Source organism: Oncorhynchus clarkii, chromosome 23 (genome assembly GCF_045791955.1).
Source record: "Oncorhynchus clarkii lewisi isolate Uvic-CL-2024 chromosome 23, UVic_Ocla_1.0, whole genome shotgun sequence".
In the NCBI taxonomy this organism is placed as follows: domain Eukaryota; kingdom Metazoa; phylum Chordata; class Actinopteri; order Salmoniformes; family Salmonidae; genus Oncorhynchus; species Oncorhynchus clarkii.
Window position 1 is genome coordinate 17,005,164 of NC_092169.1, and position 121,896 is coordinate 17,127,059.

Consider the following 121,896-nt stretch of genomic DNA (forward strand, 5'->3'; position numbering starts at 1 on the left):
CTGCCGCTGAAAAATATCCCCACAGCGTGATGCTGCCACCATAATGTTTCACTGTAGGGATGGTGCCAGGTTTCCTCCAGATGTGACGCTTGGCATTCATGCCAAAGAGTTCAATATTGGTTTCATCAGACCAGAGAATCTTGTTTCTCATGGTCTGTTAGTCCTTTAGGTGCCTTTTGGCAAACTCCATGTGGGCTGTCATGTGACTTTTACTGAGGAAATGCTTCCGTCTGGCCACTTTACCATAAAGGCCTGATTGGTGGAGTGCTGCAGAGATGGTTGTCCTTCTGGAAGGTTCTCCCATCTCCACAGAGGAACTCTGTGATTGCTCAATTTAGCCAGGTGGCCAACTGTAGGAAGAGTCTTGGTAGTTCCAATGTTCTTCCATTTAAGAATGATTGAGGCCACTGTGTTCTTGGGGACCTTCAATGCTGCAGACATTTTTTGGTACCCTTCCCCAGATCTGTGCCTCGACTCAAACCTGTCTCGGAGCTCTACGGACGATTCCTTCAACCTCATGGCTTGGTTTTTGCTCTGACATGCACTGTCATCTGTAGGACCTTATATAGACAGGTGTGTGCCTTTCCAAATCATGTCCAATCAATTGAAGTTACTGCAGGTGGACTCTAATCAAGTTGTAGAATCATCTCAAGGATGATCAATGGAAACAGGATGCACCTGAGCTACATTTCAAGTCTCATAGCAAAGGGTCTGAATACTTATGTAAATAAGGTATTTGTCTTTTTTTTAATATTAAGTCTATAGTAAGCACTACACGATCGAGGGATACTACAGTTTTGAGTATCGGATTCTACAGTACTATAGTATTCTATAGTAAACTGTAATATTTGTTAATGTGGGCAGACCGTCACATATGGAGGAGAGAGCATGGATCTCTGTGCACACACACACACACACACACACACACACACACGGAGAGAGTGAGTCAACTAGGAGCTCTGTTGGAATGTTGGGTGCTGTGAAGCAGTAATGATGAAAACCATGACGACAGTTGGCACAATGGAGCATGCCGTGGAGACACACAAGGTGTGAAGTCAAGATATCAATTAAGTGTCTATGGCTGCGTTTACACAGTCAGCCCAATTCTGATCTTTTTTCCACTGATCTTACGTCCCCCCCAAGTGAGTATACGTGACTGTCTCTTTCTTTGTTTTCTGAATTAAAGTGGAATATTTTGGGACTGCAGGACATGTGCATAGAGATTTATCCGTAGCTTTAATTTCCTGCCAAGGAGATATATTATAATTTATTGACCTGAGTGAGGCCAGCCAGTTAAACTTTAGGAAGTGTGTGTGACTTCAGCATTATGCTTATGAGTTACACTACATGACCAAAAGTATGTGTACACTTACTTGTCAAATATCTCATTCCAAAATCATGGGCATTAATATGGAGTTGGTCCCCCCCTTTGCTGCTATAACAGCCCCCACTCTTCTGGGAAGGCACTAGATGTTGTAACATTGCTGCAGGGGACTTGCTTCCATTCAGCCACAAGAGCGTTAGTGAGGTCGGGCACTGATGTTGGCCGACTAGGCATGGCTCGCAGTCGGCGTTCCAATTCATCCCAAATGTGATCTACGGGGATTAGGTCTGGGCTCTGTGCAGGCTAGTCAAGTTATTCCACACCGATCTCGACAATCCATTTCTGTATGGACCTCGAGGGCATTGTCATGCTGAAACAGGAAAGGGTCTTCCCCAAACTGTTGCCATAAAGTTGAAATCACAGAATTGTTTGGAATGTCATTGTGTGCAGTAGCATTAATATTTCTCTTCACTGAAACTAAGGGGCCTAGTCTGAACCATGGAAAAACAGCCCCAGACCATTATTCCTCCTCCACCAAACTATACAGTTGGCACTATGCATTGGGGCAGGTAGCGTTTTCCTGGCATCTGCCAAACCCAGATTTGTCCGTCAGTCTGCCAGATGGTAAAGTGTGATTTATTACTCCAGAGAATACGTTTCCACTGCTATAGAGTCCAATGGCGGCAAGCTTTATTCCACTTTAGCCGACGCTTGGCATTGCCCATGGAGATCTTATGTGGCTGCTCGGCCATGGAAACCCATTTCATGAAGCTCCTGTCGAACAGTTATTGTGCTGAGGTTGCTTCCAGAGGCAGTTTGGAACTTGGTAGTGAGTGTTGCAACTGAGGACAGACGGCATTTTTTACCATTCTGTGAGCTTGTGTGGCCTACCACTTCGCAGCTGAGCCATTGTTGCCCTTAGGCATTTCCACTTCACAATAACAGCACGTACAGATGACCGGAGAAGCTCTAGCAGGGAAGAAATTTGACAAACTGACTTTGACGATGCCAAGTTGACAGTCACTGAGCTCTACAGTAAGGCCATTCTACTACCAATGTTTGTCTATGGAGATTGCATGGCGGTGTGCTCAATTGTATACACCTGTCAGCAATGGGTGTGGCTAAAATAGCAGAATCCACTCATTTGAAGGGGTGTCCACATACTTTTTGTATATAGTGTATTTTCCCCTCTTCCTTCAGATGAAGCCTGGTGTGAAGGTTGCATTATTATCTCCGTGACTGGTGACTACTGCCGGCTGTCATGTCCACCTCATGGAAGTTTATCCCACTACGACACTTGACTTTTACACACTGTCAATTATTCCGTCAGTGTCAGTTTCCTACAGGGCAGGGTTAGTGAAACACACCTACAAGCACACATCGCATTAAGCCCACTCCACGGTGACTGCCTTGGCCAGAAGGGAGGATTTCACCTTTGGAACACCCGGTAGTACTCATCTTTAAATAAATCCTTGAAATAAAATTGGAATGCAGTTCAAAATGTGGCATATCCATAAAGAACAAGTTGTAAGTGTATGAGCTCTCCCTCGTGCCCTCCCACCAAGCACTTTCCGATCTTCCTACAGTTGATAACCCAAGCAGTGTTCCTTTTGAAAATCTACCTGATTGCATTTTGTATTGTAAATGTTTACTTAAAGTGTAAGGCATTGAGAACATACAGTATATTATGACCCTGTCTGTCTGTGGAACCTGCGCTGCCATCATTCTTTCAAAAAGTCTCAGAGTAATCCCTGAGGATAGGTTCATTGTCTTTTAACATTCAACATTAGTCCCTAAATTGGCTGTGACAGTAAAGACAGTTATTTTGTTTGTCTCTCCTCAGGATAAAGAGCTTTAAACAAACATAGATGAAAGAAGTATGCCTCACTTTGGGTAATGCTCAGTCTTTCTCTCCTTTCACTCCCTGCCTCTTGGAAGGATTATGTGAAGTCACGCAGCACTTTAATATTAGATAATTGAAGGTATTCGCTCAGATATTTGAATGCTCACAATTAAGGAATAAAATAGGATTTTGTTTGTGTTATGATTATTCACGTGTTTATGAAGTTCACCATGAGTATATCAGAGACTAAATTAAGCTTATTAGGACTGACAGACAGCAACATCAATTATTGGATTTTCGCTACAGATGATATATTTCAGTAACACCATTAATTTGTATCATTCATGAATGTTACAGGACTCAGTATGTCTCTGGCTAAGAAAAGTAGGTGCCTATATGCCTTGGAATATTTTCCTGACCTCTTTGACCAACTGGAGAAACATTGCACCTGGATTTTAATTTAAATGAGAAACACACAGATCCCAAGGGCCATTACTATTTCAGCAGAGGTGTGACTTGACTGGCACAGGTTCAAGTGACCCATCTTTGTATTCCCTTCTCGGTCAAAAGCAGTCTATTAGACTGCATCACAAACAGTGAGGGTGGCCTGGTCAATATCATAGTGCTTATTTGCTGTCACAAATCCATTGATAAAAGCTATGTCACTAACAATGCAGAGACAGGCTTATAAGTGGATGGATAGTGTTAAATTCATGTTTGTTATGTTTGTTATAATTACATAACATTATGACACATGTCTGTGACTTATCTTCAGGACTGCAGGCACCACTTTCTCTGTCATGAAGTTTATAGTCGTTCCTTGAAGTTAACAGCAGAGGAGACACAAGTGAGATGCTATACATGGGGGAGTGTTGTATATTTATTTTCCATATGGCTGTTGTATCATTGTGTGCGGAACATTGCTCATGGAATTAACATCTTATTGATGAAAACATCTCATAGGATGTATTGTAGCCTACATTATAGCATGTTCCTTTCAGAGATGTGGCTTAACTCCTCTTTCAGTTGCCCACCTAACCTCATAGAGTATAATAGCTTTTGGTCAGTGAGACTGACATGTATGTCATTTTGATTATAAAAAGTGATGAAATTGTCATTATTCAAGACGAGTGATCAAATATTGTATTGTTTTTTTTTCTAAAAGGAAGTGTTGTGCAAATGGTAAGCACTGTAGGTCTTATCTATGTAAACAGATGGGTTTTTGTCAAACTGAGTTCTGAGCTGGTTCCATGCAGTCCAGGGCGTGACTATATGACCTTGGGATCCTCTGGAAACAGGGATCTTCATTCCCCACCATCACGTACATTGTCATCCCGACCCGCCCCCTCCCACACATTCCTCTATGTAGTAACAAAGCTGGACAGAATACACATTTCAGTTTGCCATCATTTCATCATACTGAGGTATTTATTAGACACTCACTAAGCCCTGACTTACACTGGTTATTAGCGATCAAAAATTCAAGTACGCATCTTTGTAGGTGGTTTAACACATATAGTGCCTTCAGAAAGTATTCACACCCCTTGACTTTTTCCACATTCTGTTGTTCCAAAGTGCAATAAAAATTTATCAAATTGTCATTCTTCATCAACGATCTACCTAAAATGCTCTGTAATGTGAAAGTGAAAAACATTTTTACAAAAAAAATCATGAAAAATTAAACACTATCTTGACTAGATAAGTATTCAACAGTCAGTACATGTTAGAATCTCCCTTGGCAGGGATTACAGCTGTGAGTCGTTCTGGGTACATCTCTAAGAGCTTTCCACACATGGATAATGTAACATTTGCCCATATATTATTTTCAAAATTCTTCAAGCTCTGTCAAATTGGTTGTTGATCATTGTGAAGCAACCATTTTCAGGTTTTGACATAGATTTTCAAGCAGATTTAAGTCAAAACTGTAACTCAGCCACTCAGCCACATTCACTGTCTTCTTGGTAAGCAACAGTGTAGATTTGGCCTTGTGTTTTAGTTTTTTTCCCTGCTGAAAGGTAAATACATCTCCCAGTGTCTGATGGAAAGCAGATGGAACCAGGCTATCCAGATGGAACCAGGCTATTTGCCTGTGCTTACTGTAGCTCCATTCCGTTTATTTTTTATCCTGAAAAACTCCCCAGTCATTAATGATAAAAGATGCAGACACCACTAGGCTTGGAAATAGGGAGAGTGGTACTCAGTAATGTGTTGTATTGGATTTGCCTCAAACATAACACTTTGTATTCAGAACAAAAGTGAATTGCTTTGACACATTTTTTGCAGTATTACTTTAGTGCATTGTTGTAAACAGAATATTGATTATTCTGTAGAGGCTTCCTTTTCACTGTGTCAATTAGGTTAGTATGGCGGAGTAACTACACTGTTGTTGATCCATCCCAGTTTTCTCCTATCACAGACATTCAATTCCTGAACTGTTTTAAAGTGATAGTCAATGTCTGTTTTTTTAATTTTATTTACCCATTTACCAATAGTTGCCCTTGTTTGCAAGGCATCGGTAAACCTCCCTGGTCTTTGTGGTTGAATCTGTGTTTGAAATTCACTGCTGGGACCTTACAGATAATTGTATGTGTGTGTTAAAGAGATGAGGTAGACATTCAAAAATCATGTTAAACACTAATTATTGCACACAGAGCGAGTCCATGCAACTTACTCCTGAACTTATTTTGGCTTGCCAAAACAAAGTGGTTGAAAACTTATTGACCCAAGTAATTTCAGCTTTTCAATATCATTAATTTGTAAAAATTCAGAAACATAATTCCGCATTCACATTATTTCTTTGGTCTAGTTATTTTCCTCATCAATCTACACACAATACCCCATAATGTCAAAGCAAAAACAGGTTTTTAGAAATGTTAATATAAAAAAAAATGTAAAATTACCCCCAGACCTTTACTCAGTAATTTGTTACTGGCAGCGATTAGAACCTTGAGTCTTCTTGGGTATGACGCTATTAGCTTGGCACACCAGTATTTGGGGAGTTTCTCCCATTCTTCTCTGCAGATCAATTGGCCCAGCGTCGTCCGGGTTAGGCCGGAGTAGGCCGTCATTGTGAATAAGAATTTGTTCTTAACTGACTTGCCTAGTTAAATGAAGGTTAAATAAAAAAATAAAATAAATACATATAAAGATATATATATATATATATATATATATATATATATATATATATATATATATATATATATATATATATATATATATACACGTATGTATGTATATATATATATATATATATATATATATATATATACACGTATGTATGTATGTATGTATGTATATATCTATATATATATATATACACGTATGTATGTATGTATGTATGTATATATCTATATGTATATCTATGTATATCTATGTATATCTGTATGTCTATATGTCTACATTATATCTATATGTATGTAATACGTTAGTTGGGCGAGATAAGACTCTTTAAAAAAGGAATGCCATAGCTTACAAAATATGACCCTGTTGTGGATTCTACTCCATCATGTGCTTAGAGGGAGAGGAATATCGGTTCGCTGAAACTTCATTAAAACCAAGGTTGTGTCTGGTATAAGGTTGGAAAATTCCAGGAACTTTCAACAACAATAAAAAAATCTGAATGAGACATGTCCAATTTGGATATTGTCTCATTTCATGTCACTGACAAATGAGAACCCTTTCATTCTGACCAATTATAAATACTTAACCTTATTATAAACTTACGTGAACCCCCTCACCGCCCACACACACACACACACACACATGCGCGCTCGCGCACACACAGATTTAGCCATGGTCTATTGTGTTAACAAGTCCCGTGTCAGATGATTTCCATTTCATATTATGGAAGAAAAGCCATCCTATTCATGGTTCACACACATTAAAAGCCACATTAGCCTTTCTCTTCAGATTAAGGAAGGAAGTTGGCAACATGTTAAATATATCATTCTCCATATCCATTTTATGAATGTCTTTGCCTACTCAGCCAAATGCTGCCTATAATTAGTTAAGTGAAGAGGCGACTCCGGGATGCTGGCCTTCTAGGCAGAGTTGCAAAGAAAATGCCATATCTCAGATCGGCCAATTAAAAGAAATGATTAAGATGGGCAAAATAACACACACTGGACAGAGGAACTGCCTAGAAGGCCAGCATCCCAGAGTCGCCTCTTCACTGTTGATGTTGAGATTGGTGTTTTGCAGGTACTACTTAATGAAGCTGCCAGTTGAGGACTTGTGATGTGTCTGTTCCTCAAACTAGACACTCTAATGTACTTGTCCTCTTGCTCAGTTGTGCACCGGGGCCTCCCACTCTTTCTATTCTGGTTAGAGCCAGTTTGCACTGTTCTGTGAAAGGAGTAGTACACTGCGTTGAACGAGATCTTCAGGTTCTTGGCAATTTCTCCAATGGAATAGCCTTCATTTCTCAGAACAAGAATAGACTGACGATTCTCGGAAGAAAGGTATTTATTTCTGGCCATTTTGTAATCGAACCCACAAATTGTGATACTTAACTAGTCTAAAGAAGGCCAGTTTTATTGCTTCTTTAATCAGAACAACAGTTTTCAGCTGTGCTAACATAATTGCAAAAGAGTTTTCTAGGGTTTCCACCCACAATAGTCATTTACAAAATTAACATTGTCTACACTTTATTTCTGATCAATTTGATGTCATTTTATGGAGAAAAAGGTGTGCTTTTCTTTCAAAACAAGGACATTTCTAAGTGACCCCAAACTTTTGAACGGTAGTGTATATACAGTATATATATAGTATGTGTTGATAATGTTTGTCAATACAGAATGTATTATCACTTATATGCAATGAAAGGACCTTCCAATACAGTCCACACAGGATACTATAATACTGTAGTCATCTTACCTGCTTAGAATTGTCTCTTTGTCTCTGAGGTCCCATCCAAATTGTCATTATCTGCCCATTCTTATTGAGTGATTTCGCCCAACAGACTATTTCTTTAGCAAAGGCATTTTAGTCTGGGAACCATCCATAACCAATGATTATTTTGATGGGTTGAAGGAGGGTTACTTTAATGAGCTTTCATAAATGCTCCTTCCTTTGCCTGAACATACCAAACCTTGTGGAGCAGGCATCTCACTATGTCTATATAAGCCATGAAGAGATTTAGAGTTGAAATGTCTTCTGTTTGACAGATGCAATCCAGGGGGAATGGAAACTATTTGAAGTGAGCTTGATGGAGGCGATAGCATTAGACTCACACATGGTTCTAAATAAGAGATGTGAGATGAATTGATGACTTGATCATTACGAGTCTCCTGAAGCTGTTTGACGGAGTGGTCCAGAGAGGTATTGCATCTCCAGCCATTATTGAGCCTGTTGCTCAGCTCTAAGGGCAAATCAACTCCAGTATATCTGGAAGGAGTCAAAGATGGATTTTTACCTGTTTGCCTTCAAAAGGTGACAGATACATTTTTCTGTAGGTTCTGTTAAGGGACGTTTGTTGTATTCCAACACAGTATTTCAAGATTCTTTGTTTATTTCATGTGGTGTATTGGTAGTGGTGGGTGTTATTTTTTGCTCAGTGTGTCATGGTGCATACACAGTGCATTTGGAAAATATTCAGACCCCTTGACTTTTAATATATTTTTGTTACTTTACAGCCTTATTCTAAAATTGATTAATTTGTGTTTTTTCCTCATCAATCTACACACAATGACCCATAACGACAAAGAAAAATCAGGTTTTTAGAAGTGTTTGCAAATGTATTAAAATTAAAAACTGAGATAACACATTTACATAAGTATTCAGACCCTTTACTCAGTACTTTGTTGAATCACTATTGGCAGCGATTACAGCCTCAAGTCTTCTTGGGTATGGCGCTACAAACTTGGCACACCTGTATATGGGGAGTTTCTCCCATTCCTCTCTGCAAATCCTCTCAAGCTCTGTCAGGTTGGATGGAGACTGTTGCTGCACAGCTACTTTCAGGTCTCTCCAGAGATGTTAGATCGGGTTCATGTCCGGGCTCTGGCTGGGCAACTCAAGGACTTTCAGAGACGTGTCCCAAAGCCACCCCTGCGTCGTCTTGGCTGTGTGCTTAGGGTTGTTGTCCCGTTGGAATGTGAACATTCTGAGGTCCTGAGAGCTCTGGAGCAGCTTTTCATCAAGGATCTTTCTGTGCTTTGCTCCATTCATTTTTCCCTCAATCCTGACTAGTCTCCCAGTCCCTGACGCAAAAAAAATCCCCACAGCATGATGCTGCCACCACCATGCTTCACCATAGGGATGATGCCAGGTTTCCTCCAAACGTGACACTTGGCATTCAGGCCAAAGAGTTCAATCTTGGTTTCATCAGACCAGAGCATCTTGTTTCTCATGGTCTGAGAGTCCTTTAGGTGCCCTTAGACAAACTGCAAACTGCTGTAATGTGCTTTTTACTGAGGAGTGGCTTCCGTCTGGACACTCTATCATAAAGGCCTGATTGGTAGAGTGCTGCAGAGATGGTTGTTCTTCTGGAAGGTTCTCCCATCTCCACAGAAGAACTCTGGAGCTCTGTCAGAGTGAGCATTGGGTTCTTAGTCACCTCCCTGACCAAGGTTCTTCTCCCCCGATTGCTCAGTTTGGCCGGGCGGCCAGCTCTAGGAAGAGTCTTGGTGGTTCCAAACTTCTTCCATTTAAGAATGATGGCCGCTTTGTTCTTGGGGACCTTCAATGCTGCAAAGTTTTTGTTAGCTTTCCCCAAATCTGTGCCTCAATATAATCCCTTCTCGGAGCTGTACAGACAATTAATTCGACCTCATGGCTTGGTTTTTGCTCTAACATGCACTGTCAACTGTGGGGCCTTATGTAGACAGGTGTTTTCCTTACAAATCATGTCCAATCAATTGGATTTACTACAAGTGGAATCTAATCAAATTGTAGAATCATCTCAAGGATGATCAATGGAAACAGGATGCACCTGAGTTAAATGTTGAGTCTCGTAGCAAAGGGTTTGAATACTTATGTAAATATTTTTACTTTTTTTTTCTCTTTTTTTTTTTTACAAATGTTCAAAAATGTCTAAACCTGTTTTCACTTTGTCATTATTTTAGTATTGTGTGTCGATAATCGAATTATGAGAAAAAAACTGTAACGAGTGCGCTGAGATTCGGGAAGCAAGTACAGGGACTCAGTGTTTTAATAAATAAACAAAACAATAAACACAACACATGCACCACACTGACATGAAAGAGTCAATAACACATGAGGAAAGAACCAAGGGGAGTGCCAGATTTAGGGAAGATAGGAGGTGATGGAGTCCATGTGAGTGTCATGAGGTGCAGGCGCGCAAGATTATGGTGACAGGTGTGCGGGATAATCAGCAGCCTGATGACCTAGAGGCCGTAGGGGGAGTATACGTGACAGTACCCCCGCCCCGACGCAGCTCCAGCTGCAGGACGCCGTTAAAGGGGACGAACCCGGGGATCAGGAGCGGACCGGTCACCCCTGCTGATGCACAAGAACATGTCACAACAGCTGAGGCACGGGAACCTGACAGATCAGTTGAGACAGGGGAGCCTGGCAATCCGGCTGAGGCATGAAAGCCCGATGAGCCGGCTGAGGCATGAAAGCTTGTAGCAGTTCCTGCACCCAACGTCATTACTCCAACACAAAAAAATCTTATTAAAAAACACCCCCTAATGCTTCTCTTAGGTGAGGTGTTATTCTGTATCGAATGCGCTGAGAGTCGGGAAGCAAGTACAGGGAGTGAGTGTTTTAATAAATAAACAAAACAATAAACCCGAAACACAAACAACGCACCGACATGAAACAGAGTCAATAACACCTAAGGAAAGAACCAAGGGGAGTGACAGATATAGGGAAGATAATCAATGAGGTGATGGAGTCCAGATGAGTGTCATGAGGCGCAGGTGAGAAAGACGATGGTGACAGGTGTGCGGGATAATCAGCAACCTGGAATATACGTGACAAAAACAATTTAATCCAATTTAGAAAAAGGCTGTAACGTAACAAAATGTTGAAAAAGTCAAGGGGTCTGAATACTTTCTGAATGCACTAATTGAGCCTGATGCTGAGAATACTGTATCAATAGTTCCAACAGGCTTCAAATCCGTCTCTGTCTCTCTCTCTCTGCTTCCCTCCCCTTCCTCCTGGCCCCCCTCCATCTCCTCCAGACACCATGACCTAGTCGGAGGATAAGCACGCATGAATGGACAGCACAGACACTGAAATGCACTCCACTGAAAGGTGACTTCCACCGTTTTCACCTCCCCAAAACTTTTGGTGAGTAAACTGAATCCTCCCCAGCTCTGTGGACAGATAAGGGACACATGCTCCTCCCCCCTGCCTGTCACTGTCTACTTGCCTGTCTCCAAAATATGTTATGTAATGGTCATCTTAGAAGCGCTGTCTTCAAGTGAATCAAGAATCGTTTAAATGTTTTTATTTTGCTTCTGTCACCTCCCTCTGAAATGTCAGTCAGTCAACTGGGCCTAAGCTTCTTTTAAATTAAACCTTGCAGTATTGATTTGCTGGCCCCTGTAAAAATTGTGTTTTCATCAGGGTGAGAAACATGCGATCTTTATTTCATAATTAAGAGGCAGGCAGTCTCATTGATGGGGCCCCATTTCATTCATACAATGATTAAAAGTACACCTGATCATCGATTTAAGATTGCCTCCATCAGGAGAATTGGCCTTTACTTTGTGTGTGTCAGATGAGGAGGATACGAGGATACACAACCCTACTGTGTGTCAGACAAGGAGCATGTGGGGATGGAAATTGATTGGTGATCCGATGCATTAATGAGAACTGTTTATTGTTCCTTACACTGGGTTGATGGGGTATTGTGTGTGAGTGTGCACATCTGTGCGTGTGTGAGTGATTGTGGGTGTGTGTGTGTTGCTCCACTCAGAAATCAATTAATGGAGTTATTCCAGTCAGAGCTTCAAAGCACAACTGAAGGCAATAAAACAACTGATCTGATAGAAAACAGCATATGTGGCATCGGTATTAGTCAGAAACATTTAGTCTAGTGTCAAAATTGACTACAAAGTGTACAGTAAAGAGGATAAAGACCGAAATCTCATAATTCTTAATGAGCAACAGAAAAACATGTGTAATCGGGGGGGCTCTTTGTAGATTGCGACCTATGTAGAAAGGTTAGTTACATGACTCGTGTTAAACATTGTTCAATCAACTGGTGTCCATCAAAATAGCCTTTGGCTATAGTGTATTTATAATTCTGCATTGGCTCAGCTATGTGTAGTTAACTACCGACTTCCCTTTTGGGTTGATATAAGCACAATTCGCTACCACACAAAATCATTCAGACTTGATTGGCTTTGGCAGTCTACTCCCAATATTCTGTGCTCACCTACAGTGCATTCAAAAAGTTGTCAGACACCATTACCTTTTCCACATTTTGTTACGTTACATCCTTATTCTTAAATTGATTATTTTCATCATTAATCTACACACACAATACCCCGTAATCACAAAAAGAAAAAGTGTTTTGAATTTTTTTGTGCAAATTTATTACAATTAAAAAACAGAAATGCCCTATTTACATAAGTATTCAGATCCTTTGCTATGAGACAAGAAATTGAGCTCTGGTGCATCTTGTTTCCATTGATCATCCTTGCAATGTTTCTACGACTTGATTTGAGTCCACCTGTGGTAAATTCAATTGATTGGACATAATTTGGAAAGGCACAAACCTGTCTATATAAGGTCCCACAGTTGACAGTGCACGTCAGAGAAAAAACCAAGCCATGAGATCGAAGGAACAGCCCGTAGAGCTCCGAGACAGGATTGTGTCGAGGCACAGATCTGGGGAAGGGTACCAAAAAATAAAAACTTGCAGCATTGAAGGTCCCCAAGAACATCCAACCATCATTCTTAAATGGAAGAAATTTGGAACCACCAAGACTCTTCCTAGAGCTGGTAGCCCAGCCAAACTGAGCAATCAGGGGAGAAGGGCCTTGGTCAGGGAGGTGATCACGAACCCAATGCTCACTCTAACAGAGCTCCAGAGTTCCTCTATGGAGATGGGAGAACCTTCCAGAAGGACAATCATCTCTGCAGCACTCCACCAATCAGGTCTTTATGGTAGAGAAGCCAGACGGAAGCCTCTCCTCAGTAAAAGACACATGACAGCCCACTTGGAGTTTGCCAAAAGGCACCTAAAGGCCTCTCAGATCATGAGAAACAAGATTCTCTGGTCTAATGAAACTAAGATTGAACTCATGACTAGAGGAAACCTGGCACCATCCCTATGGTGAAGTATTGTGGTGGAAGCATCGTGCTGTGGGGATGTTTTCAGCGGCAGGGACTGGGAGACTAGTCAGGATTGAGCGAAAGATAAACGGCCCAATGTTCAGAGATCCTTGATGAAACCTGCTCCAGAGCGTTCAGGATCTCAGACTGGGGCGAAGGTTCACCTTCCAACAGGACAATGACCCTAAGAACACAGCCAAGTCAATGTAGGAGTGGCTTCGGGACAAGTCTCTGAATGTCCTTGAGTGGCCCAGGCAGAGCCCGCACTTTAACCTGATCTAACATCTTTGGAGCGACCTGAAAATAGCTGTGCAGCGATGCTACCCATCCAGCCTTACAGAGCTTGAGAGGATCTGCAGAGAGAACAATTGGAGAAATTCCCCAAATACAGGTGTGCCATGCTTGTAGCGTCATACCTAAGAAGAGTCGAGGCTGTAATCGCTGCCAAATGTGCCTCAACAATTTTTTTCTAATAACCTCCTATGGCTGTGTGTAAATTGATGAGGGGGGGGTCGTAACATTTTGAAAAAGTCAAGGGGAATACTTTCCAATGCACTGTAAATTCTAAAATCCAAATGGTGGCCTAAATGAATGATGGATGTCTGTCAGTTCAATGCAAATAAATAGATAAGGCCATTAAGTTTAATATGAGCACTTTTCCATCCTTGCTTGCAGAGATGAGATACAATGTTATTTCAACAGTGGCCTGCAGGGCTAGTTTGACTATTTGAGGTAATGTTCTGTACGCTAATCAAGATTGGCTTCATGATTGATAGTACAGGCATTAAAATCAGTCCAAAATCATTGCACCACACCAAAGAAAAGCATCTCATTTAAATATCAAACAATGATTTTGTTGATCGGTCAATGACAAGTCAATTTATCATAAAATGTTTGATTTATGTTCTCATGGTAATTTGAATGCAAAGTTCATCGGGTTTTGTTTTTCCAATTGTAACTCATTGCCTTTTACTTATGAGACCGGGATCGTGTTTTCTGATTGTCAGCTTTGTTTCAGGCTTTGCTAGGGTATAAATGGGCTCTCCAATCTGCCTGGTTATGCATCGGATATATATTTAAAACATATTTTGTTAGGATCCCCATTGGCTGATGCAAAAGCAGCAGCTACTCTTCCTGGGGTCCACACAAAACATGAAACATGACATAATACAAGATATTAATAGACAAGAACAGAACCACATCCTTTTTCTAAGGCACACGTAGCCTACATATCATTACATACACTATCTAGGTCACATAAGGGGGAGGCGTTGCGCCGTTAGGTTTTGCTTTATCTGTTTTTTGAAACCAGGTTTGCTGTTTATTTGAGCAATATGAGATGGAACAGAGTTCCATGCAATAATGGCTCTATATAATACTGTACGCTATCTTGAATTTGTTCTGGATTTGGGGGCTGTGAAAAGACCATTGGTGGCATGTCTGGTGGGGTAAGTGTGTGTGTCAGAGCTGTGCGTCAGTTGACTATGCAAACCATTTGGGATTTTCAACACATTGTTTCTTATCAAAAGAAGTGATGCAGTCAGTCTTTCCTCAACTCTTAGCCAAGAGAGACTAGTATGCATAGTATTTATATCAGCGCTCTGATTACAATGAAGAGCAAGATGTGCCGCTCTGTTCTGGGCCAGCTGCAGCTTAACTAGGACTTTCCTTGCACCACTGGACAACACGACTAGACAATAATCAAGATTAGACAAAACTAGAGCCTGCAGAACTTGCTTTTTGGAGTGTGGTGTCAAAAAAGCAGAGCATATCTTTATTACGGACTGTCACGAATACCACCGAAGGTGGCTCCCCTTCCTGTTCGGGTGACGCTCGGCGGTCGTCGTCGCCGGTCTACTAGCTGCCACCGATCCCTTTTTCCTTTTGTTTGTTTTTGTCTAATTGTTTTCACCTGTTCCTTGTTGGGGTTTTGGGATGGGTGTTATTTAAGTTTGTTTAGCCCGCTGGTGTTTATGCGGGCTTGTGTTTATTTTACGTTAGTGGTGTTTGTGTACTTTTGGGTTTTCGCTGTCCGGTATTTTGGTAACAGTGGTTTTTGGTTTGTTGCGCCCTTGTTTTGGGCTTCACCCATGTTTATACCTGTTACTGTGCTTGAGGACATTAAAGCATTTTTTCCCGTCTACCTTCTGCTCTCTGCGTCTGACTCCACACCCATCACTCTCCCGACATTACACGGACCGACCTCTCCCCATCGCTGCAACCATTAAACCTATAGTACCAGTCAAAGGTTTGGACCCACCTACTCATTCAAGGATTTTTCTTTATTTTTACTATTTTCTACATTGTAGAATAATAGAGAAGACATCAAAACTATAAAATGACACATACAGAATCATGTAGTAACCAGAAAAGTGTTAAGCAAATCAAAATATATTTTAGTTTCTTTAAAGTAGCCACCCGTTGCCTTGGTGACAGCTTTGCACAATCTTGGCATTCTCTCAACCAGCTGCATGGAATACATTTCACTTAACAGGTGTCTTGTTTAAAGTTAATTTGTGGAATTTCTTTCCTTAATGCGTTTGAGCCCATCAGTTGTGTTGTGACAAGGTAGGGTTGGTATACAGAAGACAGACCTATTTGGTAAAAGACCAAGTCCATATTATGGCAAGAACAGCTCAAATAAGCTAAGAGAAATGACAGTCTGTAATTTCTTTAAAACATGAAGGTCAGTCAATCTAGAAAATTTCAAGAACTTTGAAAGTTTCTTCAAGTGCAGTCGCAAAAACCATCAAACGCTATGATGAAACTGTCTCTCATGAGGACCGCCACAGGAAATGAAGACCCAGAGTTACCTCTGCTGCAGAGGATAAGTTCATTAGAGCTACCAGCCTCAGAAATTGCACCCCAAATAAATGCTTAGCGGAATTCAAGTAACAGGCACATCTCAACATCAACTGTTCAGAGGAGACTGTGTTAATCAGGCCTTTGTGGTCGAATTGCTGCAAAGAAACCACTGTTAAAGGACATCAATAAGAGGAAGAGACTTGCTTGGGCCAAGAAACACGAGCAATGAACACTACACCCTTAGAAATCTGTCCTTTTGGAATGGATTCCAAATTTGAGAATTTTGGTTCCAACTGCCATGTCTTTGTGAGATGCAGAGCAGGTGAACGGATAATCATTGCATGTGTAGTTTGCACCATGAAGCATGGAGGAGGAGGTGTGGGGGTACTTTGCTAGTGACATTGTGGTTTATTTAGAATTCAAGGCATAATTAAACAGCATGGCTACCACAGCATTCTTCAGCTATACGCCATCCCATCTGGTTTGCTCTTGGTGGGACAATAATTTATTCTTCAACAGGACAATGATCCAACACACCTCCAGGCTGTGTAAGGGCTATTTGACCAAGAAGGAAAGTGATGGAGTCCTGCATCAATCAGATGACCAGGCCTCCACAATCACTGACCTCAAACCAATTGAGATGGTGTGTGATGAGTTGGACTGCAGAGTGAAGGGAAAGCAGCCAACAAGTTCTCAACATATGTGGGAACTCCTTCAAGACTGTTGGAAAAGCATTCCAGTTGAAGCTGGTTGAGAGAATGCCGAGAGTGTGCAAAGCTGTCATCGAGGCAACGGGTGGCTACTTTGAAGAATCTAAAATATACAGTGCCTTGCGAAAGTATTTGGCCCCCTTGAACTTTGCGACCTTTTGCCACATTTCAGGCTTCAAACATAAAGATATAAAACTTTATTTTTTTTGTGAAGAATCAACAACAAGTGGGACACAATCATGAAGTGGAACGACATTTATTGGATATTTCAAACATTTTTTTAACAAATCAAAAACTGAAAAATTGGGCGTGCAAAATTATTCAGCCCCTTTACTTTCAGTGCAGCAAACTCTCTCCAGAAGTTCAGTGATCTCTGAATGATCCAATGTTGACCTAAATGACTAATGATGATACATACAATCCACCTGTGTGTAATCAAGTCTCCGTATAAATGCACCTGCACTGTGATAGTCTCAGAGGTCCGTTAAAAGCGCAGAGAGCATCATGAAGAACAAGGAACACACCAGGCAGGTCCGAGATACTGTTGTGAAGAAGTTTAAAGCCGGATTTGGATACAAAAAGATGTCCCAAACTTTAAACATCCCAAGGAGCACTGTGCAAGCGATAATATTGAAATGGAAGGAGTATCAGACCACTGCAAATCTACCAAGACCTGGCCGTCCCTCTAAACTTTCAGCTCATACAAGGAGAAGACTGATCAGAGATGCAGCCAAGAGGCCATGATAACTCTGGATGAACTGCAGAGATCTACAGCTGAGGTGGGAGACTCTGTCCATAGGACAACAATCAGTCGTATATTGCACAAATCTGGCCTTTATGGAAGAGTGGCAAGAAGATAGCCATTTCTTAAAGATATCCATAAAAAGTGTTGTTTCAAGTTTGCCACAAGCCACCTGGGAGACACACCAAACATGTGGAAGAAGGTGCTCTGGTCAGATGAAACCAAAATTGAACTTTTTGGCAACAATGCAAAACGTTATGTTTGGCGTAAAAGCAACACAGCTGAACACACCATCCCCACTGTCAAACATGGTGGTGGCAGCATCATGGTTTGGGCCTGCTTTTCTTCAGCAGGGACAGGGAAGATGGTTAAAATTGATGGGAAGATGGATGGAGCCAAATACAGGACCATTCTGGAAGAAAACCTGATGGAGTCTGCAAAAGACCTGAGACTGGGACGGAGATTTGTCTTCCAACAAGACAATGATCCAAAACATAAAGCAAAATCTACAATGGAATGGTTCAAAAATAAACATATCCAGGTGTTAGAATGGAAAGTCCAGACCTGAATCCAATGGAGAATCTGTGGAAAGAACTGAAAACTGCTGTTCACAAATGCTCTCCATCCGACCTCACTGAGCTCGAGCTGTTTTGCAAGGAGGAATGGGAAAAAATGTCAGTCTCTCGATGTGCAAAACTGATAGAGACATACCCCAAGCGACTTACAGCTGTAATCGCAGCAAAAGGTGGCGCTACAAAGTATTAACTTAAGGGGGCTGAATCATTTTGCACGCCCAATTTTTCAGTTTTTGATTTGTTAAAGAAGTTTGAAATATCCAATAAATGTCGTTCCACTTCATGATTGTGTCCCACTTGTTGTTGATTCTTCACAAAAAAATACAGTTTTATATCTTTATGTTTGAAGCCTGAAATGTGGCAAAAGGTCGCAAAGTTCAAGGGGGCCGAATACTTTCGCAAGGCACTGTATATTGATTTGTTTAACTTTTTTTTTACTACATGATTCCATATGTGTTAGTTCATTTGTAGTAATTTTCATTATTATTCTACCATGTAGAAAATAGTACAAATAAAGAAAAACCCTTGAATGAGTAGGTGTGTCCAAACTTTTGACTGGTACTGTATATGTTTTGACCATGACACTTTACAATCTAAGGTAACGCCAAGTCATTTAGTCTCCTCAACGTGTTCAACAGCCATACCATTCATTACCAGATACAGCTGAGGTCTAGAACTTAGGGAATGATTTGTACCAAATACAATGGGCTTAGGTTTTAGAGATGTTCAGGACCAGTTTATTACTGACCACCCATTCCAAAACAGACTGCAACCCTTTGTTAATGGTTTCGGTGACTTCATTGGCTGTGGTTGCTGATGTGTATATGGTTGAGTCATCAGCATACATGGACACACATGCTTTGTTTATTGCCAGTGGCAGGTCATTGGGAACAATAGAAAAGAGTACAGGGCCTAGAGAACTGCCCTGCAGGACACCACACTTTACATGTTTGACATTAGAGAAGCTTCCATTAAAGAAAACCCTTTGAGTTCTATTAGATACATTTCTCTGTATCCACAATATGGCAGAGGTTGAACAGCCATAACTCATACGTTTTTCAACAACAGGTTATGGTCCATACTATCAAAGGCTGCACTGAAATCTAACAGTGCAGCTCCCACAATCTTCTTATTATCAATTTCTTTCAACCAATCATCAGTCATTTGTCTCAGTACAGTATATGTTGAGTGCCCTTCTCTATAAGCATGCTGAAAGTCTGTGGTTAATCTCTTTACAGAGAAATAGCATTGTATTTGGTCAATCACCATTTTTTCCAACAGTTTGCAGCAAGCTTATCGGTCTGCCGTTTGAACCAGTAAAGGCCGATTTACCACTCTGGATAATGGAATTACTTTGACTTCCCTCCAGGCCTGAGGACAAAGACTTTCCTCTAGGCTCCGATTAAAGATATGACAGATAGGAGTGGCTGTAGATTTAGCTACCATCCTCAGTAGCTTTTCATCGAAGTTGTCATTGCTTGGAGGTTTGTCATTATCGATAAGAATATTTTTTCCACCTCTCCCACACTAACTTTAAACAATTACAACTTGCAATGCTTTTCTTTCATTATTTCCTTTTATGTATGAATATGGATTCATATGGATCCTTACCATTTCTAACAGTCCATTTCTTAACAGGTGCATGTTTATCAATAATTGGAAGAAGCAATTTCGTAAATTCATCAAGTGCAGCATCTGAATGCTCTTTATTAATCACATCAGACCAACAAATATTTCATCATCCACATAAGAGTCACAGAAAATTATTTTGTATGATCTCTTATAAAATATTTTAGGCCCAGCAGTTGGAACTTTGGCTTTCTGGCTTTTTGGATATAGCCACTATATTGTGATCACTGCATCCAATGGGTAAGGAAACAGCTTTAGAACAAAGTTCTACAGTACTATTAAAAATTTGATCGATACATGTGGATGATCTTGTTCCCATAGTGTTTGTAAACAGCCTGGTAGGGTGATTAATAACCTGATCCAGATTACAGGCACTGGTTACAGTAAGAAGCTTCCTCTTGAGCAGACAGCTTGATGAAAACCAGTCAATATTCAGGTCCCCAAGAAAGTAGACCAATCTGTTTACATCATATACACTATCAAGCATTTCCCGCATATTATTTAGATAGTGACTGTTCACATTAAGGGGCCTATAGTAACAGCCCAAAAGAAGAGGTTTTAGATGTGCCAAGTGAACCTGCAACCACAACACCTCAATAACACTTGACATAAGATCTTCTCTAAGCATTACAGGGATATATATACAGTATATAGCAACACCTCCACTATAAGCATTTCTGTATTTTCTAGTTATTGATTTCATGAACCTTATTTCAAAGGCTACAAATCAGCTGGGCAATCGGCACCATCTCTTTCTAAAATTATCTGACAATATTATTTGCCTGTTCAACCTCTTTTTCGTATCGTCTGAGATTCCCAATGCTTGGTAAGCTGCCACGGTCATCCCCCTCTTCAAAGGGGGAGACACTCTAGACCCAAACTGCTACAGACCTATATCTATCCTACCCTGCCTTTTGCAGGTCTTTGAAAGCCAATTTAACAAACAGATTACCGACAATTTCGAATCCCACTTCTCCGCTATGCAATCTGGTTTCAGAGCTGGTCATGGGTGCACCTCAGCCACGCTCAAGGTTCCTAAACGATATCATAACCGCCGTCGTTAAGAGACATTACTGTGCAGCCGTATTCATCGACCTGGCCAATGCTGTCGACTCTGTCAATCACCACATTCTTATCGGCAGACTCAACAGCCTTGGTTTCTCAAATGATTGCCTCGCTTGGTTCACCACCTACTTCTCTGATAGAGTTCAGTGTGTCGGAGGAGGGCCTGTTGTCCGGACCTCTGGCAGTCTCTATGGGGGTGCCACAGGGTTCAATTCTCGGGCTGACTCTCTTCTCTGTATACATCAATGATGTCCCTCTTGCTGCTGGTGATTCTCTGATCCACCTCTACGCAGACAACACCATTCTGTATACCTCTGGCCCTTCTTTGGACACTGTGTTAACTAACCTACAGATGAACTTCAATGCCATACAACTCTCCTTCCGTGGCCTCCAACTGCTCTTAAATGCAAGTAAAACTAAATGCATGCTCTTCAACCGATCGCTGCCCGCACCTTCCCGCCTGTCCAGCATCACTACTCTGGACGGTTCTGACTTAGAATATGTAGACAACTACAAATACCTAGCTGCCTGGTTAGACTGTAAAAGAAAAGCGTTCTTCATGCATGCTGCCAAACATACCCTTGTAAAACTGACCATCCTACCGATCTTCAACTTCGGCGATGTCATTTACAAAATAGCCTCTAACACTCTACTCAACAAATTGGATGCAGTCAATCACAGTGCCATCCGTTTTGTCACCAAAGCCCCATATTCTACCCACCACTGCGATCTGTACGCTCTCGTTGGCTGGCCCTCGCTTCATACTCATTGTCAAACCCACTGGCTCCAGGTCATCTAAAAGTCTCTGCTAGGTAAAGCCCCGCCGTATCTCAGCTCACTGGTCACCATAGCAGCACCTACCTGTAGCATGCGCTCCAGCAGATGTATCTCACTGGTCACCCCCAAAGACAATTCCTACTTTGGCTGCCTTTCCTTCCAGTTCTATGCTGCCAATGACTGGAACAAACTGCAAAAATCACTGAAGCTGGAGACTCATATCTCCCTCGCTAGCTTTAAGCACCAGCTGTCAGAGCAGCTCACAGATCACTGCACCTGTACATAGCCCATCTGTAAATAGCCCGTCCAACTACCTCATCCCCAAACTGTATGTATTTATTTATCTTGCTCCTTTGCACCCCAGTATCTCTACTTGCACATTCATCTTCTGCACATCTAACATTCCAGTGTTTAATTGCTATATTGTAATTACTTCACCACCATGGCCTATTTATTGCCTTACCTCCCTTATCCTACCTCATTTGTACACACTGTATATAGACCTTTTCCACTGTATTATTGACTATGTTTGTTTATTCCATGTGTAACTCTGTGGTGTTGTATATGTCGATCTGCTTTGCTTTATCTTGGCCAGGTCGCAGTTGTAAATGAGAACTTCTTCTCAACTAGCCTACTTGGTTAAATAAAGGTGAAATAAAAATAAATACAAACATTAATATGGGCTATTTTCAGTGAGGACAATGAGCCTGTCGTAGCGGATGTAAACAATGTCCCCATGCGCCCTGGCACCTTTCATGGCTGGGATAAGTTCTTTCCTCTTCTGTCACACAGCTTCAGGTTAGTCCTTGTTGAGGAGAATAGACTCTACCCTTCAAAAGTTTGGGGTCACTTAGAAATGTCCCTGTTTTTGAAAGAAAATCACATTTCTTTGTCCATTAAAATAACATCAAATTAATCAGAAATACAGTGAAGACATAGTTAATGTTGTAAATGGCTATTGTGGCAGAAAACAGCTGATTGTAATGTAATATCTACATAGGCGTACAGAGACCCATTATCAGCAACCATCACTCCTGTGTTCCAATGGCACTTTGTGTTAGCTAATCCAAGTTGATCATTTTAAAAGGCTAACTGATCATTAGAAAACCATTTTTCAATTATGTTAGCACAGCTGAAAACTGTTGTGCTGATTTTAAAGAAGCAATACATCTAGCCTTTAGACTAGTCGAGTATCTAAAGCATTTGTGTGTTCGATTACAGGCTCAAAATGGCCAGAAACAAAGACCTTTCTTCTGAAACTCGTCAGTCCATTCTTCTTTGAGAAATGAAGGCTATTCCATGTGAGAAATTGCCAAGAAACTAAAGACCTCGTACAACGCTGGGTACTACTCCATTCACAGAACAGCGCAAAATGACTCTAACCAGAATAAAAAGAGGAGTGAGAGGCCCCAGTGCACAACTGAGCTAGAGCAGAAGTACATTAGAGTATCTAGTTTGAGGAACAGACGCCTCACAAGTCCTCAACTGGCAGCTTAATTAAATAGTACCCGCAAAACACCAATCTCAATGTCAACAGTGAAGGGGTGACTCTGGGATGCTTACCTCTGTCCAGTGCCTGTGTTATTTTTCTTTTAATTGGGCAGTCTGAGATATAACTTTTTCTTTGCAACTCTGCCTAGAAGGCCAGCATCCCGGAGTCGCCTCTTCACTGTTGACGTTGAGGCTGGTTTTTTGTGGGTACTATTTAATGAAACTGCCAGTTGAGGACTTGTGAGGCATCTGTTTCTCAAACTAGAAACTCTAATGTACTTATGCTCTTGCTTAGTTGTGCACCGGGGCCTCCCACTCCTTTATCTATTCTGGTTGGATCCAGTTTGAGCTGTTCTGTGAAGAGAGTAGAACACAGTGTATTTCTGGTCAATTTGCTATTATTTTAATGGACAGAAAATGTGTTTTTCTTTCAAAAACAAGTACATTTCTAAGTGACCCCAAACTTTTGAACGGTAATGTACATTCCTCTCAAGTTCTTGGCTCTTTCCAGAACAACTACCTTGTCCTTGAACATCTGGAATATGACCACTATCGGCCTGGGCCTGTCACCTGGGCCGGTGTTGGGTTTTCCAGTCCTGTGGGTGCGTTCCACCTCAATCATCCTGTGGTCCATCTTCAATTTCTCAGAGATCATGTCCCTCACCTTGTTCATGTCCCTCACAGATTCCGTCCAGGTTTCATGTGAAGATTCTGCAATTCCTTCCACAACAATGTTGTTCCGCCTTGATTGTCCCTCGAGAGTCTGATTTATCCGTCATTGTTATCATAGATTCACACACAGAACTGATGTCCTCTCTCAATGACTTACAGATTGCTGTCATCTTGCTGTTCTCTTGTTTAAACTCATCGAGCTGACCTTGGCACAACTGCAAACTGTTTTTCAGGTCCTGGACCTCCCGTGTCAGGTCGTCCATTCTTTTATTAGTTGAATCCACCAGTATTTGGACAAAAAACTTGAAGCTATTTTCTTGTTGTTGTTACAACTGCTTGTGGAACTATTTTTGTTCATTTAAAAGATCCTTCATGCATGATAGACAGACACCACTGTCCTCAACTGTACTCCCACTGGCTTTGGTGTTTGTCATGGTAGATAGCAACGTAGGTTACTCTGTTACTCCTCACAGTTCCAGATGGGGCAGGTCACAAGGAAGATTGAGTAAAACAAACCGTGTCGAGGGCTGCGTTCAAGCCCTCAAGAAAACCCCGCTAGCTTGATATGCAGCTAGCTAACAGCTAGTTTTGCTGCAATGCCAAATAGTTACTCAGACCTGTCCTTAGTCAGCAGGATCACTGGCCAGAGACTAGCAGTCCCCGTAATGGATGCCAACTGCGTCGCGGGATCAAAACTAAAAAGTTAGCTACTAAGAACTTTCCAATACACTTTCAAAACAACAAACTTTTCAAGACGACAAAACCGAGCTCTTCCTCGTTCAACAGCAAGATATAACTCTGTCAACATCCATTTGTGCATTTGTTTAACCTTTATTGAACTAGGCAAGTCAGTTAAGAACAAACTCTTATTAACAATGACGGCCTTTTAACAGTGGGTTAACTGCCTGGTTCAGGGGAAGAATGACAGATTTTTACATTGTCAGCTCAGGTTACTGAGACGTTCGGTTACTGGCCCAATGCTCTAACCACTAGGCTGCCTGAAACGGTGGTAGCAAGACTCACCGACTGATGTTAAACTTTTTATGTCATTTTATTTTGGTGAATATCATAACTTGTCCAAAATAATGCCTGGGGTCTACTGAGTGTTTGGATCACAAGTGTCTCCCATTATCGGCTCTTGGGAAAGGTTGCTTATACAGTGTCTTGTATTTGTTAAGGCTGTTTTATACCATCTTTTTTTCATAGAAACAGAATAAACCCCATGTTTATTATATAACTTATGTGTTGTTTGCTGGGTTGTTGGTAATTTTTCTCTAAGTCTGTGCTTTTAGTATTGAGATGCAGTATTCAACAGCATTAATTTGCAACTCTTGAATATTTATTATGCTGCCTAAAGTAGATTTAGTTTGAATTAAGCTTTCCAATTTTTTACACCAATAAGTATGCAATGATGTGTGACAGGGAGCATTATTTCGAAACAACATCACACCCCTGGTGGTGTGGAAAGCCACAAGTCTGTAGAAAGATTTTTTGGAACTTCTTTTGTAATGTTTTATGTACTGCATTATAAGTCACTGTTAATTGTAGGAAATGTCTGTTTATATCTTTAAAAAACATCACCTCCTTTTCAAACGAACACTTAGTCATCCATCCTGCTGTGATAGCTAACACCACCTACAGTACTGTCAGCTGTTTACCATTTGCATGTTCTATCCTTAAAAGTATTAGGTCATTAGCTAATTTGATAAATATTTTAATTATGATTTTGTAATTGATATAATATTGACTCTGCATAACATGAAGTTCTGACTTAGTCCCTGGGATCCTACATATCTGAGATCAGTTTGTCTCATGTAAGGAATATTCAGACAGAGCTGTGGGAGAGAGATATTCAGACCCCTTTTTACACGTTTTGTTATGTTACAGCCGTATTCAATTGTTTTTTTCCCCACATAAATATACACACACTTCCCCATAATGACAAAGCAAAAACAGGTTTTCAGAAATGTTTACAAATTGATTAAAAATACAAAACTAAAATATCACATTGACATACACTAGCGGTCAAATGTTTTAGAACACATACTCATTCAAGGATTTTTCTTTGTTTTTACTATTTTCTTCTTTGTAGAAAAATAGTGAAGACATCAAAACTATGAAATAACACATATGGAATCATGTAGTAACCAAAAACGTGTTAAACAAATAAAAATATATTTTATATTTGAGATTCTTGAAATAGCCACCCTTTGCCTTGATGACAGGTTTGCACACTCTTGGCATTCTCTCAACCTGCTTCATGAGGTAGTCACCTGGAATGCATTTCAATTAACAGGTGTGCCTTCTTAACAGTTAATTTGTGGAATGTCTTTCCTTCTTAATACATTTAAGCCAATCAGTTGTGTTGTGACAAGGTGGGGTATACAGAAGATATCCCAATTTGGTAAAAGACCAAGTCCATATTACGGCCAGAACAGATCAAAGAAGCAAAGAGAAACAACAGTCCATTATTACTTTAAGACATGAAGGTCAGTCAATCTGTAACATTTCAAGAATGTTTAAAGTTTCTACAAATACAGTCGCAAAAACCATCAAGCCCTATGATGAAACTGGTTCTTATGAGGACCGCCACAGGAAAGGACGAACGACCCAGAGTTACCTCTGCTGCAGAGGATAAGTTCATTAGAGTTAACTGCACCTCAGATTGGACCTCAAATAAATGCTTCACAGAGTTCAAGTAAAGACACATCTCAGCATCAACTGTTCAGAGGAGCCTGTGTGAATCAGGCCTTCATAGTCAAATTTCTGCAAAGAAACTCCTACTATTGGACACCAATAAGAAGAATAGACTTACTTGGGCCAAGAAGCACGAGCAATGGACATAAGACCAGTGGAAATTTGTCCTTTGGCCTGGAGTCCAAATCTGAGATTTTTGTTCCCAACCACCGTGTCTTTGTGAGACGCAGTGTTGGTGAACGGATGATCTCCGCATGTGTATTTCCGACCATAAACCATGGAGCAGGAGGTGTTATGGTGTGGGTGGTGCTTTGCTGGTTACACTGTCTGTGATTTATTTAGAATTTAAGGCACACTTAATCAGCATGGTTTCCACAGAATTATGCAGCGATATGCCATCCCATCTGGGTTGGGACTGTCATTTGTTTTTCAAGAGGACAATGACCCAACACACCTTCAGGCTGTGTAATGGCTATTTTACCAAGAAGGAGAGTGATTGAGTGCTGCATCAGATGACCCGGCCCCTGCAATCCCCCGACCTCAACCAAATTGAGATGGGATGAGTCGGACCACAGAGTGAAGGAAAAGCAGCCAACAAGTGCTCAGCATATGTGGGAACTCCTTCAAGACGGTTTGAAAGCATTTGACAGCTGGTTGAGAGAATGCCAAGAGGGTGCAAAGCTGTCAAGGCAAAGGGTGGCTATTTGAGGAATCTCAAAAACAAAAAATATATTTTGATTTGTTTACCACTTTTTTTTGGTTACTACATGATTCCATATGTGTTATTTCATAGTTTTGATGTCTTCACTGTAATTCTACAATGAAGAAAATTGTAAAAATAAAGAAAAACATTGAGTATGTGGTTCTAAAACTTTTGACTGGTAGTGTAAGTATTCAGACCCTTTACTCAGTACCTTGTTGAAGGACCTTCTTCAGCGATTACAGTCTTGAGGCCTCTTGGGTATGTCACTTCACCTTTTTGCACACCTGTATTTGGGGAGTTTCTCAAATTCTTCTCTGCAGATCCTTTCAAGCTCTCAGTTTGGATGGGGAGTGTCGCTGCATAGGTATTTTCAGGTCTCTCCAGAGGTGTTTGATCAGGTTCAATTCCAGGCTCTGGCTGAGCCATTCAAGGACATTCAGACAGCTAGCTCTAGGAAGAGTATTGGTGGTTCCAAACTTTAAGAATGATGGCCACTGTGTTCTTGGGGACCTTCAATGCTGCAGAAATGTTTTGGTACCCTTCTCCAGTTTTGTGCCTCGACACAATCCTGTCTCTGAGCTTTATGGACAATTCCTTCGACCTCATGGCTTGGTTTTTGCTCTGACATGCACATTATATAGACATTATATAGACAGTTTTGTGCCTTTCCAAATCGTGTCCAGTCAATTGAATTTACCAGAGGTGGACTCCAATCAAGTTGTAGAAACATCTCAAGGATGGTCAATGGAAACAGGAATCACCTGAGCTGAATTGTGAGTCTCATAGCAAAGGGTCTGAATACCTATGTAAATCAGCTTTTTCTGATTTTGTTTTTTTTATACATTTGCAAAAATGTCTAAACTTTTTCTCTTTGTCATTGTGGGGTATTGTGTGTAGATTGATGAAAAAATGTAGTTCAAACAATTTTAGAATAAGGATGTAACGTAACAAAAATGTGGAACAGGTAAAGGGGTCTGAATTACTTTCCTTTATGAAACAGCTTTTATCCTCGCAACCCAGAGGGTTTATTATTCCATGGGTATGACAGTACTTCAAAAGTACTCAACTTGAAGACTATTGCCACCCTCTTGGTAACATCTTAAGGTGGCTATAGTTCTTATTGATGCACCAATGAAAACTTGTTCACAATTAAACCATGTTTTCTATTCCAAGCTTCCTGGTCTCTCTTCCCTTCAGGGAATCTATGGACTCTGTGTAATGACTGCTTTTAATAATTAACACCCGTGGGTAGTGGATGGCAGCACATTACTGTACAATGAGAAAAATGGTATAGAGGAGAAAGGTGCTGCAGTAAGGGAGCCAGAAACAAATGGGTGAGACTCTACCTCTGACTTTTTACCTGGCTATTTGTAAAGGCCACATGGCTGCTGTCACTATACAAAGTAGCTGGCAATGCAAAGGGATCTGATTTCCATGTCAGTCTTGAGGCGTGGATAAGGAAGTTGGCATTTATAGAGACACATGAAGACACATTCTGTCATTCCACTAGTCAGTGGAGCTGCTGTGTTCTGAATAACTCAATCTGGGACCTTTTAACAAGTCAGATAGTGGAGCTATAATTTGCTCTCAGCTGTTCGGTGCATCTTCCTAATCAAATGTGGAAGACGAAAATACTATATTAGCCTTACTGCCATGACTTACAGTATTATGTTCCTCAGGAATGAAAAGGTATTATTGGACTCGGTTGAACATTTCAATATAGATACTGGATATCGCCCAGCCCAGAATGAAAGACAATAACATGTACAGGTATCCTTATTAGGACAGCCTTTTGTAACCTAAACATTAACAGCACTAAAGTTTTATTTGCCTGGCTTTGTGCACAGTTTACCAAACCTTCTCCAAAATCAGTGTGATACTCATAGTAATCTTAACTAGTAATGTGTCCACTAATAGAGCATGCTTTCATTTCTCTGGATTGTCTCTACTTGTTCTACCCAATATTCAGAAATTGTAAAATTTGCATACACATCCCAGCCATAACAGTTACGAGATGTAACTTTTTTAATATTCAGGGCAGCCACTTTCTGTTTTCTGTGTTCCATTTCAGTAGTTGCATATTTTTTTTTGTCTTATACTGCATCTGTCAGAACGCACACTTCCTTTCCTGCTTGAGACAGTGTACAAAGTTTCGTGTCTACTGTAATGTTTCTCTATAAATTTTTTTTTTTTTTAGGTTCTTTTAAATTCACAAACCACATCCAGCAAAAGTAGCACCAAGGAATGCCTCACTGGATATTGCATCATAGTGAAACCACTTCATGCCTGAAAAATGAACTTTTCTAGCACATCTTTCAGGACTACTCCTAGTATTTTAATGGAAGCCCACATTAACCTTTTCTGGCATTATGCATTTACTGACCAGAACTTTAAAATATGTTATCTTGTTTTCCCAATTCACATGAAGGAGTTTTCAATATACTGCTTATCTTTATTTACCTGTTCTAAATCAGTGAGTAAAGCCTACTAGAGCTTGGTCCACCAGTCCTACCTGCTCGATGTCTTACTTTGAAGAACATGATATTGCAACAATTGAGAGATTGTGACAGGTCATCAATTTACGGTCTCATGCGTTTCAAAGGAAAACAACATGAGTTGACGTGTCACACATAATGGAAATCTTGATTGGCCCTCAAACATAAATAATCCCCCAGTGTTCTTTGAAGAAATACTTGAAAGGACTGAATCTATTTCAGAAGATCGGCTTCCTATACTCTCTTCTCTGTGTCGTCTCTTGAGTGAGTCCTTTTAGGGCAGTCATTTTCTTCTTAAGTGATAATGACCAAGAAGCTGATGTTTGAAGCATATATTGGCATGTGTGTTGTTAGGTCCGAGATGAACTCGAGTGCCTGCAAATCACACGGACATTATTATTTTAATACACCGGGTTACCAACATAATCAAATAATTACATATTTTTATTCAAATAATTTGTAGGAATTTATTATTGACTCGTTTTTCTGTTTACATTTCTATATCCATAAAAATAATGCTGAATCATGATTTCAACTGGCTGATATGTCTGTCTAATCCTGACACGTTAATCCTCAATGGGTCAGTGGATATTGAATTTTAATATTGAAACAATGTTGCAAAGGTCAGAGAGACAGACAGCAAAGTTTATACAAATCTCCACTGTTAGCTGTTGAAAACCAAATGCTAGTCTAAAAAAATGGGAAATAATGTCTAAATGCTTTTTTACAGTGGAGATCAAGTTTAATATTTTGCCTGGTTGGGCTGGTGAGATGGAACAGTAAATAGGGATGTCGACGTCATAGCCTTAGCCAGTGGTAATTTGTGGAATAGACACAGTCTGGAACGCGGCTTTAACCAATCAGCATGCAGCATTAGACCCACCCGTTGTATAAAGCCCAAATGAGTATCCATAGGAAAACCTTCCAATAGATTGATCTTGATGTATGATTAAAGTGATGAATGATGAAAGATTCCATTTATAAGCCCATAGACTGTAAATGGATTTATGATCAAATCAAAAGGGTTTTCTCGAGTGCCATAAACTATTTAGGCGTGATTCTTTTAAAGCATGTTTTATTCTAAAAGCTACACGTTCAGACATGCCAAACAATTTTGAAGCACAATGAAAATGTTAAGTCATATCCCTTTGGTAGTTAATACTGTAAACCTTGTGGTTTCATTTTAGAGCTGTATGATTTCTTCTGGTTCATTTGTCTGGTTCTGTTGCGTGTTTGGCAGTGTGAATAATATAGGGAACTTTATGTTTCTGATTTTGGCTTCAGATGGGCAGCATTCTCGTAAATTGTACCACTCCTCTCCTGAGGCCGTTCTTAATTCCATCTCTTTGGTCATATCTTTCTCTCTCTCTCTCCCTCTCCATCAATCTCACTCTCTCTCTCTCTCTCCCCCCGTGTAGTATGTCATTGAGGAGACAAAGGCTGCAGCTGGTATGTGATACATTCTGTGTGGTATAATTAACTTATGCGGCAGTGAGATGAAGACTGTTTAAGGAGTGGACAGAAACAGAACAGGACATTTTCTCCTCCTGACTACTGAGCCTGTACTGTACTCAGCTGAACGACATGTCTCAGTCATTTGCTACGGAGAAAATTATGATTAAGATACAAAAGCAAGATACAAGAAGTTCCACGTTCCGTGGTGAATATGAACATTATTTTATCCAACTGTATCATTCTCTAGATAGGTTTGTGGACTTACTATAGTATCAGCAGATAACCTGTCCTCTGATCTTGTAGTTTAACATTAGTCATCTATTAACATCCAACCATCCTATGATAACTGATGCCACATTTTTAATTTTGCAGTCTGTCCAAGTGGATGTTCTTCCATTTGGGGCTGAAATCTGAAGATCTGAATTGATGATTCTGGCTTTAATTAGTATAGCCTGTTTAAGTGATCTCAATAATTCTTTACAGGCTATGCTAATCTGGGCCAGAATCAGCAATGCTTTGGGATGGACAAATTCACCTGACTCTTTACAATGTAACTGCAATGTGTTCATTTCATAAATGACGTTTTATTTTTGATGACTGAATGCTCAATTATGAATGACAGTATAGATAAAGGCCACCTTCATACCTTTCACTATTGGTTTTGTACGGTAAAGGTATCACCTAGACATCCATTGTATCCAGTTATGTAGTGGTAAAAAAATGGTTTCAAATTCTATTATGTGTATGTATGTATGTATGTATGTATGTATGTATGCATGTATGGGAGGGATCCACATTGTGTAACTGTCCAACAAAATGCTTACTTGCAGGTTCCTTCTCGATGCAATAACAATAAGACATAATAAAAGACAAGAATACGAACATAAAGTAAATGGCTCAGTAGAATAAACATTACAGGAAGGCACAATACAGGAAGGCACAATTTTATAGTCCAATATTTGACACGTGTTTTGGGGAAGGGGAAATTGGGGGGCAAGTGTTTAAATTGGGCACGTGGGTAAACTCTGATCGCCGTTCGCGGTGAATAAAGTAATTCTCCCTATATTTTTTATGCATTTGCCGCGATACGTGTGTAATAGCTTGCACAAGTAAAAGGAAGCTTGTTAACGGCATCTACGTGTGTTTACCCTCGTTATTGATTTGTTACAGATGGCACCATGTCATTTGCACCTGTCAGTGTAAATGTCAGTATCCTCATCACTATCTTCCTTGCCTAGCAGTTGAGGCAGCAGTAATTTTTTATTACTTTTTTATTACTTATTTCGCTTCTGTCTCTGTGAGGGCAACAATGATGAGTAAAAGTATTGATGACTCAATCTAGGCTCACCACTATAGTGCATTCTTAACCCAACATGTCAAAGGTCACAGAGCTGTGTGGAACCTTTGGGCAGGTCTTTTCAAAGTATGCACCCCCTTTAACAAAGTCATTATGTTCCATAGAATTAGGAACTAGAATACTATAATGGACATGAACCTTCTTATGATGGGATAGAGGTCAGCCATTTTGGTCAGGGAGTTGGTGAACTATGGTTTGCCTGTGCTGTGATAAGATATTGTTTAAAATAATGCATTTTAAGAATATATCTCTACTGTATGTGTGTTAGCTAGCCAGCCAGTTTTATATGAATGATTCCATTTAATTGTTTTAATTAACTGCCAATATGCCAACATTTCATTCAAACAGTGCAGTCAATCCACAGCCATAGACTATTGGTTGGAGTCTGTGGTTGGAGTCGAAGGAGTCGACCTGACTCTTTATGTATTCTGCACCAGGATCAGGGAACTCCTGTTGTATACGGGACACCACACAGGAAGGTATGACCACTCTGACATGTTTGCCAAGGCAGGCCCATTACAACCAGACAAAATGCCAAGAGGCACAGTACTGTATGTGTATCGGCTTGGAATGACAATGAAAGGTGCACATTGTTATTTATATTAGCAGAACACTGCTCCTATGGTATTATGTAAAGGGTTGTTCATTCTACATGGACCTGTTACTATATTTGAAAGTTATCAAAAACACTTACTTTAGAATACCTACATAGATTCAGCAATTGCATTCTCATATTATTCTGTAGCCTACTGACCAATTCAAAGCTTCTTCCGGCATTACACCATCATCTGCCTGTAGGTTTGCTCTTTTGTTTTTGATTGAGTGGAGAAACGGATGTGGGCAAGGTTCTGACAGGTGGGTGTGTCTTCGTGGTGGCAAGGACACACCCAAGAAACACCCACATTAAACACCCCCAAATCCACTCACTTTTGGCTTCTGTCATGGCCGCCAGCATTTCTTGAGGAGCAAGCCAAAAAACGGAGAAGGGTGTAATTGCAGCATTTCTTGATGTCAAGTTACACCCACTGACACTCACCATTGGCCCATGGCAATTTATTTCTTGTCAGGGACAACAGTTGTTGACAACTGTAGCATTGTAGCTTATCCTAACCCTTTTCCTAACCTTAACCCCATTCACCTAACCTGCCACGTTAATTATCCTAACCTGCAATATAAACAAATTTTCTCTTTGAGAAACCATCGGTCTCATAACACCGGAAGTGACCAATGGCAGGGACAAATGGGCATTTCCTGATATCAAGGAATGGAGAAACTCAATAACACCATATTGAAAAAATGAGGCCAAATCAGCAGGTGCCGTTCCCCTTTAAATAGCCTAAAACCAGAGTGGAAGAGGCAAATTAAATAGGTAAGTTAAAAAAATATATATAATTAACATTGTACATTTTTCACAAAACAAAAACCTGTTAACAAGAATAAATACATTTGCCTAATTCAATCCCTGCGACAAGCCTATGACAAAATTAACGGTAAACTGTTCAGCAATTAAATGCAATTAAAACGAAGCACCAATTACACATTTACAACAATTGCAGGGTGTAACGGTTTTCTTGTGGTGAAGGAGAGGCGGACCAAAATGCAGCGTGGTGGTTATTCATGTTTAATTTATAATGACACTATACATGAATAAACTAACAAAACAATAAACGTGCGAAAACCTAAACAGCCATATCTGGTGCAAACACAGAGACAGGAACAATCACCCACAAACACATTGTGAAACCCAGGCTACCTAAGTATGATTCTCAATCAGAGACAACTAATGACACCTGCCTCTGATTGAGAACCATACTAGGCCGAAACATAGAAATACCCAAAACATAGAAAAACAAACAGACTGCCCACCCCAACTCACGCCCTGACCATACTAAATAATGACAAAACAAAGGAAATAAAGGTCAGAACGTGACACAGGGTTAACTCATGTCTGTTCACAGGCACGGCGGAACAGTGTTTTCACTGGTGTGTGGAAAAAAGTTACGCCCAATTAAGATGAATGGTTATAGGCACATTTCCGAATTTGGTAGGATGTTTGTTAGTCAACTTGTCTGATAAAATAAAAAACCTTTCAAAAGGCACTGAATTGGTGGAACGACCCACATACTGTTTGTTGCATCTTTAACAGTATCCTTTATTGTGTGAACTTTAGCTAAGTTGTGTTTGTGTCAGTGTCAATCCATGATCCTATTACTATATCCATGCACGCTACTATCCATGCAGTGCGGGTCCTCTGATAATCCTGAACTTCAAACTTTAAAGTGAACTGATAATGAGTAAATGTAGCAGTGTAGCTCCTGTGGTGTTGCAGCTGTATCACCTCATCTGTATTCATGAGGCACAGTGTATTCAGTCACCTGGGGACCAGCATTCTGGCATGGCCCTTGAGTGGCAGGGGAGTAAATGGCAGGGGTGTCTGCAGGCATTTTGCTCCCCCCCCCCCCCCCCCCCCGCTGTGGGGTTCCTTCGGCTGTATATTTAACCGGTGAAGAAATGAAGGGGGATATTTACATAATCGCTACTGCCGGTCAAATACTGTAATGATAGTGCACATTATAGTGCTATTATAAAACGTGTTGTTTGGATCCCGGATGCTGATTGGTGGGACAACAACACATGCAAAAATACAATTACCTGTTAATGTCATATTTCCACTGTCGTACAGCCCAGACAGGTAATTCATAAACTTGATCTCCCTTGGGGGGGAAAAGCGTCTACACATTATTTTACCATGTTACTATTTGGTTTGCAACAGTTGGGGATTGTATAAACCTACCTGTCTGCTTCTATGACCTGTCCCATGTAGCACAAACATCTGGTACACATCTGGTCTGATTCCGGCAAGCCAGATCTAAAACTGCTGGCCCGTGTCAAGCAGCCAGATCCGGCCCGAGTGAATGACGGTACAGACTAGGCCCGCGTCATTCGGCCCAGATCTGGCAGCCTGAACTGAGTTGCCATTTTAGGGCCAGAATCAGCCCAATAATGGTCCAAATCCACTCGATTCTACTCCCCCGCCCACCCAATAAAAAATATTTATATTAAATGTAGGTAGTAATGTTATATTGCAGCTATCAACAACATGAACATAAAAAAATATGTGATATTTTATAATTTTAAAACTCTTATTTAAATAGATGAAATGTACTTTGTGTGGGTGTCATTTATGCACAGTAGCATGGATGCATCCAAATTAATTTCACTAGAAAACAGCTTAAACAAACACAAATTCAGCTACTTTAATGCTATTCTATCTGCAGAGTTGACGTGACTGTGTTAGTCATAGTTGGCTAGCTAGCAAGCAAGGAATAAGAACATTGCCAGTATGCATAGCAATCAAACAAATAGAATTAACAAAAAGTCCTCTTCTCTAGCAACCTAACTGATAGAACTAGTTAGTGCTAGTTTGACCACAAGAGGGCATCTTTGAGAAGCATTTGACTGTTCTTAACATATTGGCTGTACTAGAGAATTTAAAACAATTTTTTTGTAAGAACATAGTATATGGGATTAATTTGGACCCACTGGGTAGCACAGAGCAACACTTTAAGGAGCATTGCACTAACAATGGCGCTGACTAGGGAAATGTTCCCGCTGTTCTTTGTGCCAGTCTGCACGTTCAAACTAAAACAATGTAACTAATAATGGTGGGAAAAATGCGCCACTCTAAAAGCAATTGGAAAGGTAGATACAAATTATTTGTGACATTATGGTTACAATAAAGAATGTAAACAAGATGCTGTGTTTTTATCTACAGTAGTGATGGACAGCTTGTGACATTTTGAAAACAGGTTTTCAAACACTCATAGCCCGATTAGAAGCATAATCAAAGTGAGGACAATCGCCGATCTGCTGTATACTTATGGTCGATTGTAAGCTGAAAGTCACACCTTTCCAGTACTCCTCACCCCCACCCCAAACTCCATTGAGAGGACCACCAATACTAAAGGTATTTTGGTTTCAGTGCATTTTCTTTAAAAAAAGGTGTATAAAGCCTCAATCAATCAATGTGTAGGCATACTCTGTAATAAAATCGATAATTAAATAAAGGTTAAATAAAAATAAGATGTAAAAAAATGATTGTGTACTAGAAACGTGAATGTGTTTTTGCGGACCATACAACCATAACGACAACCATCAGTGGACAAATGGCTGGACAACGGGGCCATACCGAGGAAAAAAACACATGGTTGCCAAGAAAGCTGTTCATTTTGCTAGATTCTTAAAATGTGTACGCAGCATTTGTGTGTTGGAGTCACTTTTAATTCTTAATTGATCTACCATTTCTATCATAGGCCACTTTAATTGATGGGGGCTCAGGGCGGTTCCATCTGATGAAGGTGCACATGGATCAGATTCAAACTTTGAAGACCGAGATCGCGTCATTGAAGGCAGACCAGCAGAAAGAGAAACATTTATCTGAGGGCAGAGATACGGACAACATTGGTCCAGAGCCAGGCGCCATTGGCCGAGTCAGGTGAAGAATGATGCGTTGAAGAGGGCAAGGAACAAAATGGAGTCACAGGCACACCTGTGAGCTCTGGAACTCCACCTCGCACAGGCAGAGTCAGCATACCTGGCGGGTTCGTCAGGTTGTCGGTTCACCCTGACATTTCCATTCCTCTTCTGACAACCTGACCAAGGCAAATGTGGCTTCCCTGTGAACCTCTGGGTGTTCATCATTAATACTGTGTCTCAGAAGTTTCTGTCTATGACTGATGCATCCCAAAAAAGCATTAAAGATGGATTTAATGAGTACTTGCGGTCACTGAGAAAGTCTGGACATGGCCTGCTCTCCCTTATGTCAAGATTTAGGAAACTTTCCCATGTTTACTACAGTATGTACTGTAGGCTATGTTTACTTGTCAGACTACACAGTAGCCTAATATACAAATGCAGGTGTCTTTTATCTTCAAAATGCTTTATTATCCAAATGTAAAGACATCCTGTACAGTACTGTATTTCTTCATCGGCATCTTTATGCTTTTGTTAATAAAATATTTATAAAAATACTCATTCAAAATGCAGATGTTTATTTAGTTATGGATCCATAACTAAATAAACATGCAGTTTTTTGTTTTTTTACGTGTTATTTCTTACATTAGTACCCCAGGTCATCTTAGGTTTCATTACATACAGTCGAGAAGAACTACTGAATATAAGATCAGCGTCAACTCACCATCAGTACGACCAAGAATATGTTTTTCGCGACGCGGATCCTGTGTTCTGCCTTACAAACAGGACAACGGAGCGGATCCTATGCAGCGACCCAAAAAAACGACTCCGAAAGAGAGGGAAACGAGGCGGTCTTCTGGTCAGACTCCGGAGACGGGCACACCGTGCACCACTCCCTAGCATTCTTCTTGCCAATGTCCAGTCTCTTGACAACAAGGTTGATGAAATCCGAGCAAGGGTAGCATTCCAGAGGGACATCAGAGACTGTAACGTCCTTTGCTTCACTGAAACATGGCTCACTGGAGAGACTCTATCCGAAGCGGTGCAGTCAACGGGTTTCTCCACGCATCGCGCTGACAGAAACAAACATCTTTCTGGTAAGAAGAGGGGCGGGGGCGTATGCCTCATGGCCAACGTGACATGGTGTGATGAAAGAAACATACAGGAACTCAAATCCTTCTGTTCACCTGATTTAGAATTCCTCACAATCAAATGTAGACCGCATTATCTACCAAGAGAATTCTCTTCGATTATAATCACAGCCGTATATATCCCCCCCCCAAGCAGACACATCGATGGCTCTGAACGAACTTTATTTAACTCTCTGCAAACTGGAAACGATTTATCCGGAGGCTGCATTCATTGTAGCTGGGGATTTTAACAAGGCTAATCTGAAAACAAGACTCCCTAAATTTTATCAGCATATCGATTGCGCAACCAGGGGTGGAAAGACCTTGGATCATTGTTACTCTATCTTCCGCGACGCATATAAGGCCCTGCCCCGCCCCCCTTTCGGAAAAGCTGACCACGACTCCATTTTGTTGATCCCTGCCTACAGACAGAAACTAAAACAAGAGGCTCCCACGCTGAGGTCTGTCCAACGCTGGTCCGACCAAGCTGACTCCACACTCCAAGACTGCTTCCATCACGTGGACTGGGAGATGTTTCGTATTGCGTCAGATAACAACATTGACGAATACGCCGATTCGGTGTGCGACTTCATTAGAACGTGCGTTGAAGATGTCGTTCCCATAGCAACGATTAAAACATTCCCTAACCAGAAACCGTGGATTGATGACAGCATTCGTGTGAAACTGAAAGCGCGAACCACTGCTTTTAATCAGGGCAAGGTGTCTGGTAACATGACCGAATACAAACAGTGCAGCTATTCCCTCCGCAAGGCTATCAAACAAGCTAAGCGCCAGTACAGAGACAAAGTAGAATCTCAATTCAACGGCTCAGACACAAGAGGCATGTGGCAGGGTCTACAGTCAATCACGGACTACAGGAAGAAATCCAGCCCAGTCACGGACCAGGATGTCTTGCTCCCAGGCAGACTAAATAACTTTTTTGCCCGCTTTGAGGACAATACAGTGCCACTGACACGGCCTGCAACGAAAACATGCGGTCTCTCCTTCACTGCAGCCGAGGTGAGTAAGACATTTAAACGTGTTAACCCTCGCAAGGCTGCAGGCCCAGACGGCATCCCCAGCCACGCCCTCAGAGCATGCGCAGACCAGCTGGCCGGTGTGTTTACGGACATATTCAATCAATCCCTATACCAGTCTGCTGTTCCCACATGCTTCAAGAGGGCCACCATTGTTCCTGTTCCCAAGAAAGCTAAGGTAACTGAGCTAAACGACTACCGCCCCGTAGCACTCACATCCGTCATCATGAAGTGCTTTGAGAGACTAGTCAAGGACCATATCACCTCCACCCTACCTGACACCCTAGACCCACTCCAATTTGCTTACCGCCCAAATAGGTCCACAGACGATGCAATCTCAACCACACTGCACACTGCCCTAACCCATCTGGACAAGAGGAATACCTATGTGAGAATGCTGTTCATCGACTACAGCTCGGCATTCAACACCATAGTACCCTCCAAGCTCGTCATCAAGCTCGAGACCCTGGGTCTCGACCCCGCCCTGTGCAACTGGGTACTGGACTTCCTGACGGGCCGGCCCCAGGTGGTGAGGGTAGGCAACAACATCTCCTCCCCGCTGATCCTCAACACTGGGGCCCCACAAGGGTGCATTCTGAGCCCTCTCCTGTACTCCCTGTTCACCCACGACTGCGTGGCCACGCACGCCTCCAACTCAATCATCAAGTTTGCGGACGACACAACAGTGGTAGGCTTGATTACCAACAATGACGAGACGGCCTACAGGGAGGAGGTGAGGGCCCTCGGAGTGTGGTGTCAGGAAAATAACCTCACACTCAACGTCAACAAAACTAAGGAGATGATTGTGGACGTCAGGAAACAGCAGAGGGAACACCCCCCTATCCACATCGATGGAACAGTGGTGGAGAGGGTAGCAAGTTTTAAGTTCCTCGGCATACACATCACAGACAAACTGAATTGGTCCACTCACACAGACAACCTCAGGAGGCTGAAGAAATTCGGCTTGTCACCAAAAGCACTCACAAACTTCTACAGATGCACAATCGAGAGCATCCTGGCGGGCTGTATCACCGCCTGGTATGGCAACTGCACCGCCCTCAACCGTAAGGCTCTCCAGAGGGTAGTGAGGTCTGCACAACGCATCACAGGGGCAAACTACCTGCCCTCCAGGACACCTACACCACCCGATGTCACAGGAAGGCCATAAAGATCATCAAGGACATCAACCACCCGAGCCACTGCTTGTTCACCCCGCTATCATCCAGAAGGCGAGGTCAGTACAGGTGCATCAAAGCTGGGACCGAGAGACTGAAAAACAGCTTCTATCTCAAGGCCATCAGACTGTTAAACAGCCACCACTAACACTGAGTGGCTGCTGTCAACACAGCAGCCACTCAGTGTTAGTGGTGGCTGTTTAACAGGATCACCATTATGGAAGACAAATCTCCGTCCCAGTCTCAGGTCTTTTGCAGACTCCATCAGGTTTCCTTCCATAATGGTCCTGTATTTGGCTCCATCCATCTTCCTATCAATTTTAACCATCTTCCCTGTCCCTGCTGAAGAAAAGCAGGCCCAAACCATGATGCTGCCACCACCATGTTTGACAGTGGGGATGGTGTGTTCAGCTGTGTTGCTTTTACGCCAAACATAACGTTTTGCATTGTTGCCAAAAAGTTCAATTTTGGTTTCATCTGACCAGAGCACCTTCTTCCACATGTTTGGTGTGTCTCCCAGGTGGCTTGTGGCAAACTTTAAACAACACTTTTTATGGATATCTTTAAGAAATGGCTTTCTTCTTGCCACTCTTCCATAAAGGCCAGATTTGTGCAATATACGACTGATTGATGTCCTATGGACAGAGTCTCCCACCTCAGCTGTAGATCTCTGCAGTTCATCCAGAGTGATCATGGGCCTCTTGGCTGCATCTCTGATCAGTCTTCTCCTTGTATGAGCTGAAAGTTTAGAGGGACGGCCAGGTCTTGGTAGATTTGCAGTGGTCTGATACTCCTTCCATTCCAATATTATCGCTTGCACAGTGCTCCTTGGGATGTTTAAAGCTTGGGAAATCTTTTTGTATCCAAATCCGGCTTTAAACTTCTTCACAACAGTATCTCGGACCTGCCTGGTGTGTTCCTTGTTCTTCATGATGCTCTCTGCGCTTTTAACGGACCTCTGAGACTATCACAGTGCAGGTGCATTTATACGGAGACTTGATTACACACAGGTGGATTGTATTTATCATCATTAGTCATTTAGGTCAACATTGGATCATTCAGAGATCCTCACTGAACTTCTGGAGAGAGTTTGCTGCACTGAAAGTAAAGGGGCTGAATAATTTTGCACGCCCAATTTTTCAGTTTTTGATTTGTTAAAAAAGTTTGAAATATCCAATAAATGTCGTTCCACTTCATGATTGTGTCCCACTTGTTGTTGATTCTTGACTATTTCAGTACCGTTTCGCACTGCTCTGAGACAAGCATGGAGAAACAAATGTTCAATTATATTAATATCAATTATATTCCATGATATATGTGTTGACTGAAAATAAGCAATGATGTCTACTAAATAATCAAGTTGATGGCACAGTCATGTACTCTCAGCGCCTACATAAAGCTGCGTGTGAGCGACCTCATGCATCCGCAAAATGTTGGATAAAGCATATACTGTACACTATTGTATTTCTTCATCAGCATCTTTATGCTTTCGTTAATAAAATAATTATTGTAAATACTCTTTCAAAATGCAGATGTTTATTTAGTTATGGATGCATAACGAATTATTATGGGAATAAATATTACAGAAATATTGGAACAAAGTTGTCTAATGGAGGGAAAAAAAAAATGCTTTCTGGAAAATACTCTTTCAAACACACACAGTCACATTGTACACAGCCATTATGGCTATTAGCAGGTACCTGGACAATAGACTTGCCTAGAAGAAGGGTAGGAGGAGAATTATATCGCCAAATGTATTTCTTAGTTAGGTTGGCTGTATCACAACTGGCCATGATTGGTTGAAATTTCTGTTTAATCCACCAGAAAAGACACAACAAATAATTCAACAAAAAGTATTATTATTATTATGTATCACATCCGACCGTGTGTCACGCCCTGGCCTTAGTTATCTTTATTTTCTTTATTATTTTGGTTAGGTCAGGGTGTGACATGGGGGTTTTATGTGTTTTGTCTTGTCTATGGGTTTGTATGTTTATGGGGCTGTTTCCTGTCTAGATAAATTGTATGTCTATGGTTTCCTAGATTGGTTCTAAATTAGAGGCAGCTGTCTATCGTTGTCTCTGATTGGGAACCATATTTAGGCAGCCATATTCTTTGGGTATTTTGTGGGTGATTGTTTCCTGTGTCTGTGCCACACGGGACTGTTTTGTTGCCAGTTCATTTTGTATATGTGTTCATGTTCAGTTTTTCACATTAAAAACCATGGACACTTACCATGCTGCATTTTGGTCCGATCCTTGTTTCACCTCTTCAGAGGAAGAGGATGAAATCTGCCATGACACCATGATTGGGAGTCCCATAGGTCTGTGCACAATTGACCCAGCGTTTCTCTCCCTCTAAAAACAGTAAAAAAGTTTTGGCCTTTACAAATATTATTTTGGCCTTTATTCAGATTACAATTGCTCACTTAAAAAAAAAAAACTAAATAACCTCAAATATTGTTATATATTATCAAGTTGATGGCACAGTCATATAGCCCGGCACCTACATAAAGCTGAGCGACTCACTCATTCATGGCTTTGGATCAAAATAAACAAGTAACAACATTCTTTCTAATAGTCTTTAATAAAGAAATGGTTTGGTTATCCTGACCTGGACACCGTGTACAGTATTATAATAGCCCATTATGGGCTGTTAGCAGGACAATATACCTTTACCAACACTTCTGTTTTTTGATACTTTGTGGATGGGGCCTCCCGATTGGCACTGCAGTCTAAGACGTTGCATCACAGTGCAACAGATTCGATACCCGTGCCGGCTGCCAACAGGAGAGCCATATGTATTTATTGTTTTCAATATACTATAGGCCCACCGTAGTTGACATGAGTCTCATTAGTGTTGAGTAATGCGCTGTTAAAAGAGGTGTAGGTCTTATTTATTTAACAAGCATATTGAAATTTGAAGCAATAGCCTACCCGCTGTGGTCAACAATTTTAGCACCATTTCGCACTGCTCTGAGACAAGCATGGGGACTGGTCTTGATAAATCAATGAGATTTTTATTTCCACTGAATCTCCATTTGGGTATTGTTTAGACTACAGTTACACAGAACCCAAACCGGCTGGGCGCATGCGCCATTGTGCGCCATCGTGCATAAATGCATTTTGTACCCCCACACCAAACGCGATCACGACACGCAGGTTAAAATATCAAACGAACTTTGAACCAATTAGGTCAGGTCAAAAACCATTAAACATTTATGGCAATTTAGCTAGCTAGCTTGCAATTGCTAGCTAATTTGTCCTATTTAGCCAACTGGCTGTTGCTAGCTAATTTGTCTTGGGATATAAACATTGAGTTGTTATTTTACCTGAAATGCACAAGGTCATCTACTCCGCCAATTAATGCACACATAAAACGGTCGTTTCTAGTCATCTCTCCTCCTTCCAGGCCTTTTCTTCTCTTGACTTTATATTGCGATTGGCAATTTAGGTTGAAATTAGGTGCATTACCGACACTGACCTCGTTCGTCTTTCAGTCACCCACGTGGGTATAACCAATGAGGAGATGGTACCTGCTTCTCTAAAACAGTGAGGAGATGGGAGAGGAAGGACTTGCAGCGTGATCTGTGTCAGAAGTAGAACTGACATATATTTTAGCCCTTGGCAACGCAGATGCTCATTGGCACACACGAGCAGTGTGGGTGCATAATTGAATAACATGCATGTCTAAATTTATTTTGCAACGCTCGTGCACATGACACAAGCGTTGTAGTCAGCCTGTTAGGGTTTGGAAATGTATGCTCTTGGTACTACTGTAGCCAACTCCCGACTGACATGTTGTACAGTGACGTATTTTCCGTCCCGTCCTAATGGAAACCCTTTTTTTTTTTTTTTTTTCTTGGAATAGAAACACCATAATATTAATCAAATGAATTAAGCAAAATTACTTAAAATCAGTCCCATATAACATGTTCTTACAAAAAAAAGGTTTAAATTCTCTAGCACGGTTACTATTGAAGGCTATCCAATTCTTCTCAAAGATGCCCTCTGGTGGTCAAACTAGCACTAACTAGTTTTAATGGTTACAATGACTGACACTTAAATAACATGCCATAGAATTCTGTGGTGCCATGCAAGCTCTGCTGTAGTACGCTGCAACTTTTAAAGGACAAACCACTGTAGGCCTAATAATGCTTAAATAAATTGACTGTTGGTCTTTACCGAATGCTGCACGTTGTATTCCATTTCCAGCAAGACTATTCAAGCCATCGACTCAGTGATGGTTGAAGATGATGAGCGATCGGGAAAGGCAATCTGGAATTTGCTGGCATCATGGCACAACATCAACATCGCTTCAATCATAGTCAGAAAACAATTGAAGAAACTTGAGTGGACTCATGGAAAGGTTCTGTAAGACATTTTATTTATGTATATATACACTACCGTTCAAAAGTTTGGGGTCACTTAGCAATGTCCTTGTTTTTGAAAGAAAAGCACATTTTTTGTCCTTTAAAATAACATCAAATTGACCAGAAATACAGTGAAGACATGACTATAAATGACTATTGTAGCTGGAAACGGCAGATGTTTTATGGAATATCTACGAATATCTACGTCAGCAAACATCACTCCTGTATTCCAATGGCACATTGTGTTGCCAATCCAAGTTGATCATTTTAAAGGGCTAAATGATCATTACAAAACCCTTTTTCAATTATGTTAGCACCTCTGAAAACTGTTGTTCTGATTAAAGAAGAAATAAAACTAGCCTTCTTTAGATTAGTTGAGTATTTGGAGCATCAGCATTTGTGGGTGCGATTACAGCCTCAAATGGAGAAACAAAGGACTTTCTTCTGAAACTTGTCAGTCTATTCTTGTTCTGAGAAAAGAAGGCTATTCCATGTGAGAAATTGCCAAGAAACTGAAGAGCTCGTACAATGCTGTGTACTACTCCCTTCACAGAACAGCGCAAACTGGCTCTAACCAGAATAGAAAGAGGAGTGGGTGGCCCCGGTGCACAACTAAGCAAAGGGACAAGTACATTAGAGTGTCTAGTTTGAGAAACTGACGACTCAAGTCCACAACTGGCAGCTTCATTAAATAATACCCACAAAACAACAGCCTCAACAAGGAAGAGGCAACTCCGGGATGCTGGGCTTCTAGGCAGAGTTGCAAAGAAAAAGCCATACCTCAGACAGGCCAATAAAAAGAAAGGATTAAGATGCGCAAAAGAACACAGAGTTATGGCTTTTTCTTTGCAACTCTGCCTGGAAGGCCAGCATCCCGGAGTTGCCTCTTCACTGTTGATGTTGAAACTGGTGTTTTGAAGGTGCTATTTAATGAAGCCATTTAATTTTGTATTTTTTTTTCGTGAATATTAACCATGTGTGGTCTCTTGTTTTGTACTGTTCTGTAGTTTTGACCCAATGATTAGTCTGACAAACAAAGAACAGGCCCAGGCATGGATCAAAGCTGGTGAGACATTCAATTACGTCATCAAGAGATGCTGTTTTTGGGAGCACATCGTGTCTATTGTCTTGCTAATTGCCCTTGTGAAAAACAAGTGTTTGAAAACATGTTATCTAATATCTAATGGGCTTTTATATAATTACAATGCAGGGTTAATAATAATAATCTTTGCATAACAGATCGGCTTTCTGAACTCATTAAGAGGCGTCTTCTATCTACAATAGTATCATTCATTCAGGTTAAACCCATAGGTTTAAGGCCTGCAGTAGGTTATAATAAACAGAAAATTGCGTGTCAATTCATAAACTATGTGCCATGGAATCGGTACATCGAAAATCTCTTCCCAACTATTTTGCAATTTATATGGCTCAGCTGTCAATTTAAATTGTCCTTAAATGAAACTGGTATATATATATATTTTTTAATCACAATTTATCACAAGTTCCCTACTTTTTCCTCCTTCCACTTGATAAAAGTTCCAATTGTTAAAGTTTTTAATCAATTAGTATATTTGGGTTTTCCCAAATATTTGTTGTATTATTTGTTTTTTGTTTTTTTCTGGTGGATTAAAGTGAAATTCCAACAAACTTTCTGTGGCTTGTTAAAAAATTATGATTTTTTGGAGATTCTTTCATTTTCAAATAACCAAAAGTGAGCGGTTGTAATCTGAATAAAGGGGAAAAGGCCATTCTTGAACATGGGGTGTGACATTCTTACTAATTTGTAAGTAAAGTCAGTTTTTTATTTAGAATTATTTATTTATGTTTTTCTAAAATCGTCAGTCCACATCTCAAGTGTAATTCCCCCATTTTATTTACCCAAGTTCTCTCTTAACTCCAGGACCACAGATAGTTTTTTGTTGTTGTTGCCTGATGCAGGACTCTAGTGCCAGAGAAGAGAGACTCTCAGACTGAAAACGCCTCCAGTCAATTTGTTCCACAATTTAGACGACCATTTTAACTCCCCCATGTGAAAGTGTGGTGCAATGAGAGAATGCCACCATCTACCACTAATGGTCGTGGCATAAACTCGTAACTTTTAAAGGAAGAACCACTGTACGTGTGTGTGTATGTAAATGTATCTACTGTATGTCTCTCTGAGTCTATCCGCCCTTTCCTTGCTGTGTTCTGAAATTCAAGAGGACGAGAAGTCAATAGAGTAATAACGATCAATGGAAATAGTGTGTTTTCTGTAATAGGGAACTATCAATGGAAATAGCTGGGTTTCAGTTCAACATCTGATAGGAATGTCAGTCCTGCACTGGTGTGGCACATTCTCATTGGTCCAACCTGAAATAGGATAAAGTTTTTTTGCAAGGAATTCTAATTGGTCAACCACAGGCTAGGGTTGGGTTATAAACTACTTCCTGTCCCTTTTTTCACTGGAGAGAACCACAAGAGAGAATCACTGGAGAGCATCACTGAGGACAGGGGAGAATGACCATCTACCACCCTGTATGATTTGCCCTCTTCGAATAAACTTATATTCCTCCCCCTGATTTGCTTTGGATCTGTGTTATTAAAGGGTAACATCAACCGCTAACAACACCAAGGAACTTGAAACTCTTGATCTGCTCCACTACAGCCCCATCGATGTGTATGGTGGCGTGTTCGGCCCTTGTTTTCCTGTAGTCCACGATCAGCCCCTTTTGTCTTGCTCACGTTGCGGTAGAGGTCTCTGACCTCCCTATAGGCTGTCTCATTGTTGTCGGTAATCAGGCCTACCACTGTTGTGTCATCAGCAAACTTAATGATGGTGTTGGAGTAGTGCTTGGCCACGCAGTCGTGGGTGAACAGGGAGTACAGGAGGGGACAAAGCGCACACCCCGGAGGAGCCCCCATGTTAAGGATCAGCGTGGCAGATGTGTTGTTTCCTACCCTCACCACCTGGGGGCGGCCCGTCAGGAAGTCCAGGATCCAGTTGCAGAGGGAGGTGTTTAGTCCCAGGGTCCTTAGCTTAGTGATGAGCTTTGTGGGCACTATGGTGTTGAACGCTGAGCTGTAGTCAATGAACAGCATTCTTACATAGGTGTTCCTTTTGTCCAGATGGAAAAGGGCAGTGTGGAGTGCGATTGAGATTGTGTCATCTGTGGCTCTGTTGGGGCGGTATGCAAATTGGAGTGGGTCTAGGGTTTCCGGCATGATGGTGTAGATGTGAGCCATGACCAGCCATTCAAAGCACTTCATGGCTACCGACGTGTGCTACTAGTCATTTAGGCAGGTATCCTTCACTTTCTTGGGCACAAGGACTATGGTGTTCTCCTTTGAACATGTAGGTATTACAGACTCGGTCAGGGAGGGATTGAAAATGTCAGTGAAGACACTTGCCAGTTGGTCCACAGGAGTACACTTCCTGGTAATCTGTCTGGCCCCATGGCCTTGTGAATGTTGACCTGTTTAAAGGCCTTGCTCACATAGTCTATGGAGAGCGTGATCACACATTTGTTCGGAACAGCTGGTGCTCTCATGCTTGCTTCAGTGTTGTTTGCCTCAAAGCAAGCTTAAAAAGGCATTCAGCCTGTCTGGTAGGCTCGCGTCACTGGGAAGCTCACGGCTGTGTTTTCCTTTTGGAGTACGTAATAGTTTGCAAGCCCTGCCACATCTGACGAGCATCAGAGCCGGTGTAGTAGGATTCAATCTTAGTCCTGTATTGAAGTGTTGCCAGTTTGATGGTTTGTCTGAGGGCATAGCAGAATTTATTTTAAGCGTCCCTATTAGTGTCCCGCTTCTTGAAAGCGGCAGCTCTAGCCTTTAGCTCGGTGCGGATGTTGCCTGTAATTCATGGCCTCTGGTTGGGATATGTATGTATGGTCACTGTGGGGAGGACGTTGTTGATGCACTTATTGATGAAGCCGGTACTGAGGTGGTATACTCCTCAATGCCATTGGATGAATCCCGGAACATATTCCAGTCTGTGCTATTAAAACAGTCCTGTAGCATAGCATCCGCATCATCTGACCACTTCTGTATTGAGCGAGTCACTGGTACGTCTTGCTTTAGTTTTTACTTGTAAGCAGGAATTAGGATGATAGAATTATGGTCAGGTTTGCCAAAAGGAGGGCAAGGGAGAGCTTTGTATGCGTCTTTGTGTGTGGAGTAAAGGTGGTCTAGAGTTTTTTTTGCCTCTGGTTGCACATGCTGGTAGAAATGAGGTATAACGGATTTAAGTTTCCCTGCATTAAAGTCCCACAAGGAGCGCCACTTCTGGATGAGCATTTTCTTGTTTGCTTATGGCCTTAAACAGCTCGTTGAGTCCGATCTTAAGTCCAACATCGGTTTGTGGTGGTAAATAGATGGCTACGAAAAATATAGATAAACTCTCTTGGTAGATAGTGTGGTCTCCAGCTTTACATGAGGTACTCTACCTCAGGTGAGCAATACCTTGAGACTTCCTTAATATTAGACCACCAGCTGTTATAGACAAATAGACACACACCACCACCCCTCATCTTACCGGAAGTAGTTGTTGTGTCCTGCCGATACACGGAAAACCTAGCCAACTGTATATTATCGGTAAAACATAATATGATAGTTTTAATGTCCCGTTAGTAGGATAGTCTCGAACGGCACTCATCAAGTTTATTCTCCAGTGATTGCATGTTGGCCAATAGAACCAATAGAACTGTCTTAAGTCAGTTAGGATCACCACTTCATTTTAAGAATGTGAAATGTCAGAATAAGAGTAGAGAGAATTATTTATTTCAGCTTTTATTTCTTTCATCACATTCCCAGTGGGTCAGAAGTTTCCATGCAATCAATTAGTATTTGGTAGGATTGCCTTTAAATTGTTTATCTTCAAACATTTTGGTTAGCCTTACACAAGCTTCCCACAATATGTTGGGTGAATTTTGGCCCATTCCTCCTGATAAAGCTGGTCGAACTGAGTCAGGTTTGTAGGCCTCCTCGCTCGCACAGGCTTTTTCAGTTCTGCCCACAAATTTTCTATAGGATTGAGGTCACGGCTTTGGGATTGCCATTCCAATACCTTGACTTTGTTGTCCTTAAGCCATTTTGCCACAACTTTGGAAGTATGCTTGGGGTCATTGTTCATTTGGAAGAAGGTACCACATTTGGTACCACATTTGCAACCAAGCTTTAACTTCCTGACTGAGCTTTAACAAGACTGATGTCTTGAGATGTTGCTTCAATATATCCACATAATTTTCCTACCTCATGATGCCATCTATTTTGTGAAGTGCACCAGTCCCTCCTGCAGCAAAGCACCCCCACAACATTATGCTGCCACCCCCGTGCTTCACGGTTGGGATGGGGTTCTTCGGTTTGCAATCCTCCCCCCTTTTCCTCCAAACATAACGATGGTCATTATGTCCAAACAGTTCTATATTTGTTTCATCAGACCAGAGGACATTTCTCCATGTGCAGTTGCAAACAGTAGTCTAGCTTTTTTTATGGCGTATTTGGAGCAGTGGCTTCTTCCTTGCTGAGCGTCATTTCGATATAGGACTCGTTTTACTGTGGATATAGATACTTTTATACCTGTTTCCTCCAGCATCTTCACAAGGTCCTTTGCTGTTTTTCTGGGATTGATTTGCACTTTTCGCACCAAAGTGTGTTCATCTCTAGGAGACAGAAAACATCTCCTTCCTTTATGATGGCTGCTCCCATGGTGTTTATACTTGCATACTATTTTTTGTACAGATGAATGTGGTACCTTCAAGCATTTGTAAATTGCTCCCAAGGATGAACCAGACTTGTGGAGAGCTACTATTTAATTTCTGAGGTCTTGTCTGTCTTTTGATTTTCCCATGATGTCAAGCAAAGAGGCACTGAGTTTGAAGGTAGGCCTTGAAGTACATCCACAGGTACACCTCCAATTGACTCATTATGTCAATTAGCCTTTCAGAAGCTTCTAAAGCCATGACATAATTTTCTGGAATTATCCAAGCTGTTGAAAGGCACAGGCAACTTAGTGATTGTAAACCTCTGACCCACTGGAATTGTGATACAGTGAAATATAAGTGAAATAATCTGTCTGTAAACAATTTTTGGACAAATTATTTGTGTCATGCACAAAGTCCTAACCGACTTGCCAAAACTATAGTTTGTTAACAAGAAATGTGTGGAGTGGTTGAAAAACTAGTTTTAATGACTCCAACCTAAGTGTTTGTAACTTCCGTCTTCAACTGTGCAACTTATTTTCTTCAATAATCAATGTGTACCTAGTGAAAGTCTACACACCCTTGAACAGTTAAAACATTTGAGATTGACTTCTTTGCTGTCCAGCCACACCAGCTCAGGCTCAGGGTGCCAGCCTTCAGATTCACATTTTGAGTATTTGGCGCACGGTGGTGGAAGGTGGAGACAGTCCATCAGAGAGGCTGAGGGTGGAGACAAACAAGAAGACATGTATTGTAGAGCACTTTACATGGGGTTCAAGTGAGGAATGGGGTCAGCTGAAAACATTAAACATTCAACCTATAGAATATTGTTTTACGTTAAACTTGTCGTTTTTGTTATAGCTTGCTTTTCAATTAATGAAGACACCAGCGGATTGACCCATTGACTGTATAGGGTCAACCATGAATAGTTTCTTAAAACTATTTGTTTTGTGGTGGAGTACTAACTAGATCTAAGTAAATCGGGTAGCTAATGTTACACAGAACCACCGGGACCATATATACAAAAAATATATATATTTTATGTGTTACTGTCATTCAGCATTTAACTTCCATGGTATACATGAAACAAAATAAACCATTATCATCATAGAATCTTGGAGTGCTTTTTGCCATCTCCGCTCGAGACCAGTTGGGGCCACGCGAGTCCTTTGTGAGTCACTGGACATAGCGAACTAGCTAAAAATAACAAACTGTAATATCACAATTACATAAGTATTCAGAACCTTTGCAATGAGACTATAAATTTGGCACAAGTGCATTCTGTTTCCATTGATCATCCTTGAGATTGTTTTACATTTTTTCCTACTGATCTGTCGATAGCGTCTGCTATTTCAGGGCATCAATTTGGTTGAGAAAAGTAGGAAAACCTTTGTAGTTCTCGATGGCTAATGTTATATCTTTCAAAAACAGCGTGGTAAAAAGGACTGTCAACAAATACTGAATAGCTCACGTTAAATACAGATGTGTGCTACATGGTAAACCAATCCAAACTCATCTCCCGGCATGTCCAGCACATACATTATCTCAGCCAATCATGTCTAGTGGGTAGGTTCCTGTCCTTTTCCCTGGCTTAACCAACTAGGCTCATAATTTAACAATTTAATTTGTATATATGGATGGAATACAACTTTGTTATTAAGGCACATGAAAGTTCACATGTTCCAGAAGACATTCCTGCCCAAAAAATCCCACATTATGATATAAAATAAATGTGTACGTTCAAATGCTGCTCCTGTGAAGTAGTGACGTGCAACATACGCCTAGTTTCCTGAAACAAGTCTCAAATATATTTTATTTTTTATTTAACTAGGCATAGTAAGTTAAGAACACATTCTTATTTACAATAATAGGCTAGGAACAGTGGCTTAACTGCCTTGTTCCTGGGCAGAATGACAGATTTTTGCCTTGTCAGCTTGGGTATTCGATCTAGCAACCTTTCGGTTACTAGCCCAACGCTCTAACCACCAAGTTACCTGCCGCCGCAATGTCCCACAATTGAATCGTCCGTAGAGCTTCGAGCCAGGATTGTGTCGGGGAAGGGTACCAAAAAATGTCTGCAGTGTTGAAGGTCCCCAAGAACACAGTGGCCTCCATCATTCTCAAATGGAAGACATGTGGAATCACCAAGACTCTTCCTAGAGCTGGACAAACTGAGCCATCAAGAGAGAAGGGCAATGGTCAGGGAGGTGACCAAGAACCCGGTGGTCACTCTGACAGAGCTCCAGAGTTCCTCTGTGGAGATGGCAGAACCTTCCAGAAGGACAACCATCTCTGAGTGTCCAGACGGAAGCCACTCAGTAAAAGGCTCATGACGGCCTGCTTGGAGTTTGCCAAAAGGCACTTGAAGTACTCTCAGACCATGTCAAACGAGATTCTCTGGTCTGATGAAACCAAGAAGACTCAAGGCTGTAATCACTGCCAAACGTGCCTCAACAAAGTACTGAGTGAAGGGTCTGAATACTTATGTAAATGTGATATTTCAGTTTTTATTTTTAATACATTTTACAGAAATTTCAAAAAATCAGTTTTTGCTTTTTCATTATGGGGTATTGTGTGTAGATTGATGTTGGGTGGTAAAAAACGATTTAATCAATTTCAGAATAAGGCTGTAACGTAACAAAATTTGGAAAAAGTCAAGGGTTCTGAATACTTTCCAAATGCACTGTATTTTTATTTTACCTTTATTTTACTAGGCAAGTCAGTTAAGAACAAACCTCTTGATCCTACTTGAGACGCACACTTCTCATCTAGGCACCTGGAAATGCAAATGCGCTACGCTAAATGCTAAATGTACTTGTTAAAACTCAAACGTTCATTAAAATACACATGCAGGGTATTGAATTAAAGCTACACTCGTTGTGAATCTAGCCAACAAGTCAGATTTTTAAAATGCTTTTCGGGCAAAAGCATGAGAAGCTATTATCTGATAGCATGCAACACCCCAATATACCTGAAGGGGACGTAAAACAAAATAATTAGCGTAGCCGGCGCTACACAAAAACGCAGAAATAAAATATAAAACATTCATTACCTTTGATGATATTCTTTGTTGGCACTCCTATATGTTCCATAAACATCACAAATTGGTCTTTTTCCCGATTAAATCCGTCCATGTATGCCCAAAATATCCATTTGTATAGCCTGTCTGGTTCAGGAAAAAAGCTCTCTTCCAACACGCAACGTCATTTTTAAAAATTATATAAGTTGCCTATATTCTTTGACAAAACACTTCAACCTACTTTTGTAACCCAACTTTAGGTATTTGTAAACGTTAATAAGCGATCAAATTGATCACTGGGCGATCTGTATTCAATAGCAGCTACTCAAGAAAACAATGTCCATTTTTCAATCTTCCAAAATCGATTGTTGTAGGCTGGATGGAATGACGGATCTATTGGTCATGTCTCAAAGGATTTTTGTCAATGAAAATTACTTATTACTTATTAATTATTTTTGGCGACATCGTGTGGAAGCTGTAGGAATTGCATCCGTGTCCATATTTAATTTGGTGTCCTTTAAACAATACATGCAAGTGGCGCATGGATACTTTTTTCAGCTTTCAGTGACCAGTTTTTCTTGCGCTTTTCGATGAAACACACGCTCTGTTATAGTCACAGCCGTGATTTAACCAGTTTTAGAAACTTCAGAGTGTTTTCTATCCACACATACTAATCATATGCATATACTATATTCCTGGCATGAGTAGCAGGACGCTGAAATGTTGCGCGATTTTTAACAGAATGTTTGAAAAAGGAGGGGGGAGACTGAAGAGGTTAAATTAATTAAGAACAAATTATTATTTTCAATGACGGCCTAGGAACAGTGGGTTAACTGCCTGTTCAGGGGCAGAATGACAGATTTGTACCTTGTCAGCTCGGGGATTCGAACTTGCAATCTTTCGGTTACTAGTCCAACGCTCTAACCACTAACGTGCATGTCTTTTCCAGAAAATACGTTTGAATTTTAAAATGACTTTTCATTGGGAATGCAGATAAAGGGATTTCATCAAAATAAAAAAAAATTCCATGTGAAAATACAGAATCCTACTTATTACTGTACATGCTTAATAATTACGTCACTTTTGTTTTGAGCCGACTTCGCCATTGGCCAGGGTAGGGTATCTGGCTCACGCCCGGGAGGCAGCCGGTTCCAAAACAAATGCAATCACTTTTCACCATTGGGCTAACCCAGGTCAGATAAACGAACCCCCTCAGTGTCTCAATGAAGAGTTTGGCATTCAACTTGCCATGTGTGACATGCACGCAGAGTTACAAGGTACATTGATTTGGCTCTTTTTTTGTTTGGAGAAATAAATTATTCTGAGTGTTTTTTTCCCCCTATGGGATCCTTGTTTCAATTGAATGCCATTTTTTGCTGCTCACTTTTAAAAATGTGTGTCTCTGAGGCTTAGACCTTAACCTCCCAGACACTAGTCAAGACCAGCTCCCCAGTGACAATACCATTCCTTTAGATATGTACATACTGCACCCTGATGCCCTTCCTTGCTGCAGTCAATGATGTGCTAAACAGTGATTATGTGCATCGTCAAACATGTCTCCTATTTAACATAGAAGAGATATTTATCATTTCTAAGCAATGTCATTGGGACTAAATATAACCATACTTTTTACCCTTGAATTTCAGCTCACACATTGTCAATGAATGCACAGATTTAGAAAATGCTATTTACATAGTTGGATTATTTCTTATCACATTGGATTTCATGAGGGTGACTGAAAACTGTCTTTCAGACATCTTTAATGGAGCGTCTTTCGTGAGCTGTTTTTTCTCTTTCCATTTCCTTGAGGGAGTTAAGAAAAGGAAGGATCATTATCACACACACCTCTCCCTCTCCTTCACCCTCTACCTTTCCCCCTGTCTCTCTCCCTCTCCCCCTCGCTCTCTCCTGTCATGGTATGTTTTATAGGGGGAAATTAACCCCTCCACACAGTTGGCAGACGGCATAGAAAGCCTACCCCTCAGCATTGTGGTGGAGGTGTTTTGCTATTGGTCAGCATATAATCCTGTGGAGTCCAGTGTCCTGCTGTATGTCATTGGTCTTTTGAGAGTAACAGCTAACTTTTATAGATTTCCACTTTAATAAAATGGCTTTCAAGGCAAAGGGAGTTTTGCATTAGATCCTAGACAACATTAATCTAATTATTTAAGTCTTGTGCCCAGAAATGGTGTGTCGTCTAGAATTTAAACGAGACTATTGAGTTTTATCTACATTTTTGAAATGGTCTCGCATTTCTAGAATAATGTGTGTTGAAGGTGTCATGTTGTAGCATCGCAATGACAGCCACTGAACTTGGAATCTTTTCACAATAGTTGTGGACATTGTGAAACTCCGATAGATTCATAGTTTCTCGGAATACCTAGAACCGATTGAGTTCTGAGATTGTTACTACAGCGCTGTTACTTTGATCTGATTACAGCACTGCATGTTGAAAGGCATGGACACTGGGGTGTTAATGAGTTCAACATTGCACCCAAGTTGATCTACAAAACATGGTGGTGTGCTTGTCCTTGTGAAGATAAACAATGTGATATGCACGACAAACATATTTGCATTAATTTGATTGAAATCTCCAATATTCACAGTTGGTACTCATTCTAATGGTTGGAACAACTTCTGAAATGCTTTTCCTCAAACCATCTTCAGGTTACCCATGCAGTAAATTATTACTATAGTAAATGCAAAATGATGTTGATGTAAGTGTGAAATGAACAGGCCAGAACCTATTCCTTTGTTCCATGGACTACCAAAACGATGCAGGCGTGAAATTGAGGCAAAGAGAGAACTGAACGGTGCTCCCCTCCGTTTTATTGGCAGATGTCCAATCCAAAGATGGATGCGCTTTGTTCGAGAGTCTCCTATCAGAGAGACTTGAAAAGTTGCATTATTATATGTCTTACTGAAACTTGGCTGGATGATGACACCATGCATGTAGTACTCAGTGGATTCTCAAGGAGTGTGTTTTTTTCAAGAATAACAACTGGTCTGCTGCTTCCAGTGTGAATGAAATCTCTAGATTTGTTTTACCAGATATAGAGTACCTCATGGTAAGCTCCAGACCCTTTTATCTACCAAGAGAGCTCTCATCCATAATTATCACGGCTGTTTACATCCCTCCACATTCCAACAGCACTCTGGCACACAACTAACTGTATGGGGCTATTAACAAACATGAAACCGCTCACCCAGAGGCAGTGTTTCTGGTGGGTGGAGACTTTAATGCTGGGAGACATAAATCCATCCTACCTCACTTCTACCAACATGTATGCTGTGCCACTAGGGGCGCTAAAACTCTAGATACTTTTATTCTACCCACAGAAATGCATACAAGGCCCTCTATCGTCATTCCTTCGGTCAATTTGACCATGACTCCATTCGCCTGCTTCCTGTTTACAATCAAAAGCTCAAAAAGGAATTACTAGTGATGCACTTAATACAGAAGTGGACGGATGAAGCAGATGCGAGGCTACAAAACTGTTTTGCTAGTACAGACTGGGATATGTTCCGGGATTCATCCGATAGCATTGAGGAGTTTACCACAATAGTCACAGGCTTCATCAATAAGTGCATAGACTATCTTGCCTCTACAGTGACTATAAGAACCAATCCAATCCAAAAACCATGGATTACAGGCAATATTCATGGTGGGCTAAAGGATAGAGCAACTGCTTTCAAGGAACGGACATGGAAGCACACAAGAACGCCCGCTACGACCTCTGGCGAGACATCAAACATGCAAAAGGGCAATATAGGAGCAGGTGGAATCTTATTACACCAGTTCCGCCGCTCGTCGAATGTGGTAATGCTTGCAGACAATAACGGATTACAAAGGGAAACCCAGACGTGACTTTTCTAGCAATGCAGGACTCCCAATTGAGGACTCCCAATCGAGCTAAATGCCTTTTTTCCGCACTTCGAGGAATATAACAATCTGCCTTGCGTGTTTTCCCGAATGACGTTGTAATCTTGCTCTTTGTGGCCGATGTTAGCAAAAACTTTTAAACAGGTTAACAACAGGTTTCTCAAATCATGCGCAGACCAGCTGGCAAATGTCTTCAAGGACATTTTCCCAACATGTTTCAAGCAGACCATCATTGACCCTGTTCCCAAGAGCTCCAAGGTATCCTGCCGAAATGACTATCGCCCTGTAGCACTCAAAACTGTAATTATGAAGTGCTTTGAAAGGCTGGTTATGACACACATCAACACCATCATCCCAGACACCCTAGACCCAGTCAAATTCGCATACCACCCCAATAGATCCACAGAGGAGGCAATCTCAATTGCACTTCACACTGCCCTCTCCCACCTGGACAAGCGGGGAAATAACTATGTGAGAATGCAGCATTCAACACCATATTCCCCTCCAAGCTCATCACCAAGCTAGGGACCCTGGGACTGAACCCCTCCCTCTGCAACTGGATCCTGGCGGGCCAGCCACATGTGGTGAGGGTAGGCAACAACACCTCTGCCATGCTGATCCTCAACACTGGGGCTCCTCGGCGGTGGTAGGCTGACAGCGAAAATGATCACTGACAGTGAAAATATAGCCTATAGGGAGGGGGTCAGAGATTTAGCAGTGTGGTGCCAGGACAACAACCTCTCCCTCAACATCAGTAAGACCAAGAAGCTGATTGTGGACTATAGGAGTTAGAGGGGAGAGCACACCCCCATCAACATCGACAGGGTTGCTGTGGAGCGGGTCAAGAACTTAAGGTTCCTTGGTGTCCACATCACTAAGGACTTAACATGGTCCACACATCACACACCCGTTCAGACATGAAGAGGGCACGGCAGCACCTCTTGCCCCTCAGGGGGCTGGATAGATTTTGCATGGGACCTCGGATCCTCAAAAAAATTCTACAGCTGCACCATCGAGAGCATCTTGACTGGCTGCATCACCGCTTGGTATGGAAAATGCACTGCCTTTACCACAAAGCACAACAGAGGGTGGTGCCGACAGCCCAGTACATCACTGGGGCCGAGATCCCTGCCATCCAGGACCTTTATATTAGGTTGTCAGAGGAAGGCCCAGAAAAATTCCAGCCCAAAACTCCAGCCACCCAAGCCAAATACTATTCACTCTGCTACCGTCTGGCAAATGGTACTGGGGCATCAGCTCTCGGACCAACAGACTCAGAGACAGCTTCTAACCCCAAGCCATAAGACTACTAAATAGCCAGGCTGCTACAGTGCCTTCAGAAAGTATTCACACCCCTTGACTTTTTCCACATTTTGTCAAAGTGGAAGATTTTTTTTTTTTAATTAATGGAAAATAAAACACTAATATACCTTGATTAGATAATTATTCAACCCTTTGAATCAATACATATTAGAATCACCTTTTGGCAGTGACTACAGCCTTAAGTCTTTCTGGGTCTCTAAGTCTCTAAGAGCTTTGCATACCTGTATTGTACAATATTGCCTATTATTCTTAAATACAAAGTTGGTTGTTGATCATTGGTTGTTGATCATTGCTAGCCACCCATTGTAAGTCTTGCCATAGATTTTCAAGCTGATTTAAGTCAACTGTAACTAGGCCACTCAGTAACATTACATTTTGTCTTGGTAAGCAACTCCAGTGTATATTTGGGCTTGTGTTTTAGGTAATTGTCCTGCTGCATTTGTTTCCCAGTGTCTGTTGAAAGAAGAATGAACCAAGTTTCCCTCTAGCATTTTGCCTGTGGTTTGCTCTATTCTGTTTCTTTTTATCCTAAAAAACTCACTAGTCCTTGCCGGCTGACATGCATACCCATAACATGATCCAGTCACCACCATGCTTGAAAATATGAAGAGTGGTACTCAGTGATGTGTTGTGTTGGATTAATACTTTGTAGTCAGGACAAGTTCATTTCTTTGCCACATATTTTGCAGTATTACTTTAGTTCCTTATTGCAAACAGGATGCATGTTTTGGATTATTTTATTCTGTGCAGGCTTCCTTCTCATCACTCTGTCATTTATGTTTGCATTGTGGAGTAACTATAATGCTGTTTTCTCCTATCACAGCCAACCATTTTAAAATCACCATTGGCATCATTGTGAAATCCCTGAGCGGTTTCTTTCCTCTCCGACAACTGAGTTAGAAAGGACACCTGTATCTTTGTAGTGACTGGGTGTATTGATGCACAATCCAAATGGGAACTAATAACTTCCCCATGCATAAAGAGATATTCAACGTCTGCTTTTTTTTACCTATCTACCAATAGGTGCCCTTCTTTGTGAGGCATTGGAAAATCTCCCTGGTCTTTGTGCTTGAATCTGTGCTTTAATCTGTGAAGATAATTGTATGTGTGGGGTAGAGAGATGGGTTAGTCATTTCAAATCAAAATCAAATCACATTTTATTTGTCACATCCCCATGGTTAGCAGATGTTAATGCGAGTGTAGCGAAATGCTTGTGCTTCTAGTTCCGACAATGCAGTAATAACCAACAAGTAATCTAACTAACAATTCCAAAACTACTGTCTTGTACACAGTGTGAGGGGATAAAGAATATGTACATAAGGATATATGAATGAGTGATGGTACAGAGCAGCATAGTCAAGATACAGTAGATGGTATCGAGTACAGTATATACATATGAGATGAGTATGTAAGCAAAGTGGCATAGTTAAAGTGGCTAGTGATACATGTATTACATAAGGATACAGTCGATGATATAGAGTACAGTATATACGTATGCATATGAGATGAATAATGTAGGGTAAGTAACATATAAGGTAGCATTGTTTAAAGTGGCTAGTGATATATTTACATCATTTCCCATCAATTCCCATTATTAAAGTGGCTGGAGTTGAGTCAGTGTCAGTGTGTTGGCAGCAGCCACTCAATGTTAGTGGTGGCTGTTTAACAGTCTGATGGCCTTGAGATAGAAGCTGTTTTTCAGTCTCTCGGTCCCAGCTTTGATGCACCTGTACTGACCTCGCCTTCTGGATGATAGCGGGGTGAACAGGCAGTGGCTCGGGTGGTTGATGTCCTTGATGATCTTTATGGCCTTCCTGTGACATCGGGTGGTGTAGGTGTCCTGGAGGGCAGGTAGTTTGCCCCCGGTGATGCGTTGTGCAGACCTCACTACCCTCTGGAGAGCCTTACGGTTGAGGGCGGAGCAGTTGCCGTACCAGGCGGTGATACAGCCCGCCAGGATGCTCTCGATTGTGCATCTGTAGAAGTTTGTGAGTGCTTTTGGTGACAAGCCGAATTTCTTCAGCCTCCTGAGGTTGAAGAGGCGCTGCTGCGCCTTCTTCACAATGCTGTCTGTGTGAGTGGACCAATTCAGTTTGTCTGTGATGTGTATGCCGAGGAACTTAAAACTTGCTACCCTCTCCACTACTGTTCCATCGATGTGGATAGGGGGGTGTTCCCTCTACTGTTTCCTGAAGTCCACAATCATCTCCTTAGTTTTGTTGACGTTGAGTGTGAGGTTATTTTCCTGACACCACACTCCGAGGGCCCTCACCTCCTCCCTGTAGGCCGTCTCGTCGTTGTTGGTAATCAAGCCTACCACTGTTGTGTCGTCTGCAAACTTGATGATTGAGTTGGAGGCGTGCGTGGCCACGCAGTCGTGGGTGAACAGGGAGTACAGGAGAGGGCTCAGAACGCACCCTTGTGGGGCCCCAGTGTTGAGGATCAGCGGGGAGGAGATGTTGTTGTCTACCATTTTAAAACTCATCTATTATTGCATTCAGAGTGAGTCCATGCAACTTATTATGTGACTTGTCATAAGACTTGTCATAACAAAAGCTTTTCATTTTTTATTAATTTGTAAACGTTTCTAAAAACATAATTCCACATTAACATTATGATGTATAGTGTGTAGATGGGTGACACCAAACTTCAATGTAATCCATTTAAAATCTAGGCTGTAGCACAACAAAATGTGGAAAAAGTCGAAGGGTGTGAATACTTTCTGAAGGCACAGTATTTATTTGTATTTGTATTTATTAGGGATCCCCATTGGCAGAAGCTACTCTTCCTGGGGTCCAAACATATTAAAACACTTACATTGCATAAAAAACAAAAGATAAAACAGTACATCATATAACAGTATTACACCACCACATATCTACGATACAAAATAATTTATACCACCACACAACAATATCACAATGCATGCGTATGCATGTGTCTATACCTTCACAGTCCCAGTTGTTCCATAAGGTGTATTTTTTACCAGTTTTTTAAACCTAATTATACTGCTTGCGTCAGTTACCTGATGTGGAATAAAGTTCCATGTAGTCATGGCTCTATGTAGTATTGTGCGCCTCCCATAGTCTGTTCTGGACTTGGGCTGTGAAGAGACCTCTGGTGGCATGTCTTATGGGGTATGCATGGGTGTCCGAGCTGTGTGCAAGTATTTTAAACAGACAGCTCGGTACATTCACCTCTTACAAAAACAAGTAGTGATGAAGTCAATTTCTCTTCCACTTGGAGCCATAAGAGACTGACATGCATGTCATTAATGTTAGCCCTCCGTGTACTTTTAAGGTCCAGTCGTGCTGCCCTGTTCTGGGACAACTACGTATATTTAGTTGAAGTTTAGGGTTTAGTGTATGATTTGTCCCAAATACAATGCTTTTAGTTTTGGCAATATTTAGGCCTAACTTATTCCTTGCTACCCACTCTGAAACTAACTGCAGCTCTTTGTTAACTTCTTCGGGGTATCCCCCCTTCTTCTCAATTTCCGCCTGAAGACATACCCTATTCTAACTGCCTGTAGCTCAGGCCCAGACACAAGGATATGCATATTCTTGGTATCATTTGAAAGGAAACACTCTGCATGTTGTGGAAATGTTAATTGAATGTAGGAGAATATAACACAATAGATCTGGTAGAAGATTATAAAAGGAAAAACCATACGTTTTCTGTTTTTTATTGTTGTTGCATCAATTTTCAAATGACCGAGAACAGCCAAACATTCAGATAGGATGCTGGGGATAATTTGAATGAAGAATATAAGAGGACAACAATACTTTAGCAAAGTTTCAGACAGATAATTTCAAGAATGAGCGAGCTACATGATATTGAGCATGAAGTCTCCCAGGTGTCCCACACAAATGTACCCAAATGTACCCAAGTGGCCGAATTGGCACAGTGATACATTTTGAAGCAAATAACTATATACAAAATACATCAATGCTATTCTAACACACCCCCCCCAAAAAAATATAATAATTAAAATAAAAAATAACAAGGGTAACTGTTTACACATTTTCTATTTACAATATTGTGAAGACCCTCAGTCCTCTACACAATATTGTGCTGCTTGTGCCATGGCCCATAGCAGTCTCTTTCTGCTGTAAAGCATAGGATTACTGAACAAGTGGTGCAGGTGATGGGGCATTTCCTGTGACAAAGGGCACAATGACACCTCCCTACTGTGCCCTTTTTGCCCTGAGGCACATTCATGCCTGCAGAGATGAATTTGGGCAGGTGAACACCACTGGTTGAAGGAGCAGAAGGGATAGAGGTAGAGGTTGACAGAAGGTGATGCAGTGGACTTGCTGTAGCTAGCAAGCTCCTGCATGAGCAGCTCTCTGAAGGCTAGCTGTGAGATGGGGGCCTGGCCACAGCTCTTAGCCATTTCCTTCTGGAGGATGAAGGCATTCACCACAGCAATGTCGATGACATTATAGAAAAATGTCTTGTACCTTTTCATGGTCTTGTGGAGAACATTGAAGTAGCCTATCAGTGCGTCTGACAGGCCCACACCTCCCATGCCCTTGTTGTAGTCCTTTACAGCAGCTGGAATGGGGACATTTTTGTGGTCCATGCCCCAGTACCGTCCTTCACACGCCTGATGACGTGATCGCCACTGAAGGACTTGTGGGTAGTTGTGCACATGACCACCTCTCTGGTATCCATCCACTTTACAAAGAGCAGGCCATCTTCACGGATCCATTGCATGGTACCCCGCTCAGCACGCTTAGGCATGTCATTCACCTTTGTTTTTGGAAAGCCCACTCTGTTGGTCCGAATGGTGCCACAAGCCCAAAATACAGGCATCCCGCTTCTTCAGGTCTGTTAACAGTAGCAAAACTGTAGCAAAACTGTTTTTCCCCTCATAAACAAAAACAATGCAAGTGTAGGCACACACAGAATCAGCCAAAACAAACAGTTTGTAAACCCATTTTGTTGGTTTGGCATGTATTGGTTGAGGCCAATTCTGGCCTTTGAGGCTACCATCCTCTCATCTTGGACAGGTTCTGGGCAGGCAGAAAATAGGTCTTGCAGGCCTCAACGATGTTGCGGTAAAGAGGTTTGATTTTGCAGAGCCTTTCAAACTTTGCTGTGCCTTGGGTCACTGAAGTGAAGCGCCCGTGAGATAGTCAGAAATCTTTTACAAGACATGACAGTGATAGGGAAAGGCAGTTGATAGAGAGCTGACGTTTTCCAGTAGTCCCTTAGAGTTTTCAACTTCACCAGTCCCATGTAAATGACCATTGAAGGGTAGCAGAAAAGGTCTGACATGGAAATGGTCTTCCATGCCTCCTGCTTTCCTGCCTGCTTCTTAGCCACATACTTATTGGTGTTCGCCACCAGAGAATCAACAACTGACGAGGTGAAAAACAGTTGAAAAAATTGAACACCAATACTTTGCAGTCATGTCTAGTTGAGGTCCTGGCTGCCTTTTGGGTCTAAAAACTGGTGGAATTGGTTCCACATCATCTTCTAACACAGAGTGCCAATGACCCTCTGGCCCTCTGTCTGCAGGTTTCTCTCTTCCCCACCTCCGATTCTTTGTCACTGACTTCACATCTCTAGATGGCCGGGTAAGTGTGGAGCCGGAGACAGCAGGGGTCCGGCTGGATGAATCAGCTTCAGAGGGAGATGGACACCTAGACATTGGCGGCTCATAATCAGAATCACTGCCACTGTGAAAGATTAAAACAAATCTGTAACAATACTTTCACATATGAGCCCTGTATCAACACGTAAAATAAACAGATATGTATTAAATAGAGTACAGGTAACATAATCACTATGGTGAAGTGCTGTTCCATTCCATGTTTATGTAAAAAATATATATAACACACACACACACACACACACACTGTATGGCCAATGTATACTTTACACATTTCATTACTGATGATATTTTTATTTATTCCAAATAAAATAAGAAATCAAATGAAATGAGTAATATATCAAATGAATAATATTTGATATTATTAATTTCAAACAACGGCATTAGTATTAGAACTTACCAGTCCAGCATGGCATCCTCTCCGTGCAGAAACATGTCTTCCGGCTGGGAGTCAAAACTAGCTTCGCTGAAAGATTAATCTTCCTGAAGCAACTTGGTCTCGCTTTCTCTATCAATTTCCTCTATAATTTGGGTTGAATCTGTATACCGAGACTTTGTTTTAGCTTTTCCTGATTTATTCGCCATAATTTAAATATATAAACTTGCTCAAAATGCTATTGACGAATGAACCTCTTTTACGCCAGAGTTTACAACAAAGGCTGGTCTTCAAACGTATAACCATTACATATTGCTGTTTACATAAGCTCATTGGCTATCTTCCAAGCTAGATTTCAAGATTATCAGTGGTCATTGGGCCAAAATACAGGCAATCAACAATAGACTGGTCCTACCATTGGTACGCAATGAGGTCATTGATTGGTGTCTTCAAATTGTTTTGTTTCCGTCAATATGTCCCGGGAAAAGAACCATCAATTATGGTTGTGTTAGTAACAACCATAGAATTGCAATGACACCAACCATGACTGAATAAACATTTGTTTTGTGTGTATAATTACCACAAATGTTTCATCCATAGTTGAATGAGACGGAAATCACGACGCAAGCGGTTTACAAATGTTTCGTGTTAGGCTATAAAAATGGATTTTATCAAACAAAATGAACATTCACATGTAGTTAGGACACTTGGCATTACCACCAGAGGAAGATCTTCAAAGGTAAGCAATTTATTTTATTGTTATTTCTGACTTTCGTGACGCTAATTCTTGGTTGGATAATGCAATTAATACTTGTGTGTGCGGGGAGCTGTCCTCAGAAGATTGCATGGTGTGCTTTCGCCGTAAAGCATTTTTGAAATCTGGATTAACAGAAGTCAATCTTTTTAACATGTATTCACATAAATATTTAATATTACAAATGGTTTATTTAGAATTTTTGAGCTCTGCAATTTCACCGGATGGTGGCCTGGTGGGACGGTAGCGTCCCACCTACCCCAGAGAGGTTAAATAACACCCTTTGTGTTCTGTTTGACAAGTAACTATTTATCCACATAACAACAGGGGGTGTAAAGTCATAACACATGTTTTTCCAGGTTAAATAACACCCTTTGTGTTCTGTTTGACAAGTAACTATTTATCCACATAACAGCAGGGGGTGTAAAGTCATAACACATGTTTTTCCAGCAGCAGACTATGATCGATAATGTCAAAAGCTGCACTGATGTCTAACAAGAGCCCCCACAATAATTGTATCATCAATTTCTCTCAGCCAATCATCAGTCATTTGTGTAAGTGCTGTGCTTGTTCAGTATCCTTCCCTATAAATGTACTGAAAGTCTGTTGTCAATTTGTTGACTGTAAAATATCATTGTATGTGGTCAAACACAATTTTTTCATAAGTTTACTAAAAGTTGGTAACAGGCTGGTTTGTTGGATATTTGAGCTAGTAAATCGTTTTTTACTATTCTTGCGTAGTGGAATGACTTTAGCTTCCCTCCAGGCCTGAGGGCACACATTTTATAGTAGGCTTAAATTGAAGATGTGGCAATATAATTCCTGAGCTGTTTGTAAATACCCTGGTAGGTTGACTGACAACCTGAATCAGGTTGCAGGCACTAGTTACAGTTTGAACTTCTTTCTTGAGTGGGCAGCTTGATTAGAGCCAGTCAATATTTAAATCACCCAGAAAATATCTCTGTTGATATCACATATATTATCAAGCATTGCAGACACATTATCCAGATAATGACTGTTAGCAGCTTCCCACAATAATGGGATTAAGGTGAGGCAGATGAACCTGTATCCATATGACTTCAACAGTATTTATTAACATGAGATCGTCTCTAAGCTTTAAAGGAATGTGTTTCTTAATATAGACCACAACACCGACCCTGTTGGCATTTCAGTCTTTCGGTAGATGTTATAACCATGTATTGCTACAACATCAAAAGTATTATCTAAGTGAGTTTCAGTGATAGTCAGAATATGAATGTCATCTGTTACAAGCAAGTTATTGACTTCATGGACCTTGTTTCTCATGTTAATATGGGCTATTTTTAGCACTTTTCTGGGTTTTTAAATGTATTACTTTTAATGCTTATCAGAAGTAGACTTACTCATGTTCTTTATATTGGAGCTGATCGTGCATGGTCAGCTGCACACAGTGGTCTTCCTACTCGGGCACACCGCCTCAGTGCTAACAGTATAACTCTGGTTCATAGGCTCATGATTACTGTATAAAATAGCTGTAGGATCAACAGAGTTACTTACAATGTGTCTCCCAACGCCCCTAGGATAATGTACATTTGATGCAGCATTATGACGACTCATTGTCACAATGGTAGGGATTAACTGAGCTGGTCTTGAGTCATTGATACCGTTGAAGTCGGAAGTTTACATACACTTAGGTTGGAGTCATTAAAACAAGTTTTTTAACCACTCCACAAATTACTTGTTAACAAACTATAGTTTTGGCAAGTCGTTTAGGACATTTACTTTGTGTATGACAAGTAATTTTTCCAACAATTGTTTACAGACAGATAATTGACTATCACAATTCCAGTGGGTCAGAAGTTTACATACACTAAGTTGACTGTGCCTTTTAAACAGCTTGGACATTTTCAGAAAATGATGTCATGGCTTTAGAGGATTCTGATAGGCTAATTGACTGACTAATTAAATGAGTCCTATATCGACATAACCTGAAAGGTCACTCAGCAGGAAGAAGCCACTGCTCCAAAACCACCATAAAAAAAGGCAGACTACGGTTTGGGAATAAGATCATACTTTTTGGAGAAACGTCCCCTGGTCTGATGAAACAAGAAATAGAACTGTTTGACCATAATGACCATCGTTATGTTTGGAGGAAAAGGGGTGGGATTGCAAGCCGAAGAACACCATCCCAACCGTGAAACACGGGGATGGCAGCATCATGTTATGGGGGTGCTTTGCTGCAGGAGGGACTGGTGCACGTCACAGAATAGATGGCATCATGAGGTAGGAAAATGGTGTGGATATATTGAAGCAACATCTCAAGACATCAGTCAGGAAGTTAAAGCTTGGTCGCAAATGGGTCTTCCCATTTGGACAATGACCCCAAACATACTTACAAAGTTAAGGACAACAAAGTCAAGGTATTGGAGTGGCCTTCACAAAGCCCTGACCTCAGACCTACAGAACATTTTTGTGCAGAACTGAAAAAGCGTTTGCGAGCAAGGAGGCCTACAAACCTGACTCAGTTACACCAGCTCTGTCAGGAGGAATGGGCCAAAATTCACCCAACTTATTGTGGGAAGCGCGTGGAAGGCTACCCGAAATGATTGATCCAAGTTAAACAATTTAAAGGCAATGCTACCAAATACTAATTGAGTGTATGTAAACTTCTGACCCACTGGGAATGTGATGAAGGAAATAAAACAAAGAGTTAACTGGCTTGTTCAGGGGCAGAACGACAGATTTTTACCTTGTCAGCTCAGGGATTCAATCTAGCAACCTTTCGGTTACTAGCCCAACGCTCTAACCACTCTCTAGGACTGACCCTACACACACTCACTAGACTATATACACACATCATACACACTCACACACACTACATTGACCTTCCCACACAAAACCCACACACATTCACATACACTACATTCACACACACACACATAATCATTTGCTGATGCTTCTCTGTTCTCTCATTATTATTATCTACCCTGATGCCTAGTCACTTTACCCTGCCTTCATGTACATATCTACCTCAAATATCTCATACCTCTGCACATTGGTACTGGTACTCCCTGTATATAGCTCCATTCTTGTGTATTTTATTTTATTCCTCGTCTTACTATTGTTGTACTGTGCATCGTTGGAAAGGGCTCCTCAGGAAGTGTTTCACGGTAAAGTCTATGCCGGTTGTATTCGGCGCATCTGACAAATACAACTTGATTATCGTTCATATTTATCTGGTTGAATGAGGAGAAACTCTGAAACACCTGTCTCAGCATATGTGAAGAAGAAACAACAATAGTTGTGCTGCAATAGTACGTTTTTAACACCAACAAGTGAAGGTTAAGGCATAGGCAAAGGAAATGCAGCTGCTGTTTCTCAGAATTCCTGGTTTTAAAGCAGACTGATGAATATACATATTTCCTTGTAGGGTTCTGTAGCACAGCGGGTAGCCAGGCCGACACTCCATCACAGGGTTATGGCAGCTTCTCACTTCACAGACAGCAGGGAGAACACTTAACACCTGAACCCAGTGGAGCGAAAATGTAAATCAGACAGATTCAGACAATGCAAACATACTATAGTTTATAGCTTTGAGAGATGAAAGTTTACCATGATCTATGTTAGAAAGTAATGATGCATCATACCTAGAGTTAGGGTTTTTTCCTGACCAGGAAAACAATCTGTCAAAATCTCAATTGCATACTCCTTGCATCCTCTCTCCTCGCCACCTTCTCAAAACCCATTGGATTAAAAAGTCAAGGGGTGTGAGTACTTTCCAAAGGCACTGTATGTGTAATAGGTGTGTGTGAAACATTTTCAGGATGGCTAATGACAAAATCTTTAATATATTTTGTAAAACCAAGTTATGGGTTGCTGCCTGCACACAATTGTATCATATTATGTATTACATACTATCAAAGCTATAATACCAGCTGTCACAAATAACAGTACCAATGTGCAAACAATAACAGTTGCCACAAAACACGGGTGAAAACAGCACCTGGACAAAACCAGCCGGAAACATACCGACATGAACAGTAAACAATCACACACAAAGACATGGGGTAACAGAGGGTTAAATACATGACCAGTAATTGGGAAATGAAAGCCACGTGTGTGGGAAACAAAGACAAAACCAATGGAAAATGAAAAGTGGATCGGCGATGGCTAGAAGACCGGCGAAATCGACCGCGGAGCGCCGCCCGAACAAGGAGAGGAACCGACTTTGGCGGAAGTCGTGACGCCAGCCCTGACACTCAGAAGCTCGGAAGCTCAACTTGCTCCAACAATAGCCAATAATTAGTTGGATCCCAAACCACCGTCACCGTAAATGTGTCTTGTAAAGCATCTCCAGGTCAGTGATAAAACGCTTACTTGATTCTGTTGCCTCACCTCCCACCTTTGAGCTGTATTTCACCCTGACATGAAACCCTATCTGAAGCTCTCATCAACACCCTAAATGCATGTTCAGTTCACCCTGATTCATGAAACATATGGAGAAGAGTCATGGTATACAATAACATACAGTAGTTACTACATTGTTGTGTAATTCGTTTTTTTTCATGAATTTCTCAGTTGCTTTTTTAGAGATAAGGCTGGTCTGTTTTGAGAGTAATAGCTACCTTTTTATAGATTTTCGCTTTAATAAAATGGCTTTCAAAGGTAATGGGAGTTCTGTATTAGAGCTTTTTGTATTAAAGCTGGTGCCCAGAAATGGTGTGTTGTCTAGAATTTAAATGAGACTATTGAGTTTTATGTGTTGAAGGTGTCATAGTGTCACAATAACAGCCGCTGAACAAAGGATCATTCACAATAGTTGTCAACATTGTGAAACTGCCGTTGACAGATTTATAGTTTCATAGTTTCTCATAAACCCAGAAGTAAAATTGTGCGTAATTGTGTCAGATGCTCAATTAAGTTCTAGGGCGAGATGAAAGCTGCTAACACAAAGTCTCCACCCACTCTAAACTGAAATTCTCTGCAAGTTTTTAGCAAGTCTAAGGGCCAAATGTCCCCTCCCCTTTTGAAATTCTAAAGATTTGAGCATCTATCAAATCAGTATTTGTCCAGATGATCACTGACAAAAAAATATGTTTACCGGACCCAAGGTTCCACGTTAGTCATCCCATCCAACAGTCTGCTGACAGACGCTACTACCATTGACAGTGTATTCGAAAAGTCCCCTTCCCCTTTTCCAGATTTTGTTACGTTACTGCGTTATTCTAAAATGGATTAAATAAATAAAAATCCTCAATCTACACACAATACCAAATAATGACAAAGCAAAAACAGGTTGTTAAAATGAAAAAACAGATACCTTATTTATATAAGTATTCATACCCTTTGCTATGAGACTCGAAATTGAGCTCAGGTGCATCCTGTTTCCATTTATCATCCTTGAGATGTTTCTACAACTTAATTAGAGTCCACCTGTGCTAAATTGAATTGATTGTACATGATTCGGAAAGGTACACAACTGTCGATATAAGGTCCCAGAGTTGACAGTGCATGTCAGAGCAAAAACCAAGCCATGAGGTTGAAGGAATTGTCTGTAGAGCTCCGAGACAGGATTGTGTCGAAGCACAGATCTTGGGAAGAGAACCAAAGCATTTCTGCATCATTGAAGGTCCCCAAGAACACAGTGGCCATCATTCTTAAATGGAAGAAGTTTGGAACCGCTAAGACTCTTCCTAGAGCTTGCTGTCCAGCCAAACTGAGCAATCGGGGGGAGAAGCGTCAGGGAAATGACCAAGAACCTGATGGTCACTCAGACAGAGCTCCAGAGTTTATCTGTGGAGATGGGAGAACCTTCTAGAAGGACAGCCATCTCTGCAGCACTCCACCAACCAGGCCTTTATGGTAGAGTGGCCAGACGGAAGCCACTCCTCAGTAAAAGGCACATGACAACCCGCTTGGAGTTTGCCAAAAGGCACCAGACCATGAGAAAGATGATTCTCTGGTCTGATTAAATCAATATTGAACTCTTTGGCCTGAATGCCAAGCATCACATCTGAAGGAAACATGGCACCATCCCTATGGTGAAGCATGGTGGTGGCAGTATCATGCTGTGGGGATGTGTTTCAGCGGCAGGGACTGGGAGACTTGTCAGGATCGAGGGAAAGATGAATGAAGAAAAGTACAGAGAGATCCTTGATGAAAACCTGCTCCAGAGGGCTCAGGACCTCAGACTGGGGTTAAGGTTCACCTTCCAACAGGACACTGACCAGCCAAGACAATGCAGGAGTTGCTTTGGGACAAGTCTCTGAATGTCCTTGAGTGGCCCAGACAGAGCCCGGACTTGAACCTGATAAAACATCTTTGGAGAGACCTGAAAATAGTTGTGCAGCAACGCTCCCCATCCAACCTGACAGAGCTTGAGAGCTTCTGCAGAGAAGAATGGGAGAATCTCCCCAAAAACAAGTGTCCCAAGCTTGTAGCGTCATACCCAAGCGGAAACAAGGCTGTAATCACTGCCAAAGGTACTTTAACATAGTGTTGAGTAAAAGGTCTAAATCCTTATGTAAATTAGATTTTTTATTTTTTTTTTGTAATTTTTTTAAATGTATTTTTAATTTTTTTTATATACATTTGCAAAACATTCTAACCCTGTTTTTGCTTTGTCATTACGGGGTATTGATGTGGGGGGGGGGGGGGCATTTTAGAAGAAGGCTGTAACGTAACAAAATGTGGAAAAAGTTCAGAGAGATTAGTATTTTCGTATTGTCAAGTGGGTGTGACTGCAGCCAGCAATGGTTGTTACTCAGTTCTAAGACAGTCACACTGCTTAATCATAAAGGAAGCCATGTGCAACCCCAGCATGTCTAGAACAGTAGAGTTGTTATTGGTATGAATCTTCTGATAGATTGCTGTAGTAATTACAACTGAAAGGCTTCAGTCCCACTGTCACACCGGTCACCCTGCATTTATATCCTCTCTTACCCGTCCCATCAGATATCCCTTAAAGTAGATCAATATTTATCTTATTTGTAACGTCTGATGATAATCTGATTTCTAAAATAATGGTGTTAAGTACACACTCTTATCGTGCTGTCAGCTCCCTCATTTAATTGCATCTGTCATGCTTGTCGATGCTCCAAAATAAGTTGATTATCATTTTTAAGGGTAAATGTACAAGGTCTCATATCTTGTCCAACAGCGAACCGTCGTCTGGCATTTTTATAACCAACTTCAGTCTGTCGCTCCAATGAGATGACCGAGGCTTCAACACGATCATCTAATCAGACCACAGGTCACCACCACCATGGGTCAACATCACAGACGTTGTCAGCCCCTAACAGTTTGGCTGGTTGTTTGGTCATTTGCCTTCTTGCATTATCTGGCTAAAAGTCCAAAACAATGATCTAGCTGGATAATTTTTAAACAATGTGTTGCACTGTTTGGCTATTATTTACACAAATGAGTCACTGGACTGTGTTCTCTTCTTTTGAGGAAATCAAGTATCAGTGATGGTCTACCTATGTCTACCTATGTTTACCTATGCATGCTGCTTTATCTACCTCATTACTGATTTTAAAAATAACACAAAGTCGTCAAAAAACAGTTACATTAGAACACATTGTTCATTAGAATGGACTAATGTATTATTATGTTATTGATTAATAGACATGGGGGGGGGGGGGGTAGGGGGTTCAATCAATGATATAAAGTAGTTGTATGATGACCAAGTACCACTGTTGTATAATGTTCATTCAATTATATTAGGCCATGTAGAGGTAAGGGCGCAACTGTTTTCATTATGTTGTGAAGGGAAGCTATTTACATTCATCTCCAGGGAAGGGCTTTAATATCTCAAAGTTTTGAAGGGTCCCTGTGGTTGCATAAGGTTATGCATATCCAGCCCCCTCCACATTAGAATTTACTTTGATTTTATTCAAGTGATTCACATCACTGACTTTAATCAAAACACTTTTTTTTACAATAATATAAAATAGGATTGAGGAAGGAAACATACATTGTCTTGTTTATGGTTGAGTGGTTTTCTTAACCCTGACATCCCATACAAAACATTAGGAACACCTTCCTAATATTGAGTTGCAACCCCCCTTTTTCCCTCTACAATATTGTTTCTGAGGTCTTGGCTGATTTATTTTAATTTTCACATGATGTCAAGCAGAGGCACTGAGTTTGAAGGTAGGCCTTGAAATACATCCACAGGTACACCTCCAATTGACTCCAGTGATGTCAATTAGCCTACCAGAAGCTTCTAAAGCCATGACATCATTTTTTGGAATTTCCCAAGCTGTTTAAAGGCATAGTCAACTTAGTGTATGTAAACTTCTGACCCACTGGAGTTGTGATACAGTGAATTATTGTCACGATCGTCGTAATGAGCGGACCAAGGGGCAGCGTGAGTATAGTTCCACATATTTTTAATCTCCGGGAAACAAACAAAACAAAACAATAAAGAAACAACAAAACGTGAAGTCATGACTTGCACACAGGCAACTAAACACAAACAATATCCCACAAAACACAGGTGGGGAAATGGCTACCTAAATATGATCCCCAATCAAAGGCAATGATAAACAGCTGCCTCTAATTGGGAACCATATTAGCACCAACAAAGAAAAAAACATACTAGAACAACCCCTAGTCATGCCCTGACCTACTACACCATAGAGAACCAAGGGCTCGCTATGGTCAGGGCATGACAATTATAAGTGAAATAATCTTTCTGTAAACAATTGTTGGAAAAATGAATTGTGTCATGCACAAACTAGATGCCCTAACCGATTTGCCAAAACTATAGTTTGTTAACAAGAAATGTGTTGAGTGGTTGAAAAACGAGTTTTAATGACTCCAACCTAAGTGTATGTAAACTTCCAACTTCAACTGTATATACTGTACATAGACCGTGAGAGAGAGTAACAACACCAACTAAAGCCATTATTGAACTTGTTATCACTTAATTTAGTGTAACAGAGAGATGGATTATGGTAGAAAACACTTCATGGTATGTGTGTTTTTTTAGAGGGAGGTGATATATATCACAAGCAATGTCAAAAGCAATCTTCATAGATATGAAACATTACAGACACATGGCACTTCCTTTGGAAACTTCCCATGAACTCTGTAAGTTGCATAGGCAGTAGAGTCCACCTCTTTATACATACCACTTCATACAGTACACTGCTCTTAAAACATACCAGCCATTCCTTACTTTAAAGTCCCTTACAATGGAGAACGGAAAAATAGACACTGAAAATGGTCATTAACTCAAACACTTTAACTTATCATTTGTTGCTCACTGGAATCATATGTTAGCATCATTTTAGACTGTGGAGAACCGTGGATTCAGTCAGGTGGAACTTCCTGTAATTAGATCATTGAGAGAAATGATAGACAAGCACAGCAGGCGGCCAAGCAGTCCCAGCCAATTAAACCAGGATTTATCCAGCACCCAGGCTGCATTCTCCGGGTTCCTCCTCCTCACTATCCTACACCACTCCCTTATGTACTTATGTACATCTATATTATGTACTTTTAATTTCTGCACTTTGACTGTGACTTCCCCCCTTATCTCTCTCTTTTTCTACGACAACTTGCCTTTAAATACTGACTCTGCTTTCTACTCCTTCCTTCTGCCTCTCTCCCTCTCCCGCATGCCTTACTTGATATGTTTGTACTCATTTCCTATTTCCCTCTCAACCTCACCTATCCAGCTGTAGAACACAAGGGAAGTCACATTCTTTCTATATGTTTTATATATGTCTCTTCCCAACTTAGTATCAGCCTACAGTACAAACATTGTTGTTCAAGGCCTCCAAATTCCTTTTGAAAAGTCTGTTTGGAGAATATGGAACTTTGGTCCTGTGGGAGGTTTAGAGAACACAGGACTGAATGGAAGTGATGATCTGGGCTGTGTAACTGTCATTTGGTATGCCTCTACAGATTGTCAATGACAGATACTTCTGTTTGCCCATTGAGATTCACAAAACTGACTCAGTTTGGAGTGCCAGGGTGAGACTCATAGTAGAGTTTTGTAGGTCGGCTGTGTATAATACCTCTCTAAGTAACAGCACATGGAACAGATGTGCAATGCCAAGCGGTTGAAGATGCTGTAGCAATGGTTTTGTGTCACAGTAATGTACCGTCCATGTCATAATTTATGTGATCCATGATGATCAACTTTAGCTCCATAAGTGCAATGAGGTCTTTGGCTTTTAACTGCAGTGCATTATTGCATTTCTCCAAAATATTATTTTTCATATTTAACTAACTGCCTCGCTATCCATCACACATGGCTCCAAGGTAGAAATTATTATCACTCTCTGGAAATTACCTTTTGATTTTGTAGTTTTTTGGTTGAGAAATCCTACCCCCAACTCTGAAAATCTGTGCACATAACGGAACAGGAAGCCATCATTTTACACGACAGTCTAGCCAAATTAGGAGTCCGAGTTAATTAGGCCTGTGTAATTGAGATCTGCCTCCTGAATGTTAAAAGGAGATACTCTGCCACAGACAATTTTGGTTAATTTCATATTTTTCCCATTTTTTAGTTTTTGTCTACTGTGCACTGTTCAGGATATTGCATCATGTTTCATCATTAGAGAGCATAATTTTGCTTCTGATCAATATAGAGAATCTTTTGATCGGTCATCATTATAATAAACAAATCTGAAGCACTGACATTTCTGTATGAACTATCTGTGATCCGTCTCTACCCTAAACCCTAACCTTAACCATAACCCTTACCTGGCCCTAACCTTAACCTTAGCATGGACCCATACTGAAATCTCCAGATTTTTTCAAAGCCCATGTGAAATCTAATCAAACCACATGATCACTCTTTTTCATAGACCTAAAATCGGTCAGAACCTCACAAACGAGAGACATGGGGAGAAAGACTTATTGGATTGCAAAGAGAAGTCAATTTCACAATATACTGGGGTAGCTTTTAATGAGCATTGAGCGGGCAGCTATACAAAAGTTATTAAATTGAGTCCAGAGTTGAGTAGATGAGATCCAACTCCTTAAGGATGCTTATGGTTCAATTTCAGATTGTACTGAAGCTTTAGATATGAAGCGGATATGGATTGTTCTGCTTTATTTCAACCAAGTGTTCAGCAACGTTGACTTGATGCTATTGATTGTTTCATAAAAAGTCATTTTAATGGGCTGCCTGATGGTTGAGCTATTCTTTCTCTCTGGATACTTATGTGATTGAAGCATAAAATGAAAACTTTGTGCAACAATATTGCTTCTCTGGCAGATCATAATTTGAAATTGATTGAAAGGGAACATACACAGACTAATGGGTGTTTTAGAATGTCCAAGGCTGTAATAGCACAAGGGACAATTAGAGGAAAATACAGGACAGTCCTAAATTATAAGAAAACTTGTCATCTCAGTAAATTGCTTTTATTGCATGTGAAGGACAGTTCACAGGATGACAGTTATATAAGACCAATGAAAGGGAATCTTTTAACTGGTACTTCCAGCTCTCACTTTTTTGCACTGATTTTCTGAATGGATGAAAGCACACATTGTATCTATTACAGAGTTCTCATTCATTGTGTAACAAGCTTGGTCAGAGCTAGGATTGCAAAGGCAGGGTATATTATTTTAAACTTTCGAAGTTTACCTGTAAACTACCAGAGTTTTGGAAACTTTCAAGTATTTTATGGAATGTTATCACATGACATCTAGTGGCCTTTTTGGGTACTTCAGATAATCATAGGTGTCTAATTATTTCTGGCCCTCTTTGTGCAATGTAGTGTAATATATACAGTACAGTACCAGTCAAAGGTTTGGAAACACCTACTCATTACAGGGTTTTCCTTTATTTTTGCTATTTTCTACATTGTAGAATAATAGTGAAGACATCAACACTGTGAAATAACACATATGGAATCATGTAGTAACCAAAAACGTGTTTAAAAAAAACATTAAATATATTAAATCATACAAAATATATTGTATTTTTAAGATTCTTCAAAGTAGCCACCCTCTGCCTTGATGACAGCTTTGCACACTCTTGGCATTCTCTCAACCAGCTTCATGAGGTAGTCATCTGGAATGCATTTCGATTAACAGGTGTGCCATTCAGAAAGTATTCAGACCCCTTCCCTTTTTCTACATTTTGTTACATTACAGCCTTTTTTCTAAAATGGATTAAATTAATTGTTTTCCTCATCAATCTACACACAATGCCCCATAATGATAAAGCAAAAACAGGTTTTTAGAAATGTTAGCAAATTTATTAAAAATAAAAAACCAAAATACCTTATTTACATAAGTATTCAGACCCTTTGCTTTGAGACTCGAAACTGAGCTCAGGTGCATCCTGTTTCCATTGATCATCGTTCAGATGTTTCTACAACTTGATTGGAGTCCACCTGTGGTAAATTCAATTGATTAGACATGATTTGAAAAGGCACACACCTGTAAGGTCCCACAGTTGACAGTGCAAGTCAGAGCAAAAACCAAGCCATGATGTCGAAGAAATTGTCCGTAGAGCTCAGAGACAGGATTGTGTCGAGGCACAGATCTGGGGAAGAGAACCAAAACATTTATGCAGCATTGAAGGTCCTTAAGAACACAGTGACTTCCATCATTCCTAAATGGAATAAGTATGGAACCACCAAGACTCTTCCTAGAGCTGGCCGCCCGTTCAAACTGAGCAATCGGGGAGAAGGGCCTTGGTCAGGGAGGTGACCAAAGAACCCGATGGTCACTCTGACAGAGCTCCAAAGTGAGTTCCTCTGTGGAGATGGGAGAACCTTCCAGAAGGACAACCATCTCTGCAGCACCACCAATCAGGCCTTTATGGTAGATTGGCCAGACAGAAGCCACTCCTCAGTAAAGGGCACATGACAGCCCACTTGGAGTTTGCCTAAAAGACAACTAAAGTACTCTCAGACCATGAGAAACAAAGATTGTATAGTCTGATGAAACCAAGATTGAACTCTTTGGCCTGACTGCAAAGTGCCACGTCTGGAGGAAACCTGGCACCATCCCATGCTGTGGGGATCGAGAGAAAGATGAACGGACGAAAGTACAGAGAGATCCTAGATGAAAACCTGCTCCAGAGCGCTCAGGACCTCAGACTAGGGTGAAGGTTCACCTTCCAACAATGACCATAAGCACACAGCCAAGACAACGCAGGAGTGGCTTTGGGACAAGTCTCTGAATGTCCTTGAGTGTCCCAGCCAGAGACTGGACTTAAACCCAATCGAACATCTCTGGAGAGACCTGAAAATAGCTGTGCAGTGACCCAAATACAGCTGTGCCAAGCTGTAATGGCTGCCAAAGGTGCTTCAACATAATACTGAAAAAAGGGTCTGAATCCTTAGGTAAATGTCATATTTCATTATTTAATTCATTTTATTTCATACATTTGCAAAAAAAGTGTGTAAAGAACTGTTTTTGCCTTGTCATTATTGGGTACTGTGTGAAGAATGATGAGGGGGAAATACTATTTAATACATTTTAGAATAAGGCTGTAACGTATCTAAATGTGGAAAAAGTCAACGTCTCTGAATACTTTAATAATGCGCTGTGTATGTATCTATGTGTATAATAAAATAATATTTAAAAATAAATAGAATGACAGCTGTAAAACATTATCCTAAATATAAACCATCAACTTAGTGAATATCATTGCTGTTTAATATGAGGGTTTCAGGGGCAGCTGTTAGCCGAGTGGTTAAGATCTTTGGGCTTGTAACCAAAAGATTGCTGGTTTGAATCCCTGAGCTAACTTGAGCAAGGCACTTAACCCTAATTACTCCTGTAAATCACTCTGAATAAGTGTCTGCTAAAAAAAAAAAATAATGAATGAAAAATCCTTTACACATGTTTTATACACTTTTATTTATTTTACTATGTACAATATGTCTTTGTTGTAAATATTTTGGTACCAAACTGGTGGTAGTTGTGAATAAAGTCAATAGTTGGAAGAGTTGCAGAGAAAATAATGCCATTGTTAATTATAGAGACAATATGGATACATACATAAAACAAATTATACTATATTTGAATACATTTTTTAAGTTCAGAAATTTACCAAAAGGTACTATATATTGCCATAGATTACCTGTTTAGTACCAAAATGACCGAACATGACAGTAACTTTGGTAAATTACCAATAATATTTCAAGGGCACACAATGCCACGCTGGATTGAAGGCCGTTTGGGTCTTTGCGTGTCAAAAAAGATACTCGTTAAATAATACTATTTGAGGCGGCAAATAACCTTGTTGACCAATCAGGACCTGATTATGACTGCATTTCCATACATTTTTAACATTTTTAGCATAGTGTAATACATATCACTTGTATTTCATGTGTCACAGTGTAATGCTCCGGGTGTCGTGGGTGTGGAGTCAAATGCAGGAGACAGAGAGTTCAATGCTGCGCGTCTTTTAATCGCACCAATGCACCACAGGGTGCTCACAAAAACGTTACGTTCCCAAAACACAGGGAATCAAAATGTACAAATGGGAAACAACGTGCCTATACCACAGAGCCGAAGGTTTACATAGAAATAATCCCGCACAACAACCAGGCGGGCCGGCTGTCTAATAAAGACAAACTAATTAAACATTCACAGGTGCTACCACTCAACATACAAGGAGGGGAAGGAAAAACAATCAGTGGCAGCTAATAGGCCGGTGACGACGACCGCCGAGCGCCACCTGCCCGGGAAAGGGAAACACCCTCGGTCGGACTCGTGACAGTACCCCCCCCTGACGCGTGGCTCCCGCAGCGCGCCGACACCGGCCTCGAGGTCGCCCCGGAGGACGAGGCGCAGGGCGATCCGGATGGAGGCGATGGAAATCCCTCAACATGGAGGGATCCAAGATGTCCCCCACCGGTACCCAGCACCTCTCCTCCGGACCGTACCCCTCCCAGTCCACGAGGTACTGCAGGCCCTTCACCCGGCGTCTTGAGTCCAGAATGGCCCGGATCGTGTACGCCGGGGACCCCTCGATGTCCAGCGGGGGGGGAGGGACCTCCGGTACCTCACTGTCCTGCAGGGGACCAGCTACCACCGGCCTGAGGAGAGACACATGAAACGAGGGGTTAATACGATAATAGGAAGGGAGTTGTAATCGATAACACACCTCGTTTATCCTCCTCAGGACTTTAAAGGGCCCTACACACTGCGGACCCAGCTTCCGGCAGGGCAAGCGGAGAGGTAGGTTTCGGGTCGAGAGCCAGACCCTGTCCCCCGGTACAAACACGGGGGCCTCACTGCGGTGGCGGTCAGCACTCCTCTTCTGCCGTCCACTCGCTTGTCGTAGAGATTCCTGGACGGCCCTCCAGGTCTCCTTGGAGCGCTGTACCCATTCCTCCACCGCAGGAGCCTCGGTCTGGCTCGGATGCCACGGTGCCAGGACCGGCTGGTACCCCAACACACACTGAAAAGGGGACACGTTAGTAGAGGAGTGGCGTAGTGAGTTCTGAGCCATTTCAACCCAGGGAATGTATCGTGCCCACTCCCCTGGCCGATCCTGGCAATACGACCGCAGAAACCTACCCACCTCCTGGTTCACTCTCTCCACCTGCCCATTACTCTCGGGGTGATAACCGGAGGTCAGGCTGACAGAGACCCCCAAACGTTCCATGAACGCTCTCCATACCCGGGACGTGAATTGGGGGCCCCGATCAGAAACGATGTCCTCCGGCACCCCGTAGTGCCGGAAGACATGGGTGAATAACGCCTCCGCAGTCTGTAGGGCTGTAGGGATACCGGGCAACGGGAGGAGACGGCAGGACTTAGAGAACCGATCCACAATCACCAGAACCGTGGTGTTCCCCTGAGACGGCGGGAGATCGGTTAGGAAATCTATGGACAGATGTGACCATGGCCGCTGTGGAACAGGGAGGGGTTGTAGCTTCCCTCTAGGAAGGTGCCTAGGAGCCTTACTCTGAGCGCACACTGAAAAGGAGGAGACATAACCCTTAACGTCCTTAGCCAACGTAGGCCACCAATACCTCCCCTGAAGGCTCCCCACTGTCCTCGTCACCCCAGGGTGACCCGAGGAGGGTAGGACGTGAGCCCACCGAATCAGTTTGTCCCGAACACCAAGCGGCACGTACCTTCGCCCCGCTGGACACTGAGAAGGCGCGGGTTCAGCCCGTAACGCCCGCTCGATGTCCGAGTCCACCTCCCATACCACTGGGGCTACCAGCTTCGAGGCGGGAAGGATGGGAGTAGGTTCGGTGGACCCATCCTCCGTGTCATAAAGGCGGGACAGTGCGTCAGCCTTCACGTTCTGGGAGCCCGGTCTATAAGACAAAGTAAATCGGAACCGGGTGAAGAACATGGCCCACCTTGCCTGACGTGGGTTAAGTCTCCTAGCTGCCCGAATATACTCCAGATTCTGGTGGTCGGTCCAGATGAGAAAGGGGTGTTTAGCCCCCTCAAGCCAGTGTCTCCACACCTTCAGAGCTCTAACCACCGCTAGCAACTCCCGGTCCCCCACATCATAGTTACGCTCCGCTGGGCTGAGCTTCCTTGAGAAGAAAGCGCAGGGTCGGAGTTTTGGTGGCGTACCCGAGCGCTGTGATAGCACGGCACCCACCCCAGCCTCGGACGCGTCCACCTCCACTATGAATGCTAGAGAGGGGTCCGGATGCGCCAACACGGGCGCATCAGTAAACAGCGCCTTCAACTTGTTGAATGCTCCGTCCGCCTCTGCTGACCACTGCAAACGCACCGGGCCCCCCTTCAGCAGTGAGGTGATGGGAGCCGCTACCTGGCCAAAACCCCGGATAAACCTCCGGTAGTAGTTGGCAAAACCCAGAAAACGCTGCACCTCCTTTACCGTGGTCGGAGTCGGCCAATTGCGCACGGCCCTAATGCGGTCACCCTCCATCACTACCCCCGAGGTGGAAATGCGATATCCCAGAAAAGAGACGGCTCGTTTAGAGAACACGCATTTCTCAGCCTTGACGTATAGGTCATGCTCCAGCAGTCTACCAAGCACCTTGCGCACCAGAGACACATGCGCGGTGTGAGTGGCCGAGTAGATCAGAATGTCATCGATATAAGCCACCACTCCCTGCCCGCACAGGTCCCTGAGAATCTCGTCTACAAAGGATTGGAAAACGGCTGGAGCATTCTTTAACCCATACGGCATGACGAGGTACTCATAGTGGCCTGATGTAGTACTAAATGCGGTTTTCCACTCGTCTCCCTTCCGAATACGCACCAAACTATACGCGCTCCTGAGATCCAGTTTTGTGAAGAACTGCGCTCCGTGGAACGATTCCACCGCCGTAGCGATGAGAGGTAGAGGGTAACTATACCCCACTGTGATGGCGTTTAGACCTCTATAATTGATACACGGACGCAAGCCTCCCTCCTTTTTCCTCACAAAAAAGAAACTTGAGGAGACGGGTGAAATGGAGGACCGAATGTACCCCTGTCCCAGCGCCTCCGTGACATATGTCTCCATTGCCAACGTCTCCTCCTGGGACAGCGGGTACACGTGACTCTTGGGAAGCGCAGCGTCTACCTGGAGATCTATCGTACAATCCCTTCCCGGTCGATAAGGTGGTAATTTAGTCGCTTTCACTTTACTGAAAGCGATTGCCAAATCGGCATACTCGGGGGGAATGCACACCGTGGAACCCTGGTCTGGACTCTCCACCGACGTGGCACCGATGGAAACTCCCAAACACCTTCCAGAACACTCCTCTGACCACCCCTGGAGAACCCCCTGTTTCCACGAAATTTTAGGATTGTGCCGGGCCAGCCAGGGAGTCCCCAGCACCACTGGAAACGCAGGCGAGTCAATAATAAAGAAACTGATACGCTCCCTATGATTCCCCTGCGTCACCATGTCCAGTGGGACCGTGGTCTCCCTGACCATCCCTGACCCTAATGGCCGGCTATCTAGGGAGTGCACGGGGAAAGGAGAATCTATCGGCACCAGCGGAACCCCTAACTTAAGGGCGAGTCCGCGATCCATAAAGTTCCCAGCTGCGCCTGAATCGACGAGCGCCCTATGCTGGGAAGAGGGAAAAAAAGCGAAGGAAAAAAGTTAAGACAAACATGTGGCCAACAGGGGGTTCTGGGTGAGTTTGATGCTGACTCACCTGGGGTGCCCGAGAAGCGTTCCGCCTGCCATCTCTACTCCCAGACGGACCCCCCCAGCACCGATCAGACGTGTGTCCTCTCCGACCACAGTTGGTGCAGGGAAGGCCTCCTCCTCCGGTACCCCTCGGCGCAGCCCCTCCCAACTCCATCGGAATGGGAGCGGAGGGGCTGGGTGGTGGAACGCACAGGACCCTCTCTGAACGCCCGCGGGCAGCCAGCAGATTATCCAGTCGAATGGACATGTCAATCAGCTGATCCAGTGACAGAGTGGTGTCCCGACACGCTAACTCCCGGCGGACATCCTCTCGGAGACTACACCTGTAGTGGTCCATGAGGGCCCTGTCGTTCCACCCAGATCCGGCTGCCAAGGTCCGGAACTCCAGCGCGTAATCCTGGGCGCTCCTCCTCTCCTGCCTGAGGTGAAATAGTCGTTCTCCCGCCGCTCGGCCGTCTAGAGGGTGATCAAACACGGCGCGGAAGCGACGGGAAAACTCTGGGTATTGCTCCCGCGCTGAGTCTGGACCATTCCAGACCGCGTTCGCCCATTCCAGGGCACGACCCGTGAGGCAGGAGATGAGGACACTCACCCTCTCTTCTCCTGAGGGAGTGGGTCTGATGGTGGCCAGGTATAGCTCCAGCTGGAGCAGAAACCCCTGGCAACCCGCCGCCGCTCCATCATAAGCCCTCGGTAGCGTCAGACGGAGGGTGCTGGAGTCGGGAGATGGGGAGTCCGGAACCGTGGGTGCCGAAGGTGGAGAGAGGAGCCCACTCCTCTCCCATCTGTCCATTCTCTCCATCACTTGATCCATCGCGGATCTGATCCGATGAAGGACGGTGGTGTGGTGGAGAACCCGTTCCTCCATCGATGGGAGAGGGTTGGCTGCTGCTCCTGCTGACTCCATCAATTTGATAGGTGCGGGATTCTGTAATGCTCCAGGTGTCGTGGGTGTGGAGTCAAATGCAGGAGACAGAGAGTTCAATGCTGCACGTCTTTTAATCGCACCAATGCACCACAGGGTGCTCACAAAAACGTTACGTTCCCAAAACACAGGGAATCAAAATGTACAAATGGGAAACAACGTGCCTATACCACAGAGCCGAAGGTTTACATAGAAATAATCCCGCACAACAACCAGGCGGGCCGGCTGTCTAATAAAGACAAACTAATTAAACATTCACAGGTGCTACCACTCAACATACAAGGAGGGGAAGGAAAAACAATCAGTGGCAGCTAATAGGCCGGTGACGACGACCGCCGAGCGCCACCTGCCCGGGAAAGGGAAACACCCTCGGTCGGACTCGTGACACACAGCGATTCACCGACATCTATGCTATGATGATGGTAAAGTTGTGTCTCGCGCACAAGCAGCACGATGAAGAAACACACTTCCCCAAGCTCTGGGACAGTGTTGGTCAGGAGGATAGCTAACTAGCTGATGGATGCAAATAATATTCTCGATCAATCAATCAAATTTAAGAAGCAAAGTGTCACTTTTCACATTATCATGATGATGCAAAATTAATCATGTGATGATGTGGCAAGTGACACTTTGCTTCTTGAAAGTCCAATATTTTTAAAACTTGACTGCTGACATGTAAACATTTGGGGGACTGTATCAACAGTGGACTAATGAAAAAATAGGTTTTTGAGTGATTTTTTTCATTTAGGGACATTCACCAATACACAGCAAAGTTGTGGGAACCTATAAATAGTGCCTGACATTGCATTCTGATTTTCAGGCAGACTGCATATTTACATGTCCACACTGAAAGCCAGGTCCTGCATGAAGAGTTGACTGTGTACATTTTTCGTATAGCTTATGCTGTGATTGGCCCAAAATAGTGAGGGGTAGCAAAATGATCCCGAAGTCCCCAAAGCCTGAAAGCTTGTCCATAAAAAAGTCTCCACTGTAGCCCAATCTTTGTGCGCAGTGCTGTGCCAAGCAGGGGCATTTCACATTACTGTTACCTTGGCCTTAAGATTTAGACAACAGATGACTGTGACCTCACTAGGGGGAAGGACCCACAACACTGCCAGAACTTTTGATAATTACAGTTTATGATGCACAGAGGGCATATAAGTACAGTAACTTATAGTCCATAGGTGAGCCTGACTCATCAATAGGTATTGGAATCCATACAGTAATGGTATAAGAATAAATGAACATCAGATTTATCTGTTGTGCTTTTCTGAGCTGGACGTGCATGATGCCCATTAACTACAAGTAGAATTTATGAAGTGCAGTACTCGCTGCATCTATTGCCAAAGAGCATGCAGTTATACCCGCTAGTGGAATTTAATATTTTATGTACTGAGTGGGGGGAGATTTTCTCAGTGAGATTAATTAAATGCTATCTTTCTGTTTTGGGCTGTTTTCCCATGGTGTATATTTATTTTTTGCAAAACTCAGCTGATCTGTATGTTGTCTGGCACAGTAAGTGTTGCACTGAAGGTTCAGTGAGTTGATGAGCCGAGATGAACGCTTGAAGTGTTTTTGGACCATAGTATTATGAAATATGCTGTACTCTATGCAGTTTTATTTTAGGATGGAATCATCATTTGAAAGGTTTAAGTCCTTTCAGATGACTCGTTGTTAACCCCAATGAATATTGTGTACAGTAGCAGGAAGTCAAATCAAAGGCTTGAGCAACTTTTCTAAAGACGTTTTTGCTCTATTTTTCCTCATGACATTCTTTCCCATCATAATCTGGTTATCACTGCTTAGGGTCGATTGATACAGGCTGAATTATACATTTTATGCTATGAATCGACAATAACACTGCCATTGAAAAAAACAGCAGCAAACTATCTTTACTTGCTAAATAGTCTTCTCGCCATCTCTCTCTGTCTCATCATCTCACCCGCTCTCAAGGTCTCACTCTCTACCTCGCCCCCTTGGCGTTTCTCTCTGTTTTTCTCTTCATCACTTTCCATTTTCCTTTGATATTACCAAAAAGACTGAATATAGGTTTCAAACCTCTCAGATATTACCGTAGTGATTCGGACAGCATGCTGTCTGCTGGAGGAAAGAAGAACTGGCTGTGTAAAGTAGCATTGATCAGATGTGACTGACCAGTGATTGCTTTGATCAGGCCTCTGATCCAGCTGTAGGCTATGCCCAGTTCAATCTGTCCCCTCGTTGTACCACATTCTTTATTTGTTTACGATACCGCCTATTGCCTCATCAGTACTCTATTATCATGACTGCCCTCCTTACCCCTCCCTTTAGTCTGTGGGGCAGGTTCCATCTGAGGGATGAGCAATGAGTCTGAATGCTATTGAGTGTAAAGTACAGGGAGGGTAAGGTCACCTTCATTATGCTACCCTCAGCAGCTGATAGGAAGATAAAACATATGGCTTCTTGAGTCAACTCGACACTATGCTGTTGATATTGTGCAGCTGTAGAGTATAAGAGAAGCTTTTGGAAATGGTGTTGATTGGAGTTGATTGTGGACATTACATAAGAAACACAATGACTGAGTGCATTCGGAAAGTATTCAGATCCCTTGACTTTTTCCACATTTTGTTACGTTACAGCCTTATTCTAAAATGTATTTAAAAAAAAAATTCCCTCATCAATCTACACGCAATATCCCATAATGACAAATCCAAAAGAGTTTTTAATTTTATTTTTGCATATAAAAAAAAAAATGTAGTATTACATTAACATAAGTATTTAGACCCTTTACGCAGGACTTTGTTGAAGCACCATTGGCAGCGATTACAGCCTCAAGTCTTCTTGGGTATGACTCTACAGCTTGGCACACCTGTGTTTGGGGAGTTTCTCCCATTCTTCTCTGCAGATCTCCTCAAGCTCTGCCAGGTTGGATGGGGAGCATCGCTGCACAGGTATTTTCAGGTCTTAGAGATGTTCAAGTCTGAGCTCTGGCTGGGACACTCAAGTACATTTAGAGACTTTTCCCGAAGCCACTCCTGCATTGTCTTGGCTGTGTGCTTAGGGTCGTTGTCCTGTTGGAAGGTGAACCTTCTCCCCAGTCTGAGGTGCTGATCACTCTGGAGCAGGTTTTTATCAAGGCTCTCTGTACTTTGCTCCATTCATCTTTCCCTCGACCCTGGCTAGTCTCCCAGTCCCTGCCGCTGAAAAACATCCCCACAGGATGATGCTGCCACCACCATTCTTTACCGTAGAGATGGTGCCATGTTTCCTCCAGACGTGACGCTTGGCATTCAGGCCAAATAGTTCAATCTTGGTTTCTTCAGTCCAGAGAATCTTGTTTCTGTCAACTGTGGAACCTTATATAGACAGGTGTGTTTCTTTCCAAATGATGTCCAATCAATTGAATTTACCACAGGTGAACTCCAAGTTGTGGAAACTAAAGGATGATCAATGGAAACAGGATTCACATGAGCTCAGTTTTGAGTCTCATAGCAAAGGGTTTGAATACTTATGTAAATAAGGTATTTCTGTTTTTGATTCGTTATTATGTAGTATTGTGTGTTGATTGATGAGAAAAAAATATTTAAATGATTTTAGAATAAGGATGTAATGAAACAAAATGTGGAAAAATGGAAGTGGTCTGAATACTTTCCGAATGCACTGAATTTACAGTCTTATTTCTCAACGGATTAATTGGCTATTCCATCTAGTCCCTCCCAGGAAATTAAAAGAGAAAGTTGGAGAAAATGATTCAGAGAAGCACATGTCCAATGTTTGCTCTGTGTTCACTCACTAGTCTTAGCGCTGGCTTGTTTTTTGACAGATCGATACAGACTCCTGTTTTTTACGGAGGACCCTGTCATGGTCGACAGGACCTTTTCAAATGACCTGCCCCTCATCCACTAATAGACTTTAGAGGAGCCACAGGTTCATCGCAATTCATTCTGGGGACAGCTGCAATGGAAGTGTGTCAGATTCTCTCTGAAATGTCAAGGTTTGATTTTGACATCATGTAAAATAACTTGTGTCAACCCAGACAGCTCTGTAAGCGCTTAACTCAGAAAACTCAGACATCTCGTCTACTTTCAACTCCAGTGAACAGAGGACAAAAACAAATATCTCACCTGCCTAATGTTTTAATATTGTGTAAAAATTGACAATCTGGTCTTAAATAAATGTTCCTCTCACAAACTTAGCGAGATGATTGTGATATGCACTGTCAAACTTGCTTCCACACCATTGTCAACAATGGTCATATTCATAGATAGATTCACAGTTAGATAACATGTATTCTCGTTGAGAGGAGCATTAACAACAAGTCATGGCTATATATCACATCAACTATGCAAACAGGGGAGGGAACAAAACCCTTGGTCAACATAAAGATTCTGGGAACATCAGTAGGTGGGGGGAAATGAACTATATTCTGGTAATCCGAACAATTGAATATATGCGGTGGTACTTAATGAATATGATGTCAGTTCGGTTGTCATCTGAGACATTCTCATCAATGATAAGATGACATAAACTCTACAGTGGAAAGTCTACACATCAGAGTTATCGGATCCACATGGAATTGTTGTTCAATTTAAATGTTTGAATATGAAAATATTTGTGATGAGATGAAATGTGATTTTAGCTTCTAAAATGTGAGATGTGGGTTTTCATAAGATAGGGCTGCTCAATCAGTGGCCCTCCCCTGTGAAGGGACATGGGCTATAAAACTTTTCAAACACGCCCTCCTCTCCCTTCCTATATAAGCCGTTGACGACAATAGAACTTCCTGTTCCGGGGATGTAGGACGACGGTCCTATGTCAGAATGGTTCAGATAATAACTACAGAACGAAGCCAACATCAGCGTGAGCTTTGGTTGCGAATGGTATGAACTTTGAACTCTTATTCACTACAGAAGTGATACCTCCTAGCCGTTGAGTTAGCAACAGCAACTGCAAACGAGGGTTAGGAAGGAACAGACAGAGTATCCCGTCTATCACACAACGACGTTACTACAACATAACCAATTGACAACCAGAGACATTCTTCAAAGGACTCGGTTTGGCAACACTGCCTTCCATCTACCACCAACCTACCGAAGCGCAGCTCAGAGTAAATATTTATTGCATTTTCCTTTTCTAAATGGGCGGTAATTTAGAATGCATAAGATACTGTATTTGCAATAGCACAGGTTCTACCTGTGTCCCTCAGTCTTCCCGCTCTTTCGCACAAACCCAGCCTCTTTTCTTTTGTGTAACAAGCTGTCATATCGGTTCCACCCGCTAGGGACGTTTTCCTTTATGAAGCAATTTGTAATCAAGTTATGATTTAAGTATGTGTATGTGTAATTCTGTGTGATTAGTTAGGTATTTAGTAAATAAATAATTAAACCCAATTTTGTATTGCTGATTCAACTTGTTAGACAGGGTTCGTGCAGCTAAAATAATTTACAACTTTCAGATGAGCCTGAATTTAGATGACTATTTGTATTGACTGCTATTGATGTAAAATATTACTAAGTCTTTAAGAGTTTATTCGGAAGATAACAGCTCTATAAATATTATTTTGTGGTGCCTGATTCTCTAGTTAATTACATTTACATGATTAGCTCTATAAGGTGATATTAATTGCGGAGAAATTATTTTATAGAATAGCATGTCATATCACTTAATCCGGCATAGCCAAAGACACGACATGGGTTTAAAATAAATCCCAAATACTTAAAACACAGACAGTCTAGTGAATAGCCATGTCTCCTCTTAGATCAGCTAAGTGTTTCAATGAGGTTACTGATCAGTTTTCAAACCACTAGTTTGCAAACCATTAAACCCTGATCTATGTTTAGAATAATGTAACAACACTAGCGTTGTCGCCACCGTGCGCAAATCAAGCTAAACATACGCTGGCTGTAGTATATATGTCAGTTCCATGGTAATATTGTGAATGTTATTTGTCACGTGTGTTTCCTGTACTGACCGTGCTGGATTAAATGTGACTTCTACCTCTGTCTACCCGGATGTTTAGTTTCAGCACTTTGATGTCAGTTGTGCAAGAAACAGAAGGTAGTAGACATGACAAATGACATTGGAATAAGAGCAGTATTCATGAAGGTGGGTGGTGACAGACACTATGTGAAAGCACTGATGTCACTTAATTAACCTAGTAATGATAATGTGCTACTTAGAAATTAAAAAATGACTGAAATGTTGAATTATAGAAAATGTAGAACCTAATTACTGAAGCAATCTCAGGAACAAGTTTGCACATAAAAAGACCTAGGATCTTTGAATTGAACTGCCATCTAAGAAAAGGTACTCTGTGTTCAGGAAGAAACTAATTATGTTTTCCCATGTATTCGGTTTCTCTGAAAGACAGCTCATTCTTGATTCGTGCTCCGTGATTCAGATTGGTTACTTGCATGTCTTGGTGGTATTGATCAGAGTTTCTCTCCACCCCAGCTTTTTGGTCCAAACCAGGGCAAACTAACTAACTTGTTAAGACTCAGATGTTAAATGTTTTTCAATCTGTGCACCCTTAGGATAGACCTCAGGAGAGAAGTAGAACTTTTGATTACATTTTCAGTGACTTTGAAAGCAGGATTTTAAGCAACAGTGTGTGGGTGGTGATGAACATCAAAAACCATTAAAGGGTCAGTGCGGTCAAAAATTTGATTTTCGTTTTTGTTTAATTATCTTTCCACACTATGAGGTCATAATAATACTCTGAAATTGTGAAAATTATATAATGCCCAATTAGTATAAGAGCTTTTTGAAATAAAACGTCTGGAATTTCAGCGTGTTCAGGTGGGATGGAGTTTTTGGCCCACAGCATTACATCAGAATCTGATTAGATTATTCTGACCGATGACCAATCATCTTTTATTTGCATATGTATCATCCTACTTTGAAGGGGTAAGCAGAGTAGGCTCTAGAGTCTAGATCAGCGGTGGGTAATTCCAGTCCTCGGGAGCCTGATTGGTGTCACAGTTGTGCCCCAGCCTCAGCTAACACACCTGACTTCAATAATCACCAAATCATGATCTTCAGTTTAGAATGCAATTTGATTAATCAGCTGTGTTTGCTAGGGATGGAGAAAAAGTGTGACACCAATCAGGCTCCCAAGGACTTGAGTAGATGATCCTATCAGCCAATCAGGGCTGTGTATGTAAATACAGTGCCTTGCGAAAGTATTCGGCCCCCTTGAACTTTGCGACCTTTTGCCACATTTCAGGCTTCAAACAAAGATATAAAACTGTATTTTTTTGTGAAGAATCAACAACAAGTGGGACACAATCATGAAGTGGAACGACATTTATTGGATATTTCAAACTTTTTTAACAAATCAAAAACTGAAAAATTGGGCGTGCAAAATTATTCAGCCCCTTCACTTTCAGTACAGCAAACTCTCTCCAGAAGTTCAGTGAGGATCTCTGAATGATCCAATGTTGACCTAAATGACTAATGATGATAAATACAATCCACCTGTGTGTAATCAAGTCTCCGTATAAATGCACCTGCACTGTGATAGTCTCAGAGGTCCGTTAAAAGCGCAGAGAGCATCATGAAGAACAAGGAACACACCAGGCAGGTCCGAGATACTGTTGTGAAGAAGTTTAAAGCCGGATTTGGATACAAAAAGATTTCACAAGCTTTAAACATCTCAAGGAGCACTGTGCAAGCGATAATATTGAAATGGAAGGAGTATCAGACCACTGCAAATCTACCAAGACCTGGCCGTCCCTCTAAACTTTCAGCTCATACAAGGAGAAGACTGATCAGAGATGCAGCCAAGAGGCCCTTGATCACTCTGGATGAACTGCAGAGATCTACAGCTGAGGTGGGAGACTCTGTCCATAGGACAACAATCAGTCGTATATTGCACAAATCTGGCCTTTATGGAAGAGTGGCAAGAAGAAAGCCATTTCTTAAAGATATCCATAAAAAGTGTCGTTTAAAGTTTGCCACAAGCCACCTGGGAGACACACCAAATATGTGGAAGAAGGTGCTCTGGTCAGATGAAACCAAAATGGAACTATTTGGCAACAATGCAAAACGTTATGTTTGGCGTAAAAGCAAAACAGCTCATCACCATGAACACACCATCCCCACTGTCAAACATGGTGGTGGCAGCATCATGGTTTGGGCCTGCTTTTCTTCAGCAGGGACAGGGAAGATGGTTAAAATTGATGGGAAGATGGATGGAGCCAAATTCAGGACCATTCTGGAAGAAAACCTGATGGAGTCTGCAAAAGACCTGAGACTGGGGCGGAGATTTGTCTTCCAACAAGACAATGATCCAAAACATAAAGCAAAATCAAAAAAGTCCAGACCTGAATCCAATCGAGAATCTGTGGAAAGAACTGAAAACTGCTGTTCACAAATGCTCTCCATCCAACCTCACTGAGCTCGAGCTGTTTTGCAAGGAGGAATGGGAAAAAATGTCAGTCTCTCGATGTGCAAAACTGATAGAGACATACCCCAAGCGACTTACAGCTGTAATCGCAGCAAAAGGTGGCGCTACAAAGTATTAACTTAAGGGAGCTGAATCATTTTGCACGCCCAATTTTTCAGTTTTTGATTTGTTAAAAAAGTTTGAAATATCCAATAAATGTCGTTCCACTTCATGATTGTGTCCCACTTGATGTTGATTCTTCACAAAAAAATCCAGTTTTATATCTTTATGTTTGAAGCCTGAAATGTGGCAAAAGGTCGCAAAGTTCAAGGGGGCCGAATACTTTCGCAAGGCACTGTATATTCAATGTTGTATTAACATGCCCACACAATTAGACTGAGCATTTCAAAAGGAGGCTCTGAGTTTTAGTTGATTTTAGTTGCTGTGTTTACACTTCAGCAATTGCGACCTCCACGCAAAACTTGATATGCCCTTATTGTTTCATGCCCTCTTGTTGTGTGAGAAATTGTGATTCACTGAAATCTTGGAGCTTTAGAGACCACTGTTGACATTGGAACTACACTGAACAAAAATATAAAAGCAATAGGCAAACAATTTCAAAAATTTTACTGAGTCACAGTTCATATAAGAAAATCAGTTAATTGAAATAATTAAATTAGGCTCTAGTCTATGGATTTCACATTACTGGGAATACAGATATGAATCTGTTGGTCAAAGACACCTTAAAAAGGTAGGGGCGTGGAATAGAGAACCAGTCAGTATCTGGTGTCACCACCATTTGCCTCAAGCCGAGCGACACATCTCCTTCGCATAGAGTTGATCAGGCTATTGATTGTGGCCTGTGAAATGTTTTCCCACTTCTCTTCAATGTCTTTGCGAAGTTGCTGGATATTGGTGAGAACTGGAACACACTGTCGTACACATCGAACCAGAGCATCCCAAATATGTTCAATTGGTGACATGTCTGGTGAGTATGCAGGCCATTGAAGAACTTCCAGGAATTGTGTGAAGATCCTTGCAACATGGGGCTGTGCATTATCAAGCTAAAACATTAGGTGATGGCGGCAGATGAATGGCACAATAATTGGACTTAGGATCCCGTCACGGTATCCCTGTGTATTCAAATTTCTATCGATAAAATGCAATTGTGTTCATTGTCCATAGCTTATGCCTGCCCATACCATAACCCCATCGTCACCATCGGGTACTCTGTTCACAACGTTGACATTATCAAACCACTCGCCCACACGACTCCATACACATGGTCTGTCATCTGCCCGGTGCAGTTGAAACAGGGATTCATACGTAAAGAGCACACTTCTCCAGCATTGCCAGTGGTCATCGAAAGTGACCAATTTTCCCACTGAAGTCTGTTAAGACACCGAACTGCAGTCAGGTCAAGAACCTGGTGAGGACGATGAGCACGCAGATGAGCTTCCCTGAGACAGTTTCTGACAGTCTGTGCAGAAATATTCTGTTGTGCAAACCCACAGTTTCATCAGCTGTCAAGGTGGCTGGCCTCAGACGAAGCTGGATGTGGAGGTCCTGGGCTGGCGTGGTTACACAGGGTCTGCAGTTGTGAGGCAGGTTGGACATACTGCCAAATAAAAAAAATTAAAAAGTTGTGGTCGAGAAATTAACAAGCAATTCTTTGGCAACAGCTCTGGTTAACACTCCTGCAGTCGGCATGCCAATTGTATGCTCCCTCAAAACTTGAGACATCTTTGGCATTGTGTGTGACAAATCTGCATATTAGAGTGGAACTTTATTGTACCAATCACAAGGTGCTTCTGTGTAATGATCATGCTGTTTAATCAGCTTCTTGATATGCCACACGTGTCAGGTAGATGGATTATCTTGGCAAAGGATAAATGTTCACTAACAGGGATGTAAACAATTTTGTGCACGACATTTAAGAGAAATAAACTTTTTGTGTGTATGTAACATTTCTGGCATGTTTTATTTCAGCTCATGAAACATGGGGACAACACATTACATGTTGTGTTTATATTTTTGTTAATTGTCGTTTAGAAGATATACAATGAACTGTTGTTGCCCTCAGTACGTCTTAATGTTGGTTCCTTGGCGTGTCTGTCTATACATGTTTCAATTACAAAAGGAGGCTCAGGGAAATAAATTATACAAATAAATTAGTTATTTTAATGAAATAAACACAGCCATTGAATTATTAGACATACAAAGAAATACAAAAACAAATACTGTCACACCCTGACCTTAGTTATCTATGTTTTATGTATTATTTTGATCAGGTCAGGGTGTGACGAGGGTGAGTATGTGTGTTTTTGTCCTGTCTAGGGTTTTTGTATATCTATGGGGTTTTGTATGTCTAGGTAATGTAGGTCTATGGTGGCCGGAGTTTGTTCCCAATCAGAGGCAGCTGTTTATCGTTGTCTCTGATTGGGGATCCTATTTAGGTTGCCATTTTCTGTTTTGGTTTTGTGGGTTATATTCTTTTTTTATTTGCCCGTTTGCACTAGTCAAATAGCGTCACGGTTCGTTTTGGTTAGTTTGTTTAAGTGTTCTTCCTTTATTTAAAAGAAGAATGTATTCTAATCACGCTGCGCTTTGGTCTCCTCTTTACGACGAGCGTGACAGAATAACCCACCAAATAAGGACCAAGCAGCATGTGATTGAGGAGCGAACAGGAGGAGGTAATGGCATGGGACAAGACCCTGCCATGGAAGCACGAGGAGATAGCACAGGAGGAAAGGCGATGATATGAGGAGTCAAGGCAACCACAGAAACCCCAAGAAGATTTTGGGGGGATGGCACATGGAGGAGTCGGCGGAGCCGAGGAGTAAACCAGAGCCAGTCTGGGAGAAGGAGGATTCGGGGGAGAGAGAAATGGGGGAGTTGTTGAGTTGGTGGAGGACGCACAGATTTGGAATAAAATAACGTGTTGTCAGTTTGGTGCCACCTGAGTCAGCTCTCTGTACTCGTCCTGAAACGTGTGCTAAAGTTCCGAAACAATTGATGCCGGCTATACACACCAGGTCTCCAGTGTACCTTCAAGACCCAGTGCTTCCTGTGCCAACTCCTCTCCCTCAAGTGCGCTTTCCCAGTCAGGTGTGTACGTCCTGTTCCTGCTCCTCGCACTCGACCTGAGGTGCGTGTCCCCAGCCCGGTACCACCAGTGCCGGCACCACGCACCAGGCCTACAGTGCGCCTCGGCAGCCCGGAGCGTCCGGCGACAGCACCCAGTCCGGAGCGTCCGGCGACAGCACCCAGTCCGGAGCGTCCGGCGACATCACCCAGTCCGGAGCGTCCGGCGACAGCACCCAGTCCGGACGTCCGGCAACCCTCCCCTATAAGTTCAGGTTTGCGGTCGGGAGTCCGCACCTTTGGGGGGGGTACTGTCATACCCTGACCTTAGTTATCTATGTTTTATGTATTATTTTGGACAGGTCAGGGTGTGACGAGGGTGAGTATGTGTGTTTTTCCTATCTAGGGTTTTTGTATATCAATGGGGGTTTTGTATGTCTAGGTAATGTAGAAATATGGTGGCCAGAATTGGTTCCCAATAAGAGGCAGCTGTTTATTGTTGTCTCTGATTGGGGATCCTATTTAGGTTGCCATTTTCCACTTTGGTTTTGTGGGTTATTGTCTATGTGTAGTTGCCTGTGTCTGCACTCGTTGTTCATAGCTTCACGTTCATTTTGGTTAGTTTGTTTCAGTGTTCTTCCTTTATTAAAAAGAAGAATGTATTCTAATCACGCTGCGCTTTCGTCTCTTTACGACGAACGTGACAAATGCCTCATGGGGGATTTCTTTTTCTACAAAATCATCACAATTAAATCTTAAACAGGGTTATTATTGTTATTTTCATAGATAACCGTTTTTTATTTTTTTATCTGAAAATAACTGGAAGCAATCTGCTGTCTTGATCAAATGTCCTGATGGTTGACTCAATTTTGCACCACACCAATTTATTAGATTATTTTTGTTTTGATAATTTTCATCAAAGCTAAATCATAGGGACTTTGAGTAATTGTCGGCGTTATTACCAAACTGCTTTTTGTTGCTGATTTTAGTTGCTATGTTTATACTTTCACGACCTCCAAGCAAGACATTATGCCCTCATAATGTTTCATGTCCTCCTGTTTGAGAAATCATTCGTTGCATTTAATTCACTGAAATCTTGGAGCTTTAGACACGACTGTTGACATTGGAACTAGATTAGAAAATATACAATGAACTGTTGCCCTTAGTGCGTCATAGTGCTGGTTCTTGGGCATGTCCAATATCTGTACAAACACATCACAAGACAAGCATTTTAGAATAAATGAATCCAATACAAATACTGGAGTAGAGCTCATCTTAAACACTCATATTTCAGTCAGCAAATCCACTAGGAGATGATTTACGTGTGGTCATGGATGACAAATTTGTGCTCGGCACTTTCATTCCAGGTAGAAAACACTCTGGGACATTGAAGTAGAGTATAACCGTATAATGGCTTTGGTCTCCCCGCCAGGCGATTTAGCGTTTCTCACTTACTCCAGACACTTATCAGTACAAAATGCATGAGATGAAGGCATTTGCATGTAGCTATAGCTGTGACATAGGCAGAGGGACAGAGATAAAACACAGAGAAGTCATATTCAGACTCAGGCTTATTTTTTGTACATTTGAGACTACTGTCTCATCTCCTTGGGACTGCCAAACTGCCTGAGCACATACAGTCTACCATGTGTATCTACTGACCTCATCAAAATCAAATACAATTTTATTGGTCACATATACATGGTTGGAAGATGTTAATGCGAGAGTAGCGAAATTCTTGTGCTTCTGGTTCCGACAGTACAGTAATATCTAACAAGTAATCAAACAATTTCCAAACAACTACCTAATACACACATCTAAAATGGTGAATGAGAATATGTACATATAAATATATGGATGAGCTATGGCCGAGCGGCATAGGCAAGGTGCAATAGATGGTATAAAATACAGTATATACATATGATATGAGTAATGTAAGATATGTAAACATTATTAAAGTGGCATTATTTAAATTGCTAATGTTTAAAGTGACTGGTGGTTGTTGTCCTTGGTGATCTTTTTTAACTTCCTGTGACATCAGGTGCTGTAGGTGTCATGGATGGCAGGTAGTTTGCCCCCGGTGATGCGTTGTGCAGACCGCAACACCCTCTGGAGAGCCTTGGGGTTGCGGACAGTGCAGTTGCCATACCAGGCTGTGATACAGCCCGACAGGATGCTATCAATTGTGCATCTGTAAAAGTCTGTCAGGGTTGTGGGTGACAAATTTCTTCAGTCTCCTGAGGTTGAAGAGGCGCTGTTGCACCTTCTTCACCACACTGTCTGTGTGGGTGGACCATTTCAGTTTGTCTTTGACGTGTACGCAGAGGAACTTAACTTTCCACCTTCTCCACTGCTGTCCCTTCGATGTGGATAGGGGGGAGCTCCCTTTGATGTTTCCTGAAGTCCAGTATCATCTTCTTTGTTTTGTTGACATTGAGTGAGAGGTTATTTTTCTGACACCACACTCCGAGTGCCCTCCCCTCCTCCCTGTAGGCTCTCTCGTCGTTATTGGTAATCAAGCCCACTACTGTTGTGTCGTCTGCAAACATGATGATTGAGTTGGAGACGTGCAAGGCCACGCAGTCATGGGTGAAGAGGGAGTACAGGAGGGGGCTGAGCATGCACCCTTGTGGGGCCCCAGTGTTGACGGTCAGCGAAGTGGATATGTTTTTCATACCTTCACCACCTGGGGCTGCCCGTCAGAAAGTCCAGGACCCAATTGCACAGGGCGGGGGTGAGACCCAGGGCCTCCAGCTTGATGATGCGCTTGGAGGGTAATATGGTGTTGAATGCTGAGCTGTAGTCAATGAACAGCATTCTTACATGGGTATTCCTCATGTCCAGATTAGATAGGGCAGTGTGCAGTGTGAATGCTCCTATATCATCCTTTTGGGGCGGTATGCAAACTGAAGTGGGTCTAGGGTGGCCGGTAAGGTGGAGGTGATATGATCCTTTGCTAGTCTGTCAAAGCACTTCTTGATGACAGAAGTGAGTTCTACGGGCGGTAGTCATTTAGTTCACTTATCTTTGCCTTCTTGGGTACAGGAACAATGGTGGCCATCTTGAAGCATGTGGGGACAGCAGACTGGGATAGGGAGTGATTTAATATGTTGTATAGGCAAGCAGCATTGCGAGGATTACCACGTTTAAATGTTTTACTCAGGGTGGCGCAGTGGTTAAGGGCGCTGTACTGCAGCGCCAACTGTGCCATCAGAGTCCCTGGGTTCGCGCCCAGGCTCTGTCGTAACCGGCCGCGACCGGGAGGTCCGTGGGGCGACGCACAATTGGCCTAGCGTCGCCCGGGTTAGGGAGGGCTTGGTCGGTAGGGGTGTCCTTGTCTCATCGCGCACCAGCGACTCCAGTGGCGGGCTGGGCGCAGTGTACGCTAGCCAAGGTGGCCAGGTGCACGGTGTTTCCTCCGGCGCATTGGTGCGGCTGGCTTCCGGGTTGGATGTGCGCTGTGTTAAAGAAGCAGCGGCTTGGTTGGTTGTGTATCGGAGGACGCATGACTTTCAACCTTCGTCTCTCCCGAGCCCGTACGGGAGTTGTAGCGATGAGACAAGATAGTAGCTACTACAACAATTGGATACTACGAAATTGGGGAGGAAAAAGGGTAAAAATTCAACAACAAAAAATAAATAAATAAATAAATGTTTTACTCATGTCAGCCACGGGGGGTACAGTCCTTGTTAGCGGGCCGTGACAGTGGCATTGTATTCTCCTCAAAGCGGGCAAAGAACGTGTTTAGTTTGTCTGGAAAGTGTGACGTCGGTGTCCGCTGGTTTTCTTTTTGTAATCTGTGATTTTCTGTAGATCCTGCCACATACATTTTGTGTCTGAGCTGTTGAATTGCGACTCCACTTTGTCCCTGTACCGGCATTTCACTTGTTTGATTGATTTGCAGAGGGAATAACTACACTGTTTATATTCAGTCATATTCCCAAACCTCTTTCCATGGTTAAATACAGTGGTTCGCACTTTCAGTTTTACACGAATACCACCATACATCCACGGTTTCTGGTTAGGGTAGGTTTTAATAGTCATAGTGGGTACATCTCCAATGCGCCGCTGTTTTGGGTCGGCTTCTGGGAATAGGTCCATTTGTCCTGGGTGGTGGTCCAAACAGAGGATTCGCTTCGGGAAAGTCGTATTCTTGGTCGTAATGCTGGTAAGTTGACGTCGCTCTTATATCCAGTAGTTCTTTCAGGCTGTATGTAATAAGACTTAAGATTTCCTTGGGTAAAAATGTAAGAAATACATTTTAAAATATGTATGTTTCCTAAGGACTCGAAGCATGGCGACCATCTCTGTTGGTGCCATCTTGAATTGAGTAAAACACCAAGCCTGAAGGCTGTTTAAATAAGTTAAGGGCCACCGAGTCTTCCTTTGATCAGTTTTGATGTCTAAAAAGAGTGACTCAAGAGGTTCTCAAGTAGAAAATGGTGCTGTGATAAAGAGGGAAGCAGTACAGGGCAAACTTCCAGAGAACCATCAACCTGAGCGAGACTGCTGTGGGCATACAAGTCATTTATTTTGCTAGGGTTGGATACTCAAACTTTTACACTTTTAGATCAGCTACCGTGAAGGGAAAAAACAGATTGGGTATCATCAGACTGGTGGGTCACTGGCTATGCGGTTATGGTGTTGTAGCCTACAGCAATTCTGAAATGTGTTTAACCATTATCAAAATTGTCACAGAGATGAGATGAGTGTGACATACCTGACACAGTGTTATATAAATCACGAGTGTTAAAAAGTAGGTATGAATACAAGCTCAACCTGCTGGCTTCCTGGCTATAAGGTATGTTTTACGGATGGTGCGTAGAGCCGCCTCCTTTTACATACTGTACCTCTGACTATATAACACTTACTGTAAGCACTGAGAAGAAATGTCATAGATTTTACTTTGAATACAGAACATGTCTCTGGAGCCTGGTCTACTTTGTGGTTCTCCTCACAGTATTTGGGTATATATTAGGCTACGGCTCATATATTAGCAGTGCCCCAATGTCCAATGCCAGTAAAGTTGAAGACTTTTTCTCCTTATCATGGCGCCATGCTTTGACAATGGTCAAGAGGAGTCATTACTCTCATCCTCATAATGTGCTTATAGCTGGACTGTACCTGCTCTATGCCACCACTTATACACCCAGCATGCCAAGGCACCAATCAACCCTGATTGTTCTGTATGTAAGTGATGAGAGTTGCTAAATGGAAAATGAGCTCAGAGCTTGTTTCTGATACTAACTGGTTATTCCCCAATCAATGTTGGGAACAGTGACAGACAGACCAAGCAACACTGGTCCTGGCAGCTCGGGACAGGTAGGAATCGGTAAGCATGTTTAATCTATCACTCGCCTCTGCCATTAGCATTCAAGGCCCATTTGCTTGTGAGCACCCAGTGTAATATACAGTTGTAGGCTATAAAACAACTTGCTGTGCTGCTGGAATGCCAAGCAATTGGACCTGAATCAATTTCACCGCTTTTGTTCGGTTTTCAAATACAGGTTTGGAGAAAGGTGTGAAATTGAAACAGGGATTTGGGAATAAGTCTTTACCTGGGTGGTAATCAATCTGAAATGTGCTCTCTCACCCACAGACATCTCTCTGGTTTATTTTGTGCTGTTTCTTTCAAATAGCCTCTTAGCAATCTGGGACCTCGGTGTGAACTCATGGTATCTCTGCATGCACTCATAAATGATTTGTTTTGAACATTAAACAGAAATAAAATCACACCCGTATCAAAACATCTAAATAGCTAATATTAATGTTGTAAGAGGTAAACAAACAAATAACACTCTTCCAAAGTGCAAGCAGCAGTGTTGACTATGAACATTTAATCAAAGTAAGAGAGATACAAATATTTCAAGGACACTAAGCCATCTCGCCTGTGATTCACATTACACAGGGATCTTGCAAGCCAAGGCTCTGTCAATACAGAGACATCTTTCTCCTGGGGGGTTGTTCTACTATGAGGCCTTACTGAGTGTCCAATACATAGTATGTGGCCAAAGAGCTCGGCTTTCATGTTATCTGACCATAGCACAGATTCCAATGCTGTTTGTGTGCCAATGCTGTTTAGCAAACTCCAGGCGTTTACATTTGTTGGATGACATGAAAATAGAGCTCTTTGGCCATGCACACCAGTGGTGGGTTTGGCATTGAAATGAGGATGCATAAGCAGAAAAGAACCCATACTGTAAAATATGGATCTTTAATGTTATGGGGCTAATTTGCTTCCACTGGTCCTGGTGACCTTGCTACACAGTAACAGGTTAATCCCATTGTTTTATGTCAGACCACATCACTCCTACACGACACGCTATCTGCCAAAATACAATGGGTTTAACCTGCCCAAAAGCTCCACAGAGCAGTTCAGATGGTCATTTTTACCAACAGCATGATGATTTTTACTAAGTGTAAATGACTCATTTATGATGCCTTATTAATGAGTGTTGTTGGAAAATTGTAACAAAATTTCAAAATCTTGTTGGAAAATTGCAAGATGGCGCCGACAGAGATGGTCGCCTCGCTTCTAGTCCTTAGGAAACTATGCAGTATTTGTTTTTTTACATTGTTAGCCCAGAAAATCTGAAGTGTTATTACATACACCCGGGAGGAACTATTAGATATGAGTGACATCAACTTAATAACAATATTACGACCAGGAATATGACTTTCCTGAACTGGATCCTTTGTTCGCACCACCACCCAGGACATTGGATTTGGTTCCAGAGGCCGACCCAAAACAACATCGCCGCAGAAGTGGTAGACGGTGCAGCCTCCTGGTCAGACTTCGAAGGTGCGCACACCACCCACCACTTTCGAGTATATTACTCGCCATTGTCCAGTCTCTAGATAACAAGGAAGACGAAATTAGGGCAAAGGTTGCATTCCAGAGAGACATCCGGGATTGTAACATTGTCTGTTTTACAATCAAATGCCAATCATATTATCTCCCAAGATAGTTATTATCGCCTGAGTCTGTTATTACACAGTCGTGTATATCCCTCCTCAAGCCGATGCCACAACGGCACTCAAGGAAATTCACTGGACTATGCAAACTGGAAACTATATATCCTGAGTATGCATTTATTGTAGCTGGGGATTTTAACAAAGCAAATTTGAGAACAAATTAGAACTCATGCAGTAGCTGTAGCACCCATGCAGGCACTCATGTAGGCAATACACTGTATCACTGCTACTCTAATTTCCGTGATGCATACAAGGCCCTCCCCCGCCCTCCCTTTCGCAAATCCAACCACGACTCCATTTTGCTCCTACAGGCCTATAGGCACAAACTCAAACAGGATGTACCTGTTACTAGAACTATTCAACGCTGGTCTGACCAATCGGAATCCACGCTTCAACATTGTTTTGATCACGCAGACTGGGAAATGTTTCGGGCAGCCTCAGAGAATACCATTGATTTATATGCTGATTCCGTGAGTGAGTTTATAAGGAAGTGCATTGGAGATGTTGTACCCACTGTGACCATTAAAACCTACCCTAACCAGAAACTGTGGATAGATGGCGGTATTCGCACACCTCTTTATTGTTTATGGTTCATTGAACAAGCATGGGAAACATGATTTTTATCTTGAAAGACCTGAAAAAGGGAGGTTTCTTTTTTTGCAGAGTTTTTGTGACAGGGTCTACAGGCAATTACGGACTACAAAAAGAAAACCAGCCACGTCACAGACACCATCACGGACACTTTCCAGACAAACTAAACACCTTCTTTGCCCGCTTTGAGGAAAATACAGTGCCACGGACGCGGCCCGCTTCCAAGGACTGCAGGCTCGCCTTCTCCGTGGCCGACTTGTGTAAGACATTTAAATATTTTAACCCTCGCAAGGCTGCCAGCCCAGATGGCATCCCTAGCTGCGTCCTCAGATTATGCGCAGGCCAGCTGGCGGATGTGTTTATGGACATATTAAATCTCTCCCTATCCTAGTCTGCTGTCCCCACATGCTTCAAGATGGCCACCGTTGTTCCTGTACCCAGAAGGCAAAGATAACTTAACTAAATGACTATCGGCTGTAGCACTCACTTCTGTCTTCTTGAAGTGCTCTGAGAGACGAGTCAAGGATCATACTACCTCCACCTTACCTGCCACCCTAGACCCACTTCAATTTGCATACCGCCCCAATAGGTCCACAGACGATGTAGTCACCATCACACTGCACGCTGCCCTATCCCATCTGGACATGAGAAATACCTATGTAAGAATGCTGTTCATCGACTACAGCTCAGCATTCAACACCATAGTACCCTCCAAGGTCATCATTAAGCTTTAGGCCCTTTGTCTCAACCCCCCCCCCCCCCCCCCCCCTGTGCAATTGGGTTCCTGGACTTTCTGACGGGCCGCCACCCAGGTGGTGAAGGTATGAAACAACATCTGCACTTCGCTGATCCTCAGCACTGGGGCCCACAAGGGTGCTCAGCACCCTCCTGTACGCCCTGTTCACCCATGACTGCGTGGCCTTGCACGCCTCCAACTCAATCATCAAGTTTGCTCTGGAGCAATTTAACCCGATCAAACATCTCTGGAAGGACCTGAAAATATCTGTGCAGCAGTGACACACAATCTCAATGTAATGCATTTTAAATTCAGGCTTTAAAAAAAGTCAAGTGGTGTGTCACGTATATGCCGGGTGTCAGAGAACAGGTGCAGTTGATGAATTTAACAAAGAACCAATACAGATGAACAAACATGAGGAGCACACTGAACATGAGAAAACAATAACGCCAAGTGACTGAAGACAACTGAAAGCTAAATAAAGGGGGAGTAATCAAGGAGGGAATGACGACCAGGTGTGCGTAATGAAGGGGAATAGGTGTGCGTAATAATGAATCCATGACCGGTGTTTAGTAAACCGGCGACGTTGAGCACCGGAGGGTGGGAGCAGGAGTAGGCGTGACAGGGTGTGAATACTTTCTGAAGGCACATCCAATGAAAAGAAGAAAAGGGGAACGTCTGTTGATGGTTTTACTGCTCCCAAAGGTGATATTTTATTAAACATTGGTGATAGGCTACGGAGTACCTCCGTACCACTAACACCAGCTCTTGGTGGGTCAAATCAAATCAAATCAAATCAAATTTTATTTGTCACATACACATGGTTAGCAGATGTTAATGCGAGTGTAGCGAAATGCTTGTGCTTCTAGTTCCGACAATGCAGTAATAACAAGTAATCTAACTAACAATTCCAAAACTACTGTCTTGTACACAGTGTAAGGGGATAAAGAATATGTACATAAGGATATATGAATGAGTGATGGTACAGAGCAGCATAGGCAAGATACAGTAGATGGTATCGGGTACAGTATGTACAAATGAGATGAGTATGTAAACAAAGTGGCATAGTATAGTATAAAGTGGCTAGTGATACATGTATTACATAAGGATACCGTCGATGATATAGAGTACAGTATATACGTATGCGTATGAGATGAATAATGTAGGGTAAGTAACATTTATATAAGGTAGCATTGTTTAAAGTGGCTAGTGATATATTTACATCATTTCCCATCAATTCCCATTATTAAAGTGGCTGGAGTTGAGTCAGTGTCAGTGTGTTGGCAGCAGCCACTCAGTGTTAGTGGTGGCTGTTTAACAGTCTGATGGCCTTGAGATAGAAGCTGTTTTTCAGTCTCTCGGTCCCAGCTTTGATGCACCTGTACTGACCTCGCCTTCTGGATGATAGCGGGGTGAACAGGCAGTGGCTCGGGTGGTTGATGTCCTTGATGATCTTTATGGCCTTCCTGTGACATCGGGTGGTGTAGGTGTCCTGGAGGGCAGGTAGTTTGCCCCCGGTGATGCGTTGTGCAGACCTCACTACCCTCTGGAGAGCCTTACGGTTGAGGGCGGTGCAGTTGCCACACCAGGCGGTGATACAGCCCGCCAGGATGCTCTCGATTGTGCATCTGTAGAAGTTTGTGAGTGCTTTTGGTGACAAGCCGAATTTCTTCAGCCTCCTGAGGTTGAAGAGGCGCTGCTGGGCCTTCTTCACGATGCTGTCTGTGTGAGTGGACCAATTCAGTTTGTCTGTGATGTGTATGCCGAGGAACTTAAAACTTGCTACCCTCTCCACTACTGTTCCATCGATGTGGATAGGGGGGTGTTCCCTCTGCTGTTTCCTGAAGTCCACAATCATCTCCTTAGTTTTGTTGACGTTGAGTGTGAGGTTGTTTTCCTGACACCACACTCCGAGGGCCCTCACCTCCTCCCTGTAGGCCGTCTCATCGTTGTTGGTAATCAAGCCTACCACTGTTGTGTCGTCCGCAAACTTGATGATTGAGTTGGAGGCGTGCGTGGCCACGCAGTCGTGGGTGAACAGGGAGTACAGGAGAGGGCTCAGAACGCAACCTTGTGGGGCCCCAGTGTTGAGGATCAGCGGGGAGGAGATGTTGTTGCCTACCCTCACCACCTGGGGGCGGCCCGTCAGGAAGTCCAGTACCCAGTTGCACAGGGCGGGGTCGAGACCCAGGGTCTCGAGCTTGATGACGAGCTTGGAGGGCACTATGGTGTTGAATGCCGAGCTGTAGTCGATGAACAGCATTCTCACATAGGTATTCCTCTTGTCCAGATGGGTTAGGGCAGTGTGCAGTGTGGTTGAGATTGCATCGTCTGTGGACCTATTTGGGCGGTAAGCAAATTGGAGTGGGTCTAGGGTGTCAGGTAGGGTGGAGGTGATATGGTCCTTGACTAGTCTCTCAAAGCACTTCATGATGACGGATGTGAGTGCTACGGGGCGGTAGTCATTTAGCTCAGTTACCTTAGCTTTCTTGGGAACAGGAACAATGGTCTTAAATATTTCCAGAAATTGGCACTTTGGCACACATTTTTCAGGACACACCTCAAATATTTCCACCCCTCCCACCTCAGAGCAACCAAGCTGATGTTAGACATTTTAATTACTAACCGTGGTGCAAGTGTTGAATAATAGTAGAGTGCCGGCTTTTACAAGTTGAAATGACCAATGAGAGTGCGTTTGACAATAGCGGTGCCTTAATGCTAGACAAAAATAGAGCCCCATAAGTCCTAAAAACAACAACAACATTGCTATTGTAATCTGATAGCCATCTCTTAACATTCTGTACAAGCCTTACTTAAAACCTTTTAGAAATATTTGTATTCCAGCCAAGTTTCCACGGACAACACCCTCTGTTCAATGGAGCTTTATATATAGATTATTTTCACCAGGACGTCCTAGTATTTGGTCTGTTGACTCTGTATCCTCTGCTGTGTTTGAGCTGGAGAGAGAGAGAGAGAGAGAGTTGGCTGTCCTAGACCCAGAAGAGGGATCCATACCTCATTTCTCACATAAACACAATAATGTGTTGTTGAAAAGAGTTACGCTCTCTGTACATGGGGTGTGATCACTCGTAAGTTTCTCGAGCAGATTCCAAGCTCACATTTAAAGAAATCTTTCCTCGTGCTAAGGCGTGTTTACATTTGAGTGTGTGTTTTTTCTCTCCCTTGAGTGTCTGTTCAATAGGCAACTGGCCACACTGCCTTTTAAGGATGGATCGTGAAAGTGTATCGTTGAAACGGAAATGTGTAGAGAATCTCACACTTTATTGTGAGAGGGGTTGAATGTACACTTTGAGATAACATCTTAACAAGGGATTATGTAATTTAGAGTGTACTGAGAACGTTTTAGAATGGACAGATACGATACACAGTACAGCTAGAGGTAGGCTATAATCTACAAGCTAGATCATATTTAACTCTGTACACTTTACACCCCATAGGTGCTGACATTATTGTTCATAATATTGATTTGATATCATTTTTTCCTCCCCTTCATACGTAGATAGCAGGCTTAAGATCTAGGACACTGTGTGCACTGTACTGTCAGTGAAGTGCCTAGCCTTGAATTTGATAGATCTGAGCCTGGCGCGGGAGGCTTTGTGGATTCCACCAGGCTTATTAGAGAGGCTGTCAGAAACTGAGACCCTCCACGGAGGTCAGGATGTGGAAATCACATGTTCCTTTGGCAGCTGTCAAAAACGGAACAACATCCTTTTCACCCTCTGGATTTCCCCCCTTGAAGACTGACTAATAGTATCTGGTTACTGATAAGAGACACCTTTCTTGGTTGTTTAGGGAAAGTCAAAATGTGAAGAAAAAAAGGTTTGCAGTATGGTAAAAATACATTTTAAAAAAGAGCAAGGTGCATGAGAGAAACACTTTTGACACAGTTGTCCTTGCTCTATGTCTGAGTATTGAAAGTGAACTAACCAATTATCTCTCTTAGAAAATTGATACTCTTAACTTGTATGGCCTCCTATCAGAAGCCTCCAGAAGCCTCTTCTCTCCCTCTGATATATAACAGGGCCCTGGTTTACAGAATGATCTGGTATACAGCTAATCCCTGGCATAGAGGATAGACAACACATAAGAATTCCTGGTATCATTATTGTATCTCATTGAGCTCTAGTTGACTTCAATGTTCCGGTTTATAAGTAATGATGCCAATATAAGCATTCCAGAGAGAGACTTTGTACTTTGACTTGTAGTACTTTGAGTCGCTACTAAAGATGCCTCAATAAAAAGTGCTCTCCTCACTGCCTATCATAATATAAGAGCAAAAAAAAGGTTAGCCAGATTATAGTGTACTGGAAAATGAAAAAAATACTCAAATACAAACAAAAAAGTATTTTAAATACCAGATACTCAAATACTTACACATGTATTTGAACCCAGGTCTGGTATATGTCAGTCTGGCCATTGGTTATGTATACAGCCACTGATGGGCTAAAAGTACAACATACATTGATCTTTATGGTATTTTGTAATTGTATCAAAATTCATTACAAAATATTTGTATTTTGAAATGTATTTCATTAAAATACCTGTATTTTATATTTTGAAATATCATTCGCAAGTAGCCAGCCCGAACAGAAACAACATCATCAGTAACGGTTACTTGCTATGACCGTGATATGTTGTTGTTTATCTAGTTGAATGCACTAGCTGACTGTAAATCACTCTGGATCAAAGTGTCTGCTTAATGACAAATGTATTATTATTGGCCTTGTTTCGGGCACATATCTACAGTAGATGGGATGCAGCTTAACCGAATTCTCCTAACCTGCTACGTTAATTCTCCTAACCTGCTACGTTAAAATAATATGCTGCATGCTTTGCAATTGTCGATTTTTACATACACGTTTATATTTAGTTACAGTACCTTCAATACATTTGCAAAGATTTGTAAAAACATGTTTTCCCTTTGTCATTATGGGTTATAGTGTGGAGAAGGATGAGAAAAAAAAATATTTAATTCATTTTGAATTCAGGCTAACACAACAAAAAATGTGAAGGAAATCAAGGGTTTGAATACTTTCTGAAGGCACTGTAATTTAGCAGATGCTCTTATCATACCATAGTGCCATCAGACTTCAGATACCAATGCAGGGTGAAAGGGGACCACTAAAATTGTGGATCGCTGTAAAAAATATTATAGAAAATTGTTTTGCATTTCGAAAATACAAATTACAGCTCTTAGAAGTATCTTGTTACAAAATACATTGGAGTGTAGTTCAGCCGTGTGTAATACAAATGACAAAATACTCAGAAGTATTTAAAATCTATGTTTCAAATACATGTAACAGAAATACTGCCAATTTCTGTGTACAGCTAAGTGCTCTGATCAATACCTCTACATAGTCTACATAAACTACTGTTCAAAAGTTTGCCTAGAAGGCCAGCATCCCGGCGTCGCCTCTTCACTGTTGACGTTGAGACTGGTGTTTTGCGGGTACTATTTAATGAAGCTGTCAGTTGAGGACTTATGAGGCTTCTGTTTCTCAAACTAGACACCCTAATGTACTTGTCCTCTTGCTCAGTTGTGCACCGGGGCCTCACACTCCTCTTTCTATTCTGGTTAGACAGTTTGCGCTGTTCTGTGAAGGGAGTAGTCCAGTGTTGTACAAGATCTTCAGTTTCTTGGCAATTTCTCTAATAGCCTTAATTTCTCAGAACAAGAATAGACAGACAAGTTTCAGAAGAAAGGTCTTTGTTCTGGCCATTTTGAGCATGTAATCGAACCCACAAATGCTGATGCTCCAGATACACAACTAGTCTAAAGAAGGCCAGTTGTATTTATTTATTGGGTTTTCTAATGATCCATTAGCCTTTTAAAATGATAAACTTGGATTAGCTAACACAATGTGCCATTGGAACACAGGAGTTATGGTTGCTGATAATGGGCCTCTGTACGCCTATGTAGATATCCATTAGAAATCAACCGTTTCCAGCTACAATAGTCATTCACAACATTAACATCGTCTACACTATATTTTTGATCAATTTGATGTTATTTTAATGGACAAAAAATGTGCTTTTCTTTAAAAAAACATGGACATTTCTAAGTGTTCCCAAACTTTTGAACGGTAGTGTATCTATGACATGCTCCAGAATTCATTAGTAGTATAGGCACTCCCATTAGGGACTGATTAGTGCTTATTCACACTGGCAGGATTAGATGTACTGCCCACTCAGCTCATGTCTCACTCTGTCAAGACCAGCTCGTATTTAGTACTGTATGTGCAAACGTGCGCCTTGGGCTGGTATAGTCATAGTTGGAATTCAAGGCACTTTCAATCAAGGTTTATTATTATAAACTGCTATGTAGTTTAGTGCAATTGGATGCCATATCTGGTTCATGGTTTGAAATGGTACCATCATTTCTCCCTGCAGCATCTGTAATATTCTACACTTTGAAGTACAAAAAACCTGCTGCACATCACCCATGAATGCAGGTGTTATGCTTTGGTGGTGCAAGGTGAATTCCCCCATAAACATTATTTAGTCATTTAGTCATTTAGTCATTTTTGACTTAATGCTTCAAAATGTCAAATAACAGGTTGTGTAAGGATGTGAAAAAAAATGACATTTGTTTGATAAAAACAGTAGGATGAATACACATGTAGGTAGAGTCCATTCTCATTTTACTTTCTCCAAAAATACATGCCTGGTTCACAGCCGCAGCTATTTAAAAGAGCATTCTGCGATTGGTACATCCATTTAGGATTGTTTTATGAATACCCATTGATTCTTGAAGAATGCAACTACAAATGCCTCAAGATTAGTTCAACTGTCGTTCTCCATCAGAACCCAAAATATGAGCTTTTTTTACTTAATTTTTTGTGAACAATGTAACTGTAAACACAGGTACCATGGGTAAAACTATACGTTTGATGTCATGGATGGTCAGTCCTTGCATCCATTGCTCTGTCTATGGATTCGACAGTGGTTACATTTCTCCAGCCCCATCGCTTAGCTGTTCACCGAACAGGAGGGATGCATTTTGTTGTTATTTGAACTGCAGATTTCCCCTTTAAAAATAACCATCCCGCTTGAGCATTTCACCATACCTGCGTTATAGCAGAGTTCTAACTGACCATGACAGAAAAACAAGTTATCGCTTTCCTCCAGTGCTCCTTGTTTACCAAATGCTTGATAGAAGTACATTTCCGTGGAAATATCGTATTCTCCTCTCCTCAGCTCTTTTGTTGAGTTAAGATTTGTTGTGTGACAAAAAGACAACAGTTTTCTCATCACTGTTATTAAGTGTCCCTGTGTTGTATCACACTTTCAAATTCTGACATTTGAGGGCCTGTATCTCTGACCCCATGGTGTAATTGTTTGGTGTGATGGTTGTCACGTCTCAGGTTAAAGTCGGAATAATTCCCACTCTGGCTTAGATCAACCACATCCTGTTAGCATGGTACAGTAGCCCCAGCGAGTCACAATCCCCAGGGAGATTGTGACTCTCTCTCTCTCTCTCTCTCTCTCTCTCTCTCTCTTCCACTTCTCTCTCTCTCTGTGTTTCACTCTCTCTTCCACTTCTGCTCTCTCTCTCTCTCTCTCTCTCTCTCTCTCTCTCTCTCTTTGTATCACTCTCTTCCACTTCTGCTCTCTCTCTCTCTCTCTCTCTCTCTCTCTCTCTCTCTCTCTCTCTCTCTCTCTCTCTTTGTATCACTCTCTCTTCCACTTCTGCTCTCTTTCTCTTTCTCGTTGTTTGTGTTTTTACTTTTTAATGAGAAGTTTAAGATGAAAGCTAATTGCCTAATGTTCAATCTGTAATCTTCACAGAGACACATTTTCTCTCTCAGGACTTTTGCCAATTTAAAGATGTTTAGCCATCATTAGCGACACCTTATCTTTTCACACATTCAGCGGATTCACTTTGTGAACAATTACGTGTGTTGTTTGAGGTAAAGGCTTTCTTTATCTTAATGTGAGTGTTTGAGAGCTAGTGGGGCAGGTATTGTGTGTGTGTGTGTTACTCTCCTTTCTCTTGTGCAGATCAGGACATTGGGGTATAGCAGCAGTGCACTGTGGGATGTTTGGAGTTCTGACAAGTGCGAGGCCTGGGATAAAAGGAGGAGCTCCAGGGGGTGCTGCTGAGGGGGACAGGTGTTCCCACTGGTGCCAGGTCACCTCTAGTGCCCCTCACCTAGTCTGGCTCAGGGTAGCAGCTGAGATAACCTGGTCTCAGAGCATTTTGTATTATTCTGTACATAAATCCGAGACTAGAATGATGACCTTATTACCGCCACACCGGCGTTCACGAGTCATGACAGCAGTCAAATTCCATGTGACCTTTTAGTCATGGTAATTAGACTTCTTCAACCTCTGATGATGCTGATGGTCATTAGTAGCCTACCAAACTTGCTAACTGCCTGGTACTCAGGACTCTATTGTCCCTCTAATCACTCTGATATTAATGCAAATGTAATTCGAAAATCTAATCAAAATATTTTGTGAGAGCCCATGAATTCATGTTGCGCAACAATTCAATAGGCTTTGCAAATACATGAAAAACAGAGTGATGGCCTCTATTAATAAGAGGGGGATCCTATCAGCTTTCTGTAGGCTAGGCCTACTATATTTATTTCTCAACATTCCAAATATTGAGCAAATTGCTTAAATTTACAACAGACCTATAGCCTACCTGGCTGGCATGAAAATGAACCATGGGAAAAGCTTCCTGCAATCGCTATTTAAATGCATAGATGACGTGTTTTTTTAGAGACAGGTGCAGGATAATGGTCTGTTCAAAAAAAAGAAATGGCAAACATCATTTATTTTTTATATCTAAAGAAAATATTAAATCAATAATAGTGTGATGGGTGACAATATTAGCCTATCACTCACTGAAAGATATATTACCACTTGTCAATGATGCCTATCAAGACACAGCATATGCTTTTTTTCTCTCAACTTTTTCAAATCAGTCACACACCTCATGTAGCCTAGCCCATAGGCCTATATGTTTTGATAATGAAATTTCTATTTTACCTTTATTTTACTAGACAAGTCAGTTAGGAACAAATTCTTATTTTCAATGACGGTCTAGGAACAGTGGGTTAACTGCCTTGTTCAGGGGCAGAAAGACAGATTTCTACCTTGGGGATTTGATCTTGCAACGTTTCAGTTATTAGTCCAATGCTCTAACCACTAGGCTACCTGCCGCCCCAAGGTGGTTTGTATCACAAGTAAAGTATACAAATAATAAGCCTAGCTGTCATACATCATGTGAGTTTCAAGTTTGGGGAAGATCATTTTCACCATAAAAAAATCACATTTTATAATAAAATCATTCCATGCATAATCACATTTGTGGTCACCTTTGAGAATGGTGTTTCCCTGCTATAAACATTTTACGATAACATTCTCATCTGTTGCGTCAGGATCATTGATCATTTTATGCTAGTGTTTGTATTCATGTGCACAGTTCTTCCAATATCTTCAATATGTGCCTTGGAATTGACACGTGCAGTTGCCTCCCCGATGTGTATGTCTTCACTTGTAGCCTGTGAGAAAGACGTGATCACGTGACGGAGAGCCATGTGAGTGAGAGGTGCTTCGGCACGCAACTGGGAGAAGGGAATTATAATTATTACATTCAGCCCAACGGCACATTGGCCACTGGCCGCAAAATACAACATTTTTTTTAGGGCGCATTACGGCCACACGAAGGGGATGCAGCCGGGAAAATCGAGGCATTATCAAGTGCTTGTCAAATTGTGAATGAGAGACTAATGAAGTGGGTACAGCCTGCGCAAAAAAACAAAGCAGAGCTCACGCCTTTCATGTGACTTTTTTCATATCATCATTAGTCACATCATGCAGCCTTAGAATGTATTAAAAATCAAAACATATAGACCAACATTTGTATCACATCTAAAGTTACTTAAATAAATAACTCTAAATTAAGCATATAGGAGTAGCTGTTTCTTTGTTAACCACTCAACATAGAATAGCCGCATGCGTGCCCACTCCCTCAAATCGTTTGGAGAAAATATCCTTTCTATGTTATTCAGCTATGTTCAATTGTATTCTTCATACTATAAAACAATATAAAATAATGCCATGGAATTCTAAGCAAATATTGTCTGCTAAATTAACTAGTTTAGCCCAGAGACATTATGGCATAGCCAGATAACTGCCAAACATAAGGACAACTCGAAGTATGCTATTCTGTTCTTCTAAAATAGACTACATTTTCTTGATTTCATGTTTCTTTAGACCTGCCTAAAATAAATAATGGATTTATTGTGATGGTGTAGGCTATATTCAAATGATTTATTATACTATTATACTAAAATGTAGATGTTCCAAAGGTCTGCATCAGTGGAAGCCAGGAGATACTAAATGTGTTTATGTTAATTAATGGTCAATTACCGTGAGACCGGCAGTTATTTGCTTAACAATCACAGGCTAACAACATTTAATGACCGCCACAGCCCTATCCGAGACAGTCCATTTTGTGATATGTTACATTTTGCATGGTATGCATTAATTTGTGGAAGTCCACCACCCATTTTGTATGATATGTTATGAATTACACTTCCTATTATATGTTACGAATTAGCAAAACATACGATATGTTACAAATTTGCTAAATTTATGATAGGTTACAAATTCTGGCTAGGTGGCTAACATTAACTAGCTCGCTAATGTTAGCCAGGCCAGGGGTTAGGGTTAGGGGAAGGGTTAGCTAAAAGGGTTACATTATGTGTAGGTTTAGGGGAAGGATTAGCTAACATACTAAGTAGACGCAAAGTAGCTAAAAAGTAGTAAGTCGTTAATTAGCTAAAATGCTAACTCTGTACGTGATGAGATTCGAACTCGCAACCATTGAGTTGCTAGATGTTCTCGTTGCCTTAAGTAACCATCTGTCTTTTGTAACCATACCAAACATGACATACAGTATCATTCTAAATGGAGTGTCTTGGATTTACGTCCAGAATCATATGAAATCCTCTGAGACCAGGTTGGCTGATGGGCCAACATACAAAGCCTTGAACAGAGACATCAGAGAAAGTTCTATACAGAGTTAAACAATTCAAAGTGAGATTTTGAATTGTAATGGCTACCAATTTAGTATGGCATGAAAATAGTTCACATTTAAATGTTGAACTATTTCCATCACTCTCCCAGCCAATATAATTTGGCAATTTCTTGTTGAAATAGTATTTATAGTTCCACCATCAGGTTGTCTGCCTGCCAAAGGAAGAACTTTCCTCAATGGTTTGATATCCAGTGGGCCATCACAGCAGTAGAATCCAATTAGCAAACATTCTTGGGAAAAGAAACAGCTCTCTGTGTTTTCAGACACAGAGACATGGATATTCAGAGGCAGAGCCAAAGAGCTGGGAGTGGGAATGCTCCCTCCATCCGTTTTGCTCTCTTCAAGCCCGTACTTGGTTTGCCCAAGAGACCCAGATGTAGACATTGTTGTGAGAGTGTGAGCACATAATGTGACGGAGTGTAGAGTGCTCTAGCTAGCTAATAACTTAATTCTCACTTAGATTCAGTCCTTGGCATTGTAAGGCAATTTTAGCCTCTCGTCTTCTCGTCTCTCCACTTCAGCCTCCTTGTCTCCGCTCATTTCTTTCCCAAAGTTACATCAATCAGAAAGTTTGTTGTAGTAAACTTTAGTTTGGAGGCTGTTTGCTTGCCTCACTCTGACTATAATTATACTTTTTTTATTAGGCATGTGAAGGTCAAATTCGCATTATCTTTGAATATCTCTTGAAATAGAATTGAAATGTTTCTCTATATTTCCCTGTATTATGTATGCGTGTATGTGTGTGCTTGTATTATTCTGTCTGGGCCGGATAGGTATCTCTTCTAAAACTCGCTGGCCATGAATGTCCTTGGGCAAGAGCCAGTAACATTCTATTCTGTAACCTATCAGTGAGATTAACAGACAGGCCATGAATTCAGGTCGGATGGGACTGTGATTTATTTCACTGAGACACAGAAGCTGAATTTACATAATCGCCACCACCTGCATGCTAAGTCACACCAGTAGTCTGACAGGAGACGTCTCCAAGCCTTGGTGTTGTTTACAGCATTAGTGTAATTGTGTTTTTAAATATGCTCCTTACAATCAGATTGAGGCTCCGGATGCATCACAGGATGACATGTTGTGCTGCGATGCTGTCTTGGCAATTTGCAAGATGTCATCACAGGAATATGTTTTTGTAATGGACCCTCCAAACAAAAAATTGTCGAGATGAATGTGTCAAAATTGATTATTGCTTGTATAGTCTAACTGGGGAAAAATGTGTGTATCAATGCATTTACCTGCAAAGGTTAAACACAAAACCTATGAATACAAATTGTTTACAAACAAGATAGTTTGACTAGAAAAGTGGGTAAACTGTAAACACCTTAACTGCTCACAGTAAACGTAAAAAATATTTTAAAAACTGAGTAAAAATATGCTGCTAGCATCACCTACTGGAGCGACTCTTCTCAGTACAATACAGTGTAGTAATCTATCTCTATCTGTGTTCTCCTCAGAATATGCCAGGAAGTCATAATGAGCTCCAACAGCACAGACCTTGGCCTGTACCTGACCGTCAGCTCCCCAGGAATGGGCATTGACGACCCAGACACCAACGCTCTCCACAAGGACATCTGGCAAGAGCTAACCAGCCTCGATGACAATGACTCCATCAGTGGCCTCTTCAATTTTACAGGGTCGCACAACGAAACAGTGACCTCTCTGACCTATGACCCTCTTGGGGGTCACACAGTGTGGCAGGTGGTCCTCATTGTCTTTTTCACCGGCCTCCTGTCCCTGGTCACCATAATCGGCAACATCCTGGTGGTGGTATCCTTCAAGGTAAACCGCCAGCTCAAGACTGTCAACAACTACTTCCTGCTCAGCCTGGCCGTGGCTGACCTCATCATCGGGGTCATCTCCATGAACCTTTACACCACCTACATCATCATGGGCCAATGGGCGCTAGGCAACTGGGCCTGTGATCTGTGGCTGGCTATTGACTATGTGGCTAGTAACGCATCAGTCATGAACCTGCTGGTCATCAGCTTTGACCGCTACTTCTCCATCACCCGGCCACTCACCTACCGGGCCAAGCGGACCACACGGCGGGCTGGCTTGATGATCGGCATGGCCTGGTTCGTGTCCCTGGTCCTGTGGGCCCCAGCCATTCTATTCTGGCAGTACTTTGCGGGGGAGCGCACAGTGCCCCCTGATAAGTGCTACATCCAGTTCCTCTCAGAGCCCATCATTACATTCTGCACGGCTATTGCTGCCTTTTACTTGCCTGTCACTATTATGAGTGTGCTCTACTGGCGTATCTACAGGGAGACACAGAACCGCGCACGGGAATTGGAGGGCCTGCAGGGCTCAGGGAGCCGAGGGAGGGGTGGAGAAAGGGCTCACTTCGTCCACCACCAGGCTGGGAGCGCCAGGAGCTGCAGCAGCTATGAGCTAAGCCAAGTTTCCCAGAAGAAGAGCCCCAGCCAGGCGCTGGCCGCACGCTTCCACTGTTGGCCCATGATGTGCTCCTGGAGGCCTGGCAGTGCCCGGCCCATAGAGGGGGATGCCGACCACAGCAGCAGCGACAGCTGGAACAACAACAATGCCGGGCTGTCAGTGGACCACTCGGGCTCGTCTGAGGATGAGGAGAGAAATGGTAGAAGGATGATGCCCCAGGACCACACCATCTTCTCCATAGTGCTCAACCTGCCAGGGATGAAGGCAGCCGCCAACTCCCACCTCACCTCCTGCGAGGACCTGGACATAGCCTCAGAAGAGGACACCCTGAGAGGGGAGGAGGGCAGTCGGGGCAGCCTCTCTACCATCACCACCACCACTACTACCACCCCTGATGGGGCCAACACAGACACCAACAGCTACCAACAACGCTTTTCCTCCCGGATCTCCAGAGTCCAGTCCATGCCTGCCATCCAGGCCACCAGAGTGGGGCCACTCTCTGGCTCCCCTGCCACAACCACCAAATCACCCTCGATGCCGATCTCCTTCAGAGAGGCAGCTCTAGCCAAGAGATTTGCCTCCAGGGCACGGACACAGATCACCAAGCGCAAGCGCATGTCTCTGGTAAAGGAGAAGAAGGCGGCACAGACCCTCAGCGCCATTCTGTTTGCCTTCATCATCACATGGACACCCTACAACATCATGGTGCTGGTCAACACCTTCTGTAATGGCTGCATCCCCGAGGCTCTGTGGGCACTGGGATACTGGCTGTGCTACGTCAACAGTACCGTCAACCCCATGTGCTATGCCCTGTGCAACAAGACCTTCCGTACCACCTTCAAGATGATACTGCTCTGCCACTGGGACCAGCGCAAGCGGCGGCGGAAGCAACAGTTCCAGGCACGGCAGTCCGTAGTGTTCCACAGGAGAATTCCTAAAAACTCAACGTAGTGAGATATATAGACCCAGTGGGAATCGGGTGATGAAGATGATGAGTCTAGAATCTGACAGCTCAGTGGATAGACGAGGCATCCTAAAGATTCTGTCTGTGGTGTTTAACTGCACAGAGATTCACAAGGAGGCAGCCATGTTGCTGCTGTGATGGCTGATGTTCTCTGTGTAGCCACAACCTCCCAAGTGACATATTCCTCTGTTTCTTCAGGAGAGCTCCTGTGGTGAAAGGTTCCTCTAGATTGATCATTGCAGAAAAGTGCAGCTAAAAAGACTGACAGTGAAAACGAATAGAGCAAGGGCTTTAAATGCATTTGGCGGACAATTCAAAGTGCAATTGATACCTAGGGAGATTATATGATGTAACATTTCTAATGGATTTGGGAATTTCCGTTTCTTACCATTCATTTTGTGGTAGTCAGATCTGTAACGTACAGAGCAGTTTGGATTTTCAAAGTCAACTGCATCTGTACTGTAATATAGTATATAAAGCAAAGGCCAAAACATTTTGTGTCAATAGACTGCACTGTATTGATTTTAAGCTCCCTTTTGGCTAACTGAATTTGATTTATTTGTTATATATGGGTTTTTTTTACTCTGATGTCTGTACATTGCCTTACACTTGGATATTGCTTTCTTGAGTCTTAGAAGACGAGAGGATTTAAAACAAAACAGTGTCCTATTTATGACGACCAGTTTTTCAAAGTTTTTGGTTGTTTTTGTATATACATTGGTCTATAGTTTTTCCTCTATAGATTCTGCGCCAGTCTGAAAAAAGTTTTGAATTTTGACAATTCTACGGCACTTCAATGAGCTGCTCGTGTTCTATGTAAGTTGTTGTTTACATGGTAGAGACAATAAGTGAATCAACTTATTCAATTGTTGTTTACGTTGAGAGTAATGGTATATTGCTATTTCTACCTTGATACCTAAAGATTGATTGTACACTAAATAGATCAGTCACTATGAATTGTAATGTTTTGATTTATTAGATTATATTTGAAAAGGTTTCTCCATTTCTTCTCACTGGCTGTCCGAATGTAATCCTGTGGTCTGTGGTCCCTAGATGAACACTCTCTTTCTCCTAGAGGATTTAGCAGTGCCACAGCAGCATCTGCTGGATGAATATAATTATACACAAGTAACTTCCAGCTTACTTCCGTCAGGGAAATGCTGTTGTGGGGCCATAAATGGGAGATTGGGTGGGTCAATGTCTGTACTCTACTTGACTCCTCCGTGTGCCTCTCCTCCGTTACCTGGAAACCGAAAAATGGTAGCCATACAGTGCATCCGGAAAGTATTGAGACCCCTTCACTTTTTCCACATTTTGTTACATTACATACTTATTCTAAAACAAATTGTTTTTTTCCGTCATCAATCTACTCCCCATAATGACAAAAACAGGTTCAGACAGTTTTGCAAATGTATTTAAAAAAGAGTAAATATAACATTTACATAAGTATTCAGTATCCCTTTACTCAGTACTTTGTTGAAGCACCTTTGACAGGGATTACAGCCTCGAGTCTTCTTAGGTATGACTCTACAAGCTTGGCACACCTGTATTTGGGGAGTCTCCCATTCTTCTCTGCAGATCCTCTCAAGCTCTGTTAGGTTGAATGGGGAGCGTCGCTGCACAGTGATTTTCAGGTCTTAGAGATGTTCAGAGATGCTCTGGCTAGGACATTTCAAATACATTCAGAGACTTGTCCCGAAGCCACTCCTGCGTTGTCTTGGCTGTGTGCTTAGGGTAGTTGTCCTGTTGGAAGGTGAACCGTCGCCCCAGTCTGAGGTCCTGAGCACTCTGGAGCAGGTTTTTAATCAAGGATCTCGCTGTACTCTGCGCCGTTCATCTTTCCCTCGATCCTAGCTAGTCTCCCAGTCCCAGCTGCTGAAAAACCTACCCACAGGATGATGCTGTAACCACCATGATTCACCATAGGGATGTTTTCAGGTTTTCTCCAGTCGTGACACTTGGCAAAGTGTTAAATCTTGGTTTCATCAGACTAGAAAATCTTGTTTCTTTAGGTGCTTTTTGGCAAACTTCAAGCGGACTGTCATGTGCCTTTTACTGAGGATTCCGTCTGACCACTCTACCGTAAATGCCTGATTGGTGGAGTGCTGCAGAGATCGTTGTCCCTCTGGAAGGTTCTGCCATCTCCACAGAGGAGCTCTGAAGCGCTTTGAGTGACCATCAGGTTCTTGGTCACCTCCCTGACATTGCCCTTCTCCCTGGATTGCTCAGTTTGGCCGGGCATCCAGCTTTAGGAAGAGTCTAGGTGGTTCCAAACTTCTTCCATTTAAGAATTATGTAGGCCACTGTGTTCTTGGGGACCTTCAATGACGCAGATTTTATTTGGTACCCTTCCCCAGATATGTGCCTCCACATAATCCTGTCTCTGAGCTCTACAGACAAATTCTTCAAGCTCATTGCTTGGTTTTTGCTCTGACATGCACTGTCAACTGTGGGATCTTATATAGACAGGTGTGTGCCTTTCCAAATCATGTCCAATCATTTGAATTTACCTCAGGTGGACTCCAAGTTGTAGAAACATCTCAAGGATGATCAATGGAAACAGGATGCACCTGAGCTCAATTTCGAGTCTCATAGCAAAGGGTCTGAATTCTTATGTAAATCATTTGTAATACTTTTGCAAAAATGTCTAAAAACCTGTTTTTGCTTTGTCATTGTGGGGCATTGTGTGTAGATTGATGATAAAAAAAAAAGATAGAATAAGGCTGTAACTTAGAACCACCCATCCCGGATCCGGGATATTTGTCATCAGCAACGCTGAATAGCATAGCACAACAGTCAAATAATACTACTAGAAAATATTCATGAAATCACAAGTGAAATATAGCAAAACACAACTTAGCCTTATGTTAATCACCCTGTCGTCTCAGCGAAAGCAATACAAGCGTTTGTGTAAGTTTATCGCAAAACAATAAGTACACCTAGCATCAGGTAACTTGGTCACGAAAATCAGAAAAGCAATCAAATTAATCGTTTACCTTTGATGACCTTCAGATGTTTTCACTCACGAGTCTCCCAGTTAGACAGCAAATGTTCCTTTTGTTCCATAAAGATATTTCTTATATCCAAATACCTCCGTTAGTTTGGTGCGTTATGCCCAGGAATCCACCGGAAAGAGCGGTCACGACAACGCAGACAAAAATTCCAAATTATGTCCATAATGTACACAGAAACATGTCAACATTTTTTATAATCATTCCTCAAGGTGTTTTTCAAATATCTATTCGATAATATATCAACCGGGACAGTTGGCTTTTCACTAGGACCGGGAGTAA

At 42.0% G+C, this 121,896-nt stretch overlaps 1 protein-coding gene across 1 annotated transcript; it reads left to right on the plus strand.

Annotated features, from left to right (window-relative positions):
- The first annotated feature begins 11,336 nt into the window (after positions 1-11,336).
- LOC139381557 (muscarinic acetylcholine receptor M3-like) lies at positions 11,337-118,839 on the plus strand. Its single transcript, XM_071125192.1, has 2 exons — positions 11,337-11,426; positions 116,697-118,839. Exon 2 carries the CDS (start codon positions 116,716-116,718, stop codon positions 118,588-118,590), a length of 1,875 nt encoding a protein of 624 aa, XP_070981293.1. The 5' UTR covers positions 11,337-11,426; positions 116,697-116,715; the 3' UTR covers positions 118,591-118,839.
- Positions 118,840-121,896: the final 3,057 nt, after the last annotated feature.

Bases quoted from the DNA above. Each gene is read 5' to 3' on its own strand.
- LOC139381557 (XM_071125192.1), top strand. From the start codon at position 116,716: ATGAGCTCCAACAGCACAGACCTTGGCCTGTACCTGACCGTCAGCTCC.